At 45.4% G+C, this 144,179-nt stretch overlaps 1 protein-coding gene across 1 annotated transcript; it reads right to left on the bottom strand.

The window, feature by feature from the left end:
* Positions 1-49,289: 49,289 nt before the first annotated feature.
* On the bottom strand, positions 49,290-115,304 carry ADAMTS15 (ADAM metallopeptidase with thrombospondin type 1 motif 15). The gene is made up of 8 exons (XM_040326243.1): positions 113,587-115,304; positions 79,497-79,629; positions 72,612-72,779; positions 69,522-69,805; positions 60,053-60,230; positions 59,400-59,575; positions 57,410-57,585; positions 49,290-50,969 (listed from the first exon to the last, which is right to left on the bottom strand). The coding sequence occupies exons 1-8, from the start codon at positions 114,544-114,546 to the stop codon at positions 50,228-50,230; spliced, it is 2,817 nt and encodes a 938-aa protein (XP_040182177.1). The 5' UTR covers positions 114,547-115,304; the 3' UTR covers positions 49,290-50,227.
* Between the last annotated feature and the right edge of the window lie 28,875 nt (positions 115,305-144,179).

Below are 144,179 nucleotides of genomic sequence, written 5' to 3'. Positions count from 1 at the left end.
GATTCTTAGAATCAGTTACGCATAGATATCCATTAGATCCGACAGGCGTAAGTCTCTTACGCCGTCGGATCTAAACTGCATTTTTTTTTTTGCCCGCTAGGTGGCGCTTCCGTAGATTTCCGCGTCGAGTATGCAAATTAGCTAGATACGCGAATTCCCGAACGTACGCGCGGCCGACGCAGTAAAGTTACGACGTTTACGTTAGGCTTTTCCCGGGGTAAAGTTGCACCTGCTATATGAGGCGCAGCCAATGTTAAGTATGGCCATCGTTCCCGCGTCAAAATTATAAAAAGTTACGTCGTTTGCGTAAGTCGTCCGTGAATGGGGCTGGACGTCATTTACGTTCACGTCGAAACCAATGACGTCCTTGAGACGTCATTTGGAGCAATGCACACTGTGATATTTTATGGATGGCGCATGCGCAGTTCGTTCGGCGCGGGGACGCGCTTGATTTAAATGATACACGCCCCCTAACCGCAGAATTTGAATTCCGCCGGGTGATTTACGCTACGCCGCCGCAACTTACGGAGCAAGTGCTTTGAGAATACAGCACTTGCCCGTGTAAGTTGCGGAGGCGTAACGTAAATCAGATACGTTACGGCCACACAATTTTGCGCGGCTGTACGTGAATCTGCCCCTCAGTCAACATACGTTCACCTAAATTTCTGAATCTCTGCTGTCAGATTCCTCCTAAACTATTATGGATAATTTTATCTTAAATTGAACCTTTCAGGATAGAAATATGACATTGCTGACACGCTTATACAGACAGGCCCGGATTCACAAAGCACTTACGCCGCGTAAGTGTAAATATGCGCCGTCTTATCTGTGCGCCGTGCCCACAATCTGAGATACGCCTAAAAATAGGCTTCCAACGACCAACGTAACTTGCCTACGCCGTCGTATGGTGGGTGCATATTTACGCTGGGCGCATTTTCCGCTCCCATAGATTTTCTATGCACATATGCAAATGAGGGAGTAGTTGCACCCGGCGCATAATATACGCGGTTTACCCAGCGTATCTTTAACCACTTAAGCCCCGGACCAATATGCAGCTAAATGCCCAGAGGTGTTTTTACAATTTGGCACTGCGCTGTTTAACTGATAATTGCGCGGTCATGCAATGTTGTACCGAAACAAAATTTGCGTCCTTTTCTTCCCACAAATAGAGCTTTCTTTTGGTGGTATTTGATCACCTCTGCGGTTTTTATTTTGTGTGCTATAAACAAAAATAGAGCGACAATTTTGAAAAAAATTCAATATCTTTTACTTTTTTCTATAATAAATATCCCCCAAAAATATATAAAAAAAACATATTTTTTCCTCAGTTTAGGCCGATATCTATTCTTCTACATATTTTTGGTAAAAAAAATCGCAATAAGCGTTTATCGGTTAGTTTGCGCAAAATGTATAGCGTTTACAAAAGAGGGGATAGTTTTATTGCATTTTTATTATTTTTTTATTTCTTACTACTAATGGCGGCGATCAGCGATTTTTTTCGTGACTGCGACATTATGGCGGACACTTCGGACAATTTTGACACATTGTCATTTTCACAGCAAAAAATGCATTTAAATTGCATTGTTTATTGTGAAAATGACAGTTGCAGTTTGGGAGTTAACCACAGGGGGCGCTGTAGGAGTTATGTTTCACCTAGTGTGTGTTTACAACTGTAGGGGGGTGTGGCTGTAGGTCTGACGTCATCGATCGAGTCTCCCTATAAAAGGGATGACACGATCGATGCAGCTGCCACAGTGAAGCACGGGGATGCCGTGTTTTCCCCGGAGCGATCGCGAGGGGGCGGCTAGAAACGAATAGCCGCCCCCTCATCCCGGATCGCTCCCAGACGATTTCCGACCGCCGCATGTACCGGGGGAGGGTCCCGATCGGACCCCCGAACCGCGGAAAGGCAGGGACGTACATGTACGCCCATATGCCTGTACGTGCCATTCTGTGGACGTACATGTACATGCGGCGGTCGTTAAGTGGTTAAGAGCGAGTGGGAGCGTCTGCTTTGTGAATCCAGTGCTTGCCTCTGTGCGCTGCGCCGGCGTAGCGTAAAAGAGATACGCTACGGCGGCATAAATATTGCGCCGATGTATGTGAATCTGGGCCATACAGTCTTGGGAGAAGTCATCCTGACCCCCGGCTTCAATGCCTACCTTCTAACATAAAGAAGCAGCACGAGAGTTGAGGGTTTCAGCCTTCACTGGTTGCATGCTTGTGCTGGGTCACTGACATGTGTAGTACAGGTAGGGTGACCACGTGTCCCGGATTGCCCGGGATTGTCCCGTAATTAATGCTTGTGTCCCGTGTCCCGGACACCCTCATTACGGGACAATACAGAGTCCCGGAATTGGCCTGGGCAGATCTAATGCCCCCTAAAATAGCCTTTGTATACATCCTCTCTGTCTCAGCCTGTGGTGGACCCCTAGCTGACAGAGAGTGAGACCCCTATTCACCGCCGCTGGCTCAGTGCCCAAACTGGTTGCTACCTGGCTCCCGCTTGGCGTGTAGCAACCAGTGACGTCAGAGCAGGAGAGAGGCAGAGACCTATCACAGCGGAGGAGAGTTTAACTTCCTCCTCCGCGCCTTCTGTTCAGCTCCACCCAACTCCTCGTGTATGTTCTGGAGTCCAGCCAGGCAGCGGCAGACAGAAGAAACATCGGACTGTGAGACAGACTGCAGTGTAGAAACCAAGGCAAGTAACATTGCAAAGCACTGACCAGCATTGAAGATCCATCGGTGTTCTAATCCTGTCAGCTCTCCCTCAGCAGTCAGAGTTCAGCACGTGTAAGAAGCTGGAGTGTGTGTCTGCACAGGACACACAGAGGCTTGCTCCAGGGAAGGGTCGGCAGGAGAGGACACTGACACATGACACCCTGGATGGAAGGAGGAAACATCCTTAGATATCAGGGCAGGGTTCATGCTGGGACTTGTAATCCTTCACTTTTGGGGATGTGACCCCCCCCCCCTTCCCAAAAGTGAAGAACTACAGGTCCCAGCATGAACCCCTCAGAGCTGAAGATGTTTCCTGCACACATGATAACTCCTCACACCCAGTCCTGTCCAGCTGCTTCATGTCTCTTCTCTCCCACTACTTGTTTGCCTCTCACTGCCCCCCCCTCCCCCTTCACTCTCAGCCTTTCATGTTCTGACACCTCTTCACCCACTAGTCTTGTTACCCCCTCTGTATACCAAGCAATCCTCTCATGCCCATGCAGCTTCCCTCTAAACCTGGATAGGAGAGGCGGCATATAGAGGAACCGATGCCCCCCATGTTCTTCTTGCAGCCACTGAATGCCTGCAGGAGGTAAAGGAGGAAAAGCGGGCATTCAGTGGCTGCCAGCAGAACATGGGGGGCATCAGTTTCTCTATATGCCACCCCTCTTATCCAGTTTCCTTCTGCTGCCCACAGGTCCCTCAACACTCTCCTGGCTGATCTTCCCCAGTAACTTCTCTGCTCTCTCCCACCCCACCCCCCATTCGCCAACCCCCTGCTGTCCTCTGGTCCCACCTGTGCTGTTCTTCAGTCCCCCCACCTGTGCTGTTCTTCAGTCCCCCCTCCTGTGCTGTTCTTCAGTCCCCCCCCCCTCCTGTGCTGTTCTTCAGTCCCCCCCTCCTGTGCTGTTCTTCAGTCCCCCCCCCTCCTGTGCTGTTCTTCAGTCCCCCCCTCCTGTGCTGTCCTCTAGTCCCACCTGTGCTGTTCTTCAGTCCCCCCACCTGTGCTGTTCTTCAGTCCCCCCACCTGTGCTGTTCTTCAGTCCCCCCTCCTGTGCTGTTCTTCAGTCCCCCCTCCTGTGCTGTTCTTCAGTCCCCCCCTCCTGTGCTGTCCTCTAGTCCCACCTGTGCTGTTCTTCAGTCCCCCCCTCCTGTGCTGTCCTCTAGTCCCACCTGTGCTGTTCTTCAGTCCCCCCCCTCCTGTGCTGTCCTCTGGTCCCTCCTGTGCTGTCCTCTGGTCCCACCTGTGCTGTTCTTCAGTCCCCCCCTCCTGTGCTGTCCTCTAGTCCCCCCTCCTGTGCTGTCCTCTGGTCCCACCTGTGCTGTTCTTTAGTCCCCCCCCCCTCCTGTGCTGTCCTCTGGTCCCACCTGTGCTGTTCTTCAGTCCCCCCCCCCTCCTGTGCTGTCCTCTGGTCCCACCCTGTGCTGTTCTTCAGTCCCCCCCTCCTGTGCTGTCCTCTGGTCCCACCTGTGCTGTTCTTTAGTCCCCCCCCCCCTCCTGTGCTGTCCTCTGGTCCCTCCTGTGCTGTCCTCTGGCCCCACCTGTGCTGTTCTTTAGTCCCCCCCCCCTCCTGTGCTGTCCTCTGGTCCCACCTGTGCTGTTCTTTAGTCCCCCCCCCCCCTCCTGTGCTGTCCTCTGGTCCCTTCTGTGCTGTCCTCTGGTCCCACCTGTGCTGTCCTCTGGTCCCACCTGTGCTGTTCTTCAGTCCCCCCCTCCTGTGCTGTCCTCTAGTCCCACCTGTGCTGTTCTTCAGTCCCCCCCCTCCTGTGCTGTCCTCTAGTCCCACCTGTGCTGTTCTTCAGTCCCCCCCTCCTGTGCTGTCCTCTAGTCCCACCTGTGCTGTTCTTCAGTCCCCCCCCCTCCTGTGCTGTCCTCTGGTCCCTCCTGTGCTGTCCTCTGGTCCCACCTGTGCTGTTCTTCAGTCCCCCCCTCCTGTGCTGTCCTCTAGTCCCACCTGTGCTGTTCTTCAGTCCCCCCCCTCCTGTGCTGTCCTCTGGTCCCTCCTGTGCTGTCCTCTGGTCCCACTTGTGCTGTTCTTCAGTCCCCCCCTCCTGTGCTGTCCTCTAGTCCCCCCCTCCTGTGCTGTCCTCTGGTCCCACCTGTGCTGTTCTTCAGTCCCCCCCTCCTGTGCTGTCCTCTAGTCCCCCCCTCCTGTGCTGTCCTCTGGTCCCACCTGTGCTGTTCTTCAGTCCCCCCCCTCCTGTGCTGTCCTCTGGTCCCACCCTGTGCTGTTCTTTAGTCCCCCCCCCCCTCCTGTGCTGTCCTCTGGTCCCTCCTGTGCTGTCCTCTGGTCCCACCTGTGCTGTTCTTTAGTCCCCCCCCCTCCTGTGCTGTCCTCTGGTCCCACCTGTGCTGTTCTTTAGTCCCCCCCCCCCTCCTGTGCTGTCCTCTGGTCCCACCTGTGCTGTTCTTTAGTCCCCCCCCCTCCTGTGCTGTCCTCTGGTCCCACCTGTGCTGTTCTTTAGTCCCCCCCTCCTGTGCTGTCCTCTGGTCCCACCTGTGCTGTTCTTCAGTCCCCCCCCTCCTGTGCTGTCCTCTGGTCCCACCTGTGCTGTTCTTTAGTCCCCCCCCTCCTGTGCTGTCCTCTGGTCCCACCTGTGCTGTTCTTCAGTCCCCCCCCCCTCCTGTGCTGTCCTCTGGTCCCACCCTGTGCTGTTCTTCAGTCCCCCCCCCCCTGTGCTGTTCTTCAGTCCCCCCTCCTGTGCTGTTCTTCAGTCCCCCCTCCTGTGCTGTTCTTCAGTCCCCCCCTCCTGTGCTGTTCTTCAGTCCCCCCTCCTGTGCTGTTCTTCAGTCCCCCCCCCCTGTGCTGTCCTCTGGTCCCCCCTCCTGTGCTGTTCTTCAGTCCCCCCCTCCTGTGCTGTCCTCTGGTCCCACCTGTGCTGTTCTTCAGTCCCCCCTCCTGTGCTGTCCTCTAGTCCCCCCCTCCTGTGCTGTCTTCTGGTCCCACCTGTGCTGTTCTTCAGTCCCCCCCTCCTGTGCTGTCCTCTGGTCCCACCTGTGCTGTTCTTCAGTCCCCCCCCCTCCTGTGCTGTTCTTCAGTCCCCCCCTCCTGTGCTGTCCTCTGGTCCCACCTGTGCTGTTCTTCAGTCCCCCCCTCCTGTGCTGTTCTTCAGTCCCCCCCACCTGTGCTGTTCTTCAGTCCCCCCCCCCTCCTGTGCTGTTCCTGATTTGGAGGAACTGTCCCTCATTTAGAGCATTGTCCCCCTGCCCCTCTGTTCCTCTTTCCTCCTTGTTTGTCCCTCAAGGAGCCAATATAAAAGAATAGTAGTGGTAAAAAAGCACCTGTGGGTTTAACCAGTTTTTCTTTGTTTATAATTCTCCTACATATTTTTGCTAATAGGTGTCCTTCATTTCCATCTCAGAAAGTTGGGAGGTGTGCCTCTATCCATCCCACTGCCCCTCTGACTACTCTGTGCCCCCCCCCCCACTCAGTTGTTTTTCTTGATGCCTAGGGCCCACTTTTGATCTCGCACATGGGCCCGCTGATTTCATACGCCCCTGCCCCAAAAATCTGCAAAAAAATGGGGGGGGGGGGGGGGGGTGTCCCTGAATGGCAGTTTGGAAATGTGGTCACCCTAAGTACAGGCAGGATGATTATGACAATCCTGGAGCCTTTAAAACCAAGTGGTTTTGGGGGCGTTTCCTGAGCTTTGCCAACCAGGCAACTAAATGCAAACCTTCAAAAACGCATTGGGCAGTTCTAAAAACGCACAGCGAGGCTTCTTGCTGGACCTTGAGACCCTAATTGTAGAGATTGTGACACTCTGCAGATTACGGTTTGTTTACACACATTCCTGGAAGAAGTTATAGGCTGTTACCCTGTATTCCACTCACCCGCACATTCCACTCATGGTGATTGTCATTGATAATGTGTTATAGATTCTCTTTATGGTGCTGATTTATAGCTTGCTGTGTATACAGGACATTTGGCCTCATCTATTCCAGCTTATAAAACTCTCTCATAGATTCCTCATCACATGGGCCTGGGCTCATCAGAGAGAGATCGGGAAATGAATCATGATCGTTAAATGACCCTAATGACAGGAACAGTATTTCCTTTACTGACAAACAAAGCAGCATTAATGCTGAACTTTAATCTGCTTATATTTTGCATTCAATGGTTTATCTTTCCCCGCTCCTCATCATGCTTCAACAAAATATTTCAGTTTCCATCACAAACCTATTTTTACAGCCACTGGGCTAGATTCAGGTAGCTGCGCTTGATCTTACGGCGGCGCAGCGTATCGTCTTTATGCGACGCCGCTGCAACTTACAGGAGCAAGTGCAGTATTCACAAAGCACTTGCTCCGTAAGTTGCGGCGGCGTAGCGTAAATGGGGCCGGCGTAAGAGCGCGTAATACAAATGTGGAACGGGGGGCGTGTTTTATGTAAATCTATGATGACCTGACGTGATTGACGTTTTGTACGAACGGCAACGACGTATTGGTTTCGACATGAACGTAAATTACGTCCAGCCCTATTCGCAAACGACTTACGCAAACAACGTAAAAAATTCGAAGCGGGAACGACGTCCATACTTAACATTGCGTGCGCCTCATAAAAGCAGGAGCAATGTTACGCCGGAAAAAGCCTTACGCTAACGACGTAAAAAACTACCGCCGGGCGCACGTACGTTTGTGAATCGGCGTATCTAGGTAATTTGCATACTCTACGGCGAAAACGACGGATGCGCCACCTAGCGGCCAGCGTGAGAATGCACCCTAAGATACGATGGCGTAAGAGAATTACGCCAGTCGGATCTTAGGCTAATGTCGGCGTATCTTGCTTTCTGAATACAGAAAGAAGATACGCCGGCGCAGATTTGAATATCAATCAATCAATCCATCCTCACCCTATTCCAACACACATCCCTCCATCCTCACCCTATTCCAACACACATCCCTCCATGCCACTAGGGGGCACCGTCAGGGTTGCCAGCCTCAGTAAAACCAGGGACAGTATGTAAAAATCTGTGTTTTTAAAAAAATCCCAAGATAATAGCTGCCCGTCCACTCCAGTACCTTTTCAGTGTGTGTGTGTGTGTGTGTATACTGTGTGTGTGTATATTGTGTGTCTGTGTGTGTATACTGTGTATGTATACTGTATGTGTGTGTGTATACTGTGTGGCCCCATAATCTATTGCCTGGGGGTCCTATAATCTCCTATTGCCCGGGGGCCCCATGAGATGTCTGTCCACCCCTGGGTGAAGGTGTTTAGTTAAAGTACCAGGAGGCAAGACATATCTTCTTTACGGCAGGTCCGAAGAAGGCCACTTGCAGGTACAATGTCCCTTGTTTGGGACCAAGTTCCTCTGTCCCTCTGTCCTTCTCTGCTGTCCCTATTTTGCTTGGATGTAAACCCTTTAAATAAATTTTATATGACCACCAAAAGTATATTAGTGCACTAGATCTTTTATCCTGCCTCTAAGTTGTTGTATTCGTTTTTTGAAAACTCAGTATAAGGGGAGCAAAGTATGATGAAAAAAGTGGGATTAACCTGTGGCTAGGTGCAGCATGGTCTGGCAGCAAAAAACACTCCAGATATAGAGAAACAGGAATATATTGTAATTGGAGTTTGGCAATACACTACAAACCTGGCAATCCAACCAGGAGCACTCATAGATGTAACAGCAAGGAGTCAGTAGCAGAAGGTCACAGGTGTGATGACAGTGTCAGTCTCGCGGGCGGTATGCGGCCTGGCCAGTCCATACACAAGTTAGGAGGCTTTTAGGTAGGATGGCGTGTCCCTGCACTTTTAATACTCCTCAGTAAACCTCTCCCTGAGGCTAAGCACTGTCCCTGACAGACAGTTGACCAATGCTTACTCTAGCCACACGCAAAATGCACCTCAAGCACAGGATCCAGGGTCTTAAATGGATTCTCCTTGACCCAAGTCGGCCAGCAGAGTCACATGGGAGGCCAGCATACAATCGGTTAGCTGCTCCTGTGACCCAGGAAGCTATAAAGGAATTAGATTCTGTAACGGAACGTCCCACACTCCGCTTGAGTGCTTCCGTCATATACCGCTTCCTATCAGTCTGGATATAGATATGAGATATTCCAGCTGCTCACAAGCACACAATGAGACGAGACTTGTTTGTCTGCTGAACATGGAGGGACGGATTCAGATAGGTTAGTGGATCTTTAGATCCGCGTAACCTATCTGATTTACGATCCGCCGTCGCAAGTTTTTGAGGCGAGTGCCTAATTCAGAAAGCACTTACCTCAAAACTTGCGGTGGCGTATCGTAAATCCCCCGGCGGAATTCAAATTCCGCGGCTAGGGGGAGTGTAGTATTTAAATCAGGCACGTCGATTTAACTGCACATATGCCGTCCGCAAATTTTTCTTAGCGTGCATTGCTCCCAATGACGTCGCTAGGACGTCATTGGTTTCGGCATGAGCGTAACTTGCGTCCAGCGCTTTTCTGAATCGACTTACGCAAACAACGTAAAAATTCAAAACTCAGCGCGGGAAAGACGGCCATACTTAACATAGGATACGCCGCACTTACCCCTGCTGTAGCAGGGGTAACTTTCCACCGGAAAAAGCCGAATGCAAACAACGTAAAAAAAAGCGCCGGGCAGTCGTTCGTTTCTGAATCGGCGTAAATGCTCATTAGCATATTCGACGTGTAAAAGACACGGAAGCGCCACCTAGCGGCCGGCCTGGAATTGCAGCCTAAGATCCGACGGTGTAAGTCACTTACACCTGTCGGATCTTAGGCATATCTATGCGTAACTGATTTTATGAATCAGTCGCATAGATACGACCAGCCGGCCTTGGAGATACGAGGGCGTATCAGGAGATACGCCGTCATATCTCCTATCTGAATCTGGCCGGGAGTGTTTATTAGAACCAAGAATGCAATCTTATATACTATACTTATATACAGTTAAAGAGGAGGTAACAAGAACAAACATTAACATGAGCTAATTAACTAATCATTTACCCAGACTAGGTGACTCATAGATATGACCTTTCAGGGTAGACGTCACGTGCTTTACAATACACATTATCATAAGTGTAAACACAGGACATCTTCACACAATAGCAGGGTCAATTAGCACAGAGAACAGACAGATGACTGGAGGGGATGGCATTAGCATCTCCTTACACTGTATGTCCCAACAGTATGAATCAGTCACTCTAATGGCATATACAGGGTCCCCAGGCATACAGCTCACAAAGAGTACCATTCCCCCAAATGCCAGGGCCCATGATCGCAAGGCAAGAGGCTAGCATTCAGTCCCCTCCAAAAGCCTCTGTCCCGGGTGAGTCTGTCACAGGTTCCTCTTGACTTCCTCTCCCGATGCAATACCACTGCAGTGAGTGCCACCTGCAGTGGAGAAAATGTACTGCACCCCTTTACAAACGAATTCTGATTGACCCCAAATGTGACTCAAAGCGACATTGAATTTTCCATCAACAATTGCTCTAAAAATTGCATTTCAAATGGAAAAAGGGGCAACGTTTTTAATGTCCTTCTTTCCTAATCCATCTGCCAGGTCTTGTTATCACATCTGATCTGTTCAGCCCTAATTGGCCAACTATGAATTTGGGTTCAGTTTACGGTCTTCTGCATTCAGTGCTGTACAGAGCTTGCTGGGATTGGAATCAAAAATCTGTGGCTCATACTAAACTGGGTCAGCACCAGAACATCTGGGGAAGGCTGCCGAGTGCCAGGAAAAGCATGGAGCATATAGAGTGTTGTTAGGAACGGTGTGTCTGTGTAATGTGTACCACATGCTGCACTCCATCTATACGCCTTCCATAGATCTGTCAGCCTAGATGAAAAATTCATACAACATCCCAGGCCGCCCAAAGATGGGAGCACAGCCCAGATCGCTTAACCCCCTCAAGCTGCATCCAAAAATCAAAAAAACAGGACTCCATGGCCAAGTACTGGTGAAGGAGGCTGGAGTCTTTTACCCAGAGAAACTGGTCACTGACCTCCCTATGGAAATCACCAGGGCAATCCACTGAAGGATACAGATACTTTCCTCTAGTACCCGGCTGGTGGACGTTCAAGCTCACCTGTTAGAATCATACCACACACGTATCAACTTGGCAGAGATTTTTTTTTATTTTGGTCAGAAGATTAATTTGTGAATTTTTAAGTTATGATAAACAGGTGTTTGCTGTTTTCATTTTTGTTTTTTTTGTTTTTTCGATTAAATCCAAATTATGATCAGACTGAGAATGCTTTAAAAAATGTTATGGTTTGTGTGCTGGAAAAGATCAAATAATAAAAAAAAAAGATTGTTACGACACGTGAAACAATTAAAATTTTCAAGTCGGTCTAATTATTTGTCTTGATTTGCATATTCAGTACATCTCTATAATACATGAGCATTTCCACATGTTTTGTATCTTTTAAGTGTTTTTTTTTTTTTTTTTTTTACCATATGTACGTGTTGGTTAAAGTGGTTGTAAAGGGTTTACAACCACTTTAAACTTGTGCTATTGACAATTGGCCACACCCACTGATTGCCACTGCGCGCTGTGCTGCTCTGCTTGAGATGCCCATAGGTCTTTTACAAACCTATCAATGTCCCTGCCCAGGACACAGCGTTAGTGGGACAGAGGGTCAAGATTAGGGACTGCTCCAGTAAATTGCAGACTGTCCCAAATTTACTGGAGCAGTCCCTAATCTTGACCCTCTGTCCCACTAACGCTGTGTCCTGGGCAGGGACATTGATAGGTTTGTAAAAGACCTATGGGCATCTCAAGCAGAGCAGCATGCGGCGTGCACAGCGCGTAGTGGCAATCAGTGGGTGTGGCCAATTGTCAATAGCACGAGTTTAAAGTGGTTGTAAACCCTTTACAACCACTTTAACCTACACCTAAGCTTAGATTAAGGCTTACCTGTAGGTGCTTGAAATATCTCCCAGACCTGCATGGTCTAGGAGATATTTGCAAATCGCTGTAGGGCAATTTCTTCTGCGCATGTGCCGGATTTAGAAAGGGCACGTTGTGCCGCTTTAATCTCAGGTCGCGTATGCGCGGGAGTGACGTCACGCAACGTTGCGTGACTCCGGCCAGTCACAGACCCGGAGTTCACGGCCCTGGAAGGAAGAGAGGTGAAGAATGGACGCTCGCTACTAGCGAGGAAGACGAGGACATTGTGGGCTTCTCCTGCAGGTAAGTGTCACATAATAGGCTACTATGCAGGGAAACAAAGAGAAGGTAACACCCATCAGGGTTTACTTCCTCTTTTAAGTGGTTGTAAAGGCAGGATTTTTTTTTTTACCCTAATGCAGTAAGGTAGAAAACCTTGTAGGCTCTAATAGGCTTCAAAAAAGGGTGGGCTCAGGACCCAGAGCATTGCGCCACGAGCCCACCCAGTTGTGTGACAATAGTGAAAAATATTCGCTATTTTCACACCGATTCTCCTCCCGGCAAATCAGGAAGCCGGCCTGTGTCCTGTTTCCCGATTGTCCAAAAGGAAAAGCATTCCGATTGGCCGCCGAGGAGGAGGAGGGAGGAAGAGGGAGGAGATGGAAGTCGCCTGATGCCTGCAGAGGAGAGCAGGGGAAGGGAAGGCCACCGGTGATGCCCGCCACCTGTTGCCCGGGTGAAGAGCTGTCAACCATTGATGGGGTAAGTGCTCTGGACCCGGCCAACCGACCGGACCAGGGGGGTGACTGTGGGTGCAAAAAAAAATTACCACCAGCCGCCACTGTTGGGAGCTATGTCACGTAATTTGCCTGTAATGAAGACATTTACTGCATAGATTTTTTTTCCTGACATACCCTTCAAGTTTATTGAGAGGCCCTTATCTTAGTGCCACAATCATAGTGCATGAAGCAGAACTTGAGGCCTCAGAAAGGACAATCGCCAACACGGAGAGCCCCTTTAGACGAGATCTAATTAAAGTCATGTTCATGAAGTAAACACGGGAGGACGTGGACTCTTCCAGCTGGCTGACTCACTCTCACATGTTCTTCTCTGCCCCGTGCAGCACTCTGAGGTTTTGCTGATCCTCCACAAAGATGATCTGCACATCTGATGAGAAGCGAAAAACAAAGGAAATGTGAGACGGCGCAGCGTGTAAGCGTTTTCTGGATGTGTCATATGGAGGTGAAGGTGAGGGCAGAGCGGAGTTTAACAGATTTGTAGTGAATGCATAAAGGGAAACACAAAGGCACACAAATATTCATAACGCTGATGATGCCTTCTCACTCAAGACATTAATAACTGCCATTTGGGTTTGGCGACTTTTTTAATATGAGGTTTTGGTTTAGGGCTAGCCGTTACATTAAAGCGGAGTTCCGCCCATTGTATACATTTGCAATGTATCTTATGGCCTTATAATTTTTTTTTTTTTTTTTTAAGTAATTACCTTTATTCTTGTATTTTAAGCAGCACTTCCAACTGTGGCCACCTAGGCAATGTCGTCACTAGGCGATTCACAAGGATTTCTGGGATAGCGGCGTCATGTATGCCAGGAGTTCATGCGAATTGCCTAGTGACAAAATATTGCATTATTTCCAGACTGGAACTGACACGAACGGGAGACCTGGGATGTCCTGATTGACAAGATGCTGTAGCAATGGGGTGGGAACTTCCGCCGACGCCACCATTGCTATGGCAACCTGTCAGAAAGAGGGAGAGCCACGCAGTGGCATTATTGCGCAGATGTGAGATCGGGAGGTGCATGCTGGGTAGCCAGCTGCACCGAATCCTGGAAATGAAGAGAAGAGGGTTTCAGATACCCACAGCTGACATGGAACCTGCCTGCTTTGCCGAGATCTGGTTAGTATTCAAAAATGTTGACATATAGCTGGATTCAGAAAGATCAGCGGATCGTAAATTTGGGCGCAAGTTTCGTATTCAGAAAGAACTTGCGCCCTAAGTTACGGCGGCACAACGTATGTGGGCCGGCGTAAGCTCACCTAATTCAAATGGGGATGTTGTGGGCGTGTTTTATTAAAATTTAACATGACCCCGCGTATTTTACGTTTTTCGTGAAAAAATCCCAGTGCGCATGCTCGAAATTCCGCCGCAAATCGTCATTGCTTTCGACGTGAACGTAAATTACGTCCAGCCCCATTCATGGACGACTTACACAAACAACGTAAAATTTTCAAATTTCGACGCGGGAACGACGGCCATACTTATCATTGGCTACGCCATCTAGGGGGCAGCTTTATCTTTACGCCGGGAATCGCCTTACGTAAACGGCGTATCTTTACTGCGACAGCCAAGCGTACGTTCGTGAATCGGCGTATCTAGTCATTTGCATATTCTACGCCGAACTCAACGGAAGCGCCACCTAGCGGCCAGCCTAAAAATTACACTTTAAGATACAACGGCATAGGAGACTTACGCCGCTCGTATCTTAGCCTAATTTAAGCGTATCTGGTTTCCAGAATACGCTTAAATTTAGGACTGCGTAGATTCAGAGTTACGTCTGCGTATCTACTGATACGCCGGCGTAAATCTTTCTGAATCCAGCTAATAAACTAAAGGACCACACATATGACATGTTCTAAATGTTACTGTATATGTTTAGACATGTACAGAGAGGAGTGTTTTAAAAAAAAAAAGTATTTGGGGGACTGGAACTCCGCTTTAAGCCTGGGTTCACTTTACCGCAATGTGTTAATGTGCAAGATGTCAAGGTAGTCAATTAATTTGTAAGCCTAACACACCAAAACGCATTTAAAAAGGTGCATGTACTATTGCATGTACTGCTGCTTTGTAATGAACAACACTACAACACACAGTAGTGGCAAGGGGTGTTGGGGTGCCATTAGAACAAATTGCACCAACTTACAAAATGTGCGTTTTTGCACCTTGTGGTAACGTGCATGCTAATATGTTGACTCTGCGCAACAGTGTGAACCCAGCCTAAGGGTCATCACACGTTACAATCTGGCCATACAATCTCTGTACAATCACCTTTAGATCTACTAAAACTGTAACATGAGGTCGTCTTACATAATTATCCACTCCATATGTATCCAATCAGGTAGGCCCTTGCACTACATACTTGTTGGTAGATCTAGAACAAATTGTACAACCAGATTGTAGAGTGTGTGGTGAGCTTAAGGCTCCATGCACACTGAAGCTGATAAACTGGCAGTTTATTGGCGTTTTGGCTTTTTTTTTTTTAAAGCCCATAAACTGAACTCTATGTTAGCCTATGTGCCCATGCACACCTGGGCGTTTTTTTAGTGTTAATAAGCTTTGGAGTTTATTGGCTTTTTTCTGAACGCCCAAAATTTGCGTTCAAATTGCAGTTTTTTGGCGGGAAAAAACGCTCAAAAACGCAAAACGCAGAAAAACGCTTAAAAACTCTCAAAAACGCTGGTACCAGCTTCACTGAAAAACGCTGATTAAAGCTATTGCAAAAACGCTAAAAAACGTTGAAAGGCTCCCTGCAAAGCTACTGGCGTTTTTTTATAGCTTTTATCAGCTTCAGTGTGCATGGAGCCTAATGCCCCGTACACACCATCACTTTATGTGATGAAAAAAAACGACACTTTCTGTGAAGTAAAAAATGACGTTTTTGAAACTTCAATTTTCTAAGACGAAGTTGCCTACACACCATCGTTTTCTCACAATGATCTTGCAAAGTGAGGTTACGTTCCACCACGTTTTACCATTGAAGCTTGCTTCTGGGCATGCGTGGATGAAAAAACGTCTTAGAAAACGACGTTTTTTGCTACACACGGTCAATTTCTGTGAAGTAAAAAGTGCACTTTTGAAAAACGACACATAAAATTGAAGCATGCTTCAATTTTTTTCTGTCGTTTTTTACAAGACATAAAACGACGTTTTCCCCCACACACGGTCAATTAAAGTGACGTTTTTAAAAACGTCATTTTTTTTCATCACATAAAGTGATGGTGTGTACGCGGCATTAGAGTTACTGGTTAGATGTGATTTAGGGGTTAGTTTCAGGGTTTAGGAGTAAGTTTATGACTGATATTCAAGGGTTCGTTGAATTGTAGGGTTAGGGCCACCCTCAGTGTAAAGGCCACCACAGATGTTAGAGGTAAGTTGGGAATGCAGGCACAATTGGAGCACCCTCAGGCCTTTATACTGTCCATTGGGACTCTAAAAATGAATGGCCACTTTTGACACCTCAAACTATTTTAATAAAAAATAGTTGGACTTGAACTTTGGACATGAATATTGGAACAGTAGACTGGAATGTTGGACTTAAACCTTGGAACATTGGACTTAGACTTGAACATTGTACTTGAACATTGTACTTCAACATTGGACTTGAACATTGGACTTGGAACATTAAACTTTGGACGTGCACCTTGGGATTTGCACTCCATTCTTACTTCTCTTCTACAGTGTCTAATGTCTTTGGGTACCTTTTGAGTTGGAGGTCAAGTTAGAGCAAATTTTTATTTTTTGCCTTCAGTTGCAAATTTTGCACCTGTATCCTTCTTTTGTGTGGAGTTATGAGTAATGTCCCTCCCCAAACAGGATGTTGCGATTTACCTGTAGATAAATAAGAGAACCAAAGCTTTGCTAAGTGAAAGAGTGGGTTTGATAATAAAGTTGGCAGTGCCACCACCCAGGACAGGGTCTCTGTGAACAGAGGGGACTGCCTTCCTTAATCAATATAAAGTTTAAATTGCTATATTTAAAACCTAATTGGATGGGACTTTTTTATGAGGCTGTGGCCATCCGGCACATCAGCCTCCATCTCCGGCAACATGAAATAGGAAAGAAAAGACATTGGGACTTTAATTGAAACAGAACACTAGGGCAGATTGAACCAATCAATATGATAAAACTTGTAGAGTATACATTTTCACTGTGACATGACAGCTATATTATATGTTCGTATGCTCGATGCGTTTCGTAGAATAACTCCACTCATTAGGAGCAGCTAGTGCCCTAGTGTTCTGTTTCAATTAAAGTCCCAGGGCCAGATCCTCAAAAGAGATACTCCGACTTAACTGCTGTTCAGTCTGTGTGTAACTTTGGAAACGATCCTCAAAAGGCTTTTTCCAAAGTTAGACAGAAGATCCGGCATGTGTAATTGAATTACACTGCCGAATCTTAGGATGCAGTACCGCATCCGCCGCTGGGGGCATTTCGAGTCGAAATGCCGTTGCTAGTATGCAAATTAGCACTTAAGGCGATCCACAAAGCTTTCTAGCTTCCTTTTTGCGCCGTAAGTGTTATTTTGCAAGTGTAAAATTAGGGCTGGTTCTACAAAGTGTAAACTAGTCACACCATGTAAAAGCCCATTCCAGCGACGGCATTTGGTATGCTTTCCCGAGGGAGAACTCCACGGCAATTTGTAAAAACAAAACCGGCATGGGTTCCCCCCCAGGAGCATACCAGGCCCTTAGGTCTGGTATGGGTTGTAAGGGGACCCCCCCTACGCCGAAAAATTGACGTAGGGGTCCCCCTACAATCCATACCAGACCCGTATCCAAAGCACGCTACCCGGCCGGCCAGGAATGGGAGTGGGGACGAGCGAGCGCCCCCCCCCTCCTGAGCCGTGCCAGGCCGCATGCCCTCAACATGGGGGGGTTGGGTGCTCTGGGGCAGGGGGGCGCACTGCGGGCCCCCCCACCCCAGAGCACCCTGTCCCCATGTTGATGAGGACAGGACCTCTTCCCGACAACCCTTGCCATTGGTTGTCGGGGTCTGCGGGCGGAGGCTTATCGGAATCTGGGAGTCCCCTTTAATAAGGGGGCCCCCAGATACCGGCCCCCCACCCTAAGTGAATGGATATGGGGTACATCGTACCCCTATCCATTCACCTGTAGGCAAAAAGTAAAAGTTAATAAACACACAACACAAGGCTTTTTAAAATATTTTATTATTCTGCTCCGGATGCCCCCCCTGTCTTCGTTATTAGCTCAATTACCAGGGGGGGCTTCTTCTTCCGCTCTCCGGGGGTCTTCTTCCACTCTCCGGGGGTCTTCTCCGCTCTCCGGGGGGGCTTCTCCGGACTCCGGGGGGCTTCTTCCATCTTCTCCCCTCTTCCGCTCTTGACTCGGCGAACCCCGGTTCTTCTGCAGCTCTCCGGTGCCTTCTTCTTCAGCGCTGGCTGCCTGCTATGTTTGTGTGTTAGCTCGATTTCAAACAGGCAGCCAGCGCGGTCTTCTGTGGCGTCAGGGTCTCCTCTTCTGTTCTTCCGATGTTGACTCGTCGCCTGTTGTCGCTGTAATGATGGAAGCGCGCCTTGCATCACATTTATATAGGCATCACCGTCCCATCATGCTCCGGCAGGTACCCACGTGGTGGGTGCCTACCCACGTGCACCCACCACGTGGGTACCTGCCGGAGCATGATGGGACGGTGATGCCTATATAAATGGGATGCAAGGCGCGCTTCCATCATTACAGCGACAACAGGCGACGAGGCAACATCGGAAGAAAGGAAGAGAAGACCCTGACGTCACAGAAGACCGCGCTGGCTGCCTGTTTGAAATCGAGCTAACACACAAACATAGCAGGCAGCCAGCGCTGAAGAAGAAGGCACCGGAGAGCTGCAGAAGAACCGGGGTTCGCCGAGTCAAGAGCGGAAGAGGGGAGAAGATGGAAGAAGCCCCCCGGAGTCCGGAGAAGCCCCCCCCGGAGAGCGGAGAAGACCCCCGGAGAGCGGAAGACCCCCGGAGAGTGGAAGACCCCCGGAGAGCGGAAGAAGAAGCCCCCCCTGGTAATTGAGCTAATAACGAAGACAGGGGGGGCATCCGGAGCAGAATAATAAATTATTTTAAAAAGCCTTGTGTTGTGTGTTTATTAACTTTTACTTTTTGCCTCCAGGTGAATGGATAGGGGTACGATGTACCCCATATCCATTCACTTAGGGTGGGGGGCCGGTATCTGGGGGCCCCCTTATTAAAGGGGACTCCCAGATTCCGATAAGCCTCCGCCCGCAGACCCCGACAACCAATGGCAAGGGTTGTCGGGAAGAGGTCCTGTCCTCATCAACATGGGGACAGGGTGCTCTGGGGTGGGGGGGCCCGCAGTGCGCCCCCCTGCCCCAGAGCACCCAACCCCCCCATGTTGAGGGCACGCGGCCTGGCACGGCTCAGGAGGGGGGGGGCGCTCGCTCGTCCCCACTCCTTTCCTGGCCGGCCGGGTAGCGTGCTTTGGATACGGGTCTGGTATGGATTGTAGGGGGACCCCCTACGTCAATTTTTCGGCGTGGGGGGGGTCTCCTTACAACCCATGCCAGACCTAAGGGCCTGGTATGCTCCTGGGGGGGGAACCCATGCCGGTTTTTTCTTTGAAAATTGGCATGGAGTTCTCCCTCAGGACTGCATGCCGCTGTCATTTTTTTTTTCCCCCGACGCAACTTTTTTAAGCCGTCGCGATCCTCAAAACTCGGCGTAACGTAACTTTGCGCATGCGCAGTACGGCCGGCGCGGGAGCGCGCCTCATTTAAATGGGACTCGCCCCATTTGAATAGGAACGCCTTGCGCCGGCGGAATTTTAGTTACACAGCCTGAAATTTCTAGATAAGTGCTTTGTGGATCAGGCACTTAGGTAGAAACTTTAAGGCAGTGTAACTTAAATTGGATTTTTTAAGTTACGTCAGGTTTTTGTGGATCTGGCCCCCAATGTTTTTTCTTTCCTATTTCCTTAAAGTGGATGTAAACCCAAAAAAAATGTTTTATTTTTTTTGCTGTCACAATGTACAGTATAAGATTTCCTATCATCTCTGTGCCCAGTCTTGCCACACAGAGGTAATCCAGCTCTGAGCAATCCTCTTTTATTGTTCAGTGAAAAAAACGGACTTACAGAGAAAAACCTTAGTGAGTTCCGCCCCCCTGCTGTGTGTGATAGGTTATTTACATATCTCATGCACTAGCCTGGAGACAGGCATTATTTTTTAATTCCCACTCCCACTCCTTTTCTGAAGTCATGTGGTTACTTTTCTGGAGTTTGACTGGATGTTAGTGATCGTGGCAGAATTTAGTGTAAGGGGAGTGTAGAGGTGGGCGGGGAGTCTACTGACATCACGACTCCACCCACAGAGCTCCAGACAATAGATCCACCCACAGAATCTGCAGTTTTTCAGTTCTTATAACAGACAGAGGGGAGACATTTAACAGGTAAGGATACATGCAGGAGGCATCTATATGCTTATAGATCAGCACTATGGCAGTAGTTTAGAAAGGATGAGAGTGGGTTTACATCCACTTTAATCAATAATCTAATCAAAGTAATTTGGAGTAGCAGAACAACTGTAAACAGCATATAACATTAGCCATAAAATAAGTACACACTGTAGATGCACACCATAATAAATAAATAAATACAAGCTTTATATAAGAATGAATTGATAGCAATACATACACCCATTGTACAACCAGGTATTATCAGCAAAAAGACCCAATGGGAGTCCTGGGTGAAATTGTGCACATATACCCAGGTATATATAGCTACAGTTGTATAAATAGTGATACCTCCAGATAAATGTTGAAGCAAAGTCCAGCTGCAGGGGCCCCTAAGGATGATATGACATCTGTCTTTGTGTCAGGGACCTGAAAACAAGATCAGCGGTCACAGAGGGTCTTCCAACTGTTGTCCAACCAGCCTGGAACAGAATTGTGCTGTGGCACTGGAACTGGTAGAGATACTCCCTTTTACAAGGATTTAGACACTGAGCAGCTGCAGTTAAGCTATTAGCTAATACTTGCATAAGAGTACTTTCTGGGCCAGATCCTCAAAAGGGATACGCCGGCGTAACTGCTGTTACGCCGTCGTATCCCTGTTTCTAACTATGGAACTGATCCACAGAATCAGTTTTCCATAGTTAGGCAGAAGATCCGGCATGTGTAAGGGACTTACACTGTCGAAATGCCGCCTCGGGTATGCAAATTAGCACTTACGGAGATCCACGAAGCTTTTCAGCTTCGTTTTTTCTCCGTAAGTTTTAGTTTGCAAACGCAAAATTAGGGCTGCTTTTACAAAGTGTAAACTGTTTACACCTTGTAAAAACAGACCCTTCTGTCCAGCGACGTGATTTTTTTTTTGTTTTTAATTTTTTTTTCGCGCCGTATCTTTTTTTTTCCCGACGCAACTTTATTGACCCGTCGCAATCCACAAAGCTCGGCGTAACGTAATTTCGCGCTATGCACGTCGGGAAAATGACGTCACGAGCATGCGCAGTACGGCCGGCGCGGGAGCGCGCCTAATTTAAATGGGAATCGCCCCCATGAAAATAGGAACGCCTTGCGCCGGCGGAATTTAAGTTACACAGCCAAAAATTTCTAGGTAAGTGCTTTGTGGATCGGGCACTTAGGTAGAAATTTTAAGGCAGTGTAACTTAAATGGAAAAAATTAAGTTACGCCCGATCTTTGTGGATTACCCCCCCTGTTCTTTCTGTCTATTTGGTTTAGAAGCATGGACTGGACAGAACATGTGGCTGAGGTTTTCTCTCCCTCTACACTTCTTCCTTCTAGGGTTTCAAAGCCAACATCCCAAGGACAGGAAGAGAATACATAATATATTTACAAGCTTTTACTAATTCAGACAGTAGAGAGCAGCAGATCCCTACACACCTCTAAAAATAAGATATATTACGGGCCCACTCAATGTCACTATCTATTGTACGATATTCTTTGCAAGGATGCTCCATACTGCAGCATGCTTTTTACAGCCCATTCATAAAATGCAGGTCAGTGGCACGGAGCCTGTGGTGTCCTGTGGAGTTGTTCCTGCTTAACGCAACAAAGAGAACTCTGTGATTGGAGGAGACCAGTCACATGACTTTACCAGATTGTTTTGCTGCTTCCTTTCATTTCCAATCATTTTTACTGAAAATTTCAAAGAAAAGAAATAGAAAAAAAATACAAGAGAACATTGTGAAATATGGCATAAGAGATGCAAAGCCAAATTCATCCACATACAGAGAGCAGTCGCATTCAAAAATAACAGAAATCACTGATATGCTATTGTTATGAAGAACGTAACTACTTATAAAAAAAAAAGTATAGTACGGCTATGGCTATTGGCTGTTTAGGCAAACAAATTACAACATGAACTCTTCTAACGAAGAAGGAGTGATAACAATTGCACAAGAGCTCATCATCCAAGAAGAAACAAAATATAGCATTTGAGCCCCAAAAAGGGGGGGGGGGGGCGATCCGTTAGACCAGCCCTCAAAAATTCCACTAATCTGCTTGCATTAGGTGAGTGGAAATAAGCTGAGAGTGAGTGTGGAGCCGCATATTTAAAGCAATTGTAAAGTCTCTTTTTTTCTTTTTTTTATAATAAACATGTTGGGCCAGATCCACAAAAGAGATACGACGGCGTATCTACTGATACGCCGTTGTATCCCTGTTTCTATCTTTGGAACTGATCCACAGAATCAGTTTCCAAGAGATAGACAGAAGATCCGACATGTGTAATTGAATTACACTGTCGGATCTGAGCCTAGGTTCACACTGCTGCGAATTCAAAATCGCGGTAAAATGCACGATTTTACTGCGATTTCGCGGCTGCGGTTTTGCCGCGATTTCGGCCGCAATTTAATGTAAATCGCGGCCCGAAATCGTAAAAAGTAGTACAGGAACTACTTTTTGAAATCGCAGATGCGGCGTCGCACTGATTAGGACAGTGCCATTGCCGACAATTGCCGCCGATTTGAGATGCGATTTGACATGTCAAATCGCATCTCAAATCGTTCCAAATCGTACCCAGTGTGAACCAGGGCTAAAGGATGCAATTCTAGGCTGGCCGCTAGGTGGCGAGGCCATTGCGGCCAGCCTAGAATATGCAAATGAACACTTATGGCAATCCACGAACGTTCCGACGGGCCCGTCGCGCTAATTCTACGTCGTTTACGTCGAGTTACGCCGTGTAAAAATAGGGCTGAGTCCTATTTGACTAAGCCCTATTAAGTATGGCCTTCGTTCCCGCGTCGAAAATTCAAACTCTACGTCGTTTGCGTAAGACGTCCGTGAATGGCGCTGGACGCCATTTACATTACCGTCTAAGCAAATGACGTCGGAGCGACGTCTGTTAGCACAATGCACGTCGGGTAATTTACCCGACGGAGCATGCGCAGTACGTCCGGCGCGGGAGCGCGCCTAATTTAAATGGGAATCGCCCATTTGTATTAGGAACGCCTTGCGCCGGACGGAGTTAAGTTACACAGCCGAAAATTTCCAGGTAAGTGCTTTGTGGATCGGCACCTAACTTGGGAGATTTGCGGCAGTGTAACTTAACTCTGAAAAGTTAAATTGCGCTCGACGGCTGTGGATCTGGCCCGTTATACTTTCCTGCTCTATGCAAGCAGCCCAGATCCTCCTCTTCTCGGGTCCCTCTTCTGTGCTCATGCCCCCCCTCCTGCCGAGTGCCCCCACAGGAAGCAGCTTGCTTTGGGGGCACCTGAGCCAAGTCACATTCAGACACGGAACTGCGGCCTGGCTTGGCCCCGCCACCCTCTCTTCTGATTGGCTGGCTGACTGACTTTGATTGATAGCCACGGGAGACAATGGCGCTGCTGCTGTGTCTCAGCCAGAGTCCTGGATGGCTAAGACACTCGTGGACATCGTTGGAGAGAGATGGGGCTCGGGTAAGTATTAGGGGGTGCTGGGGGGGGGGGGCTGCTACACATAAAAGTTTTTTTTATCTTAATGCATAGAATGCAAATAAAAAAACCTTCTGCCTTTACAACCCCTTTAATATAGCATCCAAAATGTACTTACCAAGGCAGTAATGATGTGTACAGTGCCTATAGTAGCCAATCATATTTTATTCCTATTTTATTTATCACAGTCAGATCAATGAAAAAATATTTTGCAGGGACCTTCTACATCAGAAGAAATTACCAAATAGGAAAGAGTAGAGAAAAGAAAGAATAAGAGAAAAGTCACCTGCCAACTCTCCAATCCTGGGATGTTGCCCAAACTGGATTATCCCGAGTGATTCCAGGATTTCTCAAACTGTTTAACTTTGTTGTTTTGGATGGCGGAAAGGCACTCATTTGTCATAGTCCAGGACAATTTTGCCTTGAGCTGGTCAAATGGTATCATGGCCGACCTCCATGATGTGGCTTTGGTTACTTTCCCAGCCTCAAAGGTAAAATTAATCAAATTTGTTGATGTTTTTACTCATTTATTTTAATAGTTCTGAGCATTAAGCACATTGTAAAGCATACAGCCAATCTTTATAAATGTGCCTTATTAAAGCAGTAGTATGGGTGCAATAGGGCCACACTGTTACATAGTAGGTAAGGTTGAAAAAAGACACAAGTCCATCAAGTCCAACCTATGTGTGTGATTACGGTATATGTCACTATTACATTGTATATCTCTGTATGTTGTGGTCGTTCAGATGCTTATCTAATAGTTTTTTTTAACTTTTGATGCTCCCTGTTGCTTTTTATCCCTGTAGCTTTTTGAATGGACCCCCTAGTGTCCACAGCATACATGTTTAAATTATGGGAGCTAAGCCTTGCGAGCAGGGCTCAAGTCCTGCGGGAACGCGTGGGCATTTCCTTCCACCGTCAAAAGACCAACCACCGCCACACGATCAGCTGCCATGACGTCCTTTGCACCTGCAAAGAGATAAAGCAAACCAACCAAACAAAACACAGGGAGGGTGGGTTGGAATCTTCCTGCTTTTCACCTGTCCCTTCTCTGCTGTCCAGGAGACCCCAGATTTCCCTTAACTAACTACCACAAACTCCTCCTCATCCTGTTTCTCCAACCAATCCACCTCTCTCCCCCATTCTCCACCTACAATCCTTAACCCCATAGTTGCTTCCCCTTCTCGCACTGTCATGCCGGCCCTGCACTATCTTTCATTTTATTTACTCTCGCTCCGGGCTTTACTGATTAGACATGCCTAGAGATTCATAGTCTTAGGCCTCGTACACACGACCGAACATGTCCGCTGAAACTGGTCCGGCGGACCAGTTTCCGCGGACATGTTCGGTCGTGTGTACGGCCGACCGGACAATTTTCCGGCGGATCGGACAGGTTTTCAGCGGACAAATGTTTCTTAGCATGCTAAGAAACATGTCCGCTGGAAGCCTGTCCGTCGGACATGTTCGGTCGTCTGTACGACTCACCGGACATGTCCGCTCGGCCGAAAGCCCTTGCATGCGTCGAAGTGATTCGACGCATGCGTCGAAGCATTGACCTTCCAGGGTCGCGCACGTCGCCGGGTCATCGTCGCGGCAACGGCGAGGCCACGTCACCACGTTCGCTGTCCGCGGGAAATTTGGTCTGATGGTGTGTACAGCCATCAGACCAAAATCCGTCATCGGACATGTCCCGTCGTGTGTACGAGGCCTAATAGAAAATAACTCCACCCTCCTGACCATATGCTTATTTCTAATTTGTTCTATACAAATTCATTTTGAAAACAAGTATTAATCATTGATAACTACACAGAGTGTAATGAGGAGCCACTAACAGACATCTGCCAGAGACAGTGCAGGAATTCTGCACATGTGAAGGAGTTGGAAGAACTTCTCCTTCTCATATCAGTCTCTTGAAGGTTTGCAGACACCCCAGTGAGGCCTTTCACCAGATGTGACCTCCAACTTCACAGCGCTGCAGAAAATCGATAATTCCCTCCGCTAAAACATTTCTGACACCATAACTCAAATGTCACCATTTCTAAGGTCCACTGGGAAACGGTTAGAACCTTTTTTTTCTTTTCTGATTTGCTGATCATGAAATGTCATGTTTGCAGTGCACTATGATAATTGGGTACAAGATGGTGGGAGGGAGAAGTGTGCATGATAAATAGGACAATGTAATCAAGACAAAAATCAAAAATTAGAACTGGATAAAGAAACTTGATGGTCCGTTAAAGGAAATGTGTAGCAGTAATGTTCAATTTATCAACTTACAGTATTTCACAAAAGTGAGTACACCCCTCACATTTTTGTAAATATTTTATTCTATCTTTTCATGTGACAACACTGAAGAAATTACACTTTGCTACAATGTAAAGTAGTGAGTGTACAGCTTGGATACAGTGGGGGTCGAAAGTTTGGGCACCCCAGGTAAAAATTTGTATTAATGTGCATAACGAAGCCAAGGAAAGATGGAAAAATCTCCAAAAGGCATCAAATTACAGATTAGACATTCTTATAATATGTCAAAAAAAGTTAGATTTTATTTCCATCATTTACACTTTCAAAATTACAGAAAACAAAAAAATGGTGACTGCAAAAGTTTGGGCACCCTGCAGAGTTAATATCTTGTACTGCCCCCTTTGGCAAGTATCACAGCTTGTAAACGCTTTTTGTAGCCAGCCAAGAGTCTTTCAATTCTTGTTTGAGGTATCTTTGCCCATTCTTCCTCACAAAAGTCTTCCAGTTCTTTGAGATTTCTGGGCTGTCTGTCACGCACTGCTCTTTTAAGGTTCTTTTCATTAAATTCTGTGCCCTTTCTTCTCCAAACGTACCTTTGCTAATTCCGGACAAAAAGTTCTATTTTAACCTCATCGGTCCACAGAACTTGTTTCCAAAATGCATCAGGCTTGTCTATATGTTCATTTGCAAAGTTCAAACGCTGATTTTTGTGGTGAGGATGTAGAAGAGGTTTTCTTCTGATGACTCTTCCATGAAGACCATATTTGTACAAGTATCTCTTTATAGTGGAATAGTGTACCACAACTCCAGTGTCTGCCAGATCTTTCTGGAGGGATCGTGCAGTCAAACGTGGGTTTTGAATTGCTTTTCTCACAATCCTGCGAGCTGTTCTGTCTGATATTTTTCTTGGTCTTCCAGATCTTGCTTTAACTTCCACTGTTCCTGATGACTGCCATCTATTAATTACATTCCGAACAGAGGACATTGACATCTAAAAAAAGCTTTGTTATCTTCTTCCTTCTCCAGCTTTGTGAGCGTCAACTATTTTCAGTTTCAGTTTTCTAGACAACTGCTTAGAAGAACCCATGGTGCTGATTGTTGGGGCAAGGTCAGATGGGTCTGGGCATTTAAAACCTTTGAGATTGACATCACCTGATCTTCCCAGACGATGATTGAGAACAATCCATGACACTGGCAGGTCTCAGCTTTGCAAAGGGGGCAGTGCATGTTATAAATTCTGCAGGGTGCCCAAACTTTTGCAGACGCCATTTTTTTGTTTTCTGTAATTTTGAAAGTGTAAATGATGGAAATAAAATCTAACTTTTTTTGACATATTATAATGTCCATATATGGCCATAATGTCTTCTATGGCCATTTCCCTGACAATAGGCCATCAGGAGGATCTACCTGTCACATGATGTGCCTATGGCTCCCATTTCTTCTACTGGCAAGATTGCCAGTACTTCTTCTATGGCAATTTCCCTGACAATAGGCCATCAGGAGGATCCACCTATCACATGATGTGCCTATGGCGCCCATTTCTTCTACTGGCAAGATTGCCAGTACTTCTTCTATGGGCATTTCCCTGACAAACAGAAAGTGAGAAATTCAGACAAAGAAAATAAAACATTTAGAAGGGAAATGGAAGGAAAAGGTAAGTGAGCCAACAATGCACTAGCTTAAAGTAACCTATTTATAAAAAAAAACCTTTACAACCCCTTTATACGCACAAGTTAACAACCAGGAAACAGTATGCTTACAGAATACAGAGGTGGGATTGCAAGATATTACTGAAATTAGGGATTCTTCTGCAGGGAAATAGTTGGTTATCTTCCATAGATTGTTCAGATGACAGGAAATATGCATAAAAATCCAGCTCTGGACTCACCTAGTGACATCAATCTGTTTTTTTTTCTTTTTAAGTCAAACAAGTGAATTGAAATGACACGTTTCCAACTTTTCTGTCTGTAGGCAGCCTACATGTACTTGTCTTAGATGTAGAAGAAGCGAAGAGGAACCATCACTCGTTCTTAAAATAAACAAAAAGTACGTTGTTTAAGAAAACATTGATGCCCCCAACCATTGAAGTGCAGGTAGACAATTCTTCTGACTGCAGATCCTCTGCTCACTATGGAGGTAGAGAAAATACAGGGAATGTTTTTTTTAATTTCTAAAGAAAAATTCCTGAGTATTCCTGAGTCCTAAGTACCCGTATGTTTCTAATTTGTAGCCTAGTCTCCACCTTAATATCACACAAATGTATATGTTTTCATTATGCTTTGTAGCGCAATTCAGTGCAACGTGGTGGGTTGGCATGCATTGGAATGTGGAGCTAAATTCCAGTTTACAAAATAATGCAGAGATGAGGGAGGCGAGGTGGGGGTCTGGGGTGCTTATGTCCATTGAGTCCTCAATAACTGTTAAGCCTCGTACACACGATCAGTCCATCCGATGAGAACGGTCTGATGGACCGTTGTCGTCGGTTAACCGATGAAGCTGACTGATGGTCCGTCACGCCTACACACCATCAGTTAAAAAAACGATTGTGTCAGAACGCGGTGACGTAAAACACAACGACGTGCTGAAAAAAAACGAAGTTCAATGCTTCCAAGAATGCGTCGACTTGATTCTGAGCATGCGTGGATTTTTAACCGATGGTTGTGCCTACTAACGATCGTTTTTTTCCCATCGGTTAGGAATCCATCGGTTAAATTTAAAGCAAGTTGGCTTTTTTTAACCGATGGTTAAATAACCTATGGCGCCCACACACGATCGGTTTTGACCGATGAAAATGGTCCATCAGACCGTTGTCCTCTGGTTAACCTATCGTGTGTACGAGGACTTAGGCGGACCGTTTTCATCGGACATGTCCGCTGCCGGATTTTGGTCTGATGGCTGTACACACCATCAGACCAAAATCCCAGCGGAAAACAAACGCGGAGACGTGTCGCGACGTGGCCGCGACGATGACGCGGCGACATGCGCAACCCTGGAAGGTCAATGCTTCCACGCATGCGTCAAATCACTTAGACGCATGCGAGGGCTTTCGGCCGAGTGGACATGTACGGTGAGTCTGTACAGACGACCGAACATGTCCGACGGACATGGTTCCAACGGACATGTTTCTTAGCATGCTAAGAAACATTTGTCCGCTGGAAACCTGTCCGATCCGCCATTTGTCCGGTCGGCCGTACACGCGACCGAACATGTCTGCTGAAACTGGTCCGCGGTCGTGTGTACGGGGTCCTCGTGTGTACGGGGGCCTTACTCTCCATGAGGTCACAGGTAAGGACCGATGTGTGTAGAATCCTTCTGTGCCTCCTCTGACATCATTACTGACATATTGGCAGGTGAAAATAAAGGGAAAAAAGCCTAAAAAAAATAAACTAATGTAGTCATCAAATAATTGGTAAGTTGAAATAAATAAATGTGTGTTTTTTGGTTAAATGCTGCTTTAATTACTAGATGTGCAGTGTAGCTTTTTTAATGTATTTGACAAATTGAACTTTATTCCCTGTAATATTTTTTACGGATATGTGTGGCTCCCAGGCAAGCAAATGTAGCTCCTTCCTGAATTATTCTTCTCTAGTTGGGGTTTGACCTAACTGCTGTACATAGGGCAGCATTCAATGGTTTCTGATCCCCCTACAGAGCAGATGATTGGCAGTAAAAGGGTGTGTAAGCAGAGGTTAAGGTCTCTGTTAGGAAGGCTCCACTCTGGTCCCTATTGGATACGGGCTAGAACCTGATCACCGAGTAAGTGGGTATAAAAGAGGTAGGTGGAGCTTGAGGAGGGGTTGATGGTAAGAAGAAGCTGTAGAGTCCTCAATATGGTAGTAATGGGTCACTAGAACGTCCGGATTGGCATGACCTGTCTAGTTTGCACTACCTTTGAGGTATGGAGGTGTAGGCAGGCCCGGATTTACTCTCTTTGCCGCCCCAAGACCGGGTCCTTCAATACCGCCCCCGCCTGCGCAGTACGGGGGGGACATTATCCGCCGGGGGACTTTTTCGGCAGGACACTGAGAAGCGGGGGGGGGGTGTTGCTGCCAAAAATGACATTGAGAACCGGGAGGGGGTTGCTGCTGCCAAGAACTATCTCACCTCCTCTTCCCTCTGTTTTTTCTCCTCTCACCATCCGCATGACAGGGGGGAACTCCCGATATGAAAGTAAAAGTGTCCTCTCCTCTCAGCCGCAGTGCCGCCCCTGCACCCACTGCCGCCCCGAGGCCTGGCCTTGTTGGCCTTGTCTGGAATCTGGCCCTGGGTGTAAGGCCGCGTACACACGATCGGTCATAACCGATGAAAACGGACTGAAGGACCGTTTCATCGGTTAACCGATGAAGCTGACTGATGGTCTGATGTGCCTACACACCATCGGTTAAAAAAACTATTGTGTTAGAACGCAGTGACGTAAAACACACGACGTGCTGAAAAAAACGAAGTTCAATGCTTCCAAGCATGCGTTGACTTGATTCTGAGAATGCGCGGCCTTTTGACCGATGCTTTTGCATACTAACGATCGGTTTTGACCCATCGGTTAGGCGTCCATCGGTCAAATTTTAAAGCAAGTTCTCTTTTTTTTGACCGAAGGATAACTGACCGATGGGGCCCACACACGATCGGTTTGGACCGATGAAACGGTCCTTCAGTCCGTTTTCATCTGTTTTGACTGATCGTGTGTACGCGGCCTTAGAAGGAGTGGACAATAGGATGCTGGCTGGCAACCCCTCTGTGTGGGATGTGCATCTCTGAAATTGGTTGTGCGCACAGGGTGTGCCTGGGCACACCCTAATCACCCCATGCACATTAGCATTATGCAGGGGTGGCACCAGGTGGGTGGTTGGGGATGCCAGTGGCCAGTGTAAATGCCCCCATTATATTAAAGGTTAGGTTCAACCTCAGGAACACATTACACCCGTATTTAGGGTGTAATATGATATGGTCCAAATCAACTGTCTCCCACCACCAGAGCCTCCTCCCTGTGACTGCATTTGGCATTCATGTGTGTTTAAACTTTGGGGTGCACACCCTAATGCAATAGGCTGCGCACACCTATGATCTCTGATAACCAAAAAATGGTCCTTGAAGCTGGGATGGGGTTTTGTCATTTCATGTCAGTGAACTGTTGGAAAAGGAAAATTGGATTAGACATTCTCTAATGGGCAGAGGGATCTACATTCCCGTTACAGAGCCTTGGGCCTGGTGCAGGGATGGACTGGCCATTGGGACTACAGGGAGTTTCCCGGTGGGCCGATGGCTCAGTGGGCCGGCTTCAGTGACAGCGGCCTGGGAGTTTCTCACTTCTGCCTAATCTTGTCCCATAAGGGGGGGCACCAAACTGATTCTTTGCCCCGGGAGAAATACTGTCTAGCTTCCCCACTGGTACTGCCTATAAGAGTACCAGCCGTTCTACTCTAATAAAGTAAAACGGCTAGTGGCTAGTGAAGGGGGCGAAGGGGCTTGGGTGGCCGGGGCGGGTGCGGGAGTTGTCTGGCCGTGGGAGAGACCTGTCAAAGTGGGCCAGTCTGGATGAAGTCCAGGGCCAAATTTTTGTCCCAGTCCAGCCCTGGCCTGGTGTGTGTGTATAAAGACAAGATAAAGGAGCTTCCCCTGAAGATAGAAAGGCCTGTAAACTCCAATCCCCTCGTGTTCCATGATGTAGCAGGAGGATGTCCCTAGATCAACAGGGAGCAGGGATGGCAACCACTAGGGGACCTGCTTACAAGCGGACTCTCCAGTGCCCTCCCATTGGTTGCCCTTACCCTCAGGGCTCAGTAGTAAGGCAAAGGTTATGCACTCAGCAATGACAGCCCCCATGTTTCTGTCAAGTTTCCTTTAATAATGGCAGCTGAAAATCTTTAACCCCCCCCCCCCCCCTTGTGTAATTATCACCAGTAGTCGGGTTAGACTTTAGGAGAAACACATTAACCCAGCCATTGTTCTGGACTTTGTCATAGCACTGTCTGTTTCTCCTCTGATCGGGAATGGCTCTGCCAGAGATTTCCAGCTGGTTCCTCTGAGGGATTTTCAATAGAGGAATGGGTGCCGGTGTGCTTAGGGTGATAGAAAAGAGAATTTTGTTCTCTTACAGTGCCTAAAATTATTTTTTTTCACATTTTCCACATTTTGTCATGTTGCAACCAAAAACGCAAATGTATTTTATTGGGATTTTTTTGTGATAGACCAACACAAAGTGGCACATAATTGTGAAGTGGAAGTAAAAATATAAATACGGTATGCGAAAAGTGTGGGGGGTGCATTTGTATTCAGCCCCCCCCTGAGTCAATACTTTGTAGAACCCCCTTTCACTGTAATTACAGCTGCAAGTCTTTTTGGGGATGTCTCTACCAGCTTTGCACATCCAGAGAGTGACGTTTTTGCCCATTCTTCTTTGCAAAATAGCTCTGTCAGATTTGATGGAGAGCGTCTGTAAACAGGATTGCATTTAGGTCTCGGCTTTGACTGGACCATTCTAACACATGAATATGCTTTGTTCTAAACCATTCCATTGTAGTTAAGGTCGTTGTCCTGCTGGAAGGTGAACCTCTGTCCCAGTCTCAAGTCTTTTTGCAGACTCTAACAGGTTTTCCTCTAAGATTGCCCTGTATTTGGCTCCATCCATCTTCCCATCAACTCTTACCAGCTTCCCTGTCCCTGCTGAAGAAAAGCATCCCCACAACATGATGCTGCCACCACCATGTTTCACGGTGAGGATGGTGTGTTCAGGGTGATGTGCAGTTTTAGTTTTCCACCACACATAGCATTTTGCTTTTATCCCAAAAAGTTCAATTTTGGTTTCAACTGACCAGAGCACCTTCTTCCACACATTTGCTGTGTCCCCCACATAGCAAACTACAAACGGGACTTCTTATGGCTTTCTTTCAACAATATTTTTCTTCTTGCCACTCTTCCATAAAGGCCAGATGTGTGGAGTGCACGACTAATGCCGCGTACACACGATCGGTTTGTCTGATGAAAAAGGTCTGATGGACCGGTTTCATCACACTAAACCGATCGTGTGTGGGCCCCATTGGTTATTTATCCATCGGTTAAAAAATTAGGATCTTGTTTTAAAATTATCTGATGGATAAAAAACCTATAGAAAAAAACGATCGTCTGTAGGCACGTCCATCGGTTAAAAATCCACGCATGCTCAGAATCAAGTCGACGCATACTTGGAAGCATTGAACTTCATTTTTTTCATCACGTCGTTGTGTTTTACGTCACCGCGTTCTGACACGATCGTTTTTTTAACTGATGGTGTGTAGGCACGACTGATCATCAGTCAGCTTCATCGCATAACTGATGGAAAAATCCATCAGACCGCTTTCATCGGATGGACCGATCGTGTGTACAGGGCATAATAGTTGTCCTGTGGACAGATTTTCCCACCTGAGCTGTGGATCTCTGCAGCTCCTCCAGAGTTACCATGGGCCTCTTGGCTGCTTCTCTGATTAACGTTCTCCGTGCCCGGCCTGTCAGTTTAGGTGGACGGCCATGTCTTGGTAGGTTTGCGGTTGTCCCATACTCTTTTCATTTTCGAATGATGGATTGAACAGTGCTCTGTGAGATGTTCAAAGCTTGGGATATTTTTTATAACCTAACCCTACTTTAAACTTCTCCACAACTTTATCCCTGACCTGTCTGGCGTGTTCCTTGGCCTTTATGATGCTGTTTGTTCACTAAGGTTCTCTAACAAACTTCTGAGGGCTTCACAGAATGGCTGTATTTATGCTGAGATTAAATTACACACATGTGGATTCTATTTACTAAATAGGTGACTTCTGAAGGAAATTATTTCCATTAGATTTTAGTTAAGGGTATCAGAGTAAAGGGGGCTCAATAAAAATGCACGCCACACTTTTCAGATGTTTATTTGTAAAAAAAAATTGAAAACCATTTATAATTTTTCCTTCCGCTTCACAATTATGTGTCACTTTGTGTTGGTCTATCGCATAAAATCCCAATAAAATACATTTACGTTTTTTGATTGTAACAAGACAAAATGTGGAAAATTCAAGGGGTATTTCAAGGCACTTTACATTGTTCCTGTAGATGGTTGCAACAGGGACAAAGCCTTTTGAAGTTCCTTCTGGGTTCTGAAATGGATTAATGAAAAACTAGAGGATGGAAATTATCTGTGTCTCTCCCAGCTACCAGACTGATCTTTATTTCACTATCTGACCTACAAAAAAAATCCAATCTGGGCACAGGTCACTAAGGGGAACGCAAACAGTTTTTGTATATTTGGTCATAGCGGCCATTGAAATTCCTGCTGCCATTATCCCAGTGCGGGTCTGACAATGAAAGTATCATTCTGGCTGGATTTATCATTTTGGCACAGTAGGCCGCAAAGACATAGCTCCCTGTGTAGCTATTGGCCGCACCTAATCTGCCTCCCATTCGTTCATGCAATAGAGAAGGCATTCTCTACCAGAAATTCTCCACAGATTGCTAGGGGTTCCTTCAGCAGTGACTGACTGAACTCTAAGGCCTCGTACACACGACCAAGTTTTTTTGGCAAAAACCAGCAAGAAACTTGCTGTTTTTTTTTGTTGCCGAGGAAACCGGTCGTGTGTACATTTTCAACAAGGAAACTGTCGAGGAACTCGTTTAGCCAAAAAGAGAGCATGTTCTCTTTTTCCTCGACGGGAATGGAGAAAATTGGCACGTCGAGATCCTCGACAGCCTAACAAGGAACTCGACGAGCAAAACGATGTGTTTCGCCCATCCAGTTCCTCGGTCGTGTGTACGAGGCCTAGTTTGATAGTGTCTGCATAGTTCCAGGGCCAACTAGCAGAATTTAGCTACCTCTAATGGGGACATTCTTCCCAATGACCAGCAATGTAAGGGCCATTATTCCTAAATTGGTTTAAGCAGGGATTCCTTAAGACCTAGAAATTATTTAAGGCTTCCCCTAGGTTGAAAATGGTGTAAAAGGATGTGGTAAAGGAATTAGGGTTGAATATGACAGATCACTGTAAGCACAAGGACTCCTGTGCAGAGGAAGATATGTGGCATCCCATTGAGGGTCTACTGAAAATAGCAATGGCGGCCTTCATACTTCCTCAGTATTGGTCAACTTTAAGAGGGTTAACAGCCAATGAGCAATCATCTTATATAAACTGATGAACTGTAAAGCTTGGTTTCCAGGGGTTCCCCTACTTTACATGCTGCTCTTTGCACAGCTTGTTAAATCGCCGTAATTACAACGATGGAATGTTATTGTTGGCCAATGACACGTTGTAACAAAGAGCTTGTTTTAAAACCACTGGCACCACTTCTACCATTTCTACACTCATTTCACAATCTGGACCCAGCAGCCAGAAGACCTGGAGCCAACACATGTTGTACCTAGCTCGCTGCCAGTCATTCATTAACAGAAGACATTTTATACTGAACCAATTATTTGGGGGGGGGGGGGTCCGGTGCAGGATGGAGTGTTATTGCAGGATATGCGCTGCTGGACAATTTTCAGGTAAAGAAGATCTCTGTCATTGGCCCCATTGACACTTTGCATTGCCTTAACATATGTACGTGAATACTGAACTCCAGTATAGGTAAATATTGTCTAAATACAAGAGTCATGTGTATTCTTACTTGAATCTTGGTATACTTTCTGTATTTCTTCCAGATATGTGCAGTAATCCAGTGTGGAAGTTTACCTCTGTGCAGGAGCTTCCTGTAATAAAGACCGCTCATTGCTGCCCTCTCTCCTTGTACAGGGTGACTGGTCTTGTCTCCGCCCCTTCTTGTAATTTTCTGCAGGCAGCCTGTAGTAGATAGGCTCCTCCCACAGCTCTGCTCACTGCACTGACTATAAACAGCACAGTGATGACATCACTGCTACGTTTATATGATAATCCAAGTTTTAAAAGACTGTGGCATACCAAAGAGATTTATATCCTTTGTGGTTATTGAGGACTACAGCTTTAAGGCCGCGTACACATGACTGGACATGTCCGCGGACCAGTTTCCGCAGACATGTCCCGCCTAGCGGACAGGTTTCCAGCGGAAAAAAGTTTCTTAGCATGCTAAGAAACTTGTCTGGTGGAAACCTGTCTGTCGGACATGTCCGATGGTTAGTACACCTAACCATCGGACCGAAATCCCCCGCATGCGTCGAAGTGATTCGACGCATGCGTGGAAGCATTGAACTTCCTGGTTCGCGCACGTCGCCGCGTCATCGTCGCCGCCACGTCACCGCGTTTTCTGTCCGCGGGGATTTTGGTCTGATGGTGTGTACACACATCAGACCAAAAGCTCCCAGCAGACATGTCCGGTCGTGTGTACGGGGCCTTAGACTGAGCTGGCAGCTTACCTCAACACATGGACATAAGCCTTTTTTGTAAGTTCACATTTGTGCGTTGTGTTGTGCTGTCTACATGTAAAATGAATGGCAGCCCAATGAACATCAATGGGTTTTCTCTCGAAGTAACGTGTAGTGTAGTTCACCACAAAACAATATTGTATTATGAATGGTCCCCAAATATCTTATGGAGTCCAGCCAAAGCCAAATCAAACTGTGGTAGCCCATGACAGCCAATCAGACTTTCCCACAGCTGGGCCTCGGTTGTCTTTTCACTGAATTCATTAACCTGTAGCAGGTCCAATCCTGATGTCTTGTAGACCCTTATATCAAAGTATCTGCATTATGATCCTTCATCTTCACATAAACAGCAGATGATCAAACACGAGTCTTGTAAATAATACAATATCAGCAATAAGAAATATCTGCATTGTCCCTCAACCACCAGCCTGGTTCAGATGGAAAAAGAAAATATGGACAGCCGCACTTCAAAAAACCTTGATGGTTGTCTTTATTTAAAAAAGGAAAAATGCACTACAAGTCACAGCACACAACACGGGAGTAAAACCACTGACGCGTTTCGCACTATAAATTAGTGCTTAACCACTTCCAGACCTTAGGTGTTTTTCAGATTTGGTGTTTGCAAGACTAAAACAGTTTTTTCTGCTAGAAAATTACTTAAAACCCCCAAACATTATATATATTTTTTTCTAACACCCTAGAGAATAAAATAGTGGTCATTGCAATACTTTTTGTCACACCGTATTTGCGCAGCGGTCTTACAAGCGCACTTTTTTTGGAAAAATTCACTTTTTTTAATTAAAAAATAAGACAACAATAAATTTGGCCCAATTTTTTTATATATTGTGAAAGATAATGTTACGCTGAGTAAAATGATACCCAACATGTCATGCTTAAAAATTGCGCCCGCTCGTGGCATGGCGTCAAACTTTTACCCTTAAAAATCTCGATAGGCGACGTTTAAAAAATTCTATAGGTTGCATTTTTTGAGCTACAGAGTAGGTCTAGGGCTAGAATTATTGCTCTCGCTCTAACGATCGCGGCGATACCTTACTTGTGTGATTTGAACACTGTTTTCATATGCGGGCGTATGCGTTTGCTTCGGGAGGGGGGCTTTAAAAAAAAAAAAATTTTTGTTTTCTTATTTATTTTTATTTATTTTATTACTTTTTACACTGAAAAAAAAAATTGATCACTTTTATTCCTATTATAAGGAATGTAAACATCCCTTGCAATAGAAAAAAGCATGACAGGTCCTCTTAAATATGAGATCTAGGGTCAAAAAGACCTCAGATCTCATAATTAGACTAAAATGCAAGAAAAAAAAAAAATTTGAAACTGTCATTTTTTCAAATGACAAAAAAAATGTTTCTTTAAGAGGCTGGGCAGAACTGACGTTTTGACGTCACTTCCGCCCAGCAGAGCTATGGGGACAGGTGAAGGAGATTTTTCCTTCACTCGCAACCCAACACAGCTGCTGAACAGTCCCGATCTCCTCCGCCGCTACCGACGGCTCTGGTAAGCGGCGGAGGGTGCGGGAGAGCGGCGGGAGGGGGGGGCCCCTCTCCTGCCACCGATAACGACGATCTTGTGGCGAATCCTCCGCGGAGACCGCCGTTATCGTGTACCGGACCGCGCACACTAAAGATGGATACCTCGGTTGTGGCAGCAGCTGCTGCCGTTACCGAGATATCCATCTTTAAAAAAAGGACGTACATCGTCGTGCGCAGGTCTGGAAGTGGTTAATCATAGCTGACAATTATAAAACATCACATCTAATATATAGCAAACTTTCAAAGACATGTGATCAACTGATAGGTCAAAACGAATTGACCAATGGGGTTGCCAGATCTGAATCCCTAACCACAATCATCTGTGTGTGTGTGAATAGGTCTCAGAGATCACTGAGATTTAACCCCGAAATGTCTAGATTATTGCAAAATATATAATGAAAAACGAATATAATAAATGTTTCTTGTGTAAAAAATTCATATAGATAAAAAGATGTAGTTCATGTTTAAAAAGAGATATAAATAAAGTGACTGAAACTATATGAATTTATCTGTAAATATAATGAAACCGTATAAAAAAATCATTAAAATAAATCGAATTTTAAGCACTAATTTATAGTGCAAAACGCGTCAGCTGTTTTACTCCCGTGTTGTGTGCTGTGACTTGTAGTGCATTTTTCCTTTTTTAAATAAAGACAACCATCAAGGTTTTTTGGAGTGAGGCTGTCCATATTTTCTTTTTCCATTTGTTGCCTTGTGCATTGCCAGCACCCTTGATCTTCTGAGACCATACTGATCATCCTAACACAATCCACCTGGAGCGGTAACTTTCTTTCTTTCATCAGCCTGGTTCAGACCTGGAAAGTTAGATTTGGGTTCTGAAAATCAGAAGCTGATTGATTCCTGTGGTCAGGACAGACAGTCTTTATTTCTGACCATTGTGAAGAGGCAGTTGCGGTATATCGATGATTTGTGGGTGAGTGTATAGACTTCTGGGCAGCCCAACAGTTAAGTCTGATTATTGTAAATAATTTTTAGGATATTTATGTTTGAAGAATGAGTTCTGATGGTAATGTGATCTGATTTTGGCAATTAAATTCATCTTATCGGAGGTCAGTGGTAAACCCCTAGGCTCCCTGTTCTTGTGGGAACCGTTGATTGGCCATATTGGATTTATTTTTTCCTGATTGCTCTAGAATTAACTCCTCTACAGAAACAAACATGACGGCTTATCCCAGCCGATTGTCCATCTCTACAGTCATTTACCAGTCTGAATTTCTCACTTCCTGTTTCTCCTCGGTAAACTTGCCCCCATCATCCGAAGCCGTTCTGGCTGGGGGTTAGTCAGCCAGAACAGCTTACTGAGGAGGAACAGGAAGTGAGAAATTCAGACAAAGAAAAAAAAAACATTTAGAAGGGAAATTCGAAAGAAAAGGTAAGTCAACTAACAATGCACTAGCTTAAAGGAACCTATTTAGAAAATAAAAAACAAACCTTTACAACCCCTTTAAATTATAACTTGGCTTGTATAGTAGTTGTATATGCTCTATAATTTTTTTTTTTATTATTTGCAATATTTTTACAAAAGTGATATTACCCTTGAACTAAAAGTTCTTAACTGACTAAATGGCTCAATTTTTGCATTACCAAGGAGGACTTTGTTGATTTGGAAATGAGCTGGCCTTTGACTACCACTTTCTTATTTAGCGCCCCCTCCCCCCGAACCTACAGCCGGCTTTTCATTTTGACAATGGAGGGAAATGATAAGACAACACGAGATTTGTGCAGTGCATACACCAAGGATTGACCTGGATCTGTGCATGTTTATTTCTGTTAGTACATGCCTATATAGAGTATACACAGTATACATACATATATACATACAGCCTGTATCTTGGCTTGTCTGTATCAAAAATAACACAAATGAATGTACAAAAAATAAAAACACAAATAATACAGAAGAACACAGCAGTCCCACATGGGAATAATCAGCCCTCTGCCAGGAATGTTATCCAATCAGCTGAGCAGATCTTATCTCCCATTATCATTGGCCAGCGTTTTTTCGATGAAAAGTCTGCAGAACGCGATGAACTGATTTAGGCGTATTAAGTCATTTGCAGTGCCGTCCAGATTTTTACAAGGAACATGACTCCTATTGGATAATCATCCTGTCCAGTTACTGCTCTGTCCTTGGTCATTGCATTGTGAAATGGAAGCACCATATACAGGCCATGTGAAGGAAATTCACATCCACACAGCTACATTTTAGGAATGCCAACCCCGAATTATAATATATATATATGTATATATATATATATATATATACACACACACATAAACATATATATATATATATATACACACATAAACATATATATATATATACACACATAAACACACACACACATATATATATATATATATATATATATATATATACACACACACAAACATAAACATATATATATATATATATATATATATACACACATACACACATAAACATATATATATATATATATATATATACAAACATAAACATATATATATATATATATATATATATATATATATACTGTATATCAAACTGAACTCCAGGCAAACAGCTAAATACACAAATTAAATACATATACAATAGCTGTTTTATCTGCAAATGGATTTGTATTCCTATCCTTTTACTTCATAGCTCGGCCACACGGCACAGTCCAACCTGGCAGGGCCTGATCTTTTCTTTTCTTTTTTTGCTGCTGTTAAGCAACACTTAGGTGTCTTGCCTTTCATTCTGCCTGTGATTGGACTGCGAAAGGAGAAGCAGTGGACTGATGAGCTCATCCCCTTATCACTCTGCTCTCTCCTATCAGCATGGCCCTTGTTAGCACATGAGCGCTGCAGCACAACTAAAGCCTCGTACACACGACCGAGGAACTCGACGGGCGAAATACATCGTTTTCCTCGTCAAGTTCCTTGTTAGGCTGTCGAGGAACTCGACAAGGCAAGTTTCTCCATTCCCGTCGAGGAAAAAGAAGACATGCTCTCTTTTTGGCTTGACGGGATCCTCGACAGTTTCCTCGTCGAAAAATGTACACACGACCAGTCTCCTCGGCAAAAAAAAAATCCCAGCAAGTTTCTTGCTGGTTTTTGCCGAGAAACTCGGTCGTGTGTACGAGGCCTGATAGGCTCCTTGGATTGTTTCTTTCTCTCTCTTCCAGTCTGAGATCAGCTGTACAGGGACTGCAAGATGTTGATACAAGGTTGAATTCAGATACTTAAACTGCTTTCAATAAAAATAATATATTTAATGATGTATTAATGATTACAGAGTTGCATTCATTGGTGTTTTTTTTATATCTGCCTGGAGTTCAGCTTTAAGGGCACACCACTATGACTGCATTAAAAAACCCAACACCAGGAATTTGAAGAAAAAAAAAATCTACCCCTACAGTAGGGACCCTGTACTGCAAGGGATGAATACTCAAAGAAAAAGAGCCGCTGCTCTAGAGGTGGAATGTCTCGTAGAGTGCCAGCCCCGGCCCGCCTCCGTGGGAAACTTGTAAGAATAGAAATGGCTGCACATCCAGGAATTCTGATTGCCTTTTATTGTTCAACGTGATGACACCAAAGACACCAACACGAGGTCACGTAGACGCGTTTCACACAAACATCTTGTGCTTAATCATTACCAATGATGATTAAGCACAAGATGTTATTATGAAGCGCGTCTACGTGACCTCGTGTTGGTGTCTTTGGTGTTATCACTTTGAACAATAAAAGGTAATCGGAATTCCTGGATGTGCAGCCATTTATTTTCTTACAAGGGATAAATACTTATTATATCTAGGGGGTGCATGAATAAGGAGATATACTTTCCCTATTCTGCCCTCTAGCAGTACGTCGGGTCCTCCGTAGTCTCCTCTCTAAGCTGCTCTGTCTCATATTTACCCTTTCCATGTACAATGAAGAGTTAATATCTCCGTATTGTACACGATAACTCAGAGAGACCCTCCACAGATCAGAATTTCGGGAAGAAGGGGGCAGCGCCAGAGCCAGCCAAAGTGGAGTATAGGGTGAGTAATGATAATACCGGTTCCTGTACCCCCTAAACATACTGAACATTTACCCTTTGCAGTGCGGGGCAGCCCCACTTTTAAGGCATATGTATTTCTAAGGCCCCTTTCAGACGGAGCAGAATCTGTCCAAATGCGTCCGCCTGCTCAGCGGGGAATCTCTCCGCTAATCCCCACTGAGCAGGCAAGGTCTGTGTCCTCTCTGCTATGAAGAGCAGACACGGATACAGCTCGCTGTTCTCTATGGGGCAGTCAGATGGAAATGGAGCGCCTGTCCGTTTCCATCTAATCCAATCCACCGGAGGGATGGAGAACAGATCCCCATCCATCTGTTTTTAGCAGAACAGATCAGATGCCGGAGGGTGTCCACTGACTTCCGCCGCCCCTTACAGAACAATGGGTGGTCAGGTCGGACCTGCCTGAAAAACGGACAGGCGGACCCTATGGGCCCACTGGTGTGAAAGGAGCCTTATTCCTGGAGATGAGCTTTGAGCTGCTCTATGATAAAGGCCTCATCGGTAACATTAATGCAATCTACGTAACAGTATAATTAAAGTACCATGTATGAACACATACCTGCGTTGTGACATGGACTGCGGTCATAGTGTAAGGTGCGCCATTAGAGAGCTTTTCTATATCTGGATGGCGAGGCCCAATAACTTTCCAAACCCTTGATGATAACACTGCAACTGGCTGGATATTAATTGGCCATTTCTTTTTTTCATTCTTTATGGACAATCAACATTGAAGTATATCCATAAACTACTGGATGGCTGCCAACCCCCCCCCCCTTCCCCATCAAGCTGGTCAATCTACAAAACAGCACAGACAGGATATATAGGCCTGACCTGCCTTCTATTGAATAATCAAGTAAGAATTGTGCGTCACTTAGTACTGGCTGGAGTGCGGTTGGTCCGGAGGACCCCAGGCAGACAGATGAACTATAGCACCTATTAGATTAGACAATACACATCAATTGCAAACAAACAGCGAGGCCTCATTTACATGGTTGGTAGATTCATGCTGGATTTTTTTTCTGAGTGACCCAACAGTCTTAATTATAGGTAATGTTACAGTGAGTATTTAATTATCTGACAGTTATCAGTGTATTGCTCTTACTTGTGGTGAAGGCAGCTGTGCTGTGCAAGGCCATTGCATGAAACCCAGACATGCTAGGAATGCAATGTGTGTCTCCGAATACATGAAACTAGGTATTGTTCATTAATACGTCTTGCCCCATGCTAAGGTATATCTAAACCCAAAACCAAAAATTTAAAAAACAGCAGTCCTTGGTGTGGTGGTCGCATTTGGTTTCTTTCTTCAAGCTTATTTTGCTTTATTTGAACCTGGTAATCCTGCAAATACAGTAGTACCTTGGATTATGAGCATAATTCTTTCCAGAAGCATGCTTGTAATCCAAAGCACTCGTATATCAAAGCGAGTTTCCCCATAGAAATCTATGGAAACTCAGATAATGCATTCCAGTGCCACCGGTGCAGTACCGCATGTGGCCAGAGGCGCAGGGTTGCCGGAGATGCTCAGAGACACTCAGGAACAGAGTGTCTACGAGCGTCACCGCTGCCCCCGCACCTCTGGTCACATGCGGTACTGCACACCCCAGAGGCTTGAAACCTGCTAATCTTGCAAAACAACGCTCGCAAATTGAGTCAGGATTTTGTATTTTTTTTTAAATAGCTCGTATTGCAAAACGCTTGGAAACCACATTACTCGCAATCCGAGGTATTACTGTAACACAATTCCTGTCCCTGGGTGGCTACGTCACTTCTCTGCTGTATCTATGAAGGGAATCCAGGTTGTCACCCTTGACTGCTCTCCTGATATGCACTACAAACATGTCCGTATCGCTTCATCTGCATTACAAAGAGGGAAGGGGAATTGGTAGTTTACAGATGATAACTAGGAAGGAAGATATTCTTCTGTGCATCAAGGGCGCTGCATTTCTGGAAGGATCAACAGGTAGGGCTAGATTCAGAAAGGAGTTACGTTGGCGTATCTCCAGATGCGCCGTCGTAACTCCGAATGAGGGCCGTCGCATCTAGGCGCCTGATTCATAGAATCAGATACGCCTCAATGTTGCCTAGATACGTGCGGCGTAAGTCTCCTACGCCGTCGTATCTTAGGGTGCATATTTACACTGGCCGCTAGGGGCGCTTCCGTAGATTTCCGCGTAGAATATGCAAATGAGATAGATACGCCGATTCAGAAACGTACGTCCGCCGCATTTATTTACGTCGTTCACGTTAGGCTTTTTCCGGCGTAAAGTTACCCCTGCTATATGAGGCGTAGATAATGGACGTCGGGCCAGTGTCGAATTTTGCGTCGTTTGCGTAAGTCGTATGCAAATAGGGCTGTGCGTAAGTTACGTTCACGTCTAAAGCAATGACTATTTTCGGCGAAATTTGGAGCACTGGGATACTTTCACGGACGGCGCATGTGCCGTTCGTTAGTAACATCAACTACGTGGGGTCACAATTAATTAGCATACAACACGCCCCCTACCAGCCTATTTTGAATTAGGCGGGCTTACGCCGGCCCATATACGCTACGCCGCCGTAACTTCGGGCGCAAGTTCTTTCTGAATACAGGACTTGCCTCTCAAAGTTACGGCGGCGTAGCGTATATGAGATAAAGATAGGCATTTGTTTCTGAATCTAGCCCGTATTTTCTGTATTTGCTAAACATTTTCTTAGCTTGAATAAAACAAGAAAACTAATGTATCCACCACTTCTAAGGACTGTAAGATGCAATATATAAAATGTTTGTTCTTGAGTTTAGTTATCCTTTAAGGCAGGTAAACCGTTGTACTGTAAAGACGTGAGAAAAAGGAATAAAAGGTGCGTTTTTCTTGGTGCTTTTAGGAGTGCCATAACGGCCGTTTCTTAAAGTAGGTGTAAATGAGACCTGCCATCTATTGGGTTATCCTGGGCCCGCCGCACAGTCTAACTTCCATGTTTTGTTCTAAAGCCCCTCCCCTCGCCATCATCCCTGATCGGAGATACACAGAGGTAGATTCACCAGGAGGTTTGTTTGACCCCAGATTTCCCATACTGCCCTACTATGAGAATATATGTATGCTTTACACAGAGAGGCTTTCAAGTGCTACTTCTGATGTACACCTCCATTTTTTAATTTTGAGCAAAATTGTGCAACTTTGAGTGATTGTCTCCCAGTCTATAAAGAAGACCCGTAGACTTTGTGCAACTCTCGCCTCCAGCAATCCATCAACCTGTTGGATGCTGAGTGCTATTGTGTCGCATGTGAGTTAAAAAATATGATGTTACATTGACAACAATGTAATCCTTTGGCATATTGTTACATTATTGCACACTGGCGCCCAAAACAAACGCTATACTGATTAAAATGGTAAGCTTCATTGCCCCATTACACTGGCAGGACATTCACCCACATAGAGCTGTGTGGCGGAACGATGAGCTAACACTGCGTAACACTGTTCAGAGATACAAGGCGCAATTTGATTGTAAGCTCAATGTGCTGCTGACATCAGCCTCACTCTCTTTCGGACCCATTTATAGAAAAGGAAGTTCTAAAATGTTGCCTATTTATAAAGCAGTTTGGACAATTTTTACTGTCACTTGCTTCATAGTTCAAGAAAAGTGAAAATAACCCCATGTTCTGGGTAGACCATAAAAGACTTTGGACTAGATTCAGAGAGAGTTACGCTGGCGTATCAGTAGATACGCCGTCGTAACTCTGAATCTACGCCGTCGTAAATGTAAGCGTATTCTGGAAACCAGATACGCTTAAATTGGGCTAAGATACGAGCGGCGTAAGTCTCTTACGCCGTCGTATCTTAGTTGCATATTTACGCTGGCGCTTCCGTCGTTTTGGCGTAGAATATGCAAATGACCTAGATACGCCGATTCACAAATGTACGTACGCCCGGCGCTATTTTTTTACGTCGTTTACGTTAGGCTTTTTTGGCGTAAGGTTACTCCTGCTATTAGGAGGCGTACGCAATGTTAAGTATGGCCGTCGTTCCCGCGTCGAAATTTTAAAATTTTACGTCGTTTGCGTAACTCGTCCGTGAATGGGGCTGGACGTAATTTACGTTCACGTCGAAACCAATGACGTCCTTGCGGCGTACTTTGGAGCAATGCACACTGGGAAATTCCACGGACGGCGCATGCGCCGTTCGGGAAAAACGTCAATCACGTCGGGTCACCAATAATTAACATAAAACACTCCCCCTCATCCTCATTTGAATTAGGCGCGCTTACGCCGGCCCCATTAACGCTACGCCGCCGTAACTTAGGAGGCAAGTGCTTTGTGAATACAGCACTTGCCTCTCTGACTTACGGCGGCGTAGCGTAAATACGATACGCTGCGCCACCGTAACAATGCGCGAAGCTACCTGAATCTAGCCCTTTCTAAAGATTTTAAAGTGGAAATTTTGCCAGAAAATTAACTCCTGCTGGATCAATTCAGGCTGGCCCCTTTTGCAGGTATAGCGATGTAAAACATTTAAAATAAGTGCCTATACTGTTTAAAATCCAGTAATACCCTGTCTCACCCTGCTCTGCACATGCTCAGTTGCTCTCCATTTTTAGGCACTGCTGAATTTGTAGAGGTCGATCTGCTGACAGCCTAAAAAGTGTTTGTTAACCGAAAAAAAAAAAACAGCTCCTGTTCCCTTAAAGCATGTTATACAGCACAGTGCTTGTGCTGTTTAATTTGGCCCCTTCTATCACCTAAAAAACCTGGCTGACCCTGCCTGGCTATTCCCTCCCCCCTGTAAACTGATCACGGTTTATCATGGTTGCTGAGCCCTGACACAGTGGTCAGTTTACGTGCCCTGCCCTGTCCTTCTCTGTCCTCTTATACCCCCCCTGCCTGTCTGCTCATGTCATTCCCCCCCCCCCTACTCCTGCTCTAATAACTACTATAAAATCCTCTCATCCCCTCTGTAACATAACAATATGTGTTCCTGTGCCTGTGTTATATAAAAAATATGCAGATCTGTACCTATATCAGAGTGGCTTCCGGCGCTCACATGACTCCTCGGCTCTCTCCTCTCTTCCCCTCCTCCCGGGCTGACATCATTGGGAGTGCTCGGCCCTGCCCGCTGGAGAGCCGAGGTGCCACGTGAGCGCCGGGAGCTGCTGTGATATAGGTACAGATCTATATATTTGTGATATAACACAGACAAAGGGGCACATTGTTATGTTACAGAGGGGATAGGAGGTTTTTATAGTAGTGTCTTAACAACCACTTTAAAGCAGAATTAAAGGAGTTGTAAAGGAAAAAAATGTTTTGCTGAAATGACTGTTTACAGGATATAGAGACATAATAGTTAACTGATTCCTTTTAAAAACGATTAAAAATAGATAAAAATCAATCATATAATGTGCCTGTAGTTTCAGTTTCATTTTGCATGTTATCCTGCCTCTGTGCTGTATAGAGCCATAGAGAAGTGATGGTTTGGAAAACGAAACTAGAAGCTCCTAGTACTGTGGTCCTCAGGAAACAGACAACCAGGAAGTGTCCAGAACAGAGCAGAATTACAGCAACATCAGAGCAAAAACTAACAATGAGGACATGAAACCAGGACTGCAGTAAGGTAAAGGAAGCTATTTAGCTTAAAAAAATTCCTTTAGTGACCCTTTAAATCCTCCTATTGTTTACAGCCAAGGAAGCTGCTTTTGTTAGCTCTGAAACTGCCATGGTGCTACACATGTGATCAGTCACGACACCAGCAAATTCATGGCTTGACAGTTTGTTTGAAGACACAAGCAAATATGACAATTAGCAATCCCGGCATTCCAGGAATGTAACTGTTTTTTTTTAAACCGTTAAATCAATGGTTTTAGTTCTGCTTTATAATTTACTGCTGTTCAGGGGCTTTGGGCTTCAGCAAAATGCCAGCCTTCAGCAAGAAGAAACAGGAGCAATGTTGGAGGCAATTTGCAGCACAGACTAATATTGGAAGCACAATTATTAATGTGGAATGTATGTTCCTTGCTAAAGAACATTATTTTTTATCAAGTTGTTACGGGTAAAGTTCTACTTTAATATATGTTGTGGAAATGTACAAATCCTTAAACCTGACATTATCCACGACAGTCAATGAAGGAAAGCTGGTGAAGGTGACCTTAGCCATACTAGTACACGTGTTGACAGTACTCAACTTTGTAGTTCCTCGGGGGAAAAGTAATTGTATATTTCCCTAAAGCTGAACTCCAGGTATGATCTTTATTGCACACAGACTTTGGTCCAGCTTTGCACAATGTCAAGTATGCATAGCTCATACCTGTCGGGCTGATAAAAATCACTGCTACTGTAGTGATAGCCACAGTCCTCTATTCTCTGTGCAAGCACCCTGCTTGCTTGCCGTCATTTGCCTTGTCATTTTTCAATGAATACAAGCATAGCTCCCAACTTTCCCTGATTTCGAGGGACTATCCCTGTTTTGGAGCAATGTTCCTCTTTCCCTCTTTCGTCCTCATTTGTCCCTCATTTTGGGCTGATCTATATAGATGTATATAAAATACACTTTTTATTAATCAAAAAGTGTTTTCCAGTGCTAAACCTTTCATCTGATTTCTAAATTCCTGCATTTGTAAAATCCAAAAGCCAATATAAAGGAATAGTAGTGCTAAAAAAAAGCACTTGTGGGTCTAACCAATTTTTTTAATGTACAATTCTCCTTTAAGGGGGAGTGGCAAGGGGTGTGTCCTATGCCTGCATACTTTTTCTGATAGGTGTCCCTCTTTCCCATCTCAAAAAGTTGGGAGGTATGTACAAGGCACCCTTTGATTGGATGAGGTGGAGAGGAAGGTGAGCGAGATCACAACATCCACCCCCTCAAATAAGAGAACAACTTGTATTCATTGAAAAAAAAAATAGCGGCACTGATGAGCAGGCGACCCCCTGTAGCCAATGTGCAGAGGGGAAGCTACTCAACGCAGAAGCCAGAAGATTATTACGGTAGTAGCACCAACTACCACAGTGGTGGCCCCTCAAGTATAAGATATGCCTACTTACATTGCGCCACATTGGATCAATGGAAGTATACAATAATGCTTCATACAGACGATCGGAAATTCTGACAACAAAACCATGGATTTTTTCCCGACGGATGTTGGCTCAAACTTGTCTTGCATACATACGATCACAGGGCCGATCCTAGGCAGGGTGCACAGGGTGCATTGCACCCGGGCGCCTGCAGAGGTGGGGGCGCCGAACATCCAACAGACTCTCTAACAGAAGCCCTCTCTGTGTCCATCACAGAGGACCCCCTCCAGGGCCCAATAAAGTACTTTGCTTCTCTTCCTGTATTTGTTTATTGTTAAGAGATCATGTAAGGATTCCAGGTTAATGAAGACTTTGTGGGGGAGCATCTCTGTGGTTGAGTCATTGCCATAGAAACATTTGTAAAGGGGAGGAGTTAGTAAAATGACGACGCCCATGTGGGGGCACCTGAAATATTTCTGCACCCAGGTGCCTGTGACCCTAGGATTGGCCCTGCACAGTCACACAAATGTTGTCGGAAATTCCGAACGCCAAGAACACGGTCACGTACAAGACATACGACGGCACTATTAACCAGACTGAGCGCTTACATCTCGTACTTAATTCAGAGAACGCATGGAATTTTGTACGTCAAAATTGTCCACACACGATCGGAATTTCCGACAAGTTTTGTTGCCGGAAAATTTGAGAACCAGAACCAGCTCTCAAATTTTTTTTGTTGGAAATTCCGACAGCAAATGTCCGATGGAGCATACACACGGTCGGAATTTACAACAACAAGCCCACCAAACATTTGTTGGCGGAAATTCTGAGTTTGTGTGTGCGGCATAAGGATCATATCGGAAGTTCAGCTTTAATTTTGAAGCTTTGTTCTTTTTTTTTTTTATCTAAAAAGGTTTTGCATTGCACTTCCATATAACTTCCCATGTCGGACTTTAAGAACTGGGGGGAAAATCAGCTGGAATTTGGCAGTAAAACAGATAAAAGGGCGGAAAATGAGAAAAGATAATTTTGTGGATCTTTCTAAATAGGCCCCTAAATGTTTCCAGGGCTCTGGAGAATCCTCCTGTTTACCAGCTTTCTGACCATCTAATCCTGCCATGGAAATAATAGCTGCACCATTATAACATCATGTTCTATTATACTGGGTTGACTGTATATTGTGTATGAGGTCCCAGATCTGCACATTACACAAGATCCTGACGGAGCTATCAGAAAAAGAGCCTTTAGGATACAAGACACTTGAGCCTGTATGTTGGATCATTCCAGTGACAAAATATTAAGACTCTTATATATGAAAACTGTTCTAAGAAAAAGTATTCCCGTGGCCCCAGTGCAAGAGTTCCATGTCTTATTTTTAAAGTCCAGATTTAAAAATCAATCACATAATCTGATCCATTAATAAGGGGTAAGATGAACACTTTGTCTTTAGAACACTTCTTACAAAAATGTAAAAATTTGAGAAAACTTTTCTCACTAGTGTCTTTAGAAAGAGCTCTGGTCTGAAACTCTTTAGGAAAATCCATTTCTACAATGCAGTCTGCATCCTAGAAGGAACGCTAGACCCGCCAACATGGAAAACGGACACAACGGACATAGACCCACGAAGAGAAAGTGCAAAGCAATTAGACTTCAATGTCCCTTTGTTCACTATTACTGCCGTTACCATCAGAATGTAACAGTAGATTCTTTGGTCATTGGACGTGGTGCCCCGGGTATTTGGGTGATGGGTTTATTTTGGCACATCCCCTCCACTCCGGGCCTGGAGGAAGTTCTAAATTTGTCAACAGTTTTTTTTGGTCCCCCCTGCATTAACATGGTCGGACCATACAAAAGTCCAGCTCCTGAGGTTTTCTCTTTAACTTACAGTGCTCTCTAGGTAAAGTTACTCCTCCGCCTGCACTGCACCTCAGCTGCCGTCTCTTGAACCCCCTGCCGCAGGCTTTTGAACAGCTTGTCCATTCTCCAGCCTCCCACATGGGGCACGGGTCACCGCAGGTCCTTACCACTGGTGGCCGGAGAGAGGCTGGGCAGTCAGATGCCAGATGTTCCCAGGGGTCGCGACATTCCACTATTCGAGTCTGCTGCCCGTTGCCACAGGTGACTGAACATTCTCCCCAGTTGCTGCTCGACCACTGAGACTGCGGTTTGGGCCTTGGAGGGGGAGGGGGCAGAGCAGCCAGGCTGTTACTTATTATTTGTCCAGCAGAATTGTCCTTCTTTTCTCTGGGAATGTAGAAGGTGTACCGGAGACGTGGAGGGGTCATTTTTCCAACACACAATACCTCTATGGTCAATGGCTCTTGTATGTTGTTGATTGCCTGTAAGGCCTCCACTGCAGTCCCAGTACCGCTGTACTTCAGCAGGCTGCCACGTATCGGAATGTCACGCTCCACCGCAGACACAATGTAATTCCCATTCAGCAGGTAACGACCCTGGGAGTTCTTCACTGCTAAGTAGTTGTCATCACTGATTAGGCCTTTATACCCACGTTGCCTCACGTCCAAGTTGCTGGCGCCAGCCGGAACAGTGACCACAAAGTTGTAACCGTGTCTGTGTATGTAGAGAGAACGCAAAGAATTACTTCAAGCAACAGTATCAGGTCTTATTTATCAAAGTGACTATGTGAAGGATTGTCCTTTCTAGACAATGAACAACCAGCCAGGCTTCATTTTATTTCTCTCAAGCAACCTGAGAGAAAGAAACTGAGAACCTCATTGGTTGCTTTGTGTTCTTCCATCACATACAGTACCACGCATAACACTATCTCTATAGAATATCACTACGCATAACACTATCTCTATAGAATATCACTACGCATAACACTATCTCTATAGAATATCACCACGCATAACACTATCTCTATAGAATATCACTGCGCATAACACTATCTCTATAGAATATCACTAAGCATAGTACTATATCTATAGGATATCACTACGCATAACACTATCTCTATAGAATATCACTACGCATAACACTATCTCTATAGAATATCACTAAGCATAGTACTATATCTATAGGATATCACTACGCATAATAAAATACATATTCAAAAGGTGAATTCCAGGTATAGATATTTTATACGTAGTTACATTGGTTCCGCTAGGACATCGCTACTCCACTAATCTCCACCTGTGCAGAGTGGCTGCCCCGCTGCATTCTGAACACAAGAGGTTGGCCACTGAGCCTGGGCACCATTCAGAGGATGCTTTGTATTTTCTTAATGAATGCAAAGTGTTCTCAGGTTAGACAAGGTGAAGAGGCTGGGTGGTAATGTTAAGCTCTCCATCTCTTACAATCAGAGAACGCTTTGCATTCATTCAGTGCCTCTGTGCTCAGCGTGGGACCTGTAAGCTTTTGGAGATTATTGGAGTAGTAGTGTGTACTTCAGGGATTTACAGCTTCCAGGGGCATTGGTCAAGGATGGTAAATACATAGTTACATTGGTCCAAATTGACCTGCAGTTCTTCTTAAAGCTGTATCTTGGCTATAAACCAGCAACTCTGGATGAATGGCTGGATAAATAGACGCATAGACGGTTGGATAAATGTCTTCATGATCCAGTAGCTCTTGATTTACAACAGCCAGTTAAAAAAAAAAAAAAAACGTCCAACATTCGGCCCGTGTGTATGTCGTTCTGTCCAATAGACAGCTTCTGTTGGATGTGCATGCTGGAAAACCAGCAGCTGACCAACTCCCGATCAGTGCTCTCAGCCAATAGCAGAGAGCGTCGATCGGGGTGTTCTGACAGCGGGACCTTCTCCCTGTCAGAGCACAATAGCTCAGTGGGGGAGATCGCTGAACTATCTTGCATGGTTAGTACAGTGGCTCTGACCGGAGCTGATAGTTTTCCTTTGTTTAACCCACGGGGTTGTGTGTACCCGGCTTTAGGCTGCATCTAGAACAGGGGTCTCCAAACTTTCTAAACAAAGGGTTAGTTTACTGCCCTTGGTACATTAGAGGTAAAAAATGGTATCAGTGGAAAGAATAGTGCCCCATCGATGGTGTCAGCAAGAAGAATAGTGTCTTATCTTTGGAGTCAGTGGAAGATTAGTTCCTCATCATTGGTGTCAGTGGAAGATTAGTTCCTCATCATTGGTGTCAATGGAAGATTAGTTCCTTATCATTGGTGTCAGTGGGAGGAATAGTTCCCCATCAATGGTATCAGTGTGAGGAATACTGTCCAATCATTGGTGTCAGTGGAAGGAAAAGTGTCCCATCATTGGTGTCAGTGGAAGGAATAGTGCCCCATAATTGATGTCAGTGGAAGGAATAGTGTCCCATAATTGATGTCAGTGGAAGGAATAGTGTCCCATCATTGTTTTCAGGAGGAAGAATGGTGTCCCATATCAGTGGGAGAAATAGGGTCCCAAGGACCAAATAAAGGCAAGAAAAAGCCCTCCTGATGCAGCTTGTCGACCACTGATTTGGACTATAAACCAGCAGCTCTGGTTGTACAGTTGGATAAATGGCTCTATGATTAGGCTGTATTTGCACTATGATCCAACGGTTCAGGATGGATCGTTTGATGAATGGTTCTACAAGAAGAATAAACCTCCATGTTTTTGGTTGGATATGAAAATTAATACACAATAGTTTAATGGATGATTTTGTAGTTCCTCCTGGCCCCCCAGCTACTTTCTAGCTCCTATCCTTGTTGCACATAAACTAATCTCAGCAAAATTCCAGCCTTTGACAGTATTATATTTATATTACGTTCTCTGCATCTGACTGTAGAAGAATGGAGTTTCTCTGTATAACGTGCTGTGTCTGGGCTGCTAATACAAATTTCTGGGGTGAGGGGAGGATGTGGGCACAGGAGAGTCACATTTTTGGTTATGCGAGGGAACATTTGGCACATAAATCTCACAGTAAGACAAAGGTAGGGAAGATTATGTGGTGGAAAAATGCTGATCGGACATTATTCACAGCAAGCCTTCAGCTTAGATAAGAGTCCAGCCGATGAGAAAGGCTACAGAACGGTCAGATCAGAGGATCAGATTCAGTGGTTTTTGGCTGAGGATCCTGGCAAGATAAGAATGTTTTAAACACAATGTAGGTGTGAACAGCACTTGTTTGACTCAATATTTCTCTGCAGAATGGAAGGACCTTCTTCCAAAAACTGCTACACGTCTGACACAGTCGGAGTTCTCACTTCCACACTGATTGTCAGCTCTGTCGGGGAATTCACAATCTGTGATCTTCTCCTGACATGAGCCATCCTGAACAGCCCTCAGCTTGCGGGAACAGAAGGAGCAACATAACTCCTCCACCATTCCACCAGTTTTAATTATTCAGATTCACGTAGGAGATACGACGGCGTATCTCCAGATACGCCGTCGTATCTCTGAGTCTGAGGCGTCGTATCTTGGCGCCTGATTCAAAGAATCAGATACGCCAGAATTTGTATAAGATACGACCAGCGTAAGTCTCCTACGCCGTCGTATCTTAACTGCATATTTACGCTGGCCGCTAGGGGCGTATACGCTGATTTACGCCTAGAAATATGTAAATCAGCTAGATACACCAATTCACGAACGTACGCCTGGCCGTCGCATTACAGATACGCTGTTTACGTTAGGCTTTTTCCGGCGTAAAGTTACCCCTGCTATATGAGGCATACCAATGTTAAGTATGGACGTCGGGCCAGCGTCGAATTTTCCATTGATTACGTCGTTTGCGCAAGTCGTTCGCGAATAGGGCTGTGCGTAATTTACTTTCACGTCGAAAGCATTGGCTTTTTGCGTGTTAATTTGGAGCATGCGAACTGGGATACTTTCACGGACGGCTCATGCGCCGTTCGGAGAAAGCGTCATTTACGTGGGGTCACAATAAATTTACATAATACACGCCCACATCTTCCACATTTGAATTAGGCGGGCTTACGCCGGCCTATTTACGCTACGCCGCCGCAACTTTGCTTTGAGAATACTGCACTTGCCTGTCAAAGTTGCGGAGGCGTAACGTAAATATTATACGTTATGCCCGCACAAAGATGCGCTCTCCTACGTGAATCCGGGCCTAGAAGTTGTAAGCCCTGAAAACAAATTGTACTGTAAGGCCTCATGCACACGATCGGTTAAACAGAGGACAGCGGTCTGATGGACCGTTTTCATCGGTCAAGACCGATCATGTGTGGGCCCCATAGGTTATTTAACCATCGGTTAAAAAAAAAGCCAACTTGCTTTAAATTTAACCTATGGATTCCTAACCGATAGGTCAAAACCGATCGTTAGTAGGCACGACCATCGGTTAAAAATCCACGCATGCTTAGAATCAAGTCAACGCATGCTTGGAAGCATTGAACTTCAATTTTTTCAGCACGTCGTGTTTTACGTCACCACGTTCTGACACGATCAGTTATTTAACCGATGGTGTGTAGGCGTGATGGACCATCAGTCAGCTTCATTGGTTAACCTATGACAACGGTCCTTCAGACCGTTCTCATCGGATGGACTGATCGTGTGTACGAGGCTTAAGGCTGGCCATAGGCCTCGTACACACGAGGCCTACAAGTTTCTGGGAGATATTTTTTTGCAGAGGAAACCGGTCGTGTGTACATTTTCGTTGAGGAAACTGTCGAGGAAACTGTCGAGAAACTCGACTAGCCAAAAAGAGAGCATGTTCTCTATTTCCTTGACGGGAATGGAGAAAATTGGCTTGTCGAATTCCTCGACAGCCTCGGTCGTGTGTACGAGGCTATAGAAGACTCAAATCTTGGCTGGTGCAGCAGGAACTGGTCAAAATTAAAAACATGCATGGGCAGGCTGAATGTTACAAGTAATCGATCAATCAACTTGGGTACATCCAGCCTGCCGGATTTTACATGTGATTATCACTAACGGCTAGTAGCGGCAGCCCCTTACTTAACTAGCATCCGACATACAAACGACTCCTACTTACAAATGGAGGAAGACAACAGGGAGTGAGAGGAAATCTACCCCTAGGAAGGGAAATTCACTCCTGTAATGCCCCGTACACACAATGGGAATTTCCGATGGAAAAAGTCTGATGGACTTTTTCCATCGGATTTTCCGATCATGTTTAGCCCCATCAGAGTTTTTTCATCGGAAATTCAGATGAATTCTATCGGAGTTTAGATATAGATCATGTTGTATTTTTTTCCGATGGAAATCCGATGTGATTTGGCCGGGCAAAAGCCAGACCGTGTGTGCGTGGCATAAGAGTTAATATGGGAAAAAGTCTCCACTGATGCTTTATCACAAATCCTTGTTTCCCGAATAACCCAAAATTTCCAAAAATCCAATTGTCATTGGGACAGAAAGTGAGGTGAAATCTTCTGAACGGGGGCACAGACAGCAAAACAAATGTTACAGGGGTGATAACCCTTCCCTATGTTATCCAAAAGGTTGCAAAAAAGCTATTTGCTCCATGTATGGCCTGCCTAAGAAAAAAGGCCAAACACAATAAATCTTTACCTTGGCTTTTCACGGTGAAATAAACAATTCTGGACTCCCAAACCATTTATGCGGAGCTCTTGAATTACTAATACTGAAGAGTGCAAAATCTGGTGCAGCTCTGCATAGAAACCAATCAGCTTCCAGGTTTTAGGCCCCATGCACACGAGACGATGGTAAACTCGAGTTCAGAGGCATTTGGGCATTTTTTTCAACTGCCCCTGAACACATTTAATGTTATCCTATGTGTCCATGCACACATTCACGTTTTTTTTGCGTTTTAAAGCAGTTGGGTTTAGGCTCGTTTTTTCAGATGCAAAATTTTGGGTTCAGACGCAAACGTTTTTGCGTTTCAAAGCTTTGGGAGGGTCTACAATGTCTTTGTTATGAACGCTGATAGCCGCAAACGCGGTAAAACGCTGCTAACCGTGGCAAAACGCTGCGAAATTCGCGGCAAAAACGGGCGTTTTAAACGCCGGTTTTTGCCTTTGAAAACTTGAGTTTACATGTGTTTGCATTTGCTTCTCGTGTGCATGGGGCCTTATAGTCAAAGCTTAATTGAACAAACTGATTGGCTTCTGTGTACATCTGCACCAGATTTTGCACTCTCCAGTTTTAGTAAATCAACCTCAATGTGCAAATTGTCAATTGTCGAAGTCTGGTCTATTGATAATTTGAATCCTGTGCCTCATTTTTACTAGTTCTTTATAATTTCATCAGACAGACTTCTACACCAAGGGGTCTCCAAAATTTTTTTTAAAAAGGGGCCGGTTTACTGTTGTCAGACATCAGGGGGGCTGGACTGTGTCCAGTTGGAATAAAAAATGCCCCAGCGTTGGTGGGAGTAATCAATGTCTCAGGCGAGTTGGTCAGTGGGTGTAAAAAAATATATTAATTGTGCCCTATTGTTGGTGTCTGTGGAGGGAATATTGCCCCATCGTTGATATCAGTGGGAAAAATAATGCCCCATCACTGCTGTCAGTTGGAGAAGCAGTCTTCCATCATGGGTCTCAGAGGGAGGAATTGTGCCTCATAGTTGGCATCAATGGGAGGAATCGTGCCCTATCATTGGGTGTCAGTGGGAGAAATTATTACCAGCTGTTAGTGTCAGTGGAAGGAATGATGCCTCATTATTGGTGTCAGTAAGAGGAATAGTGCTTCATATCAGTGAGAGGAACAGTACCCCAAGGGCTGGATAAAACACAAGCAAAGGGTCGCATCTGGCCCACAGGTCACACTTTGGAGACCACTGCTCTGAACAATCCCCAACAACTTCCAGCTCTACAAAAAAAATTACATTTCCTCTCCGTACATACAGATGTCAGTGCCTCACTTTCACCCCTCTTTTCTGGCACCTGTAGAGTTATGTGAGGGTGGCGGTCGCATTATACCTAAAGTGCAAATCTTACGTTGGATGCACGTTGGGCAGCACAGAGGTGTGACTGTACATGGCGGAGCAGATCTGCACTATGTATTTGCTGGATCTGTGGTGGTGCAGGTGGGGGGGGTTTAATGTGTCAGAATTGTGACCTCATTGTTTAGGCAGATTCTCTGGCTCCCATTGGTACTCACATGGGTTTAGTGAAGAGACCGGACACCTTCTTGCAGCTTTTATTGTCCCCTCCGCACACTCTGCATTTGTCGAATTTCTTCTTGGAGCCAAGCTGCCCATCACAGCCAGCTTTAATACACTTTCCCTGTACACAGACTGATGTGGAGTCCGGTGCGCATGCCGTCCCATCTACTACCTGTATGGACAGAACATCAATGTTACAATGAAAGGTGCCGGGAAACGCACAGCAACCAGCATAGTGCCACTAATAAATGAAAAAAATATTAATTTTTTATACATTTACTAAATACCCTTCAGGCCATTTCACCAAACATCTACCTTATCTATCTATGAAGGACTGGTGATATCACTGGCCTGAGTTCCCACCATCCCTGCACTGGGTACCCAGGTCTATACACCTGCTGCACCTATTATTAAAAAAAAAAAAAAAAAAAAAAAGGTTTAAAACAAGTAAATGTAATATACTTTACTTTCTATTTACTGTTAGCAGCCTAAAGTGGCACTTCCGCTCATCGGACCCCCCCCCCCCCCCCAGTGCCACAATTGGCACCTTTCGGGGGGAGGAGGGGGGACAGGATACCTGTCTTTGTATTTGGGGACCCAGCCTACCGTCGATTGTCTTTGACAGGTAGACATGTGCATTCGTTTTCGTCCGAATGCATTTTCGTCCGAATTTCAGGTATTTTCGTTATCGTTTTAACAAACGATAACGAAAGCACAGAAAACGAAAACCGAAAGATCCAACATAAACAAATGCTTTATTTTCGTTTTCGTTGCGGTCGAATGTGCCTAACCTTAACTCTATTAGTCCAATATTATTCTACATAAAGAGAAAAGATTCGACATTATAGAGACATGAAGAAGAGTCGACATAGAGAGAAAAGATTTGACATAGAGAGAAAAGATTCAACTTAGAAAGAAAAGATTTGACATAGAGAGAAAAGATTCGACATAGAGAGAAAAGATTCGACATAGAGAGAAAAGATTCGACATAGAGAGACATGAAGAGTCAAAATTTTTTATTTATTTTTTAAAGATTCTGTCGAATCTTCTTCTTTTCTTTTTTTTTTCTTCTTAGAACATTCGACAGACACCATAAGCCTTCAATGACAGATTCGACCTTAATTGTGCCTAACCTTAACTCTATTAGTCCAATATTATTCTATATAAAGAGAAAAGATTCAATATAGAGAGAAAAGATTCGACATAGTGAGACATGAAGATTCAACATAGAGAGTCGAATTTTTTTTTTTTTTTTTTTAATTCTGTCGAATTTTTTATTTTTATTTTTCTTCTTCTTAGAACATTCGACAGACACCATAAGCCTTCAATGACAGATTCGACCTTAATTTGGATTTTCGGACGAATGCATTTTTTTAACGAAAAACAAAATAAATAAAAACGAATTTCGGGAGTAACTAAATAAATTTATTTTTCGGACGAAAACAAAATTCCGAAACGAAATATTTTTAGTGTGCACATGTCTATTGACAGGTATCCTTTCCCAGTTCCGGGTTTTCAGGCCTCCGTCCTCCTCTCCCGGGTGCCGGGCCAATAGGAGAGAGGAGCAGTAGAGTTCCCGGCGTGAAGCCGAAAGGCTACACTGTCGGGTTCCCTTACCCTTAATGGCGGTGGCAGCACGCGACAGCTGATGGAAACATCAGCTGTGGTGCCAACATCGAGGGACTCCAGGACAGGTAAGTGTCCTATTATTAAAAGCCAGCAGCTGCAGTATGTGTAGCTGCTGACTTCTAATTTTTAATTTTTAATTTTTTTGGACGGAACAGCGCTTTAGGGTTTGACCTCATATTATATGGTTTTGGTAAATCTGAAGACAAAAATCTGCAGAAAATCTAATAGTATGTATGGAGCTTTAGGATGTGTCTGCAATTGTCTTTATATGCCAGCTGATAAATCACTTTTTACACAGATACCTCCACTCCCCCACATCTGTCTGTCTGTGCAGTCTCCGTCCTTCAGGGTACCAACCTTGGGTGCCAGGACATAGAAGTAGCCGGTGCCATTGGCTCTGCAGATGAGCTTGCACTTGTCTCTTGGGGACACTCCGGAGTATTTGGGGACCCAGCCTACCGTGGATGTCAGTCGATTGGTACTGTGGTTGTAACCATTGAAAGCTTCACATTGCTCTTCCCGGAAACCTTTATCTGGAATAGGGGGGAGAAAATTCACTGAAGATGATGATAGAACAACGTGCCAGTAATAGCTGGAAGGGGTCAGTATATATTGTGCACAGTGGTGTAGTGGGTAGCACTTACACCTAGCAGCAAAAAGGGTCACTGGTTCAAATCCTGTACACTATGGCCCAGATTCTCGTAGATGGGCGTAAAACTCGGCAGGCGTAACGTATCTGATTTACGTTACGCCGCCGCAAGTTTTACAGGCAAGTGCTTTATTCACAAAGAACTTGCCTGTAAATTTGCGGTGGCGTAGCGTAAATCACCCGGCGCAAGCCCGCCTAATTCAAATTAGCCGGGTAGGGGGTGTGGAGCATTTAAATTAAGCGCGTTCCCGTATATAGTGCTGTACAGAGGGCACTCACTTGTATCAGGACAGTAGTTCTTAGAGAAGATATGGAGGTAAGGGCAGTATACTGTATATAGTGCTGTACAGAGGACACTCACCTGTATCAGGACAGGGATTCAATGAGCAGGATCTGTATTTGACCCTTAGACCCTCACAGAAGACCCCTCCGTGGGATGGTTCTGGGTTGTTACATTCTCTCTTTGCCAGCTGAACCCCTCCACCACATTTCCGGGAGCACTGTCCATATGGGCTCCACTTCCCCCAAGACCCATCCACCTAGACATAGGATAAAATACAGAATTAACCAATAACCAGTTCCAAGCCTATATGATGTCATTATTACACCATGATCTGTCTTTTCTATCCTTCTCACTCTATGCCACCCACTGCCACCACCAATGCTACCCTGAGGACCATAATACCCCTGTGTACAGTGTACAATGCCGCAGCCTATGTTGGTGTGATAGAGGCTGGAGGTTGTGCTGTGCTATGAAATATTTCCATTATTACCCAATCCCCCATACATGTGTGAGCAGGTCCACAGATATTTATTTATCACAGGAGGTGCCAAGGACATTGCTGTGGAACGTGGCATCCCTGGCCAACACAGAGCAACACATACTCATCCCACCTGAGGGATCCTATTTACCTTTCATGGCAGTGAGATGTACAGACACATGCACACAGGGCGGTCTGTGCCCGGCCCTATAGGGAATGGATCTGGCAGAGTCGTTGGGAATAAAGCAATAAATGACAGCGTGCGCGGCAGATGCTGGTCTGCATACTTTAGGAAAATATTACATTTTTGTAGCATTTAAAGGGGAATTCCATTCAAAATGGGAAGTTTTGCTTTAAGTCGTCCTCCCCTCTTCTCCTGCCGTATATGACATGTCTTTTTTGGAGGGGAAAGAGAGCGAATATCTAGTTTTGACAGATACTCGCTCCCAGTTCTCCTCTCCCCCTCCTTCCCTGCAGTCTTCTGGGACACACCACAGGTTCCAAAAGACTGCGGCTTGTCTATGTGCAGTGGGCAGCCAGCTGTAAATCCAACAGCAGCTTAACACTTGGGATACTGGCACCAGGGACCTTAAGTAAAGAACTAGCCCGGGTGAGGATGGTGCTGGATCCCTGGACAGGTAAGTGTCCTTTTATTAAAAGTCCGCAGATACAGGATTTGTAGCTGCTGACTTTTATTTATTTTTTTCCTCCACAGTGAACCTCCTCTTTAAAGCGGGAGTTCACCTGAAACTTTTTTTTTAACATTAGATTGAGGCTCATTTTGTGAAGGGGAATCGGGTAGTTTTTTTAAAATCGAAGTTGTACTTACCGTTTTAGAGAGCGATCTTCTCCGCCGCTTCCGGGTATGGTCTGCGGGACTGGGCGTTCCTATTTGATTGACAGGCTTCTGTCAGGCTTCCGACGGTCGCATACATCGCGTCACGAGTAGCCGAAAGAAGCCGAACGTCGGTGCGGCTCTATACGGCGCCTGCGCACCGACGTTCGGCTACATTTGGAAAATCGTGACGCGATAGATGCGACCGTCGGAAGCCTGTCAATCAAGAAGGAACGCCCAGTCCCGCAGCCCATACCCAGAAGCGGCGGAGAAGATGCATCTCTAAAACGGTAAGTACAGGTTCGATTGTAAAAAAAACACCCGATTCCCCTAGACAAAACGAGCCTCAATCTAATGTTAAAAAAAAAGTTTTTTGGGTGAACCTCCACTTTAAGGATTAATCAGTTGAAAAATAGAAGTGTCCCTATTGTCTTTATAAATCTAAAAGCTTGTCCCCATTGGGTAGATACACGAGACACAGAGCAGAAAAGGAGGACAGCCACCAGAAGAAGCACTTAAAGGTAAAAAAAGAAATCTCCCCCATTGTGGGAGGGGCAGAGACACAAACTACTGCGGGAAAATCTTACCATTGTGGGAGGGGCAGAGACACAAACTACTGCAGGGAAATCCCACCTTTGTGGGAGGGGCAGAGACACAAACTACTGCAGGGAAATCTCATCATTGTGGGAGGGGCAGAGACACAAACTACTGCAGAGAAATCTCACAATTGTGGGCGGGGCAGAGACACAAACTACTGCAGGGAAATCTCACCATTGTGGGAGGGGCAGAGACACAAACTACTGCAGGGAAATCTCACCATTGTGGGAGGGGCAGAGACACAAACTAATGCAGGAAATCTACCCATTGTGGGAGGGGCAGAGACACAAACTACTTTGGGGAAATCTCACCATTGTGGGAGGAGCAGAGGCACAAACTACTGCAGGATAGCTTACCATTGTGGGAGGGGCAGTGACGCAATAATACCCATGTACAACTCTTACCACTGCAGACTCCAAAGGTTGTTAGAAAGACGATGTCATAATGACTGTGCATAAGATACGAAGAAAGAGGATGGATAGCCGCACTCCAATGACCAAACGGTTGTCTTTTATTAAAAAAAACACAGCAAGTACATCACTTCACAAGGTGCAACAAAGGAACAGGTAGATAGCCGACGCGTTTCGCACTGAGCTAGTGCTTAATCATGGCTTAATCATAGCCATGATTAAGCACTAGCTCACCTTGTGAAGTGATGTACTTGCTGTGTTTTTTTGAATAAAAGACAACCGTTTGGTCATTGGAGTGCGGCTATCCATCCTCTTTCTTCGTATCTTATGCATGGTCAGTGCATCGCCAGCACCCACGGTATCCTGAGTCAGTCCATCTCTACATAGTGACCCACCTGGAGCGGTGATCCCTTCTCTTCTCATAATGACTGTGTTTTGGTATGAAGGCACCAAAAATGAACATACTACGAATAGAGAAAAGTAGAAAGCAGGAAGCAGGGCAGAGCTCACGCTACAGATAGATCTCATTGAAGAACTGCTATCATAGTGTAAATTGTAATACAGCGGGGTTATATTACATGTTAATTCACAGTGTTTATTGTAACCCACCCCAGGGGGGCTGTTTGGGACTATAACATTTGAATGAATGGGGTAGTGAAATAATTTGTAAAAACGGAGGAAACCCTGTCACTATGATGATATGAGGAGCAGTACTGTATATTGAAGGTCACACGCATTGGGTCATGGACCGAGGGGGGCATATCACTGTCTTTAATGTCTTCAGCCTATAAAACACAGCAGAGATGTATGTGAGCGTACATGCGTGGAAAGCAGTAAATGTGTTTGATGTTGCAGCTGGAGAGGATGATGGGCAGGATATATACTCTCTTATAACTCATAGTAATGACCGCCTGGACAAACAGGAACAGATGTGAAAATGATCACAGCTTGTAATAGACGCATCGAAAGAAGATTTTTTTCTCTCTAGTGACATTCATGGACACAGCAGATAAAATAAAACAACCATTAATACTCCAGGAGAATGTGTACATAATTTGAGTCATTTTCCATCTTCACGTGGATCAATCAATGATCAGCGTCATGAGAACATGTTGTATGGAAAGAACCAACTGTGCAAGTTTGTGTTATCTTGTGCTATATTACAATGTCCCCCTTATGTACTACTCTGCTGTATTCTAATACGTCATTATGTACTACTCTGCTGTATTCTGAAAAAGTCATTATGTACTACTCTGCTGTATTATAATAACTCACTATGTACTACTCTGCTGTATGCTAATATGTCATTATGTACTACTCTGCTGTATTATAATACTTCATTATGTACTACTCTGCTGTATTCTAATACGTCATTATGTATTACTCTGCTGTATTCTAATACGTCATTATGTACTACTCTGATGTATTCTAATACGTCATTATGTACTACTCTGCTCTATTCTAATACATCATTATGTACTACTCTGCTGTATGCTAATATGTCATTATGTACTACTCTGCTGTATTATAATACTTCATTATGTACTACTCTGCTGTATTCTAATACGTCATTATGTACTACTCTGCTGTATTCTAATACGTCATTATGTACTACTCTGCTGTATTCTAATACGTCATTATGTACTACTCTGCTGTATTATAATACTTCATTATGTACTACTCTGCTGTATTCGAATACGTCATTATGTACTACTCTGCTGTATTCTAATACGTCATTATGTACTACTCTGCTGTATTCGAATATGTCATTATGTACTACTCTGCTGTATTCTAATAACTCACTATGTACTACTCTGCTCTATTCTAATACGTCATTATGTACTACTCTGCTGTATTCTAATACGTCATTATGTACTACTCTGCTGTATTCTAATAGGTCATTATGTACTACTCTGCTCTATTCTAATACGTCATTATGTACTACTCTGCTGTATTCTCATACATCATTATGTATTACTCTGCTGTATTCTAATATGTCATTATGTACTACTCTGCTGTATTCTAATATGTCATTATGTACTACTCTGCTGTATGCTAATACGTCCTTATGTACTACTCTGCTCTATTCTAATACGTCATTATGTACTACTCTGCTGTATTCTAATAACTCACTATGTACTACTCTGCTCTATTCTAATATGTCATTATGTACTACTCTGCTGTATTCTAATACGTCATTATGTACTACTCTGCTGCATTCTAATAACTCACTATGTACTGCTCTGCTGTATTCTAATATGTCATTATTAGCTATGATTAAAAAACAATGATGTTGTGAAACGCGTCAGGGTTTGTCCTGCTTCTGTTGTCACATGAACGTTGACTATTCATTACAATAAAGGCTTTTATCAGAGTGCGATTGTCCAGAATCCATTTCTTTAATATTGCTCGTACCTGCACCTGGCTTCCACTTTGAGGAGGGCGTTTTCTTTAATACACCCCCCTGGAGCAGTTCACTCTTTTGTTCTCATGTTTTACCTTAATATAATACCCCATTATGTTCTACTATGTAGTAATAGAACATCCTGAACATGCTCTACTTTACCTGTTATCTACTTTCTTGTTGTATTATAATAATATACACATTGTGGTCTACTCCACACTGATATAATACCTGATTTTGTTGTACTATGTTGTATTATGGATATGCTGTATTCTGCTGTTCTTTAATACCCAGGTATGTTCTACTCTGCTGTATTACACTACTCAGGGTATGTTCCATTTCACTGTACAGTAAAACCTTGGTTTGAGAGTAACTTTGTTTGAGAGCGTTTTGCAAGACAGGCAAAAATGAAAAAAAAAAATTGACTTGATATACAAGCGATGTCTTGATATACAAGTAGCGTTGTCACAACTGAGTATAAAAGAGGAGAGAGGCGCCTCTAAAGCCCCGTACACGCAATCGGACCTTTGTCTGACCAAACTCACATCGAAATTCCGACGGAATTCCATTGGAGTAAAAGAGAACATGTTCTCTATTTAAACATGTTTCTGGAACAAATTATGCTCGCAATCCAAGGGTTTACTGTATTATAAAATCCCCAACATGTTTCACTCTGCTATATATCACGTTGTCATGTTGTTATGTACTACTCTGCTGTATTTTAATGCCCTGTTATGTTCTCCTGACCTGTCAATGACAATCTGTAATGTAATACATCACATTGCAACAACCCATCAATCTATATCACCCCAAGCATCAGAAAGAGAAGGAGGACTCCTGGTAGTATCTATATGCAATTTTGTACAGTGTTACATGGAATAAATGTTTCTATTACTCAGACATATGAAGGGAGTTATGTAACAGGGTGAGAAATCCCCCCATCCACAAAGATCAAACCTCCTAATCTCTTCCAAGAACATTTACTGGTAGTGCAGATTGGTTTCATATGTTGTTGTGTATAAGAACAGCTACTGTATGTATCTGTGACCTTCTAAGCACTTACAAAGGTTTACCCCAGGAACGCTCCTTTGTCTCCACTAAAAATAATAGCTAAGTACCGTATTTATCAGCGAATATCGCGCACTACAGGGAGTGCAGAATTATTAGGCAAGTTGTATTTTTGAGGATTAATTTTATTATTGAACAACAACCATGTTCTCAATGAACCCAAAAAACTCATTAATATCAAAGCTGAATATTTTTGGAAGTAGTTTTTAGTTTGTTTTTAGTTTTAGCTATTTTAGGGGGATATCTGTGTGTGCAGGTGACTATTACTGTGCATAATTATTAGGCAACTTAACAAAAAACAAATATATACCCATTTCAATTATTTATTTTTACCAGTGAAACCAATATAACATCTCAACATTCACAACTATACATTTCTGACATTCAAAAACAAAACAAAAACAAATCAGTGACCAATATAGCCACCTTTCTTTGCAAGGACACTCAAAAGCCTGCCATCCATGGATTATGTCAGTGTTTTGATCTGTTAACCATCAACATTGCGTGCAGCAGCAACCGCAGCCTCCCAGACACTGTTCAGAGAGGTGTACTGTTTTCCCTCCTTGTAAATCTCACATTTGATGATGGACCACAGGTTCTCAATGGGGTTCAGATCAGGTGAACAAGGAGGCCATGTCATTAGTTTCTCTTCTTTTATACCCTTTCTTGCCAGCCACGCTGTGGAGTATTTGGACGCGTGTGATGGAGCATTGTCCTGCATGAAAATCATGTTTTTCTTGAAGGATGCAGACTTCTTCCTGTACCACTGCTTAAAGAAGGTGTCTTCCAGAAACTGGCAGTAGGACTGGGAGTTGAGCTTGACTCCATCCTCAATCCGAAAAGGCCCCACAAGCTCATCTTTGATGATACCAGCCCAAACCAGTACTCCACCTCCACCTTGCTGGCGTCTGAGTCGGACTGGAGCTCTCTGCCCTTTACCAATCCAGCCACGGGCCCATCCATCTGGCCCATCAAGACTCACTCTCATTTCAGCAGTCCATAAAACCTTAGAAAAATCAGTCTTGAGATATTTCTTGGCCCAGTCTTGACGTTTCAGCTTGTGTGTCTTGTTCAGTGGTGGTCGTCTTTCAGCCTTTCTTACCTTGGCCATGTCTCTGAGTATTGCACACCTTGTGCTTTTGGGCACCCCAGTGATGTTGCAGCTCTGAAATATGGCCAAACGGGTGGCAAGTGGCATCTTGGCAGCTGCACGCTTGACTTTTCTCAGTTCATGGGCAGTTATTTTGCGCCTTGGTTTTTCCACACGCTTCTTGCGACCCTGTTGACTATTTTGAATGAAACGCTTGATTGTTCGATGATCACGCTTCAGAAGCTTTGCAATTTTAAGAGTGCTGCATCCCTCTGCAAGATATCTCACTATTTTTGACTTTTCTGAGCCTGTCAAGTCCTTCTTTTGACCCATTTTGCCAAAGGAAAGGAAGTTGCCTAATAATTATGCACACCTGATATAGGGTGTTGATGTCATTAGACCACACCCCTTCTCATTACAGAGATGCACATCACCTAATATGCTTAATTGGTAGTAGGCTTTCGAGCCTATACAGCTTGGAGTAAGACAACATTCATAAAGAGGATGATGTGGTCAAAATACTAATTTGTCTAATAATTCTGCACTCCCTGTATTTTCCCCTTAAAATAAGGGGAAAATTGTGGGTGCGCGATATACGCCGATAGCCGATTCCCGCGCTCTGTTTGAAATCCTGCGCCGACATATACCGAGTGCAGTACACTCGGGTACATTCGGCCAGGTTCGGCTTCGCTCGTGCTCACGCATAAACGTCACAGAGCGTGAGCGCGAGCTAAGCCGAGCCTTGCCGAATGTACCCGAGTGTACTGCACTCAGGATATGTCGGCGGAGGCGTTCGAACTGAGCGCGGGAAGCGGGGACTCGACGTGAGGCGCACGCTGGAGAAGCCGGGAGGACACCATCGAGGCCGCAGACGGACGCCGGACCGGACGATGGACGCTGGGAAGACACCAAAACTGTAAGTAATAAAATCATATAACTTTTTTTTTTACAGGAATTTCGAGGGCAACATTAGGGGTGCGCGGTATACGCCAGAGCGCGTTATACCGCAATAAATACGGTAATATTAGGTTAGAGGTGGAATAAATAACAGCATTATCTTGGGGAAAACAAGGCTAGAACATCCCTAGAAACTGGTAAAGTGCTGTATTTCCAAGACGGATTTCACTGGATTTTTGTTCTTGGATAATTCTTAACAAATAGGGCCAGATTCAGGTAGGAGATACGACGGCGTATCTCCAGATACGCCGTCGTATCTCTGAGTGTGCGGCATAGTATCTATGCGCCTGATTCTTAGAATCAGTTACGCATAGATTTGACTAAGATCCGACCGGCGTAAGTCTCTTACGCCGTCGTATCTTAGTTGCAATTTTACGCTGGCCCCTAGGTGGCGCTTTCCGAATATTAACGCGTCGAATATGCGAATTAGGTAGATACGCTGATTCAGAAACGTACGTTTGCCGGCGCATTTTTTTACGTCGTTTACGTTAGGCTTTTTCCGGCGTATAGTTACCCCTGCTATAGGGGACGCAGCCAATGTTAAGTATGGACTTCGGGACCGCGTAAAATTTTTAACGTTTTACGTCGTTTGCGTAAGTTGTCCGTGAATGGGGCTGGGCGTAAGTTACGTTCACGTCAAAACCAATGAGTCTTTGCGGTGTCATTTGGAGCATGCGCACTGGGATACTTTGAAAAAAGCGTCATTTATGTGGGGTCACAATAAATTTACATAAAACACGCCCACATCTTCCACATTTGAATTAGGCGGGCTTACGCCGGCCTATTTACGCTACGCCGCTGCAACTTACGGAGCAAGTGCTTTGTGAATACTGCACTTGCCTGTCAAAGTTGCGGAGGCGTAGACTAAATAGGATACGCTACGCCCGCACACAAATACGCACTCCCTACCTGAATCTGGCCCATTATTTTTATAGTTAGGCCAGGCCTGGGTTTGTTATGCCAAGTAGGAATCATCATCTTATTTCACTTTTATACCTTACTGTATATGTTTCCATTTAAAGTGTATTGTATTTGTACTATCTACCCTCAAGTTGAAAAGCGCTGCGTAAACTGTTGGCGCTATATGAATCCTATATAATAATAATAATAATAATTTCAAACTCAAATTCATTTTCAAATTCGTATTCGGATCATTTTTTTTGTTATAATTTATTTCGGATTTGTGATTCGGTAATTTGGATATATTCAAATCTCCGAATTAAAATTCATTACGAAATGAATCGCACATGTCTAGTAGTGTTGATGTTCTTGTGTGTGTTGTCTCCGCACACTACTAACCCTCCAGTACAAAATCCATCAAACTCACGCAGGACAGTCCCTCAGAAAAATACCACATTATGGTTACTAGCTCGAGCTGATGATTATAAGAAATATATAAAATATACACATTATGGGGACTATTTGCAACACCTGTGCAAATTCTGAGGCATTCGCACATCTAATTATTTATAAATCGATCCACTACCAATGCACTACCAACCACCATCCGACTGGAGTCGGACCACTTGGCCTTCAGGAGAAAGAATAAAACCCATCTCTTCTGAGGTCAAGGGGTTCCTTACCCATGAAATGGATACAGCGCCCAGAGGCGATTCAGTTCGCATGTGTTGCGCTTTACAAGTTTCTCACTCACTCATTACGTTTCTTTGTACTGAAATTACCGATATAATATGATTTTATTTCTCACCTTATATCGGCTGGTGTTGTGTTTCTCCACACACTCTCCATTCAGGCAGAACCTTCCCTCACCACAGGTGGTACCGTCAGCCCAGGGAAAGTGGCGCGTCTGGCACACCAGCTGCCCCCTCGCTCTGCCCGTACACCAAAGCTTGGTACAATATTGCATGTAAGGGCAAGGCTTGGATCCCAGGCCAAACGCCAACTCGCATTGTCGGTTCAGGCTGTAGCGCACTCCGGAGAGCTCATCAGGAAGGGAGATAGGCTTCGCCGGTTCGTCCAGGAGACATTCACCTAAACAGAGAATGGAACACCATTATAAAGAGGCCACGAGGATGTGTGAACACCCTAAGAAGGCAATGCTGTATATCACAGTCACTTTGAGGTGGGCTTTTCGGTTCCTTTTGTACCGACTCACTTCAACCTTATTGGTTGTACTGTACCCCTGGACTGGATTTACAAGCCCTACACCTTAGAGCTGCTCTGGATGCACCGATGGCTTAAAAAAAAAGGGGGCAAAAAGGAATGATTTGTATGACTTTACCCATTTACCCATAGGCAGAGACTGAGCCCCTTGTTTTAGAGTTTTGTGCTGGAAGTGAGGGGGCATTTTTGGGCACCTTATGTTATAGGAAGGTAATGCAGTATCTGTAATACAGTACTTAGAATGAGGCCTGGAGATAAATGTTCAACATAGGTGGACATGACTGGGTTAGCAGGACGGGGGGAGTAGCAAGGGTGGGGCAGTAAGGGGCAGAGTGGAGCCAAGGTAAGGGTAAGGGGGTTTGCTCTGATTCCAGTTTCATTCGGAGCCAGGACAGAGTGAAGAAGCAGCTTCTCCCGCTCTTCCTCCCTTAATGATTCATGGGTTTTTCTTTTCACTGTCTTTGCGTACGTAGGGGCAGTTGGGTTTCGCCATGTCCAGGTCAGAATGAGAACTGGGGCATTGCTTTTGGGGCTATTATGTTTTACGTGATTGTTTGTTTGAGGTCACTTGTCATAGCAGTTGGCAGGGGTCTCAGGGTCTTGAAAGGCAGTTTAAAGTTGGAAATGGAGGGATTGGGCCAATCTCGGGTATGGGTGTTCCTACCATGGTAAATTGACCCAATAATGGTTTGAATGAGTTACTTGGCTGTATCACAGGTGTCTCAATAGTGGTAGTCCTCAAGCTGGTGTAGTTGCGGCTGAGGGCCTGGAAGTCTATTAGGATGGTGATACAGCCAGGCGGTGGAAGATAGGTTGCCTTCCAGGATCCCATTAAAGTTCATTTCTGTACTGAATTTGTGTTACTAAGGTTTTCAGATATGTAAATGAAGGAAAGTATATATATTTTGTGAAAAGTTGTATTTTATGTGTTAATAAAATTGCTGCTATGGCCTTTTAAAACCTTAACGGGATACTTTGTTGGTTGTCTTTGTTTATGGGGATTGATGGATTGGTGTGGGGTAAAGGTTTAAGCAGCCGGAATATCAGCGAATATCTCAGTCATGTGGGTGGGCTTTTCAGTTCCTCTTGTACCACCCCACCACAACCTATTGGTTATACTATTGCCAAGGAGGTCAATTCAAATTAAAAAATAAAATAAAAAATTAAAATCAGCATTTGTCAACCTATTAGTATTTTTGGACCATCATTTATAGTGCCGTGTAAATCAACTTGTATTATGAATATGAATACTTTAAAAAATACTTGCATTAAAAACACATTACCGGTAATTAAAAAGTAAATGCTAAAATGATGTATAATGTTAAAACTTAAAAGACTACTGTCTGTCTGACCATAGGAACCTTTATCCTCCAGAAACATTTTCTCAGCCAACAGCTCCGTCTGGCAGATTCTGTGCTGAGTTTACAAATGTAGCCAAATGCCAACAATAGAGAGTCAGATGTGAGAGCCGAGCCAGCGAGGGATGGAAAGATCAGGGGTACAATCATTACAGAACAGAGAAGTCTCTCTGTATACACCTTGTGTATGGGCTGGGGACATTGGACACCCAGCTGTCATCATACCCCTCCACTATGACCGTACAAGTGTCTGTATACCCCCCACTATCACCATACAAGTGTCTGTATACCCCCCCACTATCACCATACAAGTGTCTGTATACCCCTATCTATCACCGTACAAGTGTCTGTATACCCCCCCACTATCACCATACAAGTGTCTGTATACCCCTATCTATTACTGTACAAGTGCCAGATGTTAGTGTACCCCCCATCTGTTACTGTATAGGTGTCAGTGACCCCCCCCCCCATCCATCTATCACTATACAGGCACCAGTTTACTCCCCCATCTATTACTGTAGAGGCGCCAATGGGCCCCCATCTATCACTCTACATATGTCAGTGTACACCTCACCTATCACTGTACAGGTGTCAGTGTACCCCTCACCTATCACTGTACAGGTGTCAGTGTACACCCATCTATTACTGTACAGATGGCAGTGCACCCCTCACCTATCACTGTACAGATGTTTGTGTACCCCTCACCTATCACTGTACAGATGTCTGTGTACCCCTCACCTATCACTGTACAGATGTCTGTGTACCCCTCACCTATCACTGTACAGATGTCTGTGTACCCCTCACCTATCACTGTACAGGTATCAGTATGACTCCATCTATTACTGTACAGATGTCAGAGTTTTCTTTACCTATCACTGTGCAGGTGAAAGTGTATTCCCCATCTTTTACTGCACAAGATTCAGTGTGTGTCCCCCCCACCATCTAATACTGTACGGGTACCATTATACTTTTACCTATCACTGTACAGGCATCAGCGTACCCCCCATCTAATATTGTACAGGTGGCAGTGTACCCCATATCTCCCACTGTACAGGCATCAGTGTGCCCCCCAACCCAACCATTATTGTACAAGTGTCAGTGTAACCCTATCTCTATCAGTGAATAGGGAACAGGCACCAGTGAACCCCAACTAGGACTGTATAGGACCCAATGTACCCCTCACCTGTCACTGTTCAGGTGCCAATGTATCCCTCCATCTATCATACTACAGGACCCATTGCACCCCTCACTCGTCACTGTTACGGTACCAATATGCCATTGAACTGCAATTGATGGTAGAAACACACTAGACTCACCGTGCCCGCTGTCTAAGAAGTCAGTGATGATGGCGGCGCTGCACCCTGACCAGGGCTTGGCTCGGTCAATCTGGATCAATGTGGGTGACATCATATGATTCTCCTTGAGTTTTCCGAACACCTCCTCGCAGGCCTTGACGTTGTCATGTGGCATATTGAAGACGTGTCCTACAGGGAGAGGAAAGCGTTAAGGGAGGAGGCTGACGAGATCTGTTACCAAATTATTTCCAACATTGGAAAAATGAAAAGTGGTAATATTGAGCAATTGTGATTTACTCCCAGAATCCCCCGGGATCACATCCTGAAACTGTACAGACATGTGGAAGACATTGTGTGCGGAAGGGGGGGGTTTGTCCTAATCTCTGAGAGATACAAGGAATGTATGTACACTTACAGAACACAAATCATACAAAGGACACGCCACAACCTCAACCATACATCTGTTTACAGACACTGCGATTTCTATGTCACTAGGATGTGACAATAGGAGAGCCATTTAATGACCTACTATAGGATAAAAACGCCCTTCACTTTTTCCACATTTTGTTATGTTACAGCCTTATTCCAAAATGGATTAAATTAGTTATTTTCCTCAAAATTCTACAAACAATACTCCATAATATTGAAGAAAGTTTGTTTAAAATCTTTGCAAATTTATTAAAAATAAAAAAGTGAAAAAATCAGACTTGAGGCTGTAATTGGTGTCAAAGGGGCAGATTCACGTAGATGGGCGTAATTTTGGGCGGGCGTAACGTATCTGATTTACGTTACGCCGCCGCAAGTTTTTCAGGCAAGTGCTTTATTCACAAAGCACTTGCCTGTAAAGTTGCGGCGGCGTAGCGTAAATCACCCGGCGGAATTCAAATTCGGCGAGTCGGGGGCGTGTTTCATTTAAATGAAGCGCGTCCCCGCGCCGAACAAACTGCGCATGCGCCGTCCCCAAAATTTCCCGGCGTGCATTGCTCTAAATGACGTCGCAAGGACGTCATTGGTTTTGACGTGGACGTAAATTATGTCCAGCCCCATTCACGGACGACTTACGCAAACAACGTAATTTTAGAAATTTTCGACGTGGGAACGACGGCCATACTTAACATTGGCTGCGCCTCATATAGCAGGGGCAACTTTACGCCGGGAAAAGCCTAACGTAAACGTCGTAACTTTACTGCGTCGGCCGCGCGTACGTTCGGGAATTCGCGTATCTAGCTAATTTGCATACTCGACGGGGAAATCGACGGAAGCACCACCTAGCGGGGAAAAAAAAATTGCAGTTACGATCCGACGATGTAAGAACCTTACGCCTGTCGGATCGAATGGATATCTATGCGTAACTGATTCTAAGAATCAGTCGCATAGATACGACGGCCCAGATTAGGACTTACAACGGCGTACATGGCGCTGCGCCGTCGTAAGCCCTTTGAGAATCTGGGCCCAAGGCTGTAACTACATGGGATTTTTTTTTTGTTTTTTATTTTTTATAAAATGAAGACAGCAGGTAAGTATACCATGTTTGTTATTAGACAAGAGACTTTATTTCCACTTTAATATCATTTAAACCAATCCCATGACTGCCTTAACCCATTGATTATAGTGACACTTTTGACATTTAAATGATGAATGGGCACTTGTAGAACATGATTGGATGCCAAGTGTCCAAAACAAGGGGTTGTGGACTCTTCCACCACGTCAGGGGGCATCAACAGGTTAGTCTGCCACATCTACAGATCATAGAGGGAGCTAAAGGGGATACACAGTGTGAATGAGCCCCCTTCATTCTCCACCATCATCCTATTGCAGAGGCCGGCCTCCATTTCCACTTTGTTGTGGTTTTATGAGCCCCACAGGCCGCCCAGCACTGGAGTCAGGATGATCAGATAAGATTTATGGCTTCCATAATTCAAATGGAAAAAAAACTTCCCCAACCCGGCTACAGTGAGTGGGGAGAGCAGAAGGAGAGAGTTCATGTGATTGGTAACACTTGGAGAACATTCTTTCTAATGCTTTGACTTAGGTACGAAGATTCCAGACTGTCTGCAGGGGGGACATACACAGGGCTAGATTCAGGTAGCTGCGCGCAATATTACGGAGGCGCAGCGTATCGTATTTACGCTGCGCCGCCGTAAGTTAGAGAGGCAAGTGTTGTATTCACAAAGCACTTGCCTCCTAACTTTCGGGCGGCGTAGCGTAAATGGGGCCGGCGTAAGCGCGCCTAATTCAAATGATGATGAGGGGGGCCTGTTTTATTTAAATTAATGGTGAACCCGCGTATTTTACGTTTTTTACGAACGGCGCATGCGCCGTTCGTGAAAGAATCCCAGTGCGCATGCTCGAAATTCCGCCGCAAATCGTCATTGCTTTCGGCGTGAAAGTAAATTACGTCCAGCCCTATTCGCGAACGACTTACGCAAACGACGTAAAACAATTCAAAATTTCGAAGCGGAAACGACGTCCATACTTAACATTGGCTGCGCCTCCTAATAGCAGGAGTAACCTTACGCTGAAAAAGCCTATCGTAACCGACGTAATGAAATTGCGCCGGGCGTACGTACGTTTGTGAATCGGCGTATCTAGGTCATTTGCATATTCTACGCCGAAAACAACGGAAGCGCCCCTAGCGGCCAGCGTAAGAATGCACACAATTATATGCCGCCGTATTCAAGTTACGTTGGCGGAGGAAGCCTATTTTTTCTACGTATCTGCCTTTGAGAATCGGCGTAAAGATATGACGGCACAGATTTGAAATTACGGCGGCATATCTGGAGATACGCCGCCGTAACTTGTTCCTGAATCTAGCCCAATGTGTAGTCCAGGGCTCAAAATTTCAAGTCCTGAGCTACTAGCCAGGCCTCAAGGGTTACTCGCCACCAGTTGCCCCGCCCAACCCCTACCATGTCCCGCCCCTAGACACGCCCTCATAAATTATCTCATGAAATGACACTTAAATGTTTTATGCAGAATTAAGTTATAAAAATAAATATTAACAACTTTATCCATGCCCAAAAATGCAGCCTGCCCATGTCTACCAGTGCAGCCACGCGTCCCCAGTGCAGCCTACCTGTGCTGGGTAAAAAAGAGAGGAGAGCCGCCGCCGCAGCCACTGCCGCCTGGTTGTTCAAAGCACAGGGAACATAACAGCAGCAGCAGCGGCGACTCTCCTCTCCTCTCTTCCTCTATATTCACTCCTTGCTCGCCCCCCCCCCCCCCTGCTCCCAGGCAGCCCACACTTGCCAACCCTCAAAATGCACTCGCAAAATGCGAGCAGGCGAGTGTAAATTTTGAGGGCTGGTGTAGTCATTATGGATCCAGAAAATTCTAACGATGGACACCAATGTGTCTGAGAAGGCGTTTTTAGACAGTTTGTATTCAGCCCCCCGGAGCCAATACTTTGTAGAACCCCCTTTACTGCAATTACAGCTGCAAGTCTTTTTGGGGATGTCTCTACCAGCTTTGCACATCTATAGAGGGACATTTTGCCCATTCTTCTTTGTAAAATATCTCAAGATCTGTCATATTGGATGGAGAACGTCTGTGAACAGCAATTTTCAAGTTTTGCCACAGATTCTTAATTGGATTTAGGTCTGGACTTTGACTGGGCCATTCTAACACATGAATATGCTTTGTTCTAAACCATTCCATTGTAGCTCTGGCTGTATGTTTAGGGTCGTTGTCCTGCTGGAAGGTGAACCTCCGCCCCAGTCTCAAGTCTTTTCCAGGCTCTAACAGGTTATCTTCTTAAGCCTCGTACAGACGATCGGACTTTCAGCAGACTTTTTCGTGGATTTTGGTCCCAAGGCTGTTGGCCCGGGAACTTGTTCTGCATACAGACGGCACAACATTTTCAGCCAACAAAACCTAAATATGTGTTTTTTCTGCTCTTTAGCGCCACCCTTTGGGCAACTTCTGCTAATGTTGTCTTATAGCCAGATTCAGAAAGACTGGCTTAACTTTGTGCAGGCGTAGCGTATCGCATCTACGCTACGCCGCTGTAAGTCAGAGAGTCAAGTGCTGTATTCACAAAGCACTTGCGTCCTAAGTTACGGCGGCGTAGCGTAAATGGGCCGGCGTAAGCACGCCTAATTCAAATTGTGAAGAGGTGGGCGTGTTTTATGTAAATAAACCATGACCCCACGTAAATGACGTTTTGAACTAACGGCGCATGTGCCGTCCAAGGGACGTATACCAGTGTGCATGCTCCAAATTACGCAGCAAGGACTTTTTGGTTTCGACGTGAACGTAAATTACGTCCAGCCCCATTCACGGACGACTTACGCAAACGACGAAATTTTCAAAATTCGACGCGGGACCGACGTCCATACTTAAAATTGACTAGGCCAGCTTTTTGTTGGACTAACTTTACGCCTGAAAACCCCTTTACGTAAACGGCGTATCTTTACTGCGACGGGCAAGCGTACGTTCGCGAATAGGCGTATCTCACTGATTTATGCATTCTAGGCGTAAATCAGCGTTCACGCCCCTAGCGGCCGGCCTAAATAGAAAGCTAAGATACGACGGCGCAGTATGACCACTCGTGTGCTGGGTACTCCTGGCTATTTAAGTGCCATGCTGGTATGGGTGGCAGAAGGCAGCACCAGAGAGGAGTCAGTGCAGAGATGTCAGGGTATTTCTGGATCCTGTGCTGCTGCCAAACCCGGACTCTGACCACATCGGCCCAGGATGGAAATAAGCTGTCTCAGAAATGTTTGCACCCTCTCATCTCTGTGTACAGCTGCCAGATTTATCCACACAGAAATGTTTTGCATTTCCGGACATTTTATTCTCCATCACAGCTCTGCTATGAGATTTATGTTCTCTCCTCACCAACAGCATGGAGCAAATGTGACTAAAGACTCCCCACTTATCTGCTGCAGGATACGGCTGGTGGAGGACACAGTCACTTCCTTCTAGTCTATGTATGGTAGAGGCCAATATGGCATGCAGGGACACTGTTCCTGTAAACTTGTCAAAGCGCTGGTTTAACCACTTGACTACTGGGCACTTTTACCCCCTTCCTGCCCAGGCCAATTTTCAGCTTTCAGTGCTCTCACACTTTGAATGACAATTGAGCGGTTATGCAACACTGTACCCGTATGAGTTTTTTTTATTTTTAAATCACACAAATAGAGCTTTCTTTTGTGGTATTTAATCACCCCTGTTTTTTTTTTTTTGCTAAAGAAATAAAAAAAGACTGAAAATGTTAAAAAAAAAGTATTTCATATTTCTCCTGCACTGATGTGTCCTGATAAGACTTCACTGATGGGCAGTGATAGGCTGCACTGATGGGCACTAAAGAGGCAGCACTGATGGGCACTAAAGAGGCAGCACTGATAGGCACTGATAGGCTGCACTGATGGGCACTGACGAGGCGGCACTGATGGGCACTGACGAGGAAGCACGGATTAAACTGCACTGATGGGCACTAATAGGTGGCATTTATGGGCACTAATAGGCGGTACTAAAGGACTACACTGATTGGTAACACTGATGAGCACTGATTGGCAACACTAATGAGCATTGATTGGCAGTACTGGGGTGCATTGATTGGCAGCACTAGTGGGCACTGATAGGCAGCACTGGTGGGCACTGATAGGCAGCACTAGGTGGGCACTAATAGGTGGCATTTATGGGCACTAATAGGCGGTACTAAAGGACTACACTGATTGGCAACACTAATGAGCATTGATTGGCAGTACTGGGGGGGCATTGATTGGCAGCACTAGTGGGCACTGATAGGCAGCACTGGTGGGCACTAATAGGTGGCATTTATGGGCACTAATAGGCGGTACTAAAGGACTACACTGATTGGTAACACTGATGAGCACTGATTGGCAACACTAATGAGCATTGATTGGCAGTACTGGGGGGCATTGATTGGCAGCACTAGTGGGCACTGATAGGCAGCACTGGTGGGCACTGATAGGCAGCACTGGTGGGCACTAATAGGTGGCATTTATGGGCACTAATAGGCGGTACTAAAGGACTACACTGATTGGTAACACTGATGAGCACTGATTGGCAACACTAATGAGCATTGATTGGCAGTACTGGGGGGGCATTGATTGGCAGCACTGGTGGGCACTGATAGGCAGCACTGGAGGGCACTAATAGGTGGCATTTATGGGCACTAATAGGCGGTACTAAAGGACTACACTGATTGGTAACACTGATGAGCACTGATTGGCAACACTAATGAGCATTGATTGACAGTACTGGGGGGGCATTTATTGGCAGCACTAGTGGGCACTGATAGGCAGCACTGGTGGGCACTAATAGGTGGCATTTATGGGCACTAATAGGTGGTACTAAAGGACTACACTGATTGGTAACACTGATGAGCACTGATTGGCAACACTAATGAGCATTGATTGGCAGTACTGGGGGGGGGCATTGATTGGCAGCACTGGTGGGCACTGATAGGCAGCACCGGTGGGCACTGATAGGCAGCACCGGTGGGCACTGATAGGCAGCACTGGTGGGCACTGGTAGGACTGTACTGATTATCAGGACACTGACAAGTAGTGCCCTGATTATCAGTGTAGATGTCCCTTTCACACAAGCCGGTTATCGGCTCTCCTCTCCCCACGCTGTCAGCATGAGGAAAGGAATGCCGATAACCGGCTTGTGTTAACAATGTCATCAGCAGAGATTGGACACAGCTGATCACATGGTAAAGAGTCACTGATTGGCTCTTTACCCCGATCTGTGACCAGCTGTGGCTTTGCAGGGGAGCAAGGAGAAACCTGTGAATGCAGATGAACTTTTTTACGGGAGGCCACAATTCTACATTCATTTATATCATTCATATACTCGAGGATTTTCTTTTGTCTCCAGCACCCTCTCAGTCATACATGTGAGGCCCTTAGTGTTGAATTTGGATGGAAGACTCACCCAGCTCATGCGCCGTGGTGAAGGCGGATGGCAGCCCATCGTCCTCGATCACTGAGCAGCTGCGTTTCGGATCGCACATGGTGCCCACATCCGCCATGCCTAGAGTGTCGCAGGTAGAGGCTCCGCACAGGTCCTGCACGGAGGACAAAAATTCCAATCAGTATAACAATATAGACAAGTTCATATACATGTCTAAAAGAAGGCTGTGAGTAGGGTAAGGTATGAGAGGGACACATGGAAAGATCTGAAGACAGCCGATTCTGATTGTGTCTGCTTATGTGCTCATTACCCATAAAACCAGCCAACGTGTTTTTGGGGTGGTCTTAGGAGCCCCTTATGTAATGTGGATCATGCTTGGTGAAGAGATATAGGAAGACCATTGCAGCAGTGCTTCCCCAAGCGTGATTCACCCTGCAAGACCCCCCCAAACATTATGGAGAAAGACACAACTGGAATATCTTGGCCCAGATTCTCAAAGTACTTACGACGGCGCAGCGCCATGTACGCCGTCTTAAATCCTAATCTTGCCCGTCGTATCTATGCGACTGATTCTTAGAATCAGTTACGCATAGATATCCATTCGATCCGACAGGCGTAAGTCTCTTACACCATCGGATCGTAACTGCAATTTCTTTTCCCCGCTAGGTGGCGCTTCCGTCGATTTCCGCGTTGAATATGCAAATTAGCAAGATACACGAATTCCGGAACGTACGCGCGGCCGAAGCAGTAAAGTTACGATGTTTACGTTAGGCTTTTCCCGGCGTAAAGTTGCCCTTGCTATATGAGGCGCATGCCAATGTTAAGTATGGCCGTCGTTCCCGCGTTGAAAATTAAAAAAATTACGTCGTTTGCGTAAGTCGTCCGTGAATGGTGCTGGACGTAATTTACGTCCACGTCAAAACCAATGACGTCCTTGCGACGTCATTTAGAGCAATGCACGCTGGGATATTTTAGGGACGGCGCATGCGCAGTTCGTTCGGCGCGGGGACGCGCTTCATTTGAATTCCGCCGGGTGATTTACGCTACGCCGCCGCAACTTTACAGGCAAGTGCTTTGTGAATAAAGCACTTGCCTGAAAAACTTGCGGCGGCGTAACGTAAATGAGATACGTTACGCCCGCACATTTTTGCGGCGTTCTACCAGAATCTGGGCCCTTGTCTCCAGATACATCATCAAATCCCAGAATCCCTCTGTCTATGAGGTTATTGATCCTAGGAAGCAGCCAAACACTTTATAAATGAATCGGTCAGAATCATTATCATTCCCAATCTCATAGCATCACTGCAACAACCACAGGGGCTGGGGGATAATAAATACAAGTCTTTTTTTAATTGTACATATACTGTAAATACGGATTCCTCTTGAACCTTTGCTGAATCTGAGTCTACAGACCACATGAAACTAAAGATGGGTGCAAGGTCCTGATGAAGCACAACTGTGCGAAACATGTTGGCCATCTGCACAAATGAAGTATCTTGTTTCTGATTTCTTTATGATCTATGTGAAACCCATGATTACATTTTAATGTTATTAATAAATTCTTATATTTTTTTCAATTAATCTTGTCTAGTGTGCTCACCTTATAAAAGTATCGGTGTCTCTCAGTAAAATCCCATACTTTGGGAGAGCTGTGTCTCTCTCTACTTTTTTCCTTTGCTGAATCTTGTAGGAGGGGGAGGCGGCTTCACTCGGCTGTGCCTGTGTGACATCCGGGAGGCAGCCCGTGGCCACAAGAGGAGGGGATGGTAGGTGCAGCGGTGTCACCATGCACCCCCCCCCTGCACCCCCTACAGGGCCGGCCTTTGGGGTGTGCGAGCTGTGCGGTCATACAGGGCGCCATGGGCAACAGGGGCGCCGTGCGGCCATCCAGAGGCGTACTTAGGGGGGGGCCAGCTGCCCCTGGGTACCACACACTGGGGGGTGTCAGACCGGCACTCCCCTCTGCGATTGTATTACACCCACGGTGGCAGTGCCGCGAGCTTAGGCAGCGGCACACTGGCACAGGCAGGGAGAGGCGAGCTAGCTACAGTGGCGAGGGGTAGGGGGTGCAGGGGGGGGGTGCAGGGTGACACCGCTGCACCTACCATCCCCTCCTCTTGTGGCCACGGGCTGCCTCCCGGATGTCACACAGGCACAGTCGAGTGAAGCCGTCCCCCCCTCCTCTCTGTTCATGTGTAAACAGGGGGAGGGGACCTGCTGTGCATGTGCCGCTGCGCTGATCTGAGGTCCTGAAGGGGGGGCTGCACTGAAGGGGGGGGGAGCTACACTGAACGAGTAGGCTACATCCTCTTTGTGTATGTTTAGGTGACCAGGGGGCGAGGGCTGAAGATGGGGGGGGGGGGCACCACAGGATTAGCTCGCACAGGGCGCCTGAACACCTAAGGCCGGCCCTGCCCATGAGTTGTCAGTCCGCCCCTGGATGTGGGTTTCCCCGCATCCAATATGCACAGCAGATGATTGTGACTGGCTCTCTATGGAGCCGGCTCACATATCTCCGCAGCGGCTCTGTGCGTCTTTTGGTCCGTTTCAGGTCCGAATTTAGCCAAATAGATGAGACGGTGAACGTAGCCGCACCGGACTCCTGCTGTGAGCCGCACCGGACTCCTGCTGTGAGCCGCTGCATTGCTCATATGTGAACCCAGCCTAAAGTTATTACCAGTTTATTATTTTCCTGCATGCTAGTAGGCAGGCTGCCTTTGAAGAACCCTATCTCCTCTGTCTCCATTCCTAAAAGTTTCAGCAGAAATGCCTAATGAGATCATGAGATTATCTCACACTCCAGCAGGAAATCTGTACTGCTCGTTTGTGAGAAACTTTTGCAGCTGTGAAATACTGAGCGTAGATGACTTGAAGGCAATATCTAACTGGTTCCTGTTGCATATTTAAAGTCTCTCTATGGGAAAATGCCATTGCCTGTCCCCCTGTTCCCATGACAGCCTAATCTTATATTTTATTTTATTATTTTGTAAAGCATATACAGTGGAATTTTAGATTACAAGCATAATCCATTCCAGGAGAATGCTCGTAATCCGCAGCACTTGCATATCAAAGCGAGTTTCCCCATAGAAGTCAGTGGGGTAGATTCAGGTACATTTGCGCTTTTTTTGCGGAGGCTCAGGGCAACGTTTTTGCCATGCGCCCCCGCAAATTTACTGCGCTGCCCTTGATTCACGGAGCAGTAGCTCCGTAAATTGCATGGGCGCGCCGGCAAAATGCCCGGCGTAAGCGCTCGCAATTTAAATCATCCCGTAGGGGGCGGGAATCATTTAAATTAGGCGCGTTCCCGCGCCGATCGTAGAGCGCATGATCCGTCGGGAAACTTTCCCGACGTGCATTGCGGCAAATGACGTCGCAAGGACGTCATTTGCTTCAAAGTGAACGTGAATGGCGTCCAGCGCCATTCACGAATCACTTACGCAGACTACGTAAATTTGAAATTTCGCGACGCGGGAACGACGGGTATACGTAACATTGGCTGCCCCTGCTAATAGACGCCGTACGGAAACGACGTAAACTGCGTACGCATGGCTCGCGTAACGTTGTGAATCGGCGTTAGTATGCAATTTGCATACTATACGCTGAGCACAACGGGAACGCCACCTAGCGGCCATCGCAAGAATGCAGCCTAAGGTATGCGGGCATAAGAGCCTTATGCCGCGCATATCTTAGGCTGCAGTCGGGGTAACGAGGTTCCTGAATCAGGAGCATTCGTTACGCCGGGGCAAGTAAGCAATTGCGCTGTGTAACTATGGTTACACAGGCGCAATTGCTTCTTGAATCCAGGCCAGTGAAAATAATTTGTTCAACATTGACTTCTATGGCATGCAATACCGCATGTGGCCAGAGGTGGGGGGATGCTGGAGAGCCTCGGAAACGCTCGGGGACAGCTTGGCTGAACTTGGAAAACCTTAAAAAAGGATTTACGAGTATTTCCAAACGGCTCCGATTGGCTCCGCTCAGCTCCGGACCCCCCCACTTCAGGCCAAATGCGGTACTGCACACCGCAGAGGCTCTTAAATCCTGCTTGTTTTGCGAGATAACACTTGCAAACCGAGTCAGGATTTAAAAAAAATACAATGCTCTTATTGCAAAATGCTCGTTAAGCGCGTTACTCGCAATCTGAGGTTTCACTGTAACAGGGTACCACTGCATAGGGTGATCCTGTAGGAGGAAGGGGGAGATGATGGTTCCTTCAGCACAGGATGAATTGTTGAAAATTAGATTTGCCCTGCATGTTTTTGTTGCCTTCCGGCCCTGATGTCCCATTAACAGGGGCCCGGATTCAGATAGAATGCTCTATCTATGGGCGGGCGTAACGTATCTCCGATACGTTACGCCGCTGTAACTTTGGGCGCAAGTTCCGTATGCAGAAAGAACTTGCGCCCTTAGTTACGGCGGCGTAACGTATGTGTGGCGGCGTAAGCCCGCCTAATTCAAATGGGGATGTTGTGGGCGTGTTTTATTTAGATTTCAGATGACCCCGCGTTTTTGACGTTTTTTTTTAACGGCGCCAGCGCCGTTCGTGAAATATCCCAGTGTGCATTACGCCAAAGTACGCCGCAAGGACGTATTGGATTCGACGTGAACGTAAATGACGTCCAGCCCTATTCGTGAACAACTTACGCAAACGACGCAAAATTTTCAAAATTCGACGCGGGAACGACGTCCATACATTGGCTAGGTCAGCTTTTTGTTCGACTAACTTTACGCCAGAAAACGCCTTACGTAAACAGCGTTTCTTTACTGCGATGGGCAATCGTACGTTCGTGAATAGGCGTATCTCGCTGATTTACGCATTCTAGGCGTAAATCAGCGTTCACGCCCCTAGCGGCCGGCGGAACTAGACAGCTAAGATACGACGGCGCAAACGACGTAAAATTTTCAAAACTCGGCGCGGGAACGACGGCCATACTTAACATTAGCTACGCCTCATGTAGCAGGGGTAACTATACGCCGAAAAAAGCCTAAAGTAAACGATGTAAAAAAATTCGCCGGTGGGACGTACGTTTCTGAATCAGCCTAAATACCTCATTAGCATATTCCTCGCGTAACTATACGGAAGCGCCACCTAGCGGCCAGCGTAAATATGCAGCCTAAGATACGACGGTGTAAGACACTTACGCCTGTCGGATCTTAGGGATATCTATGCGTAACTGATTCTCTGAATCAGGCGCATAGATATGACGGCCCGCACTCAGAGATACGACGGCGTATCAGGAGATACGCCGTCGTATCTCGTATCTGAATCCGGGCCAGGGTCTTTACATCTACGGGGTCGGAAGGATTGGCTGTGATTGGCTGTCCTGGTCCCGATTATTACTAGAGACGGGGAGCTGCTAGGACAATGTGGGCACTGCACTGGCAGCACGCAGTGCGCACGCTCTCGCTGCCCATGGACCCATATGTGTAGCCTGTGGGTGTTACAGCCCACCCACTTTTCCGCCGCACTTATGCATTACAAGGGCGGGAAGAAATTAATTTGGCTATAGTTGTACTTTAATTTTACATTTCCTAACGGGACATACATTACAAAGTGTTATTCCTGGCACTTTATTCTGGCTCTTTATTAGGACGCAACTTCATTTCCTCTTTACCAATATAAATCAGAAAACAATGTTTGGAAAAGAACAATGTGACTGCAGAACTACTAAACTGCGACTATTCCTGCGAGAACTATTCCTGTTATTGCCAAGCCGCAGGCTTTATAAATCATATATGGCACACAAAGTTGTATTTCGCCCACATTGGCTGGCATGGTGCCGTGTGGCATTCTGCAGATATTCCGGGGATGATGCAGTGCCATGGTGCCGTGTAGGCATTGTTTTATGTAATCGTTTATAAGAACACATAAAAGTGTTTGTCTGGCGGCGGGGCTGCGATGGAATTACTCATTTTCATTTGTGCCAGTTTAAGAACAATTTTGATTGTTTGAATTCCTCGGCTCTTTGGCAGATCCAGTGTTATTTGTGGCCGGGGTCCAGCTTTGTGAAAGCTTTGTATCGGAGAGCGGCGTGTCTGGGCCGCGTCTTGGGGCACCCAGAAAATTCCCAGTATGACCGGGGGCACACGGAGGGCATGATGGATTCTCATCCCAGGATAGAGCTAACATAGGCCATCTCGTTGTACTGATCTCTCCGTTCCTCTCTGCGGGTTTCTACACGTCCTGTTTCCTCTTCCAATCTCCTTCCTTCATTTCCCCACCTGCCAATGTGATAACTGCTTTACTGTATAACTTCCTCACTCACTTTCCTTTGCGGATGCCCCCGGGGAGAGATGTATACCTCGCCTGTCCCCACCTACGCTATTAAAATTGTCCTTTACCTGACCTTCCCGACCTGCCTCATAGCACTTTCCCCATCGCACATTAGAACAGGACGGGACACGGCTGTCTCACCCACGTGTAAAGGCTGCGGGCCACGGCTTCTCACCAGGGTAATTATTCCAGAGATTTGGGACGTAACCCCAAAGGCAGCGAGCGCCTATAAATCTGACATATTATTACTACAAGTCAGTCACATGTGTAATGGCTGGAGATTGAGGGGATTATCAATACATCCTGGATCATCGCGCACACAAAACCTGTCTAAGTAAATAGAAGAAATACTTCCATGGGTGCCGTCATCCTACAATACCCATCAATATAATACACAATTATGTAAAATGAAATATTAAGGAAGTGCTTGATAAACTGTGAAGATATACACAATGGCCCGGATTCACATACATTGGCGCATATTTATGCCGGCGTAGCGTATCTAATATACGCTACGCCGACGTAGCGCAGAGAGGCAAGCACCGAATTCACAAAGCACTTGCCTCCCAAGTTGCACTGGGTTCCCTCGGCATAAGCCGGCGTAGGTGGAAGTGGGCGTGAGCCATGCTAATGAGGCGTGATCCCATGCAAAAGCACTCGGCGAGTGCTTAAAACGAACGGCGCATGCGCCATCCCGTGGACGTATGCCAGTGCGCATGCTCAGAATCACGTCGGATCTACTCCCTAAGATACGACGGATCACTGCCTACGGCGTGAACGTAACCTACGCCCAGCTCTATTCACGTCCAATGTAAACAACGTAAAATACGACGGCTTGAGTTCCCTGGTGCAGACCTTTGCATGGATGCTGCTGAGTTAACACCTCCTTTATGGGGCATAACTTTACGCCGGACGTATGACTTTGCGCGCACTGCATCGGACGGACGTTCGTGAATCGGCATATCTCCCTCATTTGCATATGCAAATAGAAAATCAACGGGTGCGCCAAATACGTCCAGCGTAAATATGCGCCCACTCTACCCTGGCGTAGGCAAGCTACGTTGGTCGGATGAAGCCTATTTTCAGGCGTATCTAGTTTTGTGGGCACGGCGCACAGATACGACGGCGCATATTTGCACTTACGCGGTGTAGGCAAGTTACGTTGGTCGGATGAAGCCTATTTTCAGGCGTATCTAGTTTTGTGGGCACGGCGCACAGATACGAGGGCACATATTTGCACTTAAGCGGCGTATCTCGAGATACGTCGGCGCAAGTGCTTTGTGAATCCGGGCCTATGTTGTCAAAAGTATTGTGACACCTGCCTTTACACATACATGAACTTTAATGGCATCCCAGTCTTATGCCGCGTACAGACGATCGGACATTCCAACAACAAAACCGTGGATACATTTCCAACGGATGTTGGCTCAAACGTATCTTGCATACACACGGTCACACAATTGTTGTCGAAAATTCCGAACATCAAGAAAGCGGTGACGTACAACACTACAACGAGCCGAGAAAAATGAAGTTCATGGATTCGAGCATGTGCGGTCGGAATTTCAACTTTTGTTGTCGGAAAATTTGAGAACCAGCTCTCAAATTTTTGTTGTCAGAAATTCCGACCGTGTGTACGTGGCATTAGTCCGTAGAGTTCAATATTGAGTTGGCCCACCCTTTGCAGCTAGAACAGCTTCAACTCTCCTGGGAAGGATGTCCACAAGGTTTAGGAGTGTGTCTATGGGACATTCTTCCAGAAGCGCGATTTTTAGGTCAGGCACTGATGTAGACGAAAAGGCCTGGCTCGCAGTCTCCGCTCTAATTCATCCCAAAGGTGTTCTATTGGGTTGAAGTCAGGACTCTGTGTAGCAGAGATGTCTAAAAACTGATCTGCACGTGTAAAACGGGCCTAATTCACCTTTAAAGGGGTGTGGCAGGGGTGTATGTCCTATGCCTACATTCTTTCACTATTCGGTATCCCTCGTTCCAATCTCAAAAAGTTGGGAGGTATGCAACTGTGCAAGACTGAATTTCATCTAGGCAATCTGAGTGGAACTTCTCCTTCCCCCTGCTTCCCTTTTCTGTTCCCTGTTGTCGTTTTTTTTTCACCATTGGAATTAATGACCATAGAAAGGTGAAAAGTGCCATTGTCCTCCATTGTCCTACATGGTAAATCTGTAATCGCTGTGTTTGCCCTCCAGCACACTGCCCCCGGGTGTCTGTCATGGTGTGCTCTTGCACCGTGGTGTGGGATGTTATTTGTTGGTGTAAAGTATTATTATGCTGTCAGCGCAATGTAAGGAAGTTTACTTTCCGTCTCCAACAGGATTTTAATCTTTTAGCGTCTTTTATGATGAAGGGGCCCCAGGTACGCAGAGGTGTCATCACCCCCAGCTATGAATACACAGCGACCTGCTAATCCCTCGGGGATGTTTTCATGGACTCACAAATGAGTGATGTCACTATTCTGGTTGTAGAATCACGGTGTGCAGTAATCACACAGTTATATACATTGTGTTCAATCCCCTCCTCAACAATTCTGGGAGAACAGTTCAAATAACAGACCTCACAGACAGGTCAGCCTCAAGCAAGTCTTATATATTGATTAAAATGTAAAAAGTTAGATGGCTGTTATAGTGTTCCTTGGCAGGTGCCACAAGTTTATCCAAGGTGTGGAGTCTAAGTACCAGTTGGAGCTCCTGATGGTGGAGATGGACTGGAAAACCTAGTGGTGCCCGATTTTCTTTGCTGAAAACTGACACCAGGTCACGACCATCGGAATCGCCCCACCAAGGGGTTTCTGGAACAGAAGGGCTATAGTGCAGAGACTGTTCAGAATGCGGTAAACAACAGTAGTCACATCCAAGCAGAGGTCAGGGCAAGGGTGAAACATTACAGTAGTCAGATGCAGGCTGAGGTCATGGCAAGCAAGAGAGTAGTAACCTCCAGGCTGAGGTCATGGCAAGCAAGAGAGTAGTCAGCTTCAGGCTGAGGTCATGGCAAGCAAGAGAGTAGTCAGCTTCAGGCTGGGGTCATGGCATGCAAGAGAGTAGTCAGGTCCAGGCTGAGGTCATGGCAGGCAAGAGAATAGTCAGGTTCAGGCTGAGGTTATGGCAGGCAAGAGAGTAGTCAGGCCCAGGCTGAGGTCATGGCAAGCAGGAGAGTAGTCAGGTCCAGGCTGAGGTCATGGCAGGCAAGAGAGTAGTACCCCCCCCCCCCCCGGCTGAGGTCATGGCAAGCAAGAGAGTAGTCAGCTTCAGGCTGAGGTCATGGCATGCAAGAGAATAGTCAGGTTCAGGCTGAGGTTATGGCAGGCAAGAGAGTAGTCAGGCCCAGGCTGAGGTCATGGCAAGCAGGAGAGTAGTCAGGTCCAGGCTGAGGTTATGGCAGGCAAGAGAGTAGTCAGGCCCAGGCTGAGGTCATGGCAGGCAAGAGAGTAGTACCCTCCAGGCTGAGGTCATGGCAAGCAAGAGAGTAGTCAGCTTCAGGCTGAGGCCATGGCATGCAAGAGAATAGTCAGGTCTAGGATGAAGTCATGACAGGCAAGAGACTAGTTAGGTCAAGGCTGAGGTCATGGCAAGCAGGAGAGTAGTCAGGTCCATGCTGAGGTCATGGCAGGCAAGAGAGTAGTCAGGTCCATGCTGAAGTCATGGCAGGCAAGAGAGTAGTAAGGTCCAGGGTGAAGTCATGACAGGCAAGAGACTAGTTAGGTCAAGGCTGAGGTCATGGCAAGCAGAAGAGTAGTCAGGTTCATGCTGAGGTCATGGCAGGCAAGAGAGTAGTCAGGTCCATGCTGAAGTCATGGCAGGCAAGAGAGTAGTAAGGTCCAGGGTGAAGTCATGACAGGCAAGAGACTAGTTAGGTCAAGGCTGAGGTCATGGCAAGCAGAAGAGTAGTCAGGTTCATGCTGAGGTCATGGCAGGCAAGAGAGTAGTCAGGTCTTTTGCCTGACGAAGAGGTCCTGCGTGGCCTCGAAACGTTGCTCTTTTGGATCAATAGATATGCATTACATTTTTGGACGTTTTTTTAAAAAGATCCCTGGTGTGCTGGCGAATATATATATATGATTTGCTTTCCGGTTCCCAGCCGGTGATCGTTTCAGCACCCTTTTACTTCTTGGCCATTTCGCCGGAAGGTGTGCAATCGGAATATTTTTGAGGTCCAGGCTGAGGTCATGGCAGGCAAGAGAGTCAGGCCAAGGCTGAGGTCATGCAGGCAAGAGAGTAGTCAGGTCCAGGCTGAGTTCATGGCAGACAAGAGAATAGTCAGGTCAATCCGTAATCCGTATATAAAGCTTTGTTAGTTACACAAAATACATATTTGTACACATTTACATAAAAATAGAGTTTTGAGAAGCAGAAATAAATGAATCAGTAATGCATTATGAAATACGAAAAGAATCTCTGAAAACACCATTGACTGCCCCGAGCTTCAATAACCTCTTTTATGAGGCAGAAGAAGACTGTCATTACAAGCTGTCAGGTCGGGGCTCCTGTGAATTTATGGGAAGCAGTTTAATCACAACGTTCCGCTACTGGAATCGCAATATTGTAACTGAAAGTGAGCGTGAAATTGTGCGAATAGCCGGTGATCTCATAGAAACGACTATGAATATTCATGGTAAAGCCTACACACGCATAGTGGGCCTCATATGTCCGCGTGCCAGAACAAAGAACTGTCACTGTCCAACTTCGAAGATTCTAAATGTCATATTCCAGGTTGAGCTTCAATCTTATTGGTGAACAGACAGATATCTCACCGCTCCAGGTGAGCCCCGTGAGCAATCAAGGGTTGTTGAACCACCAAGGTGCTGGCAATGCTAATGATAGCAAATAAATGGACGAGAACTGGACAGCCGCACTCCAAAATCACTTAAAAAATATGTCTTTTTATTTTTCAACTGCACAAACAGTCACTGCAAACCAACAAGATACAGTATGGCCGACGCGTTTCGCACTTACAGTCAGTGCTTAGTCATGGCTCAGCCATGACTAAGCACTGACTGTAAGTGCGAAACACGTCGGCCATACTGTATCTTGTTGGTTTGCAGTGACTGTTTGTCACTGAGTGTATCTGGTATATGTGGCCACGTTCCTTGTCTTAGCTGTGGCTTCTGAGCAGTAAGAAGGGAAAGCTGTACTCAGAGAGAATAGACTGTACTTATCCACCTATATTTATTGTGTGATTCATGACCAGGCCGAGATGCATCCTCTCTGTCATCACACAGGGGGCCTGCGGCACATGTAGTGTGGAACACTATAAAATGCCATCTGCTATGCCATAAAGATGCCAGGCTCAGCACCCACCAAGGTATGACCACCCAAATCAACGGCACTGAGCCCACACAGCTCTCCCTCTCTCTCCCTCCCCAGAACCAACAAACCCCAACCGCCCCAGGAACCGACAAACATGATCCTCTACATTGTCCATGTATGGGAGAAGAACTGTGACCAGATGTGCAGATAAATCAATTGCAGCTTCCATGTAAAAAAAAAAAAATTGATTCATAAACCGTTTTGGATGGATTGTAGTTACTACGGTATTAAAGCCAAAAGCAAACATTTATTATATTGCAGCTTGGATGTGATCATACCTCCCAACTTTCTCAAATGGGAATGAGGGACACCTATTAGCAAACGTATGTACGGATAGGACACACCCCCTGCCACGCCCTCTTAAAGGAGCATTCTACAATTTTTTTTACTAAAACCCACAAGTGTTTTTCTTACCTCTACTTTCCCTTATGCTGGAAATTTACAAATGCAGAAATTTAGAAATTGGATGAAAGGTTTGGCACTGGGAAACACTTCTTAAAATCTGCCCATCTGCAGCCTTATGATCTCCCGGCGCTGTGACATGCAGTCTAGTCAGCGGCCGTACAGTGTAACAAAGCCCCGCCTTCTCCTCGTTCTCGATAGGCTGAACACTGACTCACTGCTGGGAAACTTGGTCAGTGTTCCGTCATGGACAAGGACTGGACGGCCGCCGACTAAACTGCATGTCACAGCGCCGGGAGATCATAAGGCTGCAGGTGGGCACAGCGCCGGGAGATCAGGTACATGAGGCAGGGATATGGGCACAGTGAGGCAGGGAGATGGGCACAGTGAGGCTAAGGCATGCAGATGGGCACAGTGAGGCTGAGGCATGCAGATGGTCACAGTGAGGCTGAGGCATGCAGATGGGCACAGTAAGGCTGAGGCATGCAGATGTGCACAGTAAGGCTGAGGCATGCAGATGGGCACAGTGAGGCTGCAAATGGGCACATCGAAGCTGCAAATGGGCACAGTGAAGCTGTAAATGGACACAGTGAAGCTGTAAATGGGCACAGTGAGGCTGCAGATGGGCACAGTGAAACTGCAAATGGGCACAGTGAGGCTGCATATGGGCACAGTGAGGCTGCAGATGGGCATTGTTGACCCTCCTTTCCACTTACAGTAGCTGCTGCATTTCTCACCTTAGGCTTATACTCAAAATAATAAGTTTTCCCATTTTTTTGTGGTCAAATTAGGTGCCTCGGCTTATACTCGGGTCGGCTTATACTCAAGTATATACAGTGGATAAGACCAAAATGCGGGACAAACAAGGAGGACACAGGGACTTCCAAATCAGGGACAGTCCCTCCAAATCAGGGACAATTGGGAGCTATGGAAATAGCCAATTTATTAGAACAACCTTATCAGCACTGGTGCAGGTGAAGCAATGTGTGCAATGCAGACTGATGGCCTGAGGGGAACTATTTAGCAGTGGAAGTGTTATTGAGGCACCACAGACCGTCACGTAGTACAGAGAATTCTGCAGTGTTTACAACCTGGTCTTGTTTTTTTTGTTTTTTTATATTCTTTTTTCCCTCTCCAACAAACTCTATAACTGAGGAGCCATTAAACTACCATTATCTGTGTGCTGAATGAGGCGAGGAGATGAGACGCACAGCAAACACTCATCTAATGAAATCAACAACCTCATTATTCAACACACAAGAAATACCTGTGAATTACGGTAAGGGTCCGCAGGCCCTCACAGGTCAGGTATGCACTTAATAAAGACAGGGAAAACTCAATAACTCAACTTAATAAAAACAGTAGAATTCCAGCGTAAACCCAACTAACCCTAAAAATTTCCCCTCCCCCTCCTGTAACCTATACTGACTCACCTGTGTGTACCTACCTATTTTCAGACCACTCCAGGCCAGTCTTGTGTGTACAGAACATCCCCTAGAAATGTAATTTCCTGCTTGTGTGATTGGCTAACTGATTTTCCCAGAAGTCTACACAAAGGCCGCGTACACACGGTCTAACATGTCCGCTGAAACTGGTCCGCGGACATGTCCGACCGTGTGTACGGCCTAGCGGATAGGTTTCCAGCGGACAAAAGTTTCTTAGCAAGCTAAGAAACTTGTCTGCTGGAAACATGTCCGTCGGATATGTCCGATGGTTAGTACACCTAATTGGATATGTCCGTTGGTTATGACGTGTAACCAGCGTCCCGAAATCCCGCGCATGCGTCGAATTGATTCGACGCATGCGTGGAAGCATTGCACTTCCGTGTTTGAGAACGTCGGTGTCTTCTACGTCACCACGTTCTCTGTCCGCTGGGATTTTGGTCTGATGGTGTGTACACACATCAGACCAAAAGCTCCCAGGAGACATGTCCGATGAAAACGGTCCGCGGACCTCCTCGTGTGTACGGGGCCTAAGATATAAGTCAGATTTTGGGCATCTTCTGCAACAAAAATGTAATTTTTGGTGAGATACTCCAAATAGGAAATCACATCTAAAAAGGGACGCAGACCTTGCCACTTTCCTCATTAGAGCCCTGCAGTTGCAGCAGCTGGTTGATAATTATAAAAACACTCCTATACAGAATAAAGCTGGTCATAGATGGAGAGATTTTCTTTCCTGCAACCTGGGGTTGCAGGAACGAAAATCACCCAATTCCCCCATTAATCCCTCCCGCTGAACCATTGATTACTGTTATATTATCTGCTAGCAATAATCGCAGGTAAAATCTGATCAATCAACTTAGTACATTCAGCCTGCCCATACATGGTTCAAATCTCGGCCAGTCCCTGCCAAACCGGGTGAGATTTGGACTTTCTATGGTAGGCTGTGCTCCGCACATGGACACAGACAAACAACCAGTCCTTCAGAATAACAAAAGGTAGCAATCTGCAACAAAGCTTGTTAAAGCGATTGTATACCCTCATATACTATTTGCACCTACAGGTAAGCTTACATTAGGGCTTACCTGTAGGTGCTTGCAATATGTCCTTAACCTATATGGTTAAGGAGATATTTGCAGAAAATCGGACACCGATGTCTACGGCGCAGGCGCACTGAGCGCACCAGGTCTTGAATGGGAGCCTGCCTGAAATGCGCGCATGCGCAGGGTTCGTGCTTGTTCCGCTCGCATGCGTGGCAGTGACGTCATCGCCGCTCTGGCCAGTCACACCCCCGGAAGGGTTAAAAACCCAGAAGTCACTTCGGGTATCAAGGCGGAGGAGAGGAACAAGAGTCGGTGCGGGTTCTTCGATCTAAGGTAAGTAATTGAATATGAGCTAGTATGCTAGTCATACTAGCTCATTATGCCTTTGCCTTGCAGGTTTTTTTTCTTAGGGGGGGTATACAACCGCTTTAAAATCCTTGCAATGTACATAAATCAGGGGAATGTTTTTTTTTTTCAACATTCCCGTCGTATCAGAAGATACGCCGACGTATCTTCTGATACGACGCGTAAGTGCACGGATGCGCCGTCGTATCTCTGCGCCTAATTCTTAATAGAAGATACGCCTAAATTTTGGCCTCATCCGACCGACGTAAGTCTCCTACGCCGTCGTATCTTGGGCGCATATTTACGCTGGCCGCAAGGGGCGCTTCCATTGATTTACGCGTCGAATATGTAAATGAGCAAGATAAGCCGATTCACGAACGTGCTTACACCCGTCGGAGTAATCTACGCCGTTTACGTAAGGCATACGTCCGGCATAAAGTTAGTCCACCATATAGGAGGCGCATCCCATGCAAAGGTATGGACGTCGGAACAGCTGTCGTATTTTACGTCGTTTACGTAAGTCGTACGTGAATGGGGCTGGGCGTAGGTTACGTTCACGTCGTAGGCATTGAGCTGTCGTACCTTAGGGAGTATATGCAACGTGATTTTGAGCATGCGCGTTCGTTCGGCCCTTCATTTGCATGGGGTCACGCTTCATTTTAATAGATCACGCCCACTACCTTCCTACTTTGAATTAGGCGGGCTTACGCCGGCCAATTTACGTTACGCCGCCGCAACTTACGGAGCTTTGTGAATACTGGTCTTGCCGCTCTATGATACGTCGGGCTAGCGCATATGAGATGCACTACGCCCGCACAAATATACGCCGCTCTACCTGAATCCAGCCCTTACTTTTTAAAGCAATAGTACAAAAATAAAATACACAAAAAAAAATCAAATACGCAAAAAAAACACAAAATAAAAAAATACAATAAATAGTTATATAAACAAATCCACCATAAATATATAAAAAAATAAGATTTTGTTTAATTATTAACAAAAGAGAGAGAGAGATAAAGAGAGGATCCAGGGGTTGAATGTGACTGGTTACAGAATTAAACTGAATTTTTTGGATGTGATTTCTCCAACCCCTGATTGACATAGAGAGGGGGGCTGGTGGCTTGATTCTTGTAAACCAGAAGAGATGACAGGAGCAGGTTCAGACAGATCGGACTGTCAGCTGTGCGCTCATCCTGGTCTGTCATCATCCCCCTCCCCCCCTTGTATTGACATAGAAATCCTCAGCAGGATCATATACTGTATACTATAGAGCTTACAGAGATTCATTCTGCGTGATAAGGTTGTCATGTTAGATTATAGATTGCAGTGACCCCGACACCTCACCTGATGTATGGGGAATCCCTCACTACATGAATAGATTTATTAGTGTACAGAGCCTTGAAAAAGTATTCATACCCCTTGAAATTTTCCACATTTTGTCATGTTACACCCAAAAACGTAAATGTATTTTATGTGATCGACCAACACTAAGGCGGCGTACACACGGTCGAACATGTCCGCTGAAACTGGTCCTGTCGGAAAATTTGAGAACCATCTCTCAAATTTTTTTGCTGACAGAAAAACGTCAGATGGAGCCTATACACGGATGGAATTCCCGACCAAAAGCTCACATGGAACTTTTCTTGTCGGAAATTCTGACCGTGTGTACGCGGCATAAGAGTCTGTAAGAGGATCAGTTTAAAGGACAATTATGTAACTATACATCCCTTTGAGCCGGGGTGAATGACAGCACTGGGGCTGATTTAAAAAAGGGGATGAAAGGAAAGGTTTCACCTACATCCAATCTGTTCAGTGTTGGCGTTCATCCTCTAAGCTGCACTCTTCCCATCCCGATGACAACAATGTGGCCCAGTGTTGCCAACCGCCCGTATTATTACAGACAGTTCGTAAAAACGGGCACTTTTTCCCCTCCGTTCGTAAATGTCCGTGTCTGCGGGAATGTGCCAGTAAAAATAGATTGGTTCGGCTTGGAACTGCGCATGGAGATTGGGGGCATGGGGTGATGGTGGCTGCGGTGGCACCGCAGAGGGGGATGGAGGCAGGGGGAGATTGGAGGCAGGGGAAGATTGGAGGAAGGGGGTGTTGGTGGCACCGCAGAGGGGAATGGTGGCATTGCAGAGGGTGGGGGATGGAGACAGGGATTGTTGGTGGCACCGCAGAGGGGGATGGAGGCAGGGGGTGATTGGAGACAGGGGGCCTGGGGGAGATCGGAGGCAGAGGGAGATTGGAGGCAGGGGGAGATTGTGGCACCGCAGAGGAGGGTGAAGGCAGGGGGTGTTGGTGGCAGAGAGGGATGGAGGCAGGGGGTGATTGAAAGGCAGGGGGCCTGGGGGAGATTGGAGGCAGAGGGAGATTGGAGGCAGGGGGAGATTGGAGGCAGGGGCAGAGGGAGATTGGAGGCAGAGGGAGATTTCAAGGCAGAGGGAGATTGGAGGCAGGGGGAGATTGGAGGCAGGGGGAGATTGGAGGCAGAGGGAGATTGGAGGCAGAGGGAGATTGGAGGCAGGGGGAGATTGGAGGCAGGGGGAGATTGGAGGCAGGGGGAGATTGGAGGCAGGGGGAGATTGGAGGCAGGGGGAGATTGGAGGCAGGGGGAGATTGGAGGCAGGGGGAGATTGGAGGCAGAGGGTGATTGGAGGCAGGGGGCCTGGGGAAGATTGGAGGCAGAGGGAGATTGGAGGCAGGGGGAGTTTGTGGCATTGCAGAGGGGGGTGAAGGCAGGGGGTGTTGGTGGCAGAGGGGGATGGAGGCAGGGGGTGATGTGACTAAATAATGTGCCCTTAATATATCAAAAATAACAAATATATATATTTTTTACCTTAATATCTACGTTAAATCACATTGCTATTTGCCTAGCGTACTTGTTTGTAGCCTAAATACTGAAATTTGCACCTAAAAATTTAATTTAGTAACTTTTGTGAAATGCCAGTAAAAACGTGGCTGCGCCAGTAAATTTCGGGTGTCGTGCCAGTAAATTTCAATCTGGTTGGTTGGCAACACTGATGTGGCCCAGCACCAACCCTGACACACTGACCCAAAGCCTGCGAATTAGAGCGTCCCATGTATGATTGTACAGAGCTCCAGGCCTATCGGCAGTACAGCACTACAGTGCATGCTGGCGCTATACAAATCAACAATTGGCCGGCTTGTACATGAGAAATTCTTCCAATAATCTGATATTTGGCATCATCAGTTTTTCCCTGACATGGTCCAAGCCTCCCACCCATGACATAATATGGAGGGAGCTCATGTCAGGGCGTGTGCACTGCTAATTATAAACACCGGCTGACAGTCCATACTGACATCATACACTGCGCCAGGAACTGGCACCAAATCAGCTCCATCTGTGCTGACACTATTACACTGGCTGCTTAGGATATGCCACATGAAACTGTCAGGAGAGAATTACACAGCCTGCCATTGCCTGACACAAGTATGCTACAAGTCTGTTCCGGTCACTGAAAACAAGAGACTGAGAACAAGAGCCAAGCAACCAGCATTCTGAGAAGAGGCCAGCAATGGCAGCTTGCATGACAAGTTAACTGGAACAAAAACTGAACTTTTTACTTGAAATTAAATACATTCCAGGCACATCAAAACAAAATTTGTACAAACAGGTCTTACAGTCGGTATTCTATAGATAGCAGGAAAGAGTATAAAAGCTAGCTATGGCTGGGCATGCGAGGGTGAGCTGTGGGCAAGAGTGGTGCAGAGGTAAACTGTGGATGGGGGGGGGGGGGGGGAGTGAGCTGTGGACCAGTTAGACAGAGGTGAGCTGTAGACAGGGGGAAGAGATGTGAGCTGTGAGCAGGGGATGCAGAGGTGAGCTATGGATAGGTGGTGATGAAGCGAGCTGTAGACAAGGGGTGCAGAGATGAGCTATGGAAAGGGGGTACAGAGGTGTGGCCAAGAAGTGAAGAGGTGATCTATGGATAGGTGGTACAGATGTGAGCTGTGGACAGGGGGTGCAGAGTTGAACTGTGGACAGGGGGTGCAGAGTTGAACCGTGGACAGAGGGTGCAGAATTGAGCTGTGGACGTTGGAGGTGCTATGGCGAGCTGCGAATGGAAAGTTTAGAGGTGATCTTCTAATGGAAGGTGCAGAGGTGAGCTGTGGACATGGGAGGTGCAGAGATTAGCTGTGGACGTGGGAGGTGCAGAGAGGAGCTGCGAATGAAAGGTGCAGAGGTGAGCTGTGGACATGGGAGGTGCAGAGTTGAGCTGTGAGCAGGGAATGCAGAGGTGAGCTACGGATAGGTTGTGCATAAGTGAGCTGTGTACTGGGGGTGCAGTGATGAGCTATGGAAAAGAGGTGCACAGGGGAGATGTGGACAGGGGTGCAGAGATGAGCTATGAAAAGGGGGTGCAGAAGTGAGCTGTGGAAGAGAGTGCAGAGGTGAGTTGTGAACATGAGGTGCAGAGATGAGCTGTGGACTTGGGAGGTGCAGAGGTGAGCTGTGAATGTGAGATGCAGAGGTGAGCTGTGGACATGAGAGATGCAGATGTGAGCTTTGAGCAGGGCATGCAAAGGTGAGCTATGGATGGGTGGTGCAGAAGTGAGCTGTGGACAGAGGGTGCAGAGACCCCCTTTAAAAAGGGGGTGCAGAGGTGAGCTGTGGACAGGGAATGCAGAGGTTAGTTGTGAACATGAGGTGCATAGGTTAGCTGTGGACTTGGGAGGTGCAGAGGTGAGCTGTGGACCTGGGAGGTGCAGAGGTGAGCTGTGAACTTGAGAGGTGCAGAGGTGAGCTGTGGACTTGGGAGGTGCAGAGGTGAGCTGTGAACATGAGGTGCATAGGTGAGCTGTGGACTTGGGAGGTGCAGAGGTGAGCTGTGGACCTGGGAGGTGCAGAGGTGAGCTGTGAACTTGGGAGGTGCAGAGGTGAGCTGTGGACTTGGGAGGTGCAGAGGTGAACTGTGGACTTGGGAGGTGCAGAGGTGAGCTGTGGACTTGGGAGGTGCAGAGGTGAGCCGTGGACTTGGGAGGTGCAGAGGTGAGCTGTGGACTTGGTAGGTGTGGAGATGAGCTGTGGACTTTGGAGGTGCGGAGGTGAGCTGTGGACTTGGGAGGTGCGGAGGTGAGCTGTGGACTTGGGAGGTGAGCTGTGGACTTGGGAGGTGCAAAGGTGAGCTGTGGACTTGGGAGGTGTGGAGGTGAGCCGTGGACTTGGGAGGTGCAGAGGTGAGCCGTGGACTTGGGAGGTGCAGAGGTGAGCTGTGGACTTGGGAGGTGCAGAGGTGAGCTGTGGACTTGGAGGGGGCTGATTTTTTAGGGGTTTTCTGGGGAAGGGTGTATGTTAAATACTAATGCCTGAACTCTTAAGGCCTGCAGTCTACAATAATGGGATGCACATTAGATATTTATGAGCCATGTACTATGTGATGAACAAAAAAACTCTCCTGACCACTGCACTATATAGCACTGGGCTATACTGTATGTTACCAACGGTTGAAAACTGTGTGATGAATGCTGAGCTGTATGTTACATACTCCTGACCACCACACTCTGTACACTGGCCTATACATTACATAACCCTGTATGCGCTGTATGCTGAGTGCAGAAGTGTGCAAAATACACCATGGCATCAGGGGTCAAGTCCTGGGGAAAAAAGTGTGGGAACTCCCACCCAAGATCCACTCCCCCACTTCTCCCATTGCGGGATTTAGAAAGAAGCAAGTTCTTTCTAAAAATCCGAGGATAACTCGCGGCAGACCTCCGCAATGTCTCCTGGGAACAATGACAAAAGCTCCCAGGAGACATTGCGGCATCGAGGAAGTGAAGGAATACCGGCACACTACCCGATGAATCCATATACAGGAAGCGGCCAGTAACATAAAGGATTACTAAGGTTCGCCTGCCCCTGACAGTGACTCGAGCTGGGCATCGCCGCTTAGTGAAGGATTGGCTCGGGCGGCTCGGCTGCTCTAGTCTTGCAAAGGGAACTGAGTTCCTGCTGTGAAAAAAGTGCAGGAACTCCGTTCCCAAGCGTTCCCGCAGCACTTGAGCCCTGCATGGCATATTTTGTCCAGTAGTCAGGAGTATGTAATGTACATATGAGAGTGCAATGGTCAGGAGTAACATACTTCCTAGTGTAAAGAGAGCAGGGATCAGGATGAAATAATGTACAGCAGATAGCGCAGTGTACAGGGGGTAATGGTCAGGAGTAAGCGACACATGACCCAGCATACAGATTTCAGCAGTCAGAATTAGGTAAGGTACGAAGTACAGATTGTCACCTTTGCCCTGGGCACTGGATGGCCTTGTGTCGGCACGGCTTTCAACCCTCTGTTTATTGTGTCCGCAAAGTAACTAATTACACTGAAAGTTTTGTGCTTTCTGATAAAATAATTGTCCTTCATTTCTGTGCACCTCCCTAAAATATTCTATCCAACTGCAGTGCTTTCAACAGCAACACAGAAGTGGGAATGTATCAGAGCCGGGCAGGATTCAGACGGGTACAGCGCGTTACCATGTGTCACTTCTGTACACAGGTTCTGCTTTGTCCTGCGAGATAAGTCTGACTGTTACATTATTATTGTTCCTCTGCCAATTGTTATCTGTTGAATGTTTTCCCGACCCAAGACTGCAAGGAAACTACTGAAGACACACAGACATAGGGCCGGATTCAGATAGGTTAGCGGATCTTTAGATAACGTAAATAGGATACGTTACGCCCGCACAAAGTTACGCGATTCTACGTGAATCTAGCCCTGTGTGCTTTCAGAGCAGCGCAACTGCACCTGCACCCCCATTGATGTCAAATTGGAGGCAGTGACTGACTGGCATCAATGGGATTGCCTTCATGGAACGCCTACGCAGCCCCATGTGGGTAAACACCGCCTCACACAGGCCTACACTGTGCCAGGTGAATGAGGCCTGCAGAAAATACTGCTGTGGTAACAATTGTATGTGCAAGAAGATATCTATCTGAAAATCGTTGTCACCGAATACCGTCCAGCACTGCCGAGGGGCTGCACTGAGTAGCTCTGGGCCCGCCCTGTGCCGACAGGCCCCTTCCCGGCAGTACAAAGAACATGGAGCTTCCCCTGCTGGGGATTCCTGACATTCCTGTTTCGGGGTTCTGGGGGTGCCTGCAGCTACTTGGGGAATATGATCATTTGTTATCCCAGAAGACTGACACAAGCCCTGTCACTGTACAGAGACGATCTGCGGCTCCTGCACGATGATTTAATGCTTCTCATCCAGGAATGCAGCTGTCACTGATGACACTTCATAATCCCCGACCAGCTCAGGACTGATATTAACCAACCAGAACTCACCGCCTCACTGCTACATACAGAAGGAATGTCTTCATAGGAAGCTGTTTATAGAAGGACCAAGTTGTTATTTTGCAACTGGGCAATGGAGCATCACAAAAACAGATTATTAAAGAGTAACTCCACTTTTGTTGAGAAAAAGCATTCCCCTCTGGGTGATCTATGTACATTGCAAGGATTTTACCAAAATTATTCTGGATAAATAGCCGAGTGATGATGTATGGGAGTGACTTTATAATTATCAATTGGCTGCTGCACCTGCAAGGCTCTAATTGGGAAAGTGGCGGGGTCTGCATCCCTTAAGATGTGATTTCCTTTGAGCAAAGGTGTAGCTTGAAGCTTGTGGGCTTGTTTACACACACACAGTTCCCGGTTCTCGCTCTGTAATGAGCGATCGCGGGTGCCTGGCGGTGATCGCGCCCGCCGGGCACGCGCGTCGGCAGCAGGGGCGAGCGGGGGGCGCGCCCCTATTGGCTGAAACGCGAGATGACGTATAGCTTTGTGATCTCGTGCAGCCGAGCCGACCTGCCGCCTTATAACTGTGGCGGCTGGTCGGCTAGTGGTTAAATAACTTTCCAGTCTCAGGGAATCCCTGCAAAACCATTACAATATCTACATGATACATTAGTGTAATGGTCAGTGGGAAGAATGCTTCTTAAAGATAGCTAATAGTATAAGTGAGAACTTATCCGAGAGGCAGAAATTGCTTGTTGCTTAAGGTACCCCTAGCAACCTCTGGAGGAATCCTAGGGTTCCATTGATCCCTGGTTGAGAAACCCTGGTCTAAGAAAATATACTGCACTTACCTGGTCCTTTGCTCCTCCCTGCAGACCGACCGGTCCCCACAGATTCTGCACTCCGCACTATAGGGCTATAGGCAGGGCCGGCCTTAGGTGTTCAGGCGCCCTGTGCGAGATAATCCTGTGGTGCCCCCCCCCCCCCAAATGGCCCCTGTAAATTAAAGTATAGGGTGGTATTGGGACTGCTGGGGCAATATAGGGCAGGTTGGGGTAATATAAGGCAGGTTGGGGTGATATAGGGCAGGATGGGGTGGTATAGAGCAGGTTGTGGTAGCATAGGGCAGGTTGGGGTGATATAGGGCAGGTTGCAGTGGCATAGGGCAGGTTGCGGTGGCATAGGGCAGGTTGAGGTGGCATAGGGCAGGTTGAGGTGGCATAGGGCATGCTGAGGTGGTATAGGGCATGCTGGGGTGGTATAGGGCAGGCACGGGCTTGAGCGCCCCCACCTCTGTGGCGCCTGGGTGAACTGCACCCCATCTAGGATCGGCCCTCATGTGACTCACATTCTGTGAGCTGTGTGTGCCACACAGCGCCCCCTGTTGCCCATGGCGCCCTGTGCAGCCGCACAGCTCGCACACCCCAAAGGCCGGCCCTGGCTATAGGGTCCTGACGTCATCAAGACCAGAGCAACATCCATAGACCTGCTCTGGACATGAGGGCACCAAGGGACAGTCCACTGCCGGATCATCGAGGAGTGCCACCTGCTGGGGGAGCTGGGGAGTGGAGGACCAGGTAAGTAAAACTGTTTCTCCTCTTCCCTAAACAAATTGAGCAATTAGCCCTTGAAGTGCAGATACAGGGCCGGATTCAGATACATTGCAGTATCTGCCGGCGCAGCGTAACGTATGTCAGAACTTGCGCCCAAAGTTACGGCGGCGTACCGTATGCAGAAAGAACTTGCGCCCTTAGTTACGGCGGCGTAACTTATGTGTGGCGGCGTAAGCCCAGCTAATTCAAATGGGGATGTTGTGGGTGTGTTTTATTTAAATTTAAGATGACCCCGCGTATTTTACGTTTTTTGTGAACGGCACATGCGCTGTTCGTAAAGGAATCCCAGTGGTGCATGCTCCAAATTACGCCGCAAAGCCCCATTGGTTTCGACGTGAACGTAACTTACGCAAAGCCCTATTCGCGAACGACTTACGCAAACGACGTACAATTTTCAAAACTCGGCGCGGGAACGACGTCCATACTTAACATTAGCTACGCCTCATATAGCAGGGGTAACTTTACGCCGGAAAAAGCCTAACGTAAACAACGTAAAAAAATGCGCCGGCCGGACGTACTTTTCTGAATCGGCGTAAATACCTAATTAGCATATTCCTCGCGTAACTATACGGAAGCGCCACCTAGCGGCCAGCGCAAATATGCAGCCTAAGATACGACGGTGTAAGACACTTACGCCGGTCGGATCTTAGGGAAATCTATGCGTAACTGATTCTCTGAATCAGGCGCATAGATACGACGGCCCGCACTCAGAGATACGACGGCATATCTGGAGATAGGCCGTCGTATCTCGTATCTGAATCCGGCCCATAGTCTCACCAAAGGGGATCTTTTTTTTTTTTGCCCAGAGTTGGGCTTTTAGCAGTGAATGTAACTTTTACCAAATTGGTGGCCAATGAATCACTGTTTTATTAAACACATGGACTAGGAAGACATTTGGCGAATGTCCGATTCCCTGCTCTATACATATAGCCTAAGTGCTTGTGAATGGAGCATTGAAAACAATAATTCAAACAAATCTTTTGGATATTTTGTGATTCTTGCTGTTACCCCCCCCGGGAGCAGCTTAATATACAGGAGGTTATGGGTGAATGAGAATGCCAAAACCGACGGTGTTACTCAAAGCAACCAATCAGAATGCTGGCTTTCATTGAGATGATGAACTGGAGTTGCTATACTTTATATATATCAGGCGGAGGGATGGAGTCCTTCCAGTCCAGATGAGCTGTGACATGAATAGCAGCCTCATCCGGAGAGAAGCATATAGGAAGAGACTCCAGTAAAGTATGTTATTATATGGAGCCAGGAGCAGATGAGGACACCCGGGCCAGGGCGCTTGCTGCAGGATGAACTTGTATGAACTGGGGGGGGGGGGGTCCCTGAAATTCAGCGCTGGGAAACGTCTGACAGAACAGGAAGCAGCACACGGTCGGGAGGACGGAGCTGGAAAGGAGACGGCAGTTGGGGATTTGTGAAATCGCAGTGGATTTAGGAGAGCGTAGTGAGCGATTTGGCCAGATGTGAGGAAGTGTCACCGACGGTGCAAGCTGCACTTTATATAGGACTTGAGCATTAACCGCTTCACTGCCAAACTGCCATCAACTTAAATGCATTTTTACAAAAGACTGCGAGCAGATCGGTTATTATTGCAGAAGAGGCATGATTCTGCTATAACATACACCTACCTGGCTGCTCACAGTCTTCCTTACAAAGTACCTAAGCTGCTCAGCTCAGCTTACATCATTGGCATGGTCCCTGTGTGCCCGGGATGACTAACCCTGTGCATTGGTGGAATAAAGCACTTGCCTGTAAAACTTGCGGCGGCGTAACGTAAATGACATACGTTACGCCCGCACAGTTTTACGCCCATCTACGAGAATATGGGCCATGGTGTTCTCTGATTTGTCAAGGTGGAGAGGAGGGGTGATGGCATCACCAATCTCCACCTTGTCCAATCAGAGAACACCTACTCATTTTAAAAAGGTACAAGGCGTTCTATGGATGGTGGTGGTGCCTGTGATCAGTGTGCAGAGGGGATGCTGCACAGGCAAGATCTGAGTAGGACCCAAAAGAACAACCATAGATATTTTTTCTATACTTGTTGAAAATGTACTTAGCCTGAAAAAAAAGAAAACCAATGCAGCCATCACATCTAAGGACCGGTGAGCTGCATAACATGACATTTTTGTTCTTGGGTTTAGATATCTTTTTATTTCAAAGTTCTTAATGGAATGTCCCTTTAAATTTCAATGAAATTGAAATCACCATTATAAAGGATTGGGAGATGCACTGAAGTCATCTCTGTATAACTCCACCACCTTTCCACCCAGCTGACTCGTCTTTCTGACTTCCATGGCGTGTTATTCTTGGCTGGGATGAGGACGGGGAAGTTGGACTGGCATGTACAGAGGTTTGCAGGATTCTGTTAGCTAGAGATAAGACTCGGCTTTTGTTTGATTACAGCTCCATGAATGAGCCTGGAACTGAAGATGGTCCTGGAGTGAGTCATATGGCTGCAGGGCCCATCAGTCTGGATTGTCCTCGGCCCTGGGACAGACAGGAACGTACAGTTCTGCGGGTTATCCGTATCTGACAGATAGAAGACTGACAGGACAGAAAGATGCAGAACCAATTCTTAATTTCATGCTTACAATACAGTAATAACTGTATAAATCTCAGTTAACGTTTCACTAAGAACCCAACTAACTTTAGTAATAACAAACTTATGAGGTTCCATAAAGCCGGCCATTTCAACATGGACCAGCCAAGATTCGAATCATCTATGGGCAGGCTGATTGTACCCAATTCGATTGTTGTATGACTTTTTTGTACGGATTTTTCATGCGATTATTGGCAGAAGCTATACGAGAACACGATAGCTCAGCGGGAGGAATTCCCCCACAGTCGGTGTCTTCGAGTGATTTTCATGAGTTGCAGGAAGGAAAATCACATCATCAATGGCCTGCCTTACTCTCAATGGTCCCTCACCTCCCACTACACATGTGGTTACTGGAGGATCGACACCACCAGATTCCAGAAACCAACCAGATTCCAGCCCTTATGCCGCGTACACACGATCGAAAATTCCCGACAAGAAAAGTCCGATGTGAGCTTTTTGTCAGAAATTTCGACCGTGTGTATGCTCCATCCAACTTTTGCTGTCGGAATTTCCACCAACAAAAGATGGAGAGCAGGTTCTCTATTTTTCTGACGGAAAAAGTTCCTAGAATTCCAATGCGCAAAAAAAACATGCATGCTCAGAATCAAGCAGAAGAGCTGAACTGCCTATTGAACTTCATTGATCTCGGCTTGTCCTACGTGTTGTACGTCACCACGTTCTTGGCGGTCAAAATTTCCAACAAGATTTGTGTGACTGTGTGTATGCAACACAAGTTTGAGCCAACATTCCACCAGAAAAAATCCATGGTTTTCTTGTTGGAATTTCCGATCGCGTGTACACGGCATTCGTTTTTCTATACATGTTAGCGGTATTGATACGCAAGGCTGGGGGAGCAGGAAGACCAAATCATGTCTATTACTCAGGTCTTCTGGAGACCAGTCGGCTGACTCCCCCGCAGCCTTCTTACATATGCTGGGTACTCACACTTTTAAGTCCATGGTCATATATCGGGTTCCCACGCACTGTGGCTTGTTCTTGTTACACCCCCCATAATATACAATACATTTAATTACCAACAGGCCTTGTATTGTCTGTTGAGAACAAAAGCATGGAGAGATAGAAGAAAGCAATAGGTGGTTTATCCATTTATTCGATTGTGATAAGTAAAAAAAAAATTAAAAGGGAGTGTGGGAGAGTTATGCCGCGTACACACGATCGGAATTTCCGCCAAGAAAAGTTCTATGTGAGCTTTTGGTCGGAAATACCGACCGTGTGTAGGCTCCATCTGACTTTTTCTGTCGAAAATTTTCTCAAATTTTCTCAAAAAGTTCTTGTCGGAAATTCCGATCATCTTTATGTAATTCCGACGCACAAAAAAACATGCATGCTCGAAATCAATTTGACACATGCTCGGAATCATTGAACTTAATTTTTCTCGGCACGTTGTAGTGTTGTACGTCACCACATTCTTGATGGTCGGAATTTCAGACAACATTTGTGTGAATGCAAGCCAAATTTGAGCCAAAATTCAGTCGGAAAAAAATCCACGGTTTTCTTGTCGGAATTTCCGATCGTGTGTACGCGGCATTGGGTTTGTCATGGTGATCTGTCAATGACACTGAAAGTGTGGGAAATATGCTTTGTTTTAGAGTTTGAAATTTTCCAATGGGGATACCAGTTCCATTGACACACCACCCATCTCTTACTTACTGTTGTTTCAACCGGATAGGACTGGAAATCTCCCCAGTAGGAACTTACCCAACTGTATTTGCCCAGACAAACGTGTTTTGTCCTTGGATAAACTTTATTAAATATCTCCTAAACATGAAACCTTGTTTATTGTCCAATAAAGTTTTTTTTTATGATTAAAAAAAAAATGCTGCTTAAGTGAGGAAGGGATAAATTATGGGAGTGAACAGATATAGGACAACCCTTGTTAGGTTATTCATCCATGAAGGTGGACAACCATCCCAAATTCATTGACTGTGTTTGGGACTCGAAGGTCAACAACTTGCTAACTCACAAACTCAGAAATCTGAAAAAACTTACAAGAAATATGATCTACCTGTACATTTTTCTTGCATTGACCCCGGGGTTTGATGTTTTCATTATAGGGAACACAAATGAGGGAAGTCCAGGGCTGGACTGGGACAAAAATTTGGCCCTGGACTTCATCCAGATTTGCCCACTTTGACACTCGCATGCTCAGAATCACGTCGCAAATACTCAATGCTTTCGACGTGAACGTAACCAATGCCCAGCCCCATTCACGTACGCTTACGCATACAACGTAAAATACAACGGCTGTTCTGTCGTCCATACCTTGAATGGGCTGCGCCATCAGGTAAGTGAAGGAGGGCTGCACTAAGGTAAAGGAAGTTATTTAGGGAAAAAATGGTACCTTTACAACCCCTCAGATTTACAGACCAATGGATGGATTGATCACTCGATCAATAATAATTATTTGCTGTCTTCCAGCACTGTGGTCTACATTGCTGTTATATGAATCAGTAGCAGCCCGGCTTGTTTAGTTTGCAGGCCTGCACCGTATCTCAGCCTCCTGTTCTCCTGTTTCAGATCTCCATGCCCTCCCTAGATAAGCGCAGACACCGTCTGTATCCAGCACACCATTCCTACCCCTAAAATAACAGATTCCACTCTGCCTTCTTATGTAAACCTGGTAAAGCCAGTGTGAGTGTGACTGAGAGGAAGGGTGAGTGTCAGCACCTCCAGGAATGATGGTCCTTTAATCTCCCAGCATCCATCACCCACCCTCCACCCTCCATCCATGTATCATGACAATAGCCAGCTGCTACAAATCTCAGCAAGCACCAATCTCCCCACACTATCACTACAGTAAACTGTTATCTGGATCCGTCCTCTGGGTTTACTTCTGCTCAGTGAAGGTAACATACTGCACAGGCCCTGGAGAGGCTCATATAAACACAAGACCGACCTAATGATGAAGAGATTACAAATGCTATACAAGGTCACCTGTATACTCATTCAATGAAGCCGTACAAAGATCGGTAGGACCTAACATTGGGCTAGGACGATCTGAAACTAGAAAGATGATTTTTGATTGGCTGCTAGGACTTCATCCCTGTCGCTTACAGACTGGCCTCATGCCATTCAGTGCCAGGACCATCTTCTGATGCTCCTGGCCAGCCTTCCTCAACCAGCATTGTGGGGTACCCTAGGGTTCCTACAGAGGCTGGTAGTGGTTCCTTGAGCAATGCACAATCTCTTCCTATCCGATATGTAACCACAGACACCAATGATCTTTTTAGCTATCTGTAAGGGGAGTTTTTTCCAATGACCACAAGTCTAAAGAGCATTCTTCCCAGTGACACTAATTCACCATGGGCTGTGGACATTAATTATTAGCAGGGGTCCCCTGAGGCCGGAAAGTCATTTGAAGGGTTCTTCCATGTTAAAAAGGTTAAGCATGATACAATATACTGTAAAGCTTATAATCTTCCAATGCTCTTGACCAGCTTTCCTCAACCAGCATTGTAGGGTACCCGAGGGTTCCTACCAGTGGCGGCTGGTGCTCAAAATTGCAGCCTCACTGTGCCCATCAAATGCAGCCACTGTGGCATCAATTGTCACCACTGTGCCGTGCCATCAAACGCAGCCACTGTGGCATCAATTGTCACCACTGTGCCATGCCATCAAATGCAGTCACTATGCCATCAATCCGCACCACTGTGCCATGCCATCAAACGCAGTCACTGTGCCATGCCATCAAACGCAGCCGCTGTGCCATGCCATCAAACGCAGTCACTGTGCCATGCCATCAAACGCAGTCACTGTGCCATGCCATCAAACGCAGTAGCTGTGCCATGCCATCAAACGCAGTCACTGTGCCATGCCATCAAACACAGCCACTGTGCCATCAATTGTCACCACTGTGCCATGCCATCAAACGCAGCCACTGTGCCCCTCAATTGTCGCCACTGTGCCAATTGTCACCACTATGCCCCTCAATTGTCGCCACTGTGCCAATTGTCACCACTGTGCCCTTTAATTGTCGCCACTGTGCCCATTGTCACTACTGTGCCCATTGATGCCACTGTGCCCATTGTCACTACTGTGCCCATTGTTGCCACTGTGCATGTCACTGTGCCCTTTAATTGTTGCCACTGTGCCCATTGTTACTACTGTGCCAGTTGATGCCACTGTGCCCTTTGTCGCCTCTGTGCCCATTGTCGCTGCTGTGCCCTGTAAAATGCACTTACAGTAATCCTTCAACGTCCCTCGATGTCTTCTTCTCCCGCCTTGGTGACGCTTCAGCCAATCAGGTTACCGATAACCAGAATCGGCGAACCTGATTGGCTGAGAAGGACGTCAGTCTTATCCAAGAAACGCACCCCCCATACGTTCCCTGAATAAGACATCCGGGAGACGAGGACTGTTCACAGAAAGCCTATCAGAGCGACTGGCTCTGATAGGCACTTCTGCACAGCCAGCCAGCTGCCGTTATTCAGGTGGTCGGCGCTCAATGGCCGGCCACCTTGAATAGACCAGCGGCAGCTGGCAACAATAACATACATTCATGCAATGCATGAATGTATTATATTTTCAGTGGTGGTGCGGAGCCAGATGGGGCGGCGCTCTAGCACCCTCTATGGACGGACCGCCGCTGGTTCCTACAGAGGCTGCAAGTGGTTCCTTGAGCGATGCACAATCTCTTGCTATCACATATATGTAACCACAGACACCACTGATCTTTTTAGCTATCTGTAATGGGAGTTTTTTTCCAATGACCACAAGTCTAAGGAGCATTCTTCCCAGCATAGGCGTGCGCACAGGGTGTGCCAGGTGTGCCTGGGCACACCCTAATCACGCTGTGCTGCACAGATTCCCCCTGCTGTTTGGCTGCGGAATAAGGGACTAGGAAATCTGTCTTAAAGGTGAGATATTAGGGGTCTGTTTAGACCTTTGATCTCTCACCAAAACCCCCAATGGAGCACCTAAAAATTGTACATATATAAAAAAAATAATAATAATTATAATAATAATAATATCGTATTACGTAAATACAATAAAAAAAAATAGAAAAATTGTAGAAAAATAAAAGTTATGATAAAAAAATAAATATAAATAAACTACTGACATCAATCTCTTCCCTACTGACACCGTCCACTGCTCTACTGATATATATATATATACATACACATACATACATATACAGTATACTGTAAAGCTTATAATCTTCCGATGCTCTTGACCAGCCTTCCTCAACCAGCATTGTGGGGTACCCTAGGGTTCCTATAGAGACTGCGAGTGGTTCCTTGAGCAATGCACCCCTTTTTGCTTGATCTATTTTGTATAATTGTGATTGATAAGAAGGTAATGAGGTCCTTGATGCTGTTATTAGGGAGGGTATTATCATTTAGATGTTTACATCTCTCCGTTACAGCAATAGCACCACATTTTTTTACCCTTTTATCATTGTTTGTTGTGTTTGGCAGCTTGCATTTATTTTCTTTTAAGATTGGCGCAATATTTTTCACTTTTTTCTTATAATTGTGATTGTTTCTGTGATTGCGTTACTAAGGGCATCAGCCCTTTTCCTTTCTCCCTTCTACTGAAACTACACCACCACAGTTTTCTGTTTTTATCTGTAATTTTGAAAAATTTATAAAAATTACTGAACAAAAATGTAAAAGAAAAGTATCCAAAGAAGGGCAACAAAAAGCTGACATTTTGAATCCTAGTCCATATACAGCGATCTGAAATCTGTTGAATCTGACACTACTAACTAGAAATAACAAACTGGCAGAGCAGGTGGTAGTTTGCAGCCTAGAGGAAGAGTTAAAAGAAATAGAGATGGGCTGTACTTATTACTTCAAAACAAAGTTATATTCGCCAAACCTGTACATTTCGCATTGCAATTACTTGAAATTCATAATAAAAAAAAGTAAAAAAAAAAAAAAAGTAAAAAAAAGGCTGCTCTGGGCGGAATCTCAGGACTGTTCTGCAGATCAGTTCTGACACCAGGATCGCACAGGAACACAGCATACTCTCCTGCGCGTTCTGGTGCAGTGCGGTTTTGCAGCATATTCATTTGAATGGTCCTGAAATCCCCTTAGGCATATACTAGTTAAAAAAAAAACGTGCTGCACCGAATAGTAGTACCACGCAATTTGGTTCCTGTTTGCGATCTGCGTTTAGTGTGCCAGTAACACTACATTGGTATCTGCAGATCGCAAAGGCAGTGCGTTTTGAGTGAGGTGTAAGAAACGTGCACGGAACACTCCTTCCTTGCACCGCATTTTGGCGTGAACCCGCCCTGAGGCCCCATTCACATATTGTATAGCAGGAACACTTGCGATTTTAAAAGCGTGGCTTACACGTGTTTCCGCCTGTGATGCAAAGGGCTGCCTATTCACTTGAATGGGCTTCCCTGTGTGTGTACGTCCTGCTAAAGAAGCTCAGGGGCCAAATTTTGGCATTGAGCCAAGCGTGATTTTACACACACCTTTTGCTGCGATTCTTGTGAGTTTTGTCGCGTGACAAACACGACAACATTGCATCATGTTTGCGGTGCCATCAAGGATCATTTTGCCCTGATTTGGAATCTTGAGCAGAATTGCGCCAATTCTGCCCGCGATTCCTAATCACCCAGTTGTGAACAATTGTATGCTTTGCACAGGTCTACTTTGGACAACTTATGACGCGTACGCACGATCGGAAAATCCGACAAGAAAACTGTGGATTTTTTCCCGACGGAATCTTGGCTCAAACTTGTGTTGCATAAACACGGTCACACCAAATTCCGACCGTCAAGAACGCGGTGACGTACAACACTACGAAGAGCCTAGAAAAATGAAGTTTAACGCTTCCGAGCATATGCGTTGACTTGATTCCGAGAATGCGTGTTTTTTCGTGCGTCGGGATTCCATAGGAATTTCCTCCAAGAACTTTTCGAGCTCTCAAATTTTTCCTGTCGAAAACTCTGACAGAAAAAATCCGATGGAGCCTACACACGGTTGGAATTTCCGGCCAAAAGCTCCCCTCAAACTTTTCTTGTCGGAAATTCCGACCGTGTGTACGCGGCATTAGTATTGCAGTGTAGCAAACTTTCGTTTTGGACGAAGTGGTGAAAAATTTGCAACCCTGACAAGTTTCTATAGCTATGTACCCATTGGGGAGATTAACCCTCTATATTTGTCATAGTCACCATTGTCACTGGGACTAATAGTGAGGGAAAATCCAAACGTTTGAGATGTCGCCGAATCAGGAATAGAGGGGAAATTTTCCATAGGGACACCTGTCTAAATCTAGCCGTACGTAGTGTTCATTTTTTTTTTTGCTCAGCCATCATGAAGTGGATGGAGCAGCACCTGCCGCTGTCAGAATACACCGATCAGCAGCTGCAGCTTATTGGCTGCAGCTGCTGATCAAAGAACATTTTCTAATATAGAACTTCAATGGAAGATGATTGTACTTTTTTGTACTTTTAAGAATTTTAATAAATAAATAAATAAATAAACAAATGATCAAAGGGGGAATGATGGAAATTTGGCCTGATCAGATGAATTTTGATCATGGTATGGCCCGATTAGGGAATTCCCTCACTATTGCGAGATGTCCCCTGGCATTCTTTTGTGCCTATAGGATAGGACGTGAAGGGAAATCACCTCAATAGAACATAAAAATATACTCTATCCAAAATAAAACAAAATGTTTCGGCTGTAGATATTCAATTATTAAGAGAGAACATCTGTCCACAATGATTCATGACACCATGAATGCACTGTGTCTGCACACACCTATACATCACCCATCTGGATTCCTGGCCATCATGCAGCAAGCGTTGGGTTCTCTGCAGACTCACCGTTTTGGTGAAGAGGATGGCGGTGTCCCAGTATTCGGGGTGCTTGTCACTCACTTTGTTCCATTTCTTCTGCCAGCCACAGAAGCTCCTCAGTGTCATGGCAGCGTTGGTGGTAACTTTGGGTCCTTTTCCATCGTCTGTCAGGACCATGAACTTTACCACGGCTATGTTGATGGGATTTTGGATGCTGGGGTGGCGATACAGGCGAGCGGCTGTGGCCATTAAAGTGAGTAGATAGTGCTGAAGGTCATCTCCGTGGAACTTAAGCATGGTCTCATCTGCCACGATCAGTGTCTCCACATACCTGGTGATAGAGGCAAAGCGTCGGGACCTCTGACCTCCTCTTCTTGTGCCATTGGTATGGCGTTTGCCATGTTTGGAACGTTTGTATTTTTGAAGAGCTTCCATAACGCCATGGTTCAAACCAGAGCTGACCCCACACCTTGACGTAGTGTCTGCTGACTGCGACAGTGCTTTCCTGCGCTGCAGGAGATGCGGCCCCTGCTGGCCAACCTGTAACTGATCCCACGTGCCGTTCTTTAACGGACTGATGAAATATTCCACCCCTTGATAGCCAAAAGCCCCCCGAAGTCCCCCACAAAGGCTAAGAGCAGCAAAAGAATCCCGATCTGAATTGACGTCTCCAGAGTAGAAGCAGTGTCTCAGGCTCGGCGACGGTTTGGGGACAGCGCCAGGGAAATCCACCGAAAAAGCCGGGGCAATGAATTGAGAATCAGGACTTAAGTTCAAATAAAAATCCTCCTGAAAAGCTGAGATCTGGTATATAACTCCTCTGTCCTTAACCTGTTCATGGCCTTCTTTATAATACTGTCTTCCATTGATGTCAGGATCCAGCTTTTTGGGGGTAACCATGACCTTATCTGACCAAGCATACAAAGAGGGGGAGAGAAAAAGCAGATCCAGAGTAAGCAGAGAGGTGACAGCCAGCTGTGCTTGCATGGTGACTCAGCTACAAGCCGTCCAGAGACTGGAAATAATAGACTTTATGGAGAAAAGGGCGAAAGGAGGGGGGTAAATTGTGCAGCTAAAGAAGAATAAAATGTATCCACCATAAAAAAAGGGGATCTAGAAATATACTGGAGGAAAGGAACTGGTGGAAAAATAGTGAAATAAAAGATGCCCATAAGGATGGAGCGCAGGCAGGCGTCCCCTCAGCCAATAGTCACAGCTTCTTCTGCATCCACAAAATCCAGATGTTCAGGCTGCGCCGTGTCCCAGCGCCGCAGTCATTGTTGCTTCACTACCTGTCTGCAAACAGGCAACATCAGCTCTTGTTGGGCTTTATATACATCCCTGTCCTGTGCAAATTGACTTTTTTTTTTTTTTTTCTCTGGGAGGTGCTGTGAAGGCTTATTGGACTCTCCTCTGCCACTTGTAGCTCATTATCAGCCACACATATACACACAACCTCCCTCTCCCTTCCATTGCCGGCAGAGTTTAAAGAGCCAGCAAGACTCAATGCCTCTTCCCAGCAGCTGCTCTCTTCCCTCCCTCGTCCGACTCTCCTCTGCACATTGCTGGGAAGTTGGAGCTCTTCTCTACACTCAGCAAATGTCCTCCCTGGGGCTTTCTCAGCAGGCACTGGATGATCTGGAGCAGGGATCTAGAGGGACTATGCTGTGCTGGATGAGCAGAATGGAATGAGGAGTCCTCCCAACTACCTTCACACTGCGGCTCTGGGCTGTTTGCAGAACCCTTGTACACACTTTGCAGGATCTCTACAGTGTGCTTTATTATTTCGCAATAATCGCATTCAAACATTTTACAGAAAAATAATATTATATTTATATTATTAATATAACAATATTTATTATTTAACAGAAATGATATATGTGTATATAAATATATATATATATATATATATATATATATATATATTTTTTTGCAAAATGTTTTATGCAATTATTGTGAAATAAATCACAAAGCACACAGCATAGATTGTATGTGTGTGAGTGTGTGTATATATATATATATATATATATATATATATATATATATATAAAACCTGAACTCTAAATGTTATTGAATCTGTAAGAAGATTGTGTCATATATTCTTTTTTTTTTTCAGTGTATATATATATATATATATATATATATATATATATATATATATATATATATATATATATATATATATATATATATATATATATATATAGTTTTTTTTCATAAAAAGAATTATAGTATAAGTATATTATTAATTCTATTTATATTATTATTAAAATAATAAAACAAATTATAGATAGATTGATACTAAATGTATAATAATAATATTATTATGATTATTATGCAGGACTTATATAGTGCAAACAGCTTGCACAGCGCTTTATAACATGAGGGCATATAGATATATAATCAAAATAAATATTAGATAGATAGATCGATGGAACGAACGATAGATAGATAGATAGATAGATAGATAGATAGATAGATGGATAGATGGATAGATGGATAGATGGATAGATGGATAGATGGATAGATAGATAGATAGATAGATAGATAGATAGATAGATAGATAGATAGATAGATAGATAGATAGAATATATAATATAGATAGAATGCATAATAAAATAGATAGAGTATATAATAATATAGATATAGAATATAATCATAATAAATATTAGATAGATAGAATATATAATAATATAGATAGAGGGCCAGATCCGCGTAGCACGGCGCTTCTTTACGTCCGGCGTAGTGTATCTCAGATACACTACGCCGCCGTAACTTACAGCGTATTTTCCTTATCCTGAAAGAATTTGCGCCGTAAGTTACGGCGGCGTAGTGTAACTTTGGCGGCGTAAGGGCGCGCAATTCAAATGGATGAGATGGGGGCGTGTTTTATGTTAATACGTCTTGACCCGACGTAAATTAAGTTTTTTTTTTAACGGCGCATGCGCCGTCCGTGGGGGTATCCCAGTGCGCATGCTCGAAATTAACCCGCAACAAGCCAATGCTCACGACAGTGACGTCATTCTACGCAAAGCCCTATTCACGAACGACTTACGCAAACATCGTAAAATTTTCAAAATTTGGCGTGGGAACGACATCCATACTTAACATAGGATACGCCTCATATAGCAGGGGTAACTATATGCCGAAAAAAGCCTTATGGAAATGACGTAAAAAATGCGCCGACCGGACGTACGTTTGTGGATTGGCGTATCTAGCTAATTTGCATACTCGATGCGGAAATCGACGGAAACGCCACCTAGCGGCCAGTGTAAATATGCACCTTAGATCCGACGGCGTACTAAGACGTACGCCAGTCGGATCTAGCCCAGCTTCAGGCGTATCTTGTTTTGTGGATAAAAAACAAAGATACGCCGAAGCAAACTAGAAGTTACGCAGCGTATCAATAGATACGCCAGCGTAACTTCTTTGTGGATCTGGCCCTAAATGTATAATAATAATAATAATATATTATTATGATTATTATGCAGGACTTATATAGTGCAAACATGCTTGCACACCGCTTTATAACATGAGGGCATATAGATATAGAATCAAAATAAATATTAGATAGATAGAGATTATATAATCCTAATAAATATTAGATAAATAGAGATTATATAATCCTAATAAATATTAGATAAATAGAGATTATATAATCCTAATAAATATTAGATAGATAGATAGATAGATAGATAGATAGATAGATAGATAGATAGATAGATAGATAGATAGATAGATAGATAGATAGATAGAATATATAATAATATAGATAGAATGCATAATAAAATAGATAGAATATATAATAATATAGATACAGAATATAATCATAATAAATATTAGATAGATAGATAAATATAATAATATAGATAGAATGTATAATAATATAAATACACAATATAATCATAAGAAACATTAGATAGAATAATATAGATAAAATGTATAATAATATAGATACAGACTATAATCATAATAAATATTAGATAGAATATATAATAATATAGATAGAATATATAATAATATAGATAGAATGTATAATAATAAAGATACAGAATATAATCATAATAACTACACAGGAACACAAGGGGGACACAGGGGAACAGTTTACAGACCCCAGTAGCTACAACCCCCATGAACCATAAAGAGCCTGTATGTGTATGTATATGATATATATATATAAAGAGTATGTATATGACAGGCGCTACTCCCCCCCCCCCCCCTTACGTCTTGTGGATTATTGTCATAAAACAGCTGACCTTTGTGATCACATCGCTGTCATATCATTTCTGGAGCTGGGAAGAGGCAAGTCTTCATGGATCAGGTAAATGTCTTCCATGACTCCAGATGCCGCTACAGATTCCAGAACAGATGTGTGAGCGAGCGCAGGGGGGGGGCCCCGGGGACAGCGCTATGCCGTCAGTGCAGGCTAGGGGTCGCTGTTGTCTAAAAGAGAAACTAACGAGAATGTAACTGAAAGAGAAAAGAAGAAAAGACTTCTAATGGACTGTCAGCCTGATCTCTGGGTGTTAGCAATTAAAAATTAACCAACAATGTCTAAGGAACCAAATCTGGCAGACACGACTTTTTGTCACAATACGAGGGTGTGGAACCCATCACAATAGCCAATTGGTGTAAAACATAACCTTTCTTAACTTATATAGAAAAATTATGGTGTGCAAGGGGCAAATCCACAAAGCAAGTACGCCGGCGTATCTACTGATACGCCGGCGTACCTTCAAATTACCCGCGTCGTATCTTTGTTTTGAATCCTCAAAACAAGATACAACTGCATCTGGGTTCGATCCGACAGGTGTACGTCTTCGTACGACTTCGGATCTAAGATGCAATTCTTCGGCGTCCGCTGGGTGGCGTTCCCGTCGTTTTCCGCGTCGGGTATGCAAATTAGCTATTTCCGACGATCCACGAACATACGAGCGGTCGGCGCATTTTTTTACGGCGTCTCTAGTCTGCTTTTTCCGGCGTATAGTTAAATCTGCTATTTGGTGGCGTATAGTTAGACTTGCCATGTTAAGTATGGCAGTCGTTCCCGCGTTTAATTTGAATTTTTTTTATTTTTTTTTGGCGCAAGTCGTCCGCGAATCGGAATGTACGAAAGTCACGTCTTTGTTAAAAAAAATTACATCCTTGCGGCGTCATTTAGCGCAATGCACGGCGGGAAATTTAGGGACGGTGCATGTGCAGTTAATTCGGCTCGGGGACGCGCTTCATTTAAATGAAACACGCCCCCTAATCGCCGATTTCAATTCCGCGCCCTTACGCCGCTGGAGATACACTACGCCGCCGTAACTTGCGGCGCGAATTCTTTGGGGATTCGAACCGGACAAATGTAAGTTACAGCGGCGTAGCGTATCTCACATACGCTGCGCCGATCTAATTCTATGTGGATCTACCCCAAGAATATATATATATTTTTTTTTTTTACTTTTTGAAGTCATCACAAATGTTTTTGTATTTGCATTTTTTAGGTACGTTAAGGTAAATTTACAAAGCAGTCAGAATCTGGAGCAGTTTTGCACGACAACCAATCAGATACTAGCTTTCATTTTCAAAGCTTAACTCGATAAGCTGCAGCGAAAAGCTGATTGGTTACCATGCACAGCTGTTCCGGATTCTGTCTGCGCCAGTTTTAAAACATTCCCATAATTGTTTTGTAATTACACCAACTAAACCCAAATTAATACAAGTTCTGTAATCATGAATGCATTGTTATATTTATTTATTTATTTAGTAGTGTAAATAGTATACCTTAACTTGGCATCAGTTTCTGTACAGCAAAGCCCAGACTGAGGGAGGAAGAAGCACAGCCAGCCAATCAGTTGTGTTCACGTGCAAACAAAGTACATGCTGATAGGAGGAGAGAGCAGAGTGACAGAGATATGAGCTCATCAGTCTGCGGTTTCTCCCTGCACGGTCCAGTCAATGGCTGGGCGAGGGACCTGTAGGTGTAATTGCTATAGAGAAAACCCAGGTACAGTACATTTCTGACAGCTGGCCAGTGGCAGATTCCAGTGCTGTATAGGAGCCATTCTGACAGGTGCCCTTTAAAGGGTTGACTTTTGCAGAGGAGCTTTCCTTTATAGTTACATGCCATGCCGCTTGTATCCTCCAGTGTAATGACATCTGTGCCTGTATGATATCTATTTATACTGGATCTTTACACTGATGATCTCACAGTGTCTGCCGTCCAGATTTCTATACCCGTATTCCAGCAGAGGGACGGAATCCAAGAGGAGCTGAGATTCTGCCAGCTGTGTGGTGACACATCGAACCTGCATGGACAGTGACAGTGTACACAAACTGAGATCACCGCGTACACTGACCACCACCAACGTACATTACCATAGGCCTTCACTGACAACATGATTGCAGCTGAAATAATATAACACAGAAGGGGCTAGATTCAGAGAGAGTTACGCCGACGTATCAGTAGATACGCCGTCGTAACTCTGAATCTACGCCGTCGTAAATTTAAGCATATTCTGGAAACCAGATACGCTTAAATTAGGCTAAGATACGAGCGGCGTAAGTCTTTTACGCCGTCGTATCTTAGTTGCATATTTACGCTGGCCGCTAGGTGGCGCTTCCGTCGTTTTCGGCGTAGAATATGCAAATGACCTAGATACGCCGATTCACAAATGTACGTACGGCCGGCGCAATTTTTTTACGCCGTTTACGTTAGGCTTTTTCGGCGTAAGGTTGCTCCTGCTATTATGAGGCGTACGCAATGTTAAGTATGGACGTCGTTCCTGCGTCAAATTTAGAATTTTTTTACGTCGTTTGCGTAGGTCGTTCGCGAATAGGGCTGGACGTAATTTACTTTCACGTCGAAAGCAATGAGGATTTGCGGCGGAATTTCGAGCATGCGCACTGGAATTCTTTCACGAACGGTGCATGCGCCGTTCGTAAAAAACGTAAAATACGCGGGGTCACCATTAATTTAAATAATACACGCCCACATCATCCCCATTTGAATTAGGCGGGCTTATGCCGGCCCACATACGTTACGCCGCCGTAACTTAGGGCGCAAGTTCTTTATGAATACGGAACTTGCGCCCTAATTTACGGCGGCGTAACGTATCGGAGATAAGTTACGCCCGCACATCATTATGCTGGGCTACCTGAATCCGGCCCAAGATTTATAATTGATACATTTCCTTTCCAGAATGTGAAATGTGGTACAGTAATATAAATGACAGGGAGATCAAACTCACTGATCTCACTGGGTGCCCCGAAGAAAACGAGAAAGAATAAAAGAAAGGGAAAAAGTCATAGAAGAACTATACCAGTTAGAACAGAGACATAAAAAAGGGGGAGGACAAGAACAGGAACTGTTACAAGAGCTGGTGATAAAAAGGGATGAGTTGAAGGAACTTATAGAATATGAAATAAGGAAAACCTATAATAAGATCGCGATGGAAAGATACCAATGGGGAAATAAGAATAGGTGCCTAGCAAGGATGCTAAGAAAGAAAAATCTGTGAACTTTATAGATAAAATGCAAAATAAAAAAGGGGAAATGGTCCATAACACAAAAGATATCGCAAGGGTTTTCGGTGAGTTTTATGAACAACTATACTCAGTAAAACAGAGTGGATTTGGGGAAGAGGATAAAAAAAGGACAAAAGAATATCTAACGAAAGCCAGGATCCCCCTAATAACAGAAGAAAAACGCTAGTCCTCGAAAGGCCCATAACGGAAGAGGAAATTAGTCAAGCTTTAAAATAATCCGCATCGGGAAAAAGCCCTGGCCCAGATGGGTATACAACACTCTATTTGAAAAGGTTTAAAGAAATTCCGACCCCCAAATTATGTAAATACATGAATGGCTTGGGTACAAGATACGAGATGAGTAAGGAAGCTCTATTAGCATCAATCACCATTATTGCAAAAGAAGGTAAAGATGACACCAAATGCTTTAATTATAGACCGATATCACTCCTGAATGCAGATACAAAATTATTTGCGAAAATCTTAGCAACCAGAATGAAAGAGTTTATGACGGAGCTGGTCCATCCGGATCAGGTAGGGTTCGTTCCAAGTAAAGAGGAGAGGGATAATGGAGTGAAAACACTCCTACTCCTTCAAAAAATTTGAGAGGGAAGGGTCCCCGGGCTACTCCTGTCAATAGACTCCGAAAAAGCGTTTGACAGGGTAGACTGGGGATTCATGATGAACACACTAGAGAGTATGGGAATAGGCCTCAGAATGATGCAGTGGATACAAACATTATATAAAGGTCCTAGGATCATGGTAAGAGTTAACGGAATGTTATCATCCTTCGAGATGAAGAATGGAACGAGACAGGGGTGTCCCCTGTCCCAGCTTTTGTTTGTTTTAGCGCTGAAGCCACTTCTGGCAATGGTAAGGGGGGATGCGGATATTGGGGGCTTTGGGGTGGGAGAAGAAGAGCATAAGCTAGCTGCATTTGCAGATGATGTATTATTTTATATATCCAATCCCCGTATTACGATGCCTAATCTTATGAGAGTACTAAAAGAATACGGAGAACTCTCCAATTTTAAGATCAATTCGAAGAAATCTGAGAATATTCATATTAAATATTAATAAGAAACAATAGAGGCAAAAATCTGGAAAATCAGGAATTTCCATTTCCATGGAGAGAGATGGAAATAAAATATTTAGGGATAAAATTAACGGCATCACCAAAGAAATTATACCAAGCAAACTATATTCCATTATTGGAGGAAATTAAAATAGAAATAGTGGCCCAGATTCTCAAAAGAGATACGACGGCGCATCTCCAGATACGCCGTCGTATCTCTGCCTAGCGCCGTCGTATCTATGCGGCTAGTTACGGAAAACTGGTGATGCGCCTTATGCGCCAGGGGAAGTTTTTCACCAGACGTCAATCATCTAACCTCTGAATAGGAACGCCCAGTCCCGCGGGAATCAGAACCTGGAAGCCGGGGGGGAATAACAATAAAACGGTATGTACGGAAAAAAAAAAATACCAGCATACTGTAGATGTCGGCAGTATGCTGGATGTAATAGTATATAGTTGTTTTAGGGTGAACCTCCGCTTTAAAGAGAATACCATAATAGATCTTCCTGAGGAACCTTGGACATGTTTATTTCATGGAGTAGATATTCCAATAAAGGAATATAAAAACTCAATGACAATACACATGATCAATGCCGCAAAAAGTTTGATACCGAAAAATTGAAAAGAAGTAGAAAGTCCAAAGATAGGCGAATGGTTTGATAAAATAGAAGAGATACGTAATATGGAATATTTAAGACATTGCTACGAAGATATAAGAGAGGGGTTCTCAAAAAGTTGGGAAGAATGGAAAAAGTTTAGGTTAACGAAGAAATATGGTGAAATTAAGAGTAGGTAGTGAGGCTGAAGGGGTTTTTAGGGGGAGGGTAAGTGATATGGGGGGAATAGTTTACAGGGGGGTTGGGGGAGGTGGAGCATAAATAGTTAGGGGTAAATATGGTAAAATATACAGTTTTTTTTACTTGGGTGAGAAATGTGCTGCTTTTATTTTCCTTTGTTGTCATTTATGTATGTGCAATCTAAAATTCAATAAAACAATTATAAAAAAAAAACGTGTTGAAGAGCGCATTATTACACAGCAGAATTTGTGCGAACGTAGGCTTATTACCATATATACTCAAGTATAAGCCCCCCTTGGCTTATACGCAAGTCTCCCGCTGTTGACAGTCAGTCAGTGCAGTCAGTCGGCGGCCGTCCAGTGTAACAAAGCCCCGCCTCCTCCTCCTCGTCCTCGTCCGTGATAAGCAGAACACTGAACACTGACTCACTGCTGGGAAACTGAATCAGTGTTCCATCAATCACGGATGAGGACGAGGAGGAGGCGGGGCTTTGTTACACTGGACGGCCGCCGACTGCAGTTAAGACTGCACGACACAGCGGGAGATCAGGTATGTACATGAGGCACAGTGAGGCACGCAGATGGGCACATTGAGGCATGCAGTTGGTCACAGTGAGGCATGCAGAAAGTCACAGTGAGGCATGCAGATTGGCACAGTGAGGCTGCAAATGGGCACATTGAGGCTGCAACTGGGCACAGTGAGGGATGCAAATGGGCACAGTAAAGCTGCAAATGGGCACAGTAAGGCTGCAAATGGGCACAGTGAGGCTGCAGATGGGCATTGTTGACCCTCTTTTCCACTTACAGTAGCTGCTGAATTTCTCCCGCCCGAGGCTTATTCTCGAGTCAATACGCTTTCCCATTTGTTTGTGGTAAAATTAGGTGCCTTGGCTTATATTCGGGTCGGCTTCTACTCAAGTATATACAGTATATATGATTGTAATAAGCCTATATAAATGTTGTACTTGATGATATCAGAGGGGTACGGGGATGTGTTCTCATACCTAAACATTTTGGACTTGTAGTTATCTTTATCCTCCATCTCAGGAAGTTTAGAGGTGTAAGAAAGACACTAACATATTCAAGCATGAGCCAAACATTTCTCCATCTGACCTTAGGTCTGATTCACATTTATTCATTTTTAGTGCTTTTTGCATTTTGCATATTTGCACTACAATCAATTTAACATGGTTTCCTTTGGAACACGTTCTGTAGTGCAAATCTGCAAAATGCAAAAAGCACAAAAAAATGCATAGGTGTGAATCCAAACTTAGAGCCATACAATTGAGGACACAACAGCCCTCCGACAACCCCGGACTAAAAAACAACAGCGCCACCACCAGGCAAAACAAAAAAACACTCAACACACCAAAACGATTAAAGAAAAGCAAATGCTTGCCTAATAAAACACAACAAAAACAAATACAGATTGTCAGAATATCCCCTGTGGCTCTGGGTAATTACAAGGGAAATAAAAATGACAAAGATCAAGATTCCAAAAATAGCACGAGGATATTTGTGGAATGCAGATACTAAATACTAGCAGATGAACAAAAACATCCCTCGTTTTATCACATAAAACAGACTTTTAGGACATTTATAAATTCACCTGGTCAAAACCATGAAAAGACCTATTACAACATCATCATTGTGTAACATCAGTCTTGTCTTGCAAAGACTTGCCTACACTAAATGTATCTAACGCGTTTCCTGGAACGAAGTCTACTTTTTAACTGATGCACATGCATTTCATGTGATGAAGATAGACTCATATAATAGAAAACAGTTTTCATATTTAAAGCCGAATTCCACCCAAACGTGGAACTTACGCTTATCTGATTCCTCCCCCCCTCTGGTGCCACATTTGGCACCTTTCTGGAGGGGCGGGTACCTGTCTTTAACAGAATTAGAGCCTCATTTCCATACAAAACGCCCCCCTCCAACCAATTTAAATTAGGCGCCCTTACGCCCGCTCGTTTGAGGCTACGCCGCCGTAGATTAGCAGGTAAGTAGATTGAAAATCACTACTACATCCACTTTAACTACTTAAGGACCACCTCCTGCAGATATACGTCGGCAGAATGGCACGGCTGGGCACAAGCACGTCCCTGTACGTCCTCTTTAAGTGCCCAGCCGTTGGTCGTGGGCGCGTGCCCACGGCGCGCGCCCGCGACCCGGTCCGAAGCTCCGCGGCCGCGGGACCCGTGGACCCCATCACCGCTGGAGTCCCGCAATCGGTCCCCGGAGCTGAAGAACAAAGAGAGCTGTGTGTAAACACAGCTTCCCCGTTCTTCACTGTGGCGCTGTCATTGATCGTGTGTTCCCTAATATAGGGAAAGACGATCAATGACGTCCAGCCCCGCCCCCTACAGTTAGAAGCACAGATGAGGTCACATTTAACCCCTTCAGCGCCCCCCTAGTGGTTAACTCCCAAACTGCAATTGTCATTTTCACAATAAACAATGCATTTTTTATGCATTTTTTGCTGTGAAAATGACAATGGTCCCAAAAATGTGTCAAAATTGTCCGATGTGTCCGCCATAATGTCGCAGTCATGAAAAAAAATGCTGATCGCCGCCATTAGTAGTAAAACAATTTTTTTTATGAAAATGCAATAAAACTATCCCCTATTTTGTAAACGCTATAAATTTTGCGCAAACCAATCGATAAACGCTTATTGCGATTTTTTTTACCAAAAATAGGTAGAAGAATACGTATCGGCCTAAACTGAGAGAAAAAAATTATATATTTTTTGGGGATATTTATTGTAGCAAAAAGTAAAAAATATTGAATTTTTTTTCAAAATTGTCGCTCTATTTTTGTTTATAGCGCAAAAAATAAAAACCGCAGAGGTGATCAAATACCACCAAAAGAAAGCTCTATTTGTGGGAAAAAAAGGATGCCAATTTTGTCTGGGAGCCATGTCGCACGACCGCGCAATTGTCTGTTAAAGCGACGCAGTGCCGAATCGCAAAACCTGGCCTGGGCATTTAGCAACAAAATGGTCCGGGGCTTAAGTGGTTAATACCATAAATAATAACATGGACTGTCCTGACAATAAACTGGCCCTTTGTTTAGAAAGTTTGGAGACCCCTAAACTAAAGCAATAAAATCTAGTTGTAGTTTGTCCAACCTTATGCCCGGTACACACGATCCGATTATCGGACGAATGATCGAATCTCACGTCGAATCTGATGAGTTTACTAAAGTCACGAAAATTCTCGTACGGCAGAATAAAAAATCGGAAGTGATGTCATGTGTTGTAATGCATTTGTATTGCATTTTCGAACGACAACTGCACTGATTAGATGAAAACCGTAAGATCTGGCATCGTACGAAAAAAAATTCCGTGCATGTCCGATAGAATAAAATCGGATGAACTGTCCTGATCGGCTCTCGGAAGCTCTGTACTAACGATCCGATTATCGTATGATCGTTTTGAAAGCAGCATTTTTCGTACGATTTTCGGATCGTGTGTACGGGGCATTAGTCATTTTTTTTATTTGAATGAGATAATGTTGTAAATTCAGCAGCACAGACACATTTTTTGTGTGTAAAACCTAAACCAGACAAATATTCCCCAACAGAGAGCAGTTTGGGAATGGCAGAGGAGTTCCTGGCTAATCTGATGATAAGGCCTGGCGCGGGTCAGGTGTACGGAGGAGGATCAGGAGGGGTATAAATCAGGGGTAAAGGTTAATTGTTACAGGAGCTATAAACTGTTACAGTAGCTATAAATCTCTTCCATGTATTCCCCCCAAGGTAACAAAACACAAGCTGGTCTGGACTTTAATTACTGATAGAAAGTAACATTCCAGGAATAGCGCACATTTCCCAGATGCGTAAAGTGCACCAATCACGGCTTCCACATTCATCCAGAGCTAAGGGGTTAATATGTAACCTGAAATAGAGCTTTTACCTTGTGAATCAAAACACACCACCTCCATATCTCGAGTCACTCGAAAACAAGGGTTGTCCTGGCAACAGCATAAAAAAAACATTCCTAGCTAGATTCACGTAGGGCGGCGTATGTTTGAGGCGGCGTAGCGTATCGTATTTACGCTACGCCGCCGTAAGTTAGAGAGGCAAGTGTTGTATTCACAAAGCACTTGCGTCCTAAGTTACGGCGGCGTAGCGTAAATGTGCCGGCCTAAGCGCGCCTAATTCAAATTGTGAAGAGGTGGGCGTGTTTTATACAAATGAATCGTGACCCGGCGTGATTGATGTTTTTTTTGGACATATCCCAGTGCGCTTGCCCGCGTATCTTTACTGCGTGGGCAAGCGTACGTTCGTGAATAGGCGTATCTCGCTGATTTACGCATTCTAGGCGTAAATCAGCGTTCACACCCCTAGCGGCCGGCCTAAATAGAAAGCTAAGATAGGACGGCGTTTAGAAGTTTAGAACAATCAAAAATATAACATTTTCTTTTATATGGATATGTTTTCTCGGCGTGCTCAACCTGTGGCCCTCCAGCTGTTGTGGAACTACAAGTCCCATGAGGCATTGCAAGGCTGACAGTTACAAGCATGACTCTCAAAGGTAGATGCATGATGGGACTTGTAGTTCTGAAACAGCAGGTTGAGCACCTATGGCTGCCCTAAACAGTGTTGAGGATAACAAATATTTTATGTAATTTATGTGAAATGGACTCATAGGGAAGAGAAGAAATATTCATTCATGACAATTCCCAGCAAAGTCTGTTAAGGGAGACAAGTGAATGGTGGAAAGAAGGGAGAAGATTGATAAATGAGAATGAAGGTGGAAAATGATAGAGAAAAAGGAGGGGGGAGAATAATAGATGAGAAGAAGAGAAAAGACTGATCATGGAAGAGACTGGTGGAAGAAAAGAAGAGAGGAGAATGATGGAAAAGAATGAGCAAGGAGCGTGATGGAGGAGAAGGAGAATGATAAATGTGAACAACAGAATGAAGGAGAATGATGGAGGAGAAAAATAAGAGATAAGAATGATGTAGGAGGAGGACAAAGGAGGAGGATGGAAGAGACAGAGAGAAAAGAGCGATGGGGAAGAACGAGGATGGAGAGTAATAAAAAAAAAAATGGGGGAGAAGAAGGAAGGAGTATTGGGAGAGAGAAGAAGGAAGGAGGGAGGGGGAAGATATAGGTGAGGGAGGGAAGAGAATAATAGATAAAAAGAAGGGATGAGAATGATGGAGGAAATAGAGATTATAGAAGGATGAAGGAGTAGATATGAAGAAGAAGGATAATTAAGAAGGGAAAAATTAGTTATATAAAGAAAAGAGGCGAGTGATAATGCAGGAGGGAGAATGATGGATCCGAAGGAGGGAGGACAGTAATGGAGGAAAAGGAAGGAAGAGAAGAATTAAAGTAAACAAGGGAGAAGAGTAATGGAGGAGTAAGAGCAAGGAGATTGATGGATGAGAAGGAAGGAGAAGAATGATGGTTGAGAAGGAGGCAGGAGAATGATGGATGAGGAGGGAGGAGAATGATGGATGAGGAGGGAGGAGAACGATGGATGAGGAGGGAGGAGAACGATGGATGAGGAGGGAGGAGAACGATGGATGAGGAGGGAGGAGAACGATGGATGAGGAGGGAAGAGCATGATGGATGAGAAGGAGGTAGGAGCATGATGGATGAGGAGTAGGGAGGAGAATGATGGATGAGAAGGAGGGAGGAGAATGATGGATGAGAAGGAGGGAGGAGAATGATGGATGAGAAGGAGGGAGGAGATTGATGGATGAGAAGGAGGGAGAAGAATGATGTATGAGAAGGAGGGAGGAGAATGATGGACAGAAGTCGGACGGGAAAGTGATAGATGAGAAGGAGGGAAGAGAGTGATCGATGTTGGATGGCGGAGTAGTGCAAATGATGGATTAGAAGGAGGAAAGAGAAGGGAGGAAAGTGATGATGGATGTGAAGGAAAGAGGAGAATGAATGGAAGAAGGTAGGAGAAGGATGCATGAGAAGAGGGGGGAACGAACGATGGATAAGAAGGAGGGAGAAGAGTGATAAATGATAAAAAAGGGGAGGGAATGGTGCATGAGAAGGGGGGGAGAAAAGGGAGGACAGTGATGGGTGGGAATGAAAGAGGAGAATGAAAGGAATGGAGGTAGGCGAAGAAGGGATGGGGAGGGAGGAGAATGATGAATGGAAAGAAGCTAAGAGGATGATATAAGAGAAGGAGGGAGGAGAGTTGTAAAGGAGATGTAAGGAGGAGAATGATGGATGTGAAGGATGTAGGAGAATGATGCATGAGATGGAGTGAGGAGAGTGATAGAGGAGATGTATGGAGGAGAATGATGGATGGGGAGAAGGCAGGAGGAGAATGATGGATGGGGAGGGAAGAGAATGATGGATGTGAAGGATGTAGGAGAAGGATGCATTAAAAGGAGGGAGGAGAGAGATAGAGGAGATGTATGGAGGAGAATGATGGATGGGGAGGGAAGAGAATGATGGATGGATAGAATGTAGGAGAAGGGTTCATGAGAAGGAGTGAGGAGAGTGATAGAGGAGATGTATGGAGGAGAATGATGGATGGGGAGGGAAGAGAATGATGGATGTGAAGGATGTAGGAGAAGGGTGCATGAGAAGGGGTGAGGAGAGTGATAGAGGAGATGTATGGAGGAGAATGATGGATGGGGAGGGAGGAGAATGATGGATGTGAAGGATGTAGGAGAAGGGCGCATGAGAAGGAGTGAGGAGAGCGGTAGAGGAGATGTATGGAGGAGAATGATGGATGGGGAGGGAAGAGAATGATGGATGGGGAGGATGTAGGAGAAGGGTGCATGAGAAGGAGGGCGGAGATGTATGGAGGAGAGTGATAGAGGAGATGTATGGAGGAGAATGATGGATGGGGAAGAAGCAGGAGAAGGATGAAAAAGAAGGAAGGAGGAGAAGGATGGAGAGGGGGAGGAATAGGAAGAATGGAGCAAGAGGGAATAAAGAGAGGAGGATACATGAGAATAAGGGAGGAGAAGGACGGAGAGGAGGAAGGGTGGAGAATGACAAATGAGTAGGATGAAGGAAGAGCATATAGAAAATGAAGGAAAATAATGGTAGGGAGTGAGAAGGATTGTAAGGCAAATATGTACAAGTCATAAGGCTGAGTTAGGTAACATATGAGAATGACAAATGAGGATCAGGAATAAATGAAGTTAGGAGGAGAACTGGGGGAAATGTGGCCAATGTATGAAGGATATATGACATATGACAGAGGGTTGCAGAGCAATTGAAAAGGACAACTGAGCAAGTTTTGGAGGATAACTGAGCAGAACCTCTGACAAGATACAAGAGAGGATGACGTAACAAATAACAAGTGACAGATAACAAGTGACGGAGATATATCTCATTTCTCCAGACATCAAACATAGAAAATACTACAACAACACATCAGTTTCCACAACACTCTCAGATAAAAGCAGTGAAAGGAAAGGGGTGAATGTACGATATGTAACACATTCACAGGACTAATCAGACTATATTTGACTTTCCACCATATCTGTTTTACAATATACAGTATATATTTACTTAAGGATGAAATCACATTGTATTTCCACCTATATATCCTAAGGAGATGGAGCTGCTCCAACCTACTACAGGTAGAAGAGTGCTGCTACCTTTGTACTGTGGTGGGGTCATACTAGATAGAGAAGCTCCACCCTCCTAATCACACAGCACAAACATGCCAGTCATTCCAGGAATATTATTATGTAGCTTGGAAACAGGTTTTCAAAAAAATAACAGTTATGTCAGAAACGGCCTAACACCATATTCTTCGTATTCTGCTGCCTCGGCGTAAGAATCTCTTCCTGTACTGAGTGCACACAGATGAACCAGCCTGAAACAAAGTGTAGGAGAAGAGGAGAGTAATGCCGCGTACACACGGTCGTTTTATGTGATGAAAAAAAATGACGTTTTTAAAAACGTCACTTTAATTGACCGTGTGTGGGGGAAAACGTCGTTTTATGTCTTCTAAAAAACGACCAAAAAAAATTGAAGCATGCTTCAATTTTATGTGCCGTTTTTCAAAACGTCAACTTTTACTTCACAGAAATTGACCGTGTGTAGCAAAAACGTAGTTTAAAACGACGTTTTTTCATCCGCGCATGCCCAGAAGCTACTTATGAAGCGAGCTTCAATGGAAAAACGTGGTGAACGTAACCTCGCTTTGCTAGAACATTGTGAGAAAAACGATGGTGTGTAGGCAACTTCGTCTTTGAAAATTGAAGTTTCAAAAACGTCGTTTTTTACTTCACAGAAAATGTCGTTTTTTTTCATCACATAAAGTGATGGTGTGTATGCGGCATAAGAGGAAGGAGCAGAGTCCTCCAGCAGAGCAGAGTATATCAGGAGAGGAGAGTTAGAGGACGGAGTAGAGTCCTCCAGCAGTGGAGAGAATTCAGGAGGGCAGAATTAGAAGAAGGAGCAGAGTCCTCTATTAGTGCAGAGAAATTAAGGAGAGGAGAGTTAGAGGAAGGAGCAGAGTATTTCAGGAAAGGAAAGTTAAAGTAGCAGGGTGTAGTAGGAAGCACAATGTAGTATGAAGCACGGTGTAGTGTGAAGCACAGTGTAGTTGAAGCACGGTGTAGTATGAAGCACGGTGTAGTTGAAGCACGGTGTGGTAGGAAGCATGGTGTAGTTGAAGCATGGTGTAGTAGGAAGCACGGTGTAGTTGAAGCACAGTGTAGTAGGAAGCACGGTGTAGAAGGAAGCATAGTGTAGTTGAAGCACGTTGTAGTAGGAAGCACGGTGTAGTGTGATGCACGATGTAGTGTGAAGCACGGTGTAGTAGGAAGCACTGTGTAGTTGAAGCACGGTGTAGTGGGAAGCACGGTGTAGTAGGAAGCACGGTGTATTAGGAAGCACAGTGTAGTTGAAGCACGGTGTAGTAGGAAGCGCAGTGTAGTAGGAAGCGCGGTGTAGTTGGGAGCACGGTGTAGTTGGAAGCACGGTGTAGTAGGAAGCACGGTGTAGTAGGAAGCACGGTGTAGTTGAAGCACAGTGTAGTAGGAAGCACGGTGTAGTTGAAGCACGGTGTAGTAGGAAGCACAGTGTAGTGTGAAGCACAATGTAGTGTGAAGCACGGTGTAGTTGAAGCACGGTGTAGTGTGAAGCACGGTGTAGTGTGAAGCACGGTTTAGTAGGAAGCACGGTGTAGTGTGAAGCACGGTGTAGTTGAAGCACGGTGTAGTAGGAAGCACGGTGTAGTGTGAAGCACGGTTTAGTAGGAAGCACGGTGTAGTGTGAAGCACGGTTTAGTAGGAAGCACGGTGTAGTGTGAAGCACGGTGTAGTTGAAGCACGGTGTAGTGTGAAGCATGGTGTAGTTGAAGCACGGTGTAGTGTGAAGCATGGTGTAGTTGAAGCACGGTGTAGTGTGAAGCACGGTGTAGTGTGAAGCATGGTGTAGTTGAAGCACGGTGTAGTGTGAAGCACGGTGTAGTTGAAGCACGGTGTAGTAGGAAGCACGGTGTAGTTGAAGCACGGTGTAGTGTGAAGCATGGTGTAGTTGAAGCACGGTGTAGTGTGAAGCACGGTGTAGTGTGAAGCACGGTGTAGTAGGAAGCACGGTGTAGTGTGAAGCACGGTGTAGTGTGATGCACGATGTAGTGTGAAGCACGGTGTAGTAGGAAGCACTGTGTAGTTGAAGCACGGTGTAGTGGGAAGCACGGTGTAGTAGGAAGCACGGTGTATTAGGAAGCACAGTGTAGTTGAAGCACGGTGTAGTAGGAAGCGCAGTGTAGTAGGAAGCGCGGTGTAGTTGGGAGCACGGTGTAGTTGGAAGCACGGTGTAGTAGGAAGCACGGTGTAGTAGGAAGCACGGTGTAGTTGAAGCACAGTGTAGTAGGAAGCACGGTGTAGTTGAAGCACGGTGTAGTAGGAAGCACAGTGTAGTGTGAAGCACAATGTAGTGTGAAGCACGGTGTAGTTGAAGCACGGTGTAGTGTGAAGCACGGTGTAGTGTGAAGCACGGTTTAGTAGGAAGCACGGTGTAGTGTGAAGCACGGTGTAGTTGAAGCACGGTGTAGTAGGAAGCACGGTGTAGTGTGAAGCACGGTTTAGTAGGAAGCACGGTGTAGTGTGAAGCACGGTTTAGTAGGAAGCACGGTGTAGTGTGAAGCACGGTGTAGTTGAAGCACGGTGTAGTGTGAAGCATGGTGTAGTTGAAGCACGGTGTAGTGTGAAGCATGGTGTAGTTGAAGCACGGTGTAGTGTGAAGCATGGTGTAGTGTGAAGCATGGTGTAGTTGAAGCACGGTGTAGTGTGAAGCACGGTGTAGTTGAAGCACGGTGTAGTAGGAAGCACGGTGTAGTTGAAGCACGGTGTAGTGTGAAGCATGGTGTAGTTGAAGCACGGTGTAGTGTGAAGCACGGTGTAGTGTGAAGCACGGTGTAGTAGGAAGCACGGTGTAGTAGGAAGCACGGTGTAGTGTGAAGCACGGTGTAGTGTGAAGCACGGTGTAGTAGGAAGCACAGTGTAGTAGGAAGCACGGTGTAGTAGGAAGCACGGTGTAGTTGAAGCACGGTGTAGTGTGAAGCACGGTGTAGTTGAAGCACGGTGTAGTATGAAGCACGGTGTAGTATGAAGCACAGTGAAGAGCAGAATGAGGGCAGTTTATGTTGCTTATCTTTGACATGACAGATCACTGTTGCTCATGAGACTCTGTGTTTAGAATTATCTGTGATCATAGAGAACAGACATGTACAGACTGTCCAGTCATCATAGAGAAGATGTCATATTTCATAGCATGTTGTGTACATGAAAGGAAGATGAAATCATAAGGTTCTCTCAGGAAAACAACTGGAATGGCTTTTCAGGGACCAGCTAATAGCAATAATTAGAAGAGGAGAACAAATTCCGCGTTTTGCCGTATAATTACCAAAACAATAAAAACCTCACAGCCAGTCATATAATGAGGGGCTACTTACCTAAAATGGAACTAATAATAATATGTAGAGAAGGAATCCAAGTAAAAGCGCTGGAATCCAGCATACAACATGCCAGCAGGGTGATCAGAAGCACGCAAGCCTATATGTCATAGCATAGTGCAAATATATATTTACAGCACTTAAAACAATTAAAAACGACTTTGGATGGTTGCTACGGGTTACTGCGCACTCATGACAGCCAAGTTTTTTAAAATTTGGCAGAACTGTCTCCCATTTTGGCCTTCTCTCCCGATGACGCTGTGTCTGGGGCCATGTCCTGGGAACATGGCATCAACCTTATTTGAGTTATTACACATGCCTGTAGGTGGGTACAGTGTGGTGTGGCAGCATTAAGCGACACAGACAGGTGCAGTATAAAACTTGTACTGAAGATTTGCAGCAACATTCACAACAAAGTGGGGGGCAGACTACACAACCATAGACGCAATGTGACAGGAGAAGATTTCAACCAGACTCACAGTGTCTGTTGAGAGGGACAGGATGCGGCCTGACCGTCTTGTGTCCAATTTTGAAGGTATGCAACGCCACACTTTCCCTCCTAGTCAGGAACCTTTCTTTATCTCGCCTCCCGTTCTGACGTCACCGCGTCAAAGTGATCAGAACCCGGAAGATACGGGCTGCGTGTTTGTGGAGCCAGCCGGCTTATGCTTTTGCTGTTTTTACGTCCATTTGATGTAAGTGTGCATCTTTTTATTTAACCACTTGCCGCCCGCCAAGAACAGATTGACGGCGGCAAAGTGGTTGCTTAATCCTAACTGGACGTCATATGACGTCCTCAGGATATTGAGCCGCTGCGCGCCCCCGTGATCAGCCGTGTCCAATCACGGCTGATCACGATGTAAACAGCAAAAGCCAGTAATCGGCAAAAGACGTAGACGTAGAGTAGAGGAGAGCCGATCGGCTGCTCCTCTGATAGGGGGGGTTTGTACTGATCGATTATCAGCACAGCCCCCCCTGAGGATGCCCACTGGACCACCAGGGATGCCCACTGGACCACCAGGGATTCCACTAGATCACCAGGGATTTAAATCAAAGGTATGCCACCCTAGACCACCAGGGATGACACATAATGGATGCCAATCAGTGCCACAATGGACACAATGGATGCCAATCAGTGCCCACAATGGGCATCACTGATTGGCAGGCATTGTTTGGCACTGATTGGCATCCATTAGTACAACACATTAGTTAGTGCCCATCTATGCCCATCCATGCCGCCTATCAGTGCCCATCCATGCCGCCTATCAGTGCCCATTCATGCCACCTATCAGTGCCCATACGGTTTGCCTATCCCTGCCCATCCGTGCCGCCTATCCCTGCCCATCTGTGCCACCTATCCCTGCCCATCCGTGCCGCCTATCCCTGCCCATCCGTGCCGCCTATCCCTGCCTATCTGTGCCGCCTATCTGTGCCCATCTGTGCCACCTATCCGTGCCGCCCATCAGTGCCCATCCGTGCCGCATATTGGTGCACATCATCAATGCCACCACATCAGTGCCACCTCATCAGTGCCACCTTATCAGTGCCAGTCAGTGCAGTACCATCAGTGCCCATTAGTGAAGGAGAAAACTTACTTATTTACAATGTTTTTTAACGGAAACAAAAAAAAAAATTCAAAATTTTCGGTCATTTTTTTTTTTTGCAGAAAATAAAAATCCCAGAGGTGATCAAATACCACCAAAAGAAAGCTCTATTTGTGGGTACAAAATGATAAAAATTTAGTTTGGGTACAGTGTAGCATGACCGCGCAATTGTAATTTAAATTGCAACAGCACTGAAAGCTAAAAATTGGTCTGGGCGGGAAGGTGTATAAGTGCTCTGTATGGAAGTGGTTAATATTAAAACCTGAGGATTTTACGCTATGTGAGTTCTTCTTTCTTCATGTCATATCCTGCATTGGTATAACATATGAGGCAATACCGTATGGTCCCTTCTCTGAAGACACCATTTGCTATATGCCGTTTATGATCTCCTATAATTAAGAGATCACGGCCTTCCGGTAAGAGGCAGTGTGTGATTGTGGTGGAGGCTTTTATCGTCACCCCTTCTTGGATGTGGTGGATTAATAAACACCTGGGAGATTATTGGAATTGAATAATTTTTCTATTGGGACTTTTTACTGTGGAGTGTGATCAAGTTTATGATTGCCTTGGACACTTAGGGCTAGATTCAGCAAGAATTTACGCCGGCGTATCTATAGATACACCGCGTAAATTCAAAGCTGCGCCGGTGTATCTTCTTTCTGTATTCAGAAAGCAAGATACGCCGAAATTAGGCTAAGATCCGACTGGCGTAAGTCTCTTACACCGTCATATCTTAGTTGCATATTTACGCTGGCCACTAGGTGGCGCATCCGTCGATTTCAGTGTAGAATATGCAAATGAGCTGGATACGCCGATTCTTAAATAAGCTGTAATAGGCTTCCACAGCTTATCCCAGGGACCCTTGGATAAGACTGACAGGCATCTCAGCCAATCAGGTTCACTGGTTCTGTTTATCGGTAACCTGATTGGCTGAAGCGTCATCGAGGGCGGGAGAAGACATCAAGGGACGGAAGACGCAGGATGGCTGACCCCAGAAAGGTAAGTGCCAGGCGGGGGGGCATTTTCCAGGGCACAGTGGCAGCATTTTTTCCAGGGCACAGTGGCTATAATTTATGGGCACAGTGGCGACAATTGATGGGCATAGTGGCTACAATTATTGGACACAGTGGCGACATTTGCTGGGCACAGTGGCGACATTTTCTGGGCACAGTGGTAACAATTGATAGCACAGTGGCTGCGTTTGATGGCATGGCACAGTGGCTGCATTTGATGGCACAGTGGCGACAATTGATGGCACAGTGGCGACAATTGATGGCACAGTGGTGACAATTGATGGCACAGTGGTGACAATTGATGGCACAGTGGCTGCATTTGATGGGCACAGTGGTTGCAATTGATGGGCACAGTGAGGCTGCAATTGTTTGTTTGTTTTTCGTTTGTTTGCGCCCCCACCAGCCGCCACTGCTCAGGACTAATGTATGGACAGCCCATAGACTTGTAATAATGATCAGTGTTTGTACAGGATTGGCCGACATTTTCATCTCCCTGCTCCTGTAATTTGCTCGTCTCCATACAGCCTGTTGTATAAAATGATGCATCCCTGCAATCCTCTTATTCATTGCACTGAAGGGAATGGCACCCCATTGCACATGCCCAGCGCACTACCATATGTTGTGGGTACTTGTGAGTCTACTGAGCATTACTGCAATGCAAGTAGTGTGAAGAGCCCTAATGATGTCCGATTTACTAAAACTAAAGTGCGGTGATCGCAGATAAACATAAGATAAAAAGATTAATGTGACTAAGATTTCCACAACTGTTGTTGAGTGTCATGTAAAGACCCCTGCTGAGCATGTGTATAAATACACGGCTGGACCCAGAGGCCTGGCCCATGATCTGTGTGTTCACATAATAAACACATGTAAGCGTTACATGGGTGTGCCCGATGACAGACGTACAGATGTTTCCTATACATGGAAAAAGTAATGTGAATCCAGGACTGAACAGAAGAGGCAGGTCTGTGTCCAGCCAGAGATCGGCACACTCGCCGCGCTCCGTACGTTCGCTGGGTCTCATATATGATGTCATCTGAGAGGGGATTGTGTTCTCCATAGCTGAGGGGTTCCTATAGGAGACATAGATCATTTCCTTTCCTGCATTGATTAGTACTAACATATTCCACAGCATTGTATAATCACTGAACCAAAAGAGCTTACACTCTAATGTCCCACCACAGTCACACACTATTATTAATATTATACATTTATATAGCCCTGACATATTCCACAGTGCTGTACAGAGAACACTGAGCCCGTCACATCAATCTCTGCACCAGAAGAGCTTACACTCTAATGTCCCACCACAGTCAGACACTATTATTAACCAATTCAATACCGGGCACCTTCGCCCCTTCCTGCCCAGGACAATTTTCAGCTTTCAGCGCTGTCACACTTTGAATGACAATTGCGCGGTCATGCAACGCTGTACCCAAACTACATTTTTATTATTTTCTTCCCACAAATAGAGCTTTCTTTTGGTGGTATTTGATCACCTCTGGGGTTTTTATTTTTTGCTAAACAAACTTTTTCTGTCATAAAATGTTGTTTTCCTCCTTCACTGACGGGCACTGATAAGGCGGCACTGATGAGTTGACACTGTTAAAGTGGCACTGATGGGCACTGATATGTAGAATTGATGGGCACTGATAGGCGGCACTGATAGGTGGCACTGACAGGCGGCTGTAATGGGCACTGATAGGCGGTACTGATTGGCACTGACAGGTGGCACTGATGGGCAGGACTGATGATAAAGTACTGATAGATTACTGCAGGTGTTACTGCTGGGCACTGATTGGCACTGTGGTGGGCTCTAATGGGCACTGTGGTGGGCACTGGCAGACTTTATTGTTGGGACCCTGCTGGGCACTGATTGGCAGGTGATTGGCACAAGTGAGGGGGCTGTGCTCATAACCAATGTGCTGATGGCACACACAGATAGGTGGCATGCACTGATGGGCACTGATAGGTGGCATGCACTGATGGGCACTGATAGGTGGCACGTACTGATAGGTGGCACGTACTGATGGCTGGCAGTGGCACCAATGGATGGGCACTGGCTGGCACTGATGGATGGGCACTGACAGATGGCACTGATGACTGGGCACTGATAGATGGCACTAACAGATGTCACTGATAGATGAGCACAGATTGATGGCTGGCACTTATGGGCACTGATAGGTGGCACTTATAGGCACTGATGGACAGGTACTGAAATAAACGACACGAGAGAAAACTAAAGGATTTGTTTTGCTATGCTGCCTGCCTATGCGATGCCCATCTTGGTACACCTTGCACTCGGCCGCATAAAAGCAGCAGTGGACATTTTGTTACACCCAGCCCGAACTGGGTGTAACAAGATGTCCGCTGCTGGCATACTGTGGCCGAGTACAGGGTGTACCAAGATGGGAGTCGGGATTTTCAAGCACTGACGCCAGCATGGAGCGTCACTTCTGTTTCCGAATGTGACAGCTCCGGTCACCGATCCCAATGGATAATGCGGCTACTCCCTGCACACTGCACCCCTGCCAGCTTACCTACTTGTGAACTCGCTCTCCTCTCCATTCTGCCCGTTGACTCCGCACAGCCTCTCTCCTATCCCAGGTATCGGCTAGGGCATCAAGAGCATTTGTGCGAGTACAAGTACTCGCGCAAATGATCAGTATCGGTCCCGATACTGATATTAGTATCGGTATCGGGACAACCGTAAGTGGAATCAATTGGCTTCAGAAGTCACCTAGTTAGTAAATAGAGTTCACCTGTGTGTGATTTAATCTCAGTATAAATACAGCAGAACTGTGAAGCCCTCAGAGGTTTGTTAGAGAACCTTAGTGAACAAACAGCATAATGAAGGCCAAGGAACACAGCAGACAGGTCAGGGATAAAGTTATGGAGAAGTTTAAAGCAGGGTTAGGTTATAAAACAAATACCCCAAACTTTGAACATCTCACGGAGCTCTGTTTACGTTTTTGGTTGTAACATGACAAAATGTGGAAAATGTCAAGGGGTATGAATACTTTTTCAAGGCACTGTACACTCCTCACCACAATAACACACTATTATACATTTATATGACTCCGACATATCCTGCAGTGCTGTACAGAAAACACTGTGCCATTTAAATCAGTCTCTGCACCAGGGGGGCTTACATTCTAATGTCCCCCACACTTCTATATGGAAAATTTACCGGGGTCCCTGGAGGGCCATCCCAGGAAAAAATATCAGGAATTAATGGAATCTCATAGATCTTCACAAGGAAAAGCCTGGAATCTGAGGCTGCTACCAATAAACCGCGCATTCCTAATGTCACCAATGTCTACCAAGAGACGAGGGGAAATAAAACTGTATCACTCTCTGATGACCATCATGGTAATAAATTAGGAATTATTAGCGTCTACATTTATATAGCTCTGACATATTCCACATTGCTGTACAGAGTACACTGAGCCAGTCACACTAAACTCTGCACCAGAAGAGCTTACACTCTAATATCCACAGTCACACACTATTATTATTATTATACATTTATATACTGCAACTCTGACATATTTCACAGTTAGCCGATTTCTATATGGACACATTTTGGTCACTGGTAAAACTAATTTATTATATCGTTTATGTATCGGAATGACCCGTGACACCCAGAGACTTTTGAAGGATGGGGGGTACTCCTGTGCCAGCGTCACTAATGACTCTTGGGTCTAGGGTCACCCTGTGCCCCTTTTGATAAATGATAATTCATGTTTTGCAGGATATCTTGGAATATTACAGGTGATTTCATGCTGACCCACACCAGGTCAATAGACTGTTGAGATGCTAACTAAGTCTGCTACTGTGGTGATGTGGATTGAAATTGAGAGTCAGCCTGGCTGGCTATTATGGGATGTTAAAGTATCTTACTGTGATTACATTCTGTGTCCATTGTACTAATTAAGTCTGAAAGGTCAGATGTCTCCTTTCAGGGGTAGGGAATTAGCATGTCAATTATGTTTAGTAAAGGAATGTGTTTTGTGTAACAGGTGAGGGGAACTTGTCGCAGAGCCAGATCGTCTGGGTAATGAGTAGTAATTAACTCACCTGAATGTCATTATCTAAAAGAATGTGATTGAAGCCCCATTGTGTGATGTGTGGGAGGAGTGTGTCTTTGTTCCTTTGATTGCTGTAACATGCCTGTAACTGTATAAAAAGCTACATTTTGGAACCAGTAACAGAGCTCTGTCTCGTTATTTCTGGGGAAAATCCAATGGGTCCTGTCGGCTGGATTGTCGGATAAGCTGTCGTGGTTGATGGATGGGAAGATCGTTACAGTTTTAAACTGTGGAAGAAAATTGGGTCGTTCAAAGAAAAGCACACAGAACATGAATATACCAGAGAGGTATAAATTTAACCCAGGACCCTAGGGCTGCGAGGCAAACATGCAAACTACTTGGTCCTCATGCACACTGGGCATTTGCCTCGGTCCTCTGAAGGACTTTTTTCCAGACAGGAGAAAAGCAGCTTAAAGAAGTCACTGACCTGCTAAACAGACTAACGTTTAGGGGCATTTCAGGGTCGGTCCGTCCATTAAGGGAGGCACACGGCCCTCTCTTTCCATCACCACCTCCCCTATCAATGCACCAGCCCCTTTCAGGACACTGGCTCCTGGATTCCAATGCAGAGGGGCATTTTTTTGAAGCACTGATTAGAGCCAGATGCTCTAATAGGCTTCAATATAGGGTGGGCTCCAGTCGCAGAGAGTGTGCTCCTAGCCCACCCACGTGTGTTTCATCAGCGAATCAATATTCTCTGTTGTAACACTGATCTCCCACTCAGCCAATCAGGAAATGGGGTTTGACACTGGTCAGCAGATTGGCTGAAAGGACAGGCAATCCTATTGGATACTGAGGAGGAGGAGGAGGGGAGGAGCTGGAAGTATGGAGGAGAGGACTTTTGGAGCCGAGCCACTGCACCACGTTGCCTGCCACCCGCCACAATGGGGTAAGTGCCGGACCAACTGGCAAACAGCAGGGGGGTGCCACAGGTGCCGCTCAGGGGTGATTGTTTGGGGGGAAAAAACACCAGCCACCACTGGTCCATTTAGGAGCATCAGACAGTTTTTTCTCCTCAAGTGCTCCTCTCCTGAATGTACAAGTAATTATTTTTGTGTGCCTCTAAACTCCTGTAAACGCCTATGTGTGCAGTCTATTTTCCTTTAGTAAATCAACCCCACAGGCTAACATAGAAGGGCGCTTGGGGGGGGGGACCCTCAAAACTCCTGTAAAAATTGCATTTTTGATGCCCAGGGAGCACCATGCTACCCAGACATTTCCATATCTACACAAAGATGGTGAACAAGATGTGCACACATGCAAACAATGTTAATCCGACAATAATTCTAATATGTGTGTTATTACCCATCAACAATGCATACTATAATTTCTTCTGTGACACTTTCTTCATTATATTGCGATAAGCAGAACTCCATTTGGAAATGCTCCCCATGCAGCAGTGGGAGGGTTTTGCACATTAGTAATTAGTTATGGTATGACAGCATTAAGTTGTTCTCGGTTCCCCTGCCAAGTCCTGATTTCAGTTCTATATTGAGAATGTGTTGGCTTTTGTGAACCTTCTCACCCGGCATTAAATAAAACGTTAATAGTATCATTTGTAGTTGCTGCTCTCCAGCATGTCATAAATCATGGCTTTAGCTGTGTTTTGATAGAGCATGGCTATAGAACTCCCAGTATAATGTGTATAAATCACACGCAGTGCGCTATGTCATACAGAATTAGCGGTGACATTACGCAAGGCTCGCCTCTGTCCCAGAAGAGTCATTCCTAGCTCAATGTATGTGATTTCTCTCCATATAGTTACTGGGATAGAAAATTGCCAGTGTTACCGAGTTAAAAGCAATTTCTATAACCAAGGGAGTAATGTTAGGACTGGCACTGGAGACCATCTTGTCTATGTGATAACATCAGAAGCTCAATCAGCCTGCTAGATGTTGGATTAATTATTACAGGTATTTATATAACACCAAAAATATACACATGTAGTGTTACCCCCATAGGGGACACTGGGTAGGATGGGTGCTCTGTTCTTTGCCTCAACCTCTGTAAGAACGTAAGCCCCTCTAACACACCAGGTTGAGTGTACAAAGCATGCAATGTCACAGAAAATCACTAAGGCTGGGTTCACACTTATGCAAATTGGATGTGGGTTTCTCGGCATTTGCATTACAGGGGATTGTGACCGGCTTTCAATAGAGCCGGTTCACATATCTCCGGACTGGCTGCGGAGCCAATTGCACAGGAGTCCTGTGCATCTTTGGCTCAGTTTCAGGTCCGAATTCAGCCCAAAATCCAGGCCTGATTCGTCCCTGAAATGGAGAACAGGACCCCCTGCTGTAAGCCGCATCTGGCATAGGTGTGAACCCAGCCTCAAAGTAATAATTTGTACCCAGCATAAAAAAAAAGGCACTGAACCATTAAGTAAAGGCAAACGTAGTATATTGCCACCTGATATGGTTGGTAACAAAGTAGGCATGGACATGGAACAATGGTAAAAACACAATTTAGCACACAGGGTGATTAGCAAAAAGCAAGTAATTTGGAGTTCCAGTGGTGTGCGGCCATTTCTTTGTTCTGTTTGTGTTTGACGGTGGTGAGCCGAGATCTGAACCTGTGATCTGCCTTTGCACCTGATATTTGCCTGGAGCGGTGTGTTTCTCTTTGGTCTTTGAAAGCCTTGATTAGTAATAAGCACTGGGCATAAAATCACATTTGGTGTCCAGATCAGCATAAACAGTATTAAGGCCACCTAAATTAAGGCCCAGAAGCGATTCAGTTCGCATGCGCCGCGCTTTATAAGTTTTTCATTCATTCATTCATTCATTCATTCATTAAATTGTAGCAGTGGGCAGTAATAAAGCCTTATTTACCAAACACAGGAACTATACTGTCAAAGTTCATGAATGGTGACTATTCTAGTCTTAGACCGACTGGATGTGCATTGTCCGAGAAATGAAGGAAAGGGGAGAAGGAAACAAAGGGGGTTTGCAGGATGGTTTTACACAAGGGGCAGTTCTTATTTTGTTATTCTGCTGGCTATCGTTGGACCCCTTTAGAAAATGTTGGTGCAATTAAGTTTTAGTAAACAAGCATGCAGTATAGGTGCAGTAAAGATGCAGTAAGGGTGCAGTATAGGTATCACGTACCTGTTAGCAGTGCCTGAAATGGTGAAGAAGGCCTCTCTTACACCTCTGATTTGGGGGCACCTAGTAGTGTGAACAGAAGACGCAGGAATGCAGAGTGGCACAAGTGCCAGTAGGCCTTGCCAGTGGCAGAATGGGTATCCAAGCCATAGCAGGAAAAAAGGCAAGAACAGGAAACCTCATGAAGATTAGCAAAGTCAGGCAAGCCAGGTCACACACTGACAGGACAGATCAGTTACAGAGGAGCAGACAAGAGCGTGGCCTGGGTACAAGCGGGTCAGGAGCCAATCAGTGGAATATTAGCAAATAGAGCAGACAGAAGCGGAGGTCAAAGACAAAGCAGTTGTTGCAGGCAGAGTTCAGAGAGTGGTCAGACAAGTCCAAGTTTTAGGGAAGGCTGAAAGACAAAGCAGCACTGATCCTGAGCACTGACACAGTTTAAATAGACCATTTGGCACCAACATCTGTCATAAGTGCATGGGACCATGCTGATGCACACGTGTGCGTGCATCTATGCTCGT

This window comes from Rana temporaria, chromosome 10 (genome assembly GCF_905171775.1).
Source record: "Rana temporaria chromosome 10, aRanTem1.1, whole genome shotgun sequence".
In the NCBI taxonomy this organism is placed as follows: domain Eukaryota; kingdom Metazoa; phylum Chordata; class Amphibia; order Anura; family Ranidae; genus Rana; species Rana temporaria.
The sequence above is the reverse complement of the archived record's forward strand: the minus strand, read 5'-3'. Positions and strand labels throughout refer to the sequence as shown.

Coding starts and splice junctions, on each gene's coding strand:
- ADAMTS15 (XM_040326243.1), bottom strand. CDS start 114,546: ATGCAAGCACAGCTGGCTGTCACCTCTCTGCTTACTCTGGATCTGCTT. Junction 72,780..79,496: donor CACCACGGCGCATGAGCTGG/GTGAGTCTTCCA, acceptor CTCTCCCTGTAG/GACACGTCTTCAATATGCCA. Junction 59,576..60,052: donor GAATCCCTGTCCTGATACAG/GTGAGTGTCCTC, acceptor CCCCTATTCCAG/ATAAAGGTTTCCGGGAAGAG.